At 40.7% G+C, this 144,179-nt stretch overlaps 3 protein-coding genes across 6 annotated transcripts in view; 2 read left to right on the top strand and 1 right to left on the bottom strand.

The window, feature by feature from the left end:
* Positions 1 to 44,419, bottom strand: part of IFT56 (intraflagellar transport 56) — a 50,062-nt gene extending 5,643 nt beyond the window's left edge. Inside the window, exons 1-17 of one of the 3 annotated variants that reach the window (XM_087765131.1) lie at positions 44,326 to 44,419; positions 44,048 to 44,185; positions 43,551 to 43,643; positions 37,287 to 37,401; positions 33,101 to 33,151; positions 29,611 to 29,660; positions 27,799 to 27,944; positions 26,297 to 26,468; positions 25,813 to 25,887; positions 24,506 to 24,608; positions 20,337 to 20,392; positions 18,452 to 18,505; positions 17,951 to 18,014; positions 11,272 to 11,360; positions 5,324 to 5,407; positions 3,125 to 3,194; positions 765 to 871 (exon numbers count right to left, since the gene is read on the bottom strand). In XM_087765131.1, the coding sequence (XP_087621257.1) occupies positions 765 to 871; positions 3,125 to 3,194; positions 5,324 to 5,407; positions 11,272 to 11,360; positions 17,951 to 18,014; positions 18,452 to 18,505; positions 20,337 to 20,392; positions 24,506 to 24,608; positions 25,813 to 25,887; positions 26,297 to 26,468; positions 27,799 to 27,944; positions 29,611 to 29,660; positions 33,101 to 33,151; positions 37,287 to 37,401; positions 43,551 to 43,643; positions 44,048 to 44,185; positions 44,326 to 44,328 (1,470 nt within the window). In that variant the 5' untranslated portion in view covers positions 44,329 to 44,419. Of the gene's footprint in view, positions 1 to 764; positions 872 to 3,124; positions 3,195 to 4,898; positions 5,243 to 5,323; positions 5,408 to 11,271; positions 11,361 to 17,950; positions 18,015 to 18,451; positions 18,506 to 20,336; positions 20,393 to 24,505; positions 24,609 to 25,812; positions 25,888 to 26,296; positions 26,469 to 27,798; positions 27,945 to 29,610; positions 29,661 to 33,100; positions 33,152 to 37,286; positions 37,402 to 43,550; positions 43,644 to 44,047; positions 44,186 to 44,325 lie in introns of those variants that run through there. The other 2 variants (XM_087765132.1, XM_087765133.1) reach the window with 2 other exon arrangements.
* Positions 44,420 to 54,578: 10,159 nt separating this feature from the next.
* On the top strand, positions 54,579 to 100,110 carry GUCY2C (guanylate cyclase 2C). 2 transcript variants are annotated; one of them, XM_087765791.1, is made up of 28 exons: positions 54,579 to 54,780; positions 55,722 to 55,834; positions 57,128 to 57,195; positions 60,203 to 60,418; positions 62,821 to 62,942; positions 63,818 to 63,914; positions 66,574 to 66,682; positions 67,766 to 67,771; positions 67,880 to 68,015; positions 70,241 to 70,326; positions 70,764 to 70,875; positions 74,874 to 74,955; positions 77,283 to 77,388; positions 77,944 to 78,006; positions 78,597 to 78,668; positions 79,606 to 79,710; positions 80,955 to 81,041; positions 85,190 to 85,322; positions 87,161 to 87,298; positions 90,961 to 91,049; positions 91,783 to 91,874; positions 93,438 to 93,596; positions 94,984 to 95,176; positions 95,568 to 95,742; positions 96,689 to 96,787; positions 97,539 to 97,633; positions 98,281 to 98,357; positions 99,936 to 100,110. In XM_087765791.1, the coding sequence occupies exons 1-28, from the start codon at positions 54,579 to 54,581 to the stop codon at positions 100,108 to 100,110; spliced, it is 3,207 nt and encodes a 1,068-aa protein (XP_087621917.1). The 2 variants fall into 2 exon arrangements, with proteins under 2 accessions (XP_087621917.1, XP_009473536.1); XM_009475261.2 differs by lacking the exon at positions 67,766 to 67,771 and having other exon boundaries at positions 54,579 to 54,792.
* A 3,794-nt stretch (positions 100,111 to 103,904) lies between these two features.
* Positions 103,905 to 143,834, top strand: PLBD1 (phospholipase B domain containing 1). The gene is made up of 11 exons (XM_087765359.1): positions 103,905 to 104,046; positions 112,739 to 112,958; positions 119,651 to 119,734; positions 121,686 to 121,824; positions 128,562 to 128,726; positions 130,245 to 130,389; positions 136,917 to 137,117; positions 137,230 to 137,370; positions 140,596 to 140,781; positions 141,970 to 142,076; positions 143,569 to 143,834. The coding sequence occupies exons 1-11, from the start codon at positions 103,971 to 103,973 to the stop codon at positions 143,734 to 143,736; spliced, it is 1,632 nt and encodes a 543-aa protein (XP_087621485.1). The 5' UTR covers positions 103,905 to 103,970; the 3' UTR covers positions 143,737 to 143,834.
* Positions 143,835 to 144,179: the final 345 nt, after the last annotated feature.

Here is a 144,179-nt window from a genome sequence, read left to right as displayed (position 1 = left end):
TTTAGTAAACACAATCTAGAAGCTTAGTACAAGTAAGGCAGCATATCTTTTAACTTGTTCTAAAATGCCCAGAGCATCCCTACTAAAGTGGACATTGTCTTGTCTGGCTTGACTTTTAAAAATGTTAGACAGCTTAGTCTAACCTCATCTCTTTAAAAGTCCCCTCTAGAAAAGATTCAAAAGAAGAACTACTATGTGTTAGCAGGGATCCCACTGTAGGCAGTTAAGCTCACCATTTTTTCCAAGTAGTTTTTTCCTAATGACTACACACACACACACAGTGTCTCTTTGCCCCACTTGGGCAGACAGAATAGTAGTTGTTGGAATTCTCTTTCCATTTCTTGTGATTAACAAAGGAGTATCTCCCATTGCCATTACAAGCTTTAAGGAAAAAATAACACTGTCCCAGAAAAAAATGCAGCATGAGGCTCCTTGCTGAATCTACGCTAGACTTTTTTTTCTTAAAAGTTTCTTGTAATTTCTAACAACAATGAATCCCTAGTAGGAGAAGAAACTGTTATCATTACTGATAGCCCAAGCATGCAGTCATTTACCAATGTTCTGATCAGTGGGTTGTCTACCAAGAAGACCTGTAGCTTAAAATACTGAGTAATCCTTGCCAACTCATTTACATTATTAGACATCCTACTGTTATAAAAGAAAGTTCATTAGTGATGACAATGATGGAAAGGATCAAAAAAATGGCTGTTGTTACAATCGCTGAATTAACATGCCATACACCAAATTCTAAAGAGAAGACTCACTTTGTAGCAATCATTTGCAATGAGCTGCAAAAGGTTAAAGGACTCCCCTGAGGTCTCCATCTTCAGATAGAGCTTCCAGGCCAACTGTGGTTTCTTATTCATGATATCTGCAATAACAACAAAAAGCTGGGATTGTGAAAAGAATACGCCATGCACAATACTAAAATACTAAATGGCAGGTGGAATAAATGTTCCTAAATTTCTTTGCTTAATGTAAATCCATGCCTCAGCCAGTGAGCATGAGGTTGGGAAGGGAAACTTATCCTTATCTTCTGCCTTACTAGCGATAACAGCAATTTATCAGAGAATACCAATGTCAAGAGGAATAATTATGGCGTTTACATCTCCATTTATATTTCACAGATACAACAATAAGCACAACTCTCATGATTTCAGATGTGATTAAGAAATAGAATGGAAAGCATTAGAGAAGTTATTTTATGCAGGACAATGAACTGTGGCAGTCCATTTAGATGGTGAGATTTAGGATTATGTGTTTCTACACACAGAAAAAATTTAATTGGCACTGAACTGAATATCAACATTAAATATGTAACACCAAATCACAGAATTTATAGACACTTCTCATTTAGGAGGCAGCAAGACATCGCACCAGATTTTTCTTTCATCAGCTCCAGATACCATACACAGTGACAAACAGCCAGGTCTTAATTTCCAAATACCAACCCATCTGTCTACAAAAATGGAGTACTGTGCTAATTCAATGTTTTTTTCCCTTCTCTTCAAGAAGAATTTGGTATAACTAGTACAATAATATTAAACAAAAAAATACTGTCTAGCATCCAAAAAGATGCATCTCTGGTACTTTTTGCCCTTTGGAAATATTTCAGCATTGAATTGTTTACAACTCAATACCTAATCATACTCTGACATGAATGTATTATAATGCTTTGTAATTTCTACAGCAGCTTTTATCCAGAAGGATCTAATAGTAATTTACATACTTGACACAAAAAGATAACTATACTCATCACTGAACAGTTGTTTCTGCAAAGAATTCTAGCAGATGTTTGGGAATGAAAAATCAAAATTTTAAGACAGACAGGAGAACACAGCAGCTCTACTGAAACTTCAGCAGGAATTCAGAATGGCAAAAAGCACACTCAAGAATAAATAGCAACTCTTATGAAAGAGCTAGAAATTTTTTAATTGATAACATGGCGTTGATTCTACTTCTTGTATAATAAGTAGCACCTTCAAAGAGGTCTGCATCTCCAGACGTATGTCAGAGAACTACTATAGTACAGAATCAAAGGGATGAACACTGTCGACTGAACAACCGTGATTTCCCTTTGCAATGGGAGTTCTCCCATCAAAAAAATTCACATAAAACATTCACATATAAAACACTCAAACACAACCAGGTACTGCAGCTTAATGAAAAAGGAAATAAACTGTCATGTCCTAAAAGAGAGTCATAGATAGGCATCCATAGGTGTGATATGCCTGTCTGGAAAGATCACATTAGAGATGTTGACCACATCTGCTACATGGGATAACGTCCCAAAACAAATGTATTTACATTCCAAGTACAACTACTGAAAACTGTATGATAAGAGAACATTTTTGTATTGAGGCACTGTAAGGAAAACAAATTAGCCTAGGGAGTCTCAGACTTGAGTCATCAGAAAAGCAGTCCACCTCTGTACTCTTTTGTACGTGGTGCTGCAGCTGTATCTGTACTGAGGTGTACTCTGCAATGTTTTAAAAACTGACTCGGAAATACTAAATAAAATTTGCTATAGGATATTAAACATAGCAAAAATTTTCTGGTTTCAAGGGAAGAATGGAAAAGTTTATGAAAGAAAAAACACGATGGAGATTATAAAAGGACATCCCTCAGGCACAGGAATTTGGACAATACAAAGAGTAACGCGGTAGGAAGAAAAAATACACATGTTTGCCTGATTCTTCTCTTCCCTAGACATCTGACATTGGCTACTCTTGGAGCTAGACAGACCCTTGTGCCTGACCCAGTATGAATGCTTCTATTTTATGTTTTACTCTGAACATTTTAGAGTTGTAACGCAGTCTTTTAAGACAGAAAATCTTCACTCAAGCAATTGAGTAGACAATGGAGAAGAAAAAGATTCACTGCTTAGGACAAAGCTGCATTGACGGAACTATAACAGCGCTGCACTGAAGCAGTAATTGCTTACTAAAGCCAGATGTATGAAAGGTGCAATAACCACCCACGCTATAACTAGTGCAATCAGCTTTTCACTTTCACAGTCCTGAATCCACCTACAACATTAAATTCAATTAAGGAAGTGGATTGCCAAGACTGATGCAATAGAGGAGGATCTGCATTCTGCAACGTTGAAGGTAAAGTGACTCACAGCAGCGAGCTAGCCAGCTAAGGTAAACAAAATCATTCTTTATCTTCTCACTCTGGATCAAAAGGAACACCTGCAGGAAGAAGGAAAATAAAAGATTATACATGCATGTACTTTTAAACAAGCAGAAGGCAGACTTGCCGCGTTTCAACATGCGGCTAAGGCTTAAGCCACATGAGCAAGTGCTTCATGAGAAGAGTTAGGGTACGTAAGTGCAGCGCAGGGGCAGCTCTCTGTGTCGGGTAGGTGGGGGATTCAAACAGTGCCATGCTTATCAAGGGACTTCGACAGCTGCAAAACACCAAGCTGTGCAGAGGGTGCGGCCTGCTCTGAACAAGCGCCAGTGGGCGGCCACGCAACACAAACAGCACAAAGGAACACTGGGCCTGTGGGAAAAGCTATTTGGAATGTGTTTGTTTAGAAAGCAATGCAAGCAATTACATTAGCATCTTCTTGAAATACCAGAAGTTTCACATATATATGAACCTTTCCTCCCCATACATGTCGGAGATCATTCCAGGTCAGCAATAAGGCATTTCTAACCATTTTGGTTTCAGTAAGATTCCAAGGCAAAACATTTGTCTTTTGTAACTGACTGTACAAATACGGGTTTATTAAATTCTACATCTAAAGGGATGTGTGTGGGGAAGTTACACATTTTAAAATGTTCTCTGGCTTTACTCACACACACAAAAAAACCTATTTATGCCCCTCTGCAGGTATATTTGTAACTATACTAGGATGCTACTGGCAAAACTCAAAATACCTTTATAGGAGCAGATGTACGTACTGGAACAGTGAGTTCCACAAATTACTGACATTTTTATTGGTTAAACATTGCTGACGCCCTAATTTTGGTGGTGGGGAAGAAATTAAAAAAAAAAAAAAAGCAGCACTATCAGTGTAAGTAGCACTTTATCATAGGTTTTATTTCATTATGTCCAGGGAGGTAAGCTTTTTAATAAGTTAATAAGTGCTATATGTGGAGATATTTTACAAGTTTATGAGACACTGGGGAAGCGTGATCTGTATATGAAAGTGTCATCACAGGCAAAGATCAGACAATAGGACAGACTAATCAATTTAATTACATAATGCTGTTGTTTAAACACATCAGCTACATAACATAAGTTTATATAGAATCATTTGTAAGAACATAAGAGGAAAAATGTGGATTAACAGCAGTTTACACCTTTGTGTTTCTTTGTTGCCTGGCTGTAGCTAAAGCTTACTTATAGCATTATCATTTTTATCAGCATAGCCTGCTAGCACAGTTTTAAGATAGTCACCTGCATTTTCATTAAGCTAACTAAATTAAGGTAGGTGAATTGAAATATATATCCATTTTGCCTGACAGTCTTGGATATTTTTCTTAGAGAGAGATGCAATTTCAGGACACAGAAATTAAGGGGCTGGAGGGGGAAGAAAAAAAAAACAGGGGGGCTCTGTTGTCAAGAAGCCTGAAGAGTTAAAAAGTTAGAAAGACAGGAAAAACAAAACAAACAAACGAACCAAACCTATATGATTCATTTTAGACTACGTGGTTGGTTTTTTTTTCTGGCTTGTCTTCTTTCTGGTCTCGTGGAAAATGTTGCTTCCATCTTCATAATAGCTATTTGCTTTTGCATATTTTAGTTGTAATTAAGTTTCTACTGCACATAGACACAAAAAATGCTGTGTGTAGAAGTTAATCTCTTCCAGCTGCATCTGGATGCTGCTGAATAAGATAGTGAGCACTTCCTCTTTTCCTCCCACATCTCCCAGAGGAAGGATTTATTTATTTATTTATTTATTTTAAAACACAAATTTCTAGGGACATCTAGAAGCTCTTAACTATTCAATGGCTTTTACTCAGCATGTCCTAGTCAGTCTGAACAATAGGACTGCCTGGGATCCCAGTCAAAGCGTAGGAAATCTGATTAAGAGGGCATTCTTTGATCAATTAGAGATAGCTGCAAGCACTCTTGCGATGCACCACAAGCAGCATGACTCCCCATATACCTCACATTACAAGATTAGCAAGATAATCTTTTCTGAATAGTGTTCACTGAGAGTTTCAGTTCCTCTAAGAAGGGGAAGATGATGTTCCACAACCTGCTTATTTTCAACCAACATGAAGACCTGGAGGGAGAAAAGGAAGCAAAGAGGGGAGGATGTGGGAAATGTTTCCATTGTTGTTTTTTAAAGAAAGCAAATACATACCTCTTCAGCCTCACTAAAATTGCCCATGGCAGCTTTGGCTTGGGCATAGTTGAAGTTAAAAGTGTCATCGTTGTAGAAGTAACTCTGGAAAATAAGCCACACAGGCAAAACCCAAATAAATAAAACAAAAAATCCTTCCTCCCATGGTATAATAACATTAAAAATATCTCCCCCCCTAAATCCGAGTCAGACTATACCAAGACAACGGGAAGGAAAAAGAAAACCCCACATTACGAACATACAGCATTTATAAACAGAGGGTAGAAAATTATGGACTGGCTTTCCAGCCTACATTCGTGACTACAAACACAGCTGGAACATTCCACAGTATTAACTATGAGAGATCTGGAGAATGCTCCAAGCTCAAAATTGCAGTGGCAGCTTTTATGGGTGTAATTTTCACTTTGGGCATGTGAAGACATGCTGTGCTGCCGTGGTCTCTTTCGCCTCCCAAGCATTTATTTCACCACGAGGGTGGTAAATAGGCAGCTGACTCCCTAATGGCTTAAGGAGATGAACAGTTTGTTTTTCCAAGACTTCTCAAGGTTCAACAAGAGATCCTGTGGATCTGGTTATGTGACAGATGCTAGTCTGACACACTGGATCACATGACGGAGGTGGAGCTGCAGTACCAGGCTGTAACCAGGCAGACACCGCATAACAGGACTTCCTTAAGCTCAAGCCTTCCTTACAGGCACTCTTCTCTCTATCTGAAGTGCAACATTAGGTTTTTCTCTCCCATAATATTGTACTGGACAGACCTGGTTAATGACAGATCAGGTTGATCTAGCAGTGTCTTTCCTGAAAAGCTGCATGGGCCAAAGCAGGAAATACAACTCTAGGTACAGATTGGCCTGATGTTTGGGTTTGACCCAAACAGCTTGGTTAGAGTGAAGTATAACTCAGATGGCCAAAAGTCAGGAAATACAACTCTAGGTACAGATTGGCCTGATGTTTGGGTTTGACCCAAACAGCATGGTTAGAGTGAAGTATAACTCAGATGGCCAAAAGTCAGCCGAGTGTATTATACATTCAGCACTGTCCCACACTGCTGCACCGGCAGACCTGGTAGAGGTAAGGTGGAACACAATATCACAGCTACAAGCGTGAACGGGATTGAGGATCCTCGCTGAGCAGAGGTACAGTGCTTGTGAAAGAGCATGGGGGGGGAAAGCAGGGTGGTTTATCCACTACAGTTACTGCAAGAAAAGCTTTCCTGTGTGCACAACAGCAAGGCAGGCGGAAGAGAAATGTTTTTTCTTCTATAACGTCTATAAAAGAAACAGAACTTGTGTAGGAAGACCAAACTTTTGTTTTGTTCCCTGATTAAAAAGTGAGGATAAGGTAAAAAGCACAACTGTGACTGTACAAAAGATACGGGAAGCAAGGGACAAAACCTCTTCCCGGTGCTCTCTATCTTCTTTTTCATTATGTAGGGACACTTGAGGAACCTCTTCCCTTCCTTGTCACAGGTAGTCAACAAAGGGTACTGACCCAGTCCACTCACATACCTCAAGCCAGAGCTTGGAGAGGAGAGGTGGGGGACGGCCACCATTTGCCAGATGTCTAGATTTCACCCAAATAGTCTATGTTAGGGTCCAAAAGAGCTGGCAAATACAGCAAGCTATGTGAAAGCATGAGGATGAACCAATCAGATGAATCTCAAGCTCAGTTTGTGAAAACATTTCAGTACCCTTAGGGTGAAATAACTGGTTTCACCATATGAGAATTACAACACTTTACTGTATTCTTCCTCAATGATAGTTTTGTGTGAATCAGCACAAGTTCCAGGTTAAGCAAAGCTGGTGAGCAAGACGCTAGTTTTACTACATGAATAGTTCTTTCTGTTCAAATAGCCCCCATTGTATTTCTGAATTAAAATGGAAAAGAAACTCAGTCAGCAACCAATCTCAAAAACTGTGTCATTCTATCCTGGCTGTATCAGTGCTAGAGACCAGACCTGCTGTGAAAACAAAACCAGTAAAAATGAACTAGTGCTGCTGATAGTGCAATACATTCACAGCAGCTAGGTGTTTTCTTTTTTTTAAACCACATTATATGTACTGGACTTCACTCTTTTGTGGTCTTTTTAGTGGTCTTCAATCTTTTAATAAAACTAACTGCGCTCTGAGTGCTGTCCTTTTCAATGAGACGCTCAGATACCCAATTGAACAATGGCCACAATTTGTTGTAGCCAGAACTCAGCTGAGCCTGAATTAGCTTGTCTTCTCAGTTGATTCTCAGTGTTATAATGTCACCCTCAGGGCAGCTGGCAATACATTTATAATAAGGTGTCTTTTGAGACATTCTCATGCCTAAAGCAGTTTTAATCCATCATGGATGAAGGTGGTGTTTCCTGAGAGAACATCATGCAAACAATCGTCACAGAGTGCACAGCTCCACTTAAAGAGCTGCAGAGATTCTACTGAAGTTGGTTCCTGTGAATGAAACACAAAGGTGACTGTAAAGCCACCTAAACCTTGCCTGTAAAATGGCACAGGAAGAATTATTTGCATCCCTGTGACCCGAAGAGGAGGGGAATGACCTAAGTACGTCTGAGCAGTGGCTAGTCTCAGCTAGAAAATGATGAGTACCAACTACTTCAAAAAGACTATGCAAAGAACGTGGTGGTAGGCAGAAAATAGTCCCTTGCTATTTATCAACTGCATTATGTCTCAGAGTACCAGTATTTATGATTCCCTTCAAGAATTTAACAAATACATATTTTACTTAAGCTTGATCACTTTGCAACTTGCTAGATACAATCTATAAAACCTTCCAAACTTGCAGCCTCAGCCCTACCTTGAACTATGACAATGAGTTCCATAAACCAACTGTGTTTTGAGAAGGACAAAACGCATTTTCTTAGAAAAGACATGGTGAATTTGCTGCAATTCCAGCAAACCGTATCTTGTTTTCAGCCTCTCCTAATAGAAATAGAGGTTTCAAATCTACCTTGTTTATTCTAATCCTCATTTTGTATCATTTTATTTTCTTAACTTCCCTCTATAGCAAGTAATAACTATCTTCTGAATCTCTTAAGACAATACTTCAATTTCTAATTATTCTCTGAATCACCTTTCTTTCTGCAGTTGAGGGGGGAGTGCCCAGTATTTAAAATAAGAGTACACCACTGTGCAATGAAATGCATCAATCTTTTTTTATATTGAATTTTCTTTACTTAGCATAATATTTTGTTTCATCCTTATAAATGCAGTCACATTACAACTGTAAAAAATGAGGGAATATTTTTTTAAAAAATACTGTTATTTTTGCCTAAATATGGGTCAAATGAAAACAGATATATGGTTACTGATGCCAAAGGTATGTATATGTTGAGAAGTCCAGCTTGTAAGCTGAGATGCACATATGCATGTTATAATGTGCAACAGTAGTTCTACATACTTTCAGCAAAACAGCTAAGTTTTTAAAACAAAACATCCAAACAAGCAGGCAAATAACCTTTCCCCTCCCCTATGCACACATAATAAAATCTTTTCTCCCAAATCTGACAAGGTAAGAAGGCTCCTTCTTTTAGTTGATAAATATAGCAGGATTGAAGGCTTGCATACCCATACCTCTCATTATTTCTGCCTCCCTCCTGACAGTTTTTAAACATTAGATCTATTCCTCACCTATATTTCCCTCTGCATGGGCTCTTACATCTTATAAAGCAACACTGTATATTCTGTGCTCTTCCTTTTCCCTTCAGATTTTCTTTCCAAGCCTTCCTACAACATTTTCCTTTACACCCTCACAGATGCAGAATTGTCTCACTTAATCCCCTCCCTGTAGCACGTCTCTTGCCTCATGACTCCGACCTATCCTCTGATCATCCTATTGCCCACTTTCACCCTCTTAAATTCTGTTTAGTGTCTTGTTCACTTCTGGCTCTTTCCTTTACAAAGAGTAGCCATGCCTTACTTTCCAATATTAATGATGACTCCATTTGCCTCCCCAGATGCTCCCCTTCTCTCTCTCATTTCTAAGCTGTTGTGGTTTAACCCAGCAGGCAGCTAAACACCACACGGCCGTTTGCTCACTCCCCCTCAGCGGGACGGGGGAGAGAATTGGAAAAAAAAAAAGGTAAAACTCATGGGTTGAGATAAAGACAATTTAATAGCACAGAAAAGAAAGGGAAAATAATAATAATAATAAAATAATACACAAAACAAGTGATGCACAATGCAATTGCTCACCACCTGCTGACCGATGCCCAGCCAGTTCCCAAGCAATGGACCCCCGGCCAGCTTTTCCCCTACATTATATACTAAGCATGATGTCATATGGTATGGAACATCCCTTTGGCCAGTTTGTGTCACCTGTCCCAGCCGTGTCCCCTCCCAGCTTCTTGTGCACTCCCAGCCTACTCGCTGGTGGGGTGGGGTGAAAAGCAGAAAAAGCCTTGACTCTACGTAAGCACTGCTCAGCAGTAACTAAAAAAAATCAGTGTGTTATCAACATTCTCATCCTAAATCTAAAACACAGCCCTATACCAGCTACTAGAAAGAAAATTAACTCTATCCCAGCTGAAACCAGGACATAAGCTTTCCCATATACCTTGCAGGTGGTACGTAATCGCATTTAACTTTAACCTTTTCAGGTTAGAACTAGTTGTTTAGAACTTTCTTAAGTAAATGGAAAGAGATGGGTATTTCTATGGGGTGACTCATTCCATTCTAAGTGTAAGAAATAGACAGGATGAATTCTCCTCCAGAAATTACCATCTGGCCCTATTGCCTATAGACTGAGACCAGAAGATCAGTTATAACTAGAAGTCTGACTTTTAGATGGCTCAAGTTAGGCAAAACAAATCTCACTGTTAGTTTCCAGCCCTTGTTTTTTCCAGTTGCACACATACTCCAATTTGGGGTGGTGGTGGTGAGTTGTCTCTTCGTTCCACTACAGTGGAGCCATTCCAGTGGCTACAACCACTTTAGATTTCTTCAATGACCTCTTTCCAGACAAAGGTTAAAAACACTACACCTTCATCATTCTTCACCTATCAGCTGCTTTTGGCACCATTACAGCCATGTATTTTTCTTTAGGTCTCACCCTCCTTAGAACCTTGTCATTGTCCTCATCTCATGCATCTCCCTAACCATATCTTTTTAGAGTCTCATTCCTCTTCCTACCAAATATAGAGTTCTTACAACTCTAGTTTCAAATCAGTAAAACAAGCCTGCAGTCACTTAACCCTATAATCACACTCCAGCCTCTCTCTTTTTCCTCACATCTGATTTATAACTGAATCTCTGTACGTTATATCGATTTTATCCATTGAATACTGGTGATCTGATAATGTTGCATTATGATAACTGCAATCTCCTCTTACTTTGAAAAATGCAACATTGTCTTCAGGGTAACACTCAGATTACTTCTGCAAAAGTAATATTCTTAGCTTACTGCTTTGGTAAGACTGCCCTATCTTAGCCCTTCAGTAACTGCTTTCCCTATAAAATATAAGCTTTATTACTTTCAGGGTCCTTCATGTCCTATCTTTCTTACACACTCTTGTTCATTAAAATGTTGTCCCCAATTATTAAGCAGTGATGATAACCTCCATCACTCATTTGATAAGTCTTAAAAAAAAAAAAGTTTTTTTTCCCTCCATGCTGGCACCCCATAAATATCCACAAATTTTTTCCTTATCTTCCTTTAATTATCTTCCTTGTCTTCTGTGATGCCACCAGGAAGCCTGGTAATGGTTAAATTGCAAGTGCGATAAGAGCACCATGCTGCACAATGCTATCTAAACTGCTTCCTTACATTTTGATCCATTTGCTGTATTGGCCTCTTATGTCTCACTGCTGTTCCTGTGTTTTGTTGTTACTATGGTGTTTCTGTATCTTTTTATGTTTACATAGTGTCTCACACAGTACAGTCCAATTCCATAAGTAGTGATGCCGTGCATTAGAGTACTACCAATACTAAATAATAATACTCACCTTGACTGAGTTGAGGTAAATCAGGACATTACCAAACTGCCTAAGAAGAAAGAAGCAGGAGGACATGCATTGTCTCCCTGGAATGGTATCTAAAATTCAAAAGAGAAATGTAGATTTGCAGAATTTAAAAATCACATGGTAATGGAAATCACTGTCAAGACTGCTGGCAATGATGAAAGCAGCTAACTTCTAAAAATAGTGTAACTTGCCTTTTCAAGGCAAAGGACCATATAGAGGTTAGAAAAAATATTAGACCATCTTGTCAACTTTCTTTACAGCATACAATAACTATTGCAAGATTGTATTCAACAGCAAATTCTACAGAGACAAATTGTTTAAGTAACAGGCCTTTTCCATGACACAATTTATGTAGCATAATTTTACCGTGAATTATTCTTACTCTTAGGAAACGACACTTGATACAAAGCCTGAGTTTGTTATTCTAACCTCATTGGCCTTTTTTCTTTAAAATTATGCTTTTCAGTTATCCTGGACAAAGAAGCTCTGCATATTTTAATTTTAGTTCCAGTAGAAGAACAAACTTGAGACACTGAAAATATTGTTATATATAAAAAAAATAATACATGCACAGGAAAATGTGTTGAAATACAATATGAAAAGTAATTTTCATGCACTTGGGATTACCACATTGCTCAGAAGTGGTAAAGCCATAAATAAATTAGGCATATCAGTTCAAATGAGTGTCAGTAAACTTTGCTGCCATCATACTATGCTGTTATCTACTCTGAAATTGCTAGCTGTGTTACTGAAAAACTACTTCACAGCTTTTTTAGAAATGCTGAAGTAAGCTTACTAGGACTTAATTTTTGTTAGACCCAACCAGCAGAAATTGGTCAGACATGGATGAACCCAAGTAGCAGCTGGGAAGGCTTAAACCCAAGTGATGTCAAATCACTACTATTTCACTATGTCAAATGATCATTAGAGAGCATGTTGCTCTGTGCAGTTTGGTGAGGTGACAGGAGATAAGAGCCTGAGGCTACCAACAGCCCTGAAGTAATCTGCTCCTGTAGGTCAGTTACCATCAATCCATCCACACTAGAAAATCAAAATATCTTTTCTGTATATAGAAATTCCATCAATCTGAAGACCAATGTTTTGACTCCATACCACAGCACAGAATATAGCATTCCACTGGAAAATTGTACATTTTCCTTTAAATATGGTAGGGTAGTAATTATTCCTGGAAAACACTATACAAGATCTCAAAATATATTTCAAGGGAAAGCAGAATATTCTCATTTTTTATCTTTTAGCACTAGGAGATACTGAGCTTGGATGTCCTGTTATTTCCATATAGACACAATCCATCCTTATCTATGCCTGAACCACATCACTCAGTTCTCCGACTTAAGAAAATTATTTGGTTATTTATGAAGTGTTCACTTGGGAGCAGAAGCTGGCCAGTATATTTATCTATTTTTTTTTAAAGGCAGGCATAATTATCATGACACGTATATGCCTCGACAGAAAAATAACAGAAACAATCTTCCTCAGTGTTGAGAATGCAGGTATCTCAAAAGTGCTCCTTTTCTCTCACATTCCATTTTTGAAGTTCATAAACTCACAGCAATTTATTTTAAACAAAATTTCAAAAATGCAAATAAACATGCAAAGAAGAGTTAAAAATGAGAATACGTTTTCAGTAAAAATTCATCACAGTAAGAAAATATTAGAACCACACTTTTCTTTTCCCATATATGATTGAAGAGTTTCTAAGTTTCACTATTTTTTTATTATTATGTCCACATTTTGGCAGAAAATTTTGTCATCCCAGCATACCACCCTCCATATACTTTTAGTGAAAGATTTCATTAAAAAAACCAAACAAGTAAAACATCTGTAAATCTCATACAACTCAGCAATGAGCACTACTAGTGACAGGAGAACTAGAGTTTTACAGTTGTAATTCATCCCATGTGACTCATGCAGGGAGACGAAAAAGTTCTCATTTGAAAAATCACTTAGGGTGACCTAAGAATACCTCAAAGAAAAGACTGCACAAAGCCAAGAAGAAATGTTTCATTCCTCCCACCCAACACTATATATACCTGACTTGGTCCTAAAAGAGGACCGCTGAAAATGAAAGGGGTGCTTTTCTCCATTCTGCTTGCAGTGTTCTTAGGGTAGTTTGCAAGACTTATGTTAAGCACCAGAAACGCTGCATTTAATGGAAATGTTAATGTTCATTTACTTTCACTAATGTTCCTCTTGCCCCATTTCCTCCTTAACTTATGTCAGAAATCTGATCCGTTTAATTTTCCACCCAGTTGAGACCATGGGAGAAGAGCATGAGAATTAACTAACCATCAAAATCTAGTTCTGTCCTCCTTTGTAATGCCAGTTCCATTTCATGTCATTGGGATTAAGAATTTTTATTAAGCTTAAAAAACCCCAGTAAACCAAGCTGCCATTCTAGGTGTTATTTATTGCTGCTAGAGGGTGAATATTGACTCCTACACTGTAAGTGCTTCCTGTTTTGTTTTGGTTGTTTTTGTTTTGTTTTGGGTGTCTCTACTCCTCTTAAAGTACATAACTTCCAACACGAGATGAAATGCGTACATCTATTGGAAAGGACTTTCAGATTAACTCTGTTTGGTCTGTGTTCCTTGAATCTCAAGTAAGAGATCTAATTAAAAATAGCAAAGGGCTTAATTGATGACTCCAAATGACTTTACAAATACATAACACTGTATTTGTCGTGAACTGTCTGTTGCTGCTTTTTTCTTAATGCAGTCATGGGATTTCTACAGTTAACAAGAGCAAATCAGAAAGATAGGACCTTGTTTTGAAAAAAATATTCCACATCTTTATTTTAGTCCATTGATTTTTGATAATCCACATTAAAATCAGGAGCCTTGTAGGCCCGGTTGTAAGCAAAGACACAGCATAGGATTTCCTCACTCTAGCAAGCACAACCTACTTTTGTATTATAAATCTGCAAAGCAGCCAAGTAACCTGATAAAGATCTTAAACAGACAGTCTAGGGGTACTAGCTCTTTGCAAGGATTGGCACAGTGGGAAGTGCTGAAGCATGACTTACATGCTTGAATAGCGCAGCTGGCTACTTAGCAAAAGCCCAAGTATGCAAACAGCAAGAATTGTGTTCTCCATTCTAAATCCAGCAAAACAAAGGCAGCAGATCAAAAATGACCACAAATACACAACATAGTGGCTGATACACTAAGTTACATAAGAACATAAAAATTATCATATTGGATCCAAAGTCTGTCTGGTTCAGAAGCTTGCTGAGTAAGAATATACAGCTATAGAAAGAATATATTCTGATTTCACGTATAATACATGCTGTGGTATGTAATGCTACTTCCTTTGAAGTTTATCCCAGATTCCAACGATCCGCACTGAGGACTTCCTAGTCATCAGTGAAAAATTTGTGTTAAACAGCCAATGGACTTTTCTTCTACAAATTTCTTTATATCTTCTGGTTTTTGCAAGATTCTATATCAAATAAGTTGTGTTATGGTAAAAAGTAATTCGCGATGTTTGTTTCAATTGTCTTGTGTGATGATTTATGTCAATGCTCCTTGTTTTTTGTACGGTACAGTAACTAATTCTTCTCTCTTCCTCTTCTCCTTGCTATTTATGATGTTCTGTATCGTGAACATAACCAAACTCAGCCATCATTTTCCACACCATGTATCCTCCTTTGTTTAATCTCTCCTTGTTCAAGAAGCTATCCCCTTTCTCTGATCATCCTTGCTGTCTTTATTGTACCCTTTCTTGTTCTACCATATTCTTTTTGAAATGTAAGAACCAGAACTGCAGACAGTATTCAAGAAAGGGAATGACATCTGTATATGATGACACAGTAATTATTTTTGTTTTGTTCTCTCTTTCTTCATCAATTCCTAAGATTCTCTTCAACTTTTCTGATAATCTTGCAAATATAGTTTAAGTCCCCCCCCCATGTACTACTTTGCATTTATCAAAGCTAAATTTAATTTGCATATTATTACGCAGCCTTATATATTCTTCCACAGCTTTCATCATTGTGGAAGCTTTCATTTTTCCTACTATGGGTAATTCTGTACCATTGGCAAACCTAGTCATGTCATTATTTGTCTCCTATAGCTCATTAATTATGAATACGAGCCCTTTCTTTGAAGAAACAAAAGGTTCTTTCAAGTGTTCAAATCAGGTGCATTTTATCCTTTTCACTGCTACTTCACTGAAAATTTTCTGTTAGAAATGAGAAAGGTTATTATGTAGCTTCCCTTCTTGAAATTAGTAGTGTGGAAATTTTTTGAGGTATTTGCTAACACATGGCTTTTGAATTTGATTATACTCAGGTCACTGTAACAGAATTGGATCTTCATCATAAAATTTCAAATCAGGTTCTATGTAATCTCTGTATTGGTCTAGAGTCACCTGTTCACTTGTGTGCTCTCTAAGAAAGATGAAAACCTAGCATTTAAAAATTCATTCTCTATATCATGCCATGTCATTGCATTTACTAGGTCAATATGGGCAGAATAGAAGCCTCCAACTATTATTTAATTATCTATCTAGATAAAATCTCTAACCTCTTTAATATGCCAGTCACTGTTCCCATCCAGGCTGGCTGGTGAATAATTTAGCCTCAATACGATGAGTCTCCTATCAAAGCATGTAATTTAAAACAATTTTATGTTACTCACTGATAAAAAAAAAAAAAAAAAAAAAAAAAGATATTTATTTTGAGAGAAGGTTTCTATAATGTTTAGAACCATTTCTCCACTGGCATCATCTATTTTGTAACACCACATTGTAAATTAAATAGGAAAAATATCCTACATGTTACCTTCCTCCTATCACATTTAAAAAAATATTTTAGATTTATAGCTTCCTCTTCTAAAACAAGATGTTTCACTTTATTAATCTTCTTGTAAAACATCTATTGTTTGTATAAAAACACTTACATATTTGGTCTTCGTGTGTTTATTTTTTGTTATGTCCTGTCTAAATTGAACTCTGTTTGCCTCTTCTATTTCATATCTACACTTTGTGACCTCTACCTGTCCTTCATTTGAGGATACAAAAAAACCCTCACACTATTTCGCCTGTAAAGGAGGAGTTACCTTGAACTGTGTGTTCTTCCGTATGTCAGCTTTCTCCCACAAGTTTTTAAAAAGATGACAAAGCAGTTTTTACATGGAAGTACCAAGAATGTTAAGATGCTTGCAGTACTAATGTTTCCATTTACCTTTAGTTGTAACCAATCCTTCCCATAGGCTCATTTTTTTCAATTAACCCACCTTCCTAATCAGACTACATTTCTGTTCCCCTTTTTTTTTTTTTCCCCTCAACCATACCTCAAGTCTCACCCGCCATCCTGTTTCGCATATGGGTTTAAAAATATTTCACAGTAAAATTAAGACTTTTAGCTTTCCAACAATTCAATTTTGTTTGGGGCTATATCTTCACTATACATCTTTTCAGGACATCTTTTCTCAGACTATCTCTGTATTATTTTTATCTGTGTGTGCTATAGTAACTTATCACACCTGCATGACTGTTAATGGGCATTAAGAGGTATAGCACCACTGTATCAGTCACCTTGTGACTTTACCAGCATCACAAACCCAGTTAGCTGTATGCCCACTAACTGAGTCCTCCACTACTACAGTTCATATTGCTTCTTCCTGTTAGCTGGAATCCCAACTCCAAAGGGATAGTCTCAATGCAAAAGGAAAGTGTTAGGAAAGCCTCATCTATGGAACCACTTCCAGCCTTCAAACATGAAGTTCTCTGCTGCATGATCTCAACAGTACAAGGGCTGCGAGGGGAACAGAGTAGCTCAACAGTATTTCTGGAAGTTTCATCAGTGCTGCTGCTCTGTCCCTTGAGCTCCTTCTCTTTAGTCACCATGGACACCATCTCTGAGGACCATGAGCTGTCTGCACCATAAACATGCATAAGTTACCCACCTAAAGAAATAGTCCTGCTGGCAATGCCTACAAAGGAAACTGGGAAGCCCCATTTTGGCTGAAGTCCCACTACTGGCTTTTTTCATTTGGGATTTTTGGTTTTACTTTGGCAAGAGGATGGGAAGACAAGGTCTTGTTTTGGTCTCTTATTGAATAAGTAAAAGTAAATATTGAAAATATATATTTTTTTGGTTGGGTTTTACCATGTGTTTTTTGATTCAACCAAGGAGTTAGTCCCAGAGCCTTCATTTCTCTCTGTAGCCAAATTCCTGTCTACGTTTTTATCACCCTCAGTTCCAGGGCACACTCCGTGCTAGGACTCTATGTACTCAATAGGCTTTCATTAACAGTCCTAGATTTGTACCTGTGGGTGTCTGTACCTGTGAACTTTCAGCACACACTTCATCTAATTAGGCTGCTGTCTTCTGTTTCTATAATGAGGATTATTAGTTAAAGGCAAGCTGCCTCAGCGTCTATCAGTGAAGACTAGCAGCAGCATAGCCTCTTTTCCAGCCAAATTCATACAGTGAGACTTGGAATCAATTGAGCCTTCTAATTTAAACCTGCAAATTTGTTTTAGGCTATAAATTAGACTCTGTTACTCATACTATAGCAACAAAATGCCTGGCAATAGTCATGCTAACAGTCAGCCGTCAGACAAAGATACGATGGTATATATTTGGATATTGTAAGAAGGATTACATAATGGAGAAAGAACATTTCAAACATACCACATTCACTGGCTGATTCACCCACCAACTGGAAGAACTGCTGAGCAATTTTCAGATGATCTCTCTGGGAGAGGGAAAAAAAAATCCAACATGAGTTCCAGAGTTGATCCTACAATACACAGTGAAAATACGCTCTGAGGAACTGATGGGGAACAACTGACAGACAAACTAGGGCTGAAGTAAAACCAGAAAACATAATTGTACCACTTTTGTGGTAGGTACAATTGTGCCTAGATACACAAGAACACTGCAGAAAGCAACGAGTTTTTTTGGAAGCAAGACAGGGAAGCCAAATTCATCTTGATTTATTGTCAGGACTAGCAACAGAGATTTGCATCTTACTCATTCTGGACTGAGTACTGTACGGAAGAAGATTAAGAGACTCAGAGAACCTGCAATCTAAATGAGAAATGACTGCCTCTTTCAGTCCATTCCAGTCCCTACAGATCTGTTCACATTCTACTGTTGGAGAAGCTGGAGAACCTCATGGGCTTCACTCACCGAGCCCATTTCTTGTCCAAGTGCTGCATTTACCACTCCTTTGAGGATATACTCCTGAAAAAAAAAGTGAAAAGGATGAGAGAAGAAAACGTGAAGATTTCAGGAGACGTGTAAGAGCCTACGTGCGTATTATTTTCTTCCTATATTCAACTCTATCCCAAGTCAGTGTAATAGGTAGCTGGTTACTATGATAGTGCTTCAGCACAGTAGCAAAAAGTCACACCCCACCCACCCTCCCCATCCCCACCCCCCTGCAAAATCCATTCTACTTGCTAGCTAGTCACTTCTGCTAAATATGTGGGATGCAAAGGGGTGGTGTGTTTTCTGATAAGTCTTATGGTCAAAGACAATGCACCAGAAGGAACACCATAACTTACTATCATGCCCTTTTCACCATTACATGGCCAATAGTCAAGTGCAATATTGTTATATTAATGCACAGATCCCACTTCAAGTATGCACATTGGTTAACCATAACCACTACCATCCTTGCTCCAAAATGCGTAGCGTTTCTCATCAGGGCAAAAATGTCAAGAGGTTTGTGCTCTGTGGTCATGTTACTCTACTGAAATTAGGAATAGAGTACCCTGTAGTCTCTACTATGAGATACAACTATAGTTTAATTCTTCTCTGAGCAAGATTTTCTCAGCATGTAATAGACTCATTTGTCTTATTCAAATCTTATAATTAAGAGTTATAGCTATAAACCTGGTTTAGTAGGTACTCCTGATAATCCTGGACAGCCCTGTCACAGATGTAAACACAGAAAAAGAGAAAGAGACATGTACACAGACCAAAAATGGAGTGCAGGAAACAATCTGAGAGTACTAGCCAGCATGCTAAGTAATTATTTTAGCACACCAACTCTCCTACAGATGCCAAATTATTATCCTATAGACATCATGACAACAAAGAAATTTGAGAACTGAAGGAGGATATACAAGTAAACTGAAGGAGGATATACAAGTAGTTTTGTAAGTCTTCGCACGAGTTCCTTCCAAGTGTGAGTGAGAAAATGGAAAAAAAAGCACAAAGATTCTCATTTCAAAATGTGATAAAGAATTATATCATGTTATTTATATTAGGCTTGTATATGGGAAAAACGGAGGCTGAAGGACCAATAGCTGCAGAAAACTGTTCAAGTAAGTTCTGCTATACTGAAAAATGCAAGGAGAAGTGAAAAGCAACAGCAGAAGACACTCCTCGGCACAGAATCACCAGACCTGTGTTCTCGAGATTTTCCTTTTCCTTCCCTCCATCTAATCCTCACACAGACTCATGAAAGGTCCCTTTCATGCCCAGCTATGTGACCTTTGGAAAATAAACTGCAAGGAGGAATAAATCAGAGACTAAAGATGTTGGAACAACCACAAAAGAAAATTACAGTAGCAGCCAAGGGACACTGCAGTTTTTGCTCATTGCAGCCAAAAGTAAGATAGAATTAGAAAAGACCTGTTATTTGAACTGTTTAATCTAATCTAGCTCATTTTTATTGAAATGGCTTCAGGACAAACCACATGAGCATCTGAGCTAGTAGATCTGTGGGATGGTAACCATCACCAGGGCAGAAGTGACAAGTAGCTGCAGTTGGAAGAGGGCTTTTATCTATGCACTAATGGTCAGCTCACTAGATCAAGTCTGCACACAACAGAGCTGTATTCTTATTGACCCCAGGTAGTATGGCAATAAAGATGCTAAGTACTCATATGTAATACTTTATGCGTGCACATTAAGTCTATTATTGTTGATAAAAAGATGGAAACACAAGAGTTTTAAAAGTGGGAGTGGGGCAAGCTGTCCTCGGGATACCAGTTTTGTATGTGGCAGATTTCATAACAATTTATAACCTCTGTCTTTATGGACCATGACATCAGTTTCCAATTACCTGTGGAGCTGTAGGTTCCAGGTCCTTAATCAGGTTATAAGCCTCCTGCACATCATCTGAAATACCAGACGTTAGAATGCATGACAACCCATAGCACACTGTATTAGAACAAGTCACTCATCCTCTACAACATTGCCCAATAGTCACAGACGAAGAAATAAAGCATTTAGACAGGAGGAGAAAGGTAACTATAAATCATTGTGAACTTATATCACAATGGTGATGGTTTTCTAGAACTCAAATAACAAACATGGAGTGAGTAATAGCTTCTTTATTACTCCAGTTTTCCTAGTAGAGATGACTTGGCCTCCTTGTTCACAATCCAGTGGCTGCCTTCTCAACAAACAGTACAAGGTCAAGAAAATAAATCCATCATCTTCCTGCCTTTTCTCTTGTCATATTTATTTACCGCTCAAGGAGGATAGGGTAACATGATTCTGAAGGGAAACTTCATCTTCTCCTTATCAATATTTCAAAATCTGTCCAGCAGCTCTTACCTGACTCTAATTCTAACAAGCAAAAAACACTACTAGTATAGAAGTTTAAATGTAAAGTTTGAATTCAATAAACAACTTCCTTCCCGCCCAAGAAGTAAGTAAACTGTAAAGATCCTAAACTTTACCTAAAATCAAAAAAAGATGTTGACACTATGGCTGACTTTGTAAACCAACGTAGTGAAGATGCCCTTTTTACTGGCAAAATATTGTTAATACAGCATTATACCAGCTGCCCATAGGAACAAGCCTTATCAAACAAAACTTTTTTTTGCTAGTACATACCATCCATTCCACATGGCGACAGTACTCCAGGGTGACTTAAGGCAATACACATTGGAGCTGCCAGGCTCCCATCCAGCCTCTCTGCTTTCCTACCCATTCCCTTGAGCAGTCACGTAGTAAGCCAGCACAGGTACTAGACTAGCCAAAAGTCATAACTTTTTTTTTCTTTTTTAAATAGAAATAGGGTTTTTTTGTTACTTTTGGCTAGCTCAGCTCACCAACAACCAACAGAAAAAAATGACAGCAGCCCTTATTTTCATCAGTGTAGACCATCAACACAGAACTATGCTCTTCAGGCTCCAACAGAAGCCCCTAGCAAATCTCACTGGAGCAGATTATGACTGGCTCCAAACCCTGCTAAAAGTCATTACCTTAAAGAGTTGAAAAAAATGGGATGTATGTTTGTGCTTCAGTCACTCCAGTTCAGTGCATGTCTTAACACAAGCCTACCTTTATAAGAGACCTTGTAAGTTTTGGAGAGACAGCTGTAGTCATTAGAAGTAATGATTTCTCACATTCTTAAGTGATGCTGCTACACTAGCAAGACTTTAAAATGGAAACTTAGCCTAACCAGGAAAGAGATTTTAATCCTAATTCCCCTTGGCCTCCTTTGTCAGTATGCAAATCATTTGTATACCACAGTGAAGAACAGAACCTAACTAATGAAAATTACTGCAAGGTTGACAGCAAATGAGTAAACAAGACTGATTTTTAAATGATGTGGAAGGTGTACTTTGCCTCTGTATAAGTAGAACTTAATTTGAAACATATATTAACAATATTATTGGGCAAGATAATTGGTAATAATACCAATATTACCTGTAGTGATATTGACAACAATAATGCTGGACAGAAAGGTGGCTGGGAACAGCAGGTATAGATTTACCAATGCCAAAATGTACTGACTAACCCAATGGATGACTGGTTGTATGGATAAGGGTATACTAGTGGATGCTGTATACCTTGACTTTAGCAATGTCTTTGACATGGTCTCTTATACCTTTGTCATAGCCAAACTTGAGAGATAGGACTAGCTAAGTAAGACGATAAGGAGATGGAAAACTGGCTGGACTACCAAAGCATGGTGATCAGTTGTACAAAATCCAACTGGTGGCTCATTACTCATGGAATCACCCAGGGATTGATACTGTTGAATGTCTTATATTAACAACCCAGATGATTGGGTAGACAGTACTCTCAGCAAGTTTGCAGATGATAAAAGATTAGGGAGAACGCTCCCAGCTATTAAGAAGAAGCTCAACAGGCTGAAAAAAAAAATGGGCTAAAAGAAATCTCATGAAGTTCAATGGAGGCAAAATGCAAGTCCTGCATCTTGCTTGGTTTGAAACAATCCTAAGCAACAAGACAGGTAGGGGGGCTGACTGACTAAAAGGCATCCTGGATGTCCTGACAGACAGTGTACCCTTGCAGCAAAGGAGGCCAACTGCATGCTGGATCATATTAGCAAGAATGTAGCCATCAGGGCAAGGGAAGGGATTCTTCTCTATTTGGCACTTGTGAGATTGCACCTGGAGTACTGTGTCTGGTTTTGGGATCCCTCGATCAAGACAGACATTGAAATAATGGAGTGAGTGCACCCAAGGGCTCCCAAAGCATGTAGGGGCTTAGGAGAGGTTGAGAGAACTGCATTTGCTTTCCTGTCAGAGGAGAAGGCTCAAGGGAGATCTTATCACTGGCTACAACTGACTAATGGGAGGGTACAGAGAAGATGGAGATAGATTCCACAGGGTGAGATGAAAGGCAGTGGACACAAGGTGGAACAGAGGAAGCTCTGACTAGATGCTCCTCTGAACAAGGCTCTAAGCAACCTGATCTAATTGGACCTGCCTTGAATAAAATGTTGTGCTAGAGATCTCCAGAGGTCCCATCTCACTAATAATGTGATTCTGTTATTTACCTAGAACTCTATAAATTTATACAATATAAGGCAGGTGATAATGTACTTTTAATAACATACAATTATGACCATTTGAATTTACTTGAGAATGTATACCTAATTTACAACCATGATAAAATTTAAATAACCTCTCATGAAATTTAAATAACCTTATTAACAAAATAGGGATAGAATTGCCATATTTTGTGAAGACTGTGATGTCTGCAGATTAGCAAAGTCAGATTAATGAGATTTTATTGCACAGTATTAGCCACAATAAGAATTTCTGTAATTGCTAATAGCCAGTAGTAGTGGGATATTCTAAAATTTGTCACAGTTTGAGCTGAACTGAAATGACAAGGCAGTGTTTCAATTGCACATGCAGACAAAAGAAGCAGTCCTGCATACAACTGAGCACCAAAGAGAACTTATTCCAACTACAAAGATTAAACCACACCAACCTTGTTGATTACAAATAATAAAGATGTTACTCAGAATCAGTATCTGAAACTCCAAGTCAATCACACTATAAAAAGCTCACAGAGCTTCTTCAATGTACTATGTTTACATACGCTCAGATTCTCTGATGAACTTACTGGGATGCAAAGAATATAAAGTTGGTGTGACTTACTTCTGCCAGCAGAATATCCCTCCTTTTTTGCCTGGTAATTTTTCAACATTTTGGAAAAAAAATCGCAGACATGGACTTTATTTATTTAAAAAGTAAAAAACCGACATTTTTCTGCTTTCAGATGCTCTGGTCATCTAAACTTATAGCGTCACCTTTAAAAGGTGACAAAATACAGGGCTTATAAGAAAGCAGTGGATGGAAAAGCAATCATCACATCACCTTATATTAGATGGCTGCAGTTAACACCTACTCATCACTCAGCCAGTCAATCCACTATTGAATAAAGGGACACAATGGGTGAATAGGAATGGCTCTGAAACTAAACTCAGATAAAATTCAAAGGAGTCGGCCAGCTAAGGAGAGAAACAAGTAGAAAATGCTTTCCAGCTGATTCTGGCTACCTACCTGCATTCTTTAGGACTTGTAAAGTAGATTTGGAACGAAATGTCTTGTTCACAAACTGTAGCTGCGTTCACAGTCACTTTGTCTCATATTCTGTTTGTGCCATATTTACAGAAATAGTTGTCCTTGCCTTCGTAGGACATATGCCTATCATTCTCACATATTCAGGCAGAGGAGAGGTCCTCTCACTATAAACCTATAAACACCACCATCCCGCTACCCAAGAACCTCCAATACTCTGCTGAAGTAGATTTATTTGACTGCACATAATTAAAGCCCTTCTCTGCAAGCCATGGGAACTCTTACATCACTATTTTCCAGAGGAACAGAAAATGAAATAAATTACATTTTACTGCAAAGAAAAAAAAAAAAAAAGGCATTTCATGGAATATTCAGTTGAGATCAGATGAATGAATGTCATCCCTGAAGGTATGAAAGAGCCAGAGGAAGGTGTATTTACCTTGCCGGAGATAGTAAATCACAAGATTCAATCTTGCCTCAGGAATAACATCAACCAGAGGAGGCAGGACCTGCAAAGCCCCTTCTCCTCCTCGGAACACCACCTGCAGAGAAAAGCAGCATATTGATAACTGTGTATAAAAATCTTGTCTATGATCTCTTAATTCAAGGAAATTAATCCTTAAATTCCTATATTAACAGTAGGAACAGGTCAGTGGTACTGGCATTAGCATAATCTCTGCTTTAATGTAACTACAGAATTACAACGTGTGACAACCTTTATTCTGAAGAATATAAAGCATTAATCCATCAGTAAAGATTAACTTATTTCAGCTTTTAGCAGCTTAAAGCAGCGATACATTATATATCAAAGATTTTAAAGAACAATATGGTCTGAGACAAGAGTGAGGGGAACATATACAGAATTACAATTTGCTTATGAGGTATTCATATTAAAAAAATCAGGCTAACAACTCTGCATTTATTTAGAACGCCACAAGATCCTAAAATGATCAGGACCAGTTGATGCTTTATACTTCAGTTTCACATGACAGTTCTTTCCACAAAGTCTAACATACTTACTCAATAAATGACTGGCAAAAGACCAACATTCAAAATAAAGAATGTTAACTTACAAAAGTCCAGTTTGAAACCAGTTTTAACTCTTGGGGAAAAAAGTGATAGCTTATTGTGACTGCTCTTGAAGAACAACAAAGCAAGCAATTGCCCGTCATTAAATAAGAGCAATCTACTGTTACTGGTTGTTCAGCAAAGTAATAATACCACGGCAGGGAAAATGACCAGGTCATTAGTGACTCTTTTACTGAAGAACACACAAGTATTTTGGCTTTTATCAGCACCTTTTTCCCCATGAACTCCTTGTTAAGTACTTTTTGGATGAAGACCATTTTCCCGAGTTGTCTTAATTCCACTCACATTGTTGTTGTACCAAATAAGAGTTCAGGGTCATGCATTCTGACTTGTTTCTACATTGTCCTTATTGACATAAGGACATATCTTGCGAAGGTGTTCTTACAGGACATAAATTATTTTAAGATGCCTTCGGGGGTAAAAGCAACGGCATTATTATTTTCTTGACAGTCTCAAACTGACAGGGAAAAATTCTAGGAAAAAAAATACACTTGATGCCACATTGATTACACAGGTAGGATTTCTTGAATGGCACTTATATGGCAGTAGAGATTCAACTGGGTCTGCAATTCCCAAAATATTCCATTTTATGAATCATCAGGAAAAGCTCTACAAATGAATGAAATTCATATTAAATCTGAGAAATGTATTACTCACCAGATTGTGCTTAATGAGTTCCTTGCCAAACTCAAAAGACGATGAGGCACTGTCTGTCAAGTTCTTGAGCTCTGCCTGGAATTACATACATTCCAAAATTTTAACACAAAACCAAAAAAGCACACAAGCATAAATGGAGCTTCATATGAGCCCCAAAGCTGATAGAAAGACATCTCCAACAGTGCTGTGTCACTAGAAGATTTTTGCCTTCCCAATTCTAGGTGACAATTTCAGCAATTGGATAATACATATAGACACAAGGTCAAAAATGGACTGGGAAAACTGTAAGACCACTGTGCACACATGCGGACAGATGGCTTAATACCAGGGAAATTGAAATGGGTGACATTCCTAAGAGAAGGACACAATGACAAGATAAAGGCCATTATCAACATTACTGATCAAGACAGATAACAAGGAAAAGAAACCTGTATGGAATCTTGAACTAAAATAAAGGTGAACTGAAGGGCTGTCCAGTAGATACCTCAGCAGCCTTCCCATTGTAAAGTCGGAAATGGTTACAAGCCTTAAGGTTGAGAGCAATGGTACTGTCAGGAACTTGCTGAAGATAAACAGCTAGCACCTCCTGTGATACATCATAGTAATCCAGTTTGTAATAGCATAGGGCCACATATACATTCAGAGCCAGGTATTCCCTGTGGGAAAGAGGATTAAAGAGAACATTTATATCCCACCAGACAGTTATACTACAGAACTTTAAAATCAGTAATAAAGCTCTCACATGTCTATACATTTTTTACAAGCACGTCAAAACTGGTGTTTCTGAGAAATGCTTATTAGGTATCTTTAGAGCTCTAGTTTGTTAGATAAGATCTCACAGATCCAGATACAGATTCACATTAGTTTTTTCAATGGCAGCTACTGCTGCTTTAAAGAATTACCTACAAAACCATTGGTTTGCAAATCTGGGAAATGGTGGCAACTTCACACTATGGAAATGCACAGAACATGAGCACTGTACTTGGCCTGCCAGAATAGGATTTTCTATGCAATATATGCAAAGACATTTAATATGCACATAAAACTTTTAAAATATTTTAATGGATCTTATTATCTTATACCAACTACAATTATTTCAAAAGATCCTTGCCATTACAGAATATCAAGCCAGAAGAACTAGACACAAAAATCAGACAGACATTTGTGGTAACAGTAAGTAAAAGGATAATTGTTATGAAGGTTACTCATTTAGCTTTGAGTGATTGCTTCTACAGGACTTGGAAGTTAAAATCTTTTCCCCAAGCATTACACGACATACTTATATACATTATGATGGACTTTCAGCTTTCTCTGAAGTATTTGAGAGGAGATATTGCCAAAAGATAGCTACATATGCTGGGACAGCAGTTTCTTTTATTAAACAATACTCCCAGCCACTTAAGAATCCAATTTGTTCCTTGTTAAATTCTGAACTAAGAACTTGCAGAAAATTATTGAAAAAAACCCCCACTAACAAGTGTCATAGCAGGATAAATAGAAATGGAAAGAATTTCACACTTAAAAGAATGCAAGGAACTCTCTACATAAAAACTAAGAACTGAACCCTTCTTGGAAAGGCTAAGAGGCGAAGCAGAAGTCAATAATCACAAGCAAGGGTCACCAGACTGGCCATCAGAGGGGGAAAAAAAAAAAAAAAAGAAAAAGACAAAGACAAAGCAGGTACATAACCGTATATCATTTCAGAATAAATAAGGAGCAAAATAAAAAAGAATCTCAGAATGAATTACAAGAAAATATCGCTAAAAGAAAGCAACAGACAGCAGACTTCTTTTTAAACATGCATTTTTCAATAAAGATTTGCAATGAACAAAATTGAGGGGGCTGCAACTTGTGCACGTTTTGCGGTGGGAAAGGGACATAGTAATTGGTGAAAATTCCTACTTTCAGAAAGCAAGCAACTAAATGGGATTCAAATACCAACAGTATCAGAGGCACTGCAATAAGGTTTAGAGTAGAGATGCCCACCGATTATCAAGAAGAATGCGTTTGTAGATATCAATAGCTTCTTGGTAGTGGGACCGCATGTAGTGGATAGATGCCAAGCTAAGCTGATCTTCTGTAATGTCTTGCAGATTCTGGTGAGAGCTCATCAGTTTCTTCTCATCACTGAACTAAAAAGAGTGTGACACATTCTCAGAAGAGTTCAGTGAGAAAAATGTTTTAATTAGCTGGATTAGTTTTGTCCTTACTGGTAAACAGCAGGTGATTCATATTAAATATCTGGAAAAACTCTGTTACTTTAAAGTTAATTTGACCAGTGAAGAAAGCCAAATATTAAAGAGGCAGACCAGTTGAAACTAGATAAATGTGAGGCTAAAACTAAGTACACATTTTCCTTTAAGGTGTGATTTAGACATAATTACATGTCACATGCCTTGATGGATAAGAGGGGAAGAGCTGAATTAATTATTTCACAAACAGAATTTTGCAACACAAGATTTGACTGTTATTATTCAAGTCAACAGAAATTTTGCTGTTTGTAGACCCAAATCTTATTTCTCATGGATACCAGAAAAATGCAAGACTTGCCAACACACAAGCACTAATTTTCACAAGACTTCTTTACAGCACTGACAAATTCTCTTTCATCAGCCCTTTAAAATTCCAATTTCTTTAACTAAATGGTTTATTAAAGCATTGCTGTACAGCACATAACACACACACAAGGATAAAAGCAAGGAACAGAGTTAAACATACCCATTATATTTGTATTACAATAGTGAAGTTGAAGCCATTCACCTAATCAGTCTACTCAAATCACTTATTCCAGTGCTTTCCTTTGCTGCTTCTGCTGATTCAACAGTAATTATTCATTTCTCTTACACACAAATTCTATCTTATGTATTTGTTTTTCATCTATCTGCTCAGTTTTCTTCAAATCCTCTTCCTCCTTCTTTGAGCCCGTCACAAAACGATACTCCAGTACAAAGGCAAGAGAAGTTGCTTAACAGAACTAAAGGCAATGGGCTTCATAGTTTTGTAAAAACCCTTTATTACCAAAGACTAACTACATGAACTAGGAATTATCCAACTTCTCTTTATCACAGACATCTATAAGTGCCAGTGCCACTACAAAAATGTTTTAAGATTTCTCTCTTAAACTTCACAGAGATTTAAGTAAAGAGAATCTGACACCAAAGCTAACATTCAGGATTTATGCGTTCTTTCACTCAAAACTCAGTCTCTTTGGTAGTACAATACTTGTTAAGTATAACACAGGATGGTGCAACCCCAAATTTAAGGGAAGATAGCTATGTGTGGTAAATGAAATAAGCATTTAATTGTCGTTGAAATTAAAGGAAAGTAAATTTCATGCTGTAAACAATATTACTTCTTGGACACTGAATGACTTAAGAGGATCAGTAATAGCATATAGAACATTTTGCTCAAATTGCTAAGTATAAGACAGCTGTGAGTTAGGAAAAGTTGGTACACTTCAAAGAAAAAAAGAAAAAGGAGTGGCTTATACATTTCTGATTCTATTCCAGTCCCAGGTTCCTCGTGATCAAAAATACCATCAAGTTCCTGTTGTATGACTTACTTGCAGTGAGTTGGTAAGACTTTCCTTAGATACATGCTGAGGGCATCTATTCTGAGATCATGTTTTCACACTTACTTTCTCCTCCACATTTTAATACAGTAGGGTGGTTTTGAAAAACGTTTGTTCTCCTGCTACCACAGACATTTTAATTATTCTGCCAGGTTGCCAGCATAAATTACACATTACCCAACTGAAAAGAAAACAAACAAAGCATGAGTGAAGAAAAGACATCATACCTTATGTGCCAGGTGAAAGAGTAAACGGTTCTGAAGACGACTCTTAGGTGCTGTAAGGAAAATTCAGTAAGCATCACTGCAAGAACAACTCAGGGTGTCTCTATTTTATTTTTAACTCCCTTTCTCGATAGACATACATGCACCCATATTCTTTCATTAACTAGCCCAAGTACAATTCTTTGCAGGTCATGCCCTGGGGCAGGTTCTACCAATTTTAGTGGTTGAAAGGCCTTCCTGCTTCCTATCTTCATTCCTTGCCCCTTTCTTTTGAAATCCCTGTTGAAAATAACTTTTCATCAGCCTCTGCCTTCCATGAGCTTTAAAACTTTTGTGAATTGCACAATCATTTGCCTGCAGAGCTTTCTGGATAGCTCTCTGATTTTGCACAAGTGACACACAGCACAGCATCTTTTACAAAATAAAAAGCAGTAACAGACAAACTCATAATCAAGGCTCCTTCTAAAATATGTCATATTTCAAGTAAAGTTGTGATTCATAATTCTAGGAATCTTGTCAGCTTCCAGTGTATTGCAAAACCCATTGTGGCTACCATTTTGTTATGTATGCACATTATATTATACGTAGTTCTAATATTTCTTCTCTCCTTAGGAACAAAAGGCACATGAAAGAATCCTGCAGTCAGAGCAGATAAGATTCAAACTAAGATATGGCAAGAGATTTAAGGGAGACATCTCCTTTCTAGAGCCACTAAAGTTCATGAAATTTCTTGCTCTAGCAGGATTAGGAATTCCATTTAACTCATTCCATATGACACAAATTGTTAACTGTAGAGCTTTAAGTCACTAGGGAGAGCCTTGTGCTTCACTGAGAGTGACAAAGGTCCTCGTCCAACAGAGCTATTAATTTCTTTTGCAAGCAATCGTCCAAAAAGCCTTCCCTTGTTTCCTGTATTTTCTTTAGCCTACTCAGTTAATGAGCACTCTCATTCTTGCTCAGACCAACCAGCTGGCAATCTATGTTCCACAGAAAGGATGTACATGGAATCTTTACAAAAAGCAGAATTACTGTGTTTATGAGGCCACAAAAGTGCAGAGTTAGCAAAGCAATGGCCTGTAACACAAGGCTATAATTCTTCTGACATCCTAAACCATGAAAGAGCGCTCAAACCACCAAAACCTCTTCCCTCCCTCCCTCCCTCCAAGATGGAATTTTCTAGTAATAAGTTAGATCTTTTTTTTTCAAAACCAATTTAGGAAGAGATTTCCAGACTTTACTCTTTCTCCACATCGTAAGAAAACTTTGTAACACAGTGAACAACGCCAAAACCCAAGCCATTCTCATCAGGTTGGCAGTGTAAGGCTGTCTACCTACTTCTGACAGGCACAGCAATTATTTCTCCCCTTTTCTCCTTCCCAAGCTGTGTTATTTAACTGTGTTCCTAGAAAAGGAGGACAGTGAACTGTATCTTTAAAGAACTGCTAGAATGGAGAAGCCTCAAAAGGCAAAGGCCATATGAGAGAGTTCTCACAAAACCACAACATCTTGTGAGGTATTACTAACAGAACATGAAGTTGTTAGGAAGCTAAATGGTCTTCAATCTAGGATATATGTGGGAATTCTCATTAGTCTAACTATTAAAGAGCGGAAAGTTTTTCTGACCTACAATCAATATTATATAAGCAGCAGTAGTAGTATAACTGACATGATAGTACATTCTAGAAATGACTTTATTCGTTGAGTTAGAAAGTTAGAGTACCTTAATTTAAATGCATGTTCTTCAAAATGTTGTCAGCAATGATACTGTGGTAACTCCACATGTGCCCCAGCATTAATTGATAGGTTTTAATATCAAAGTTTAGAAGGGTTGCACATGGACCCCACATGTGCTTTTGTGCGAAAGTTAGACCAACCACAACCACCCCTCACAATTCAAAACATTTGATCATCAAAGACTCCAAAAATATAAGCAGGACAGATTGTGGGATTTACACTGAAAATAACATATTGTATAATCACAGAACTATGGGTAAAGACACCAATGTTCCTTTTTTGAGTAGGTTTTGTTTCTTTTTTTTTCTTTTGAGTGAAGCATTAGCTTCACTGTGAAAATTGTGACTTGCAAGCAATACTCCCTCAAGAATCTACACCGAGGAATTCTTGTTTCACTGGTCAGCCAATGACTGCAGTGCTGCCCTCACAAATCTGGCATCTGATCTAACATCAAAATTATTACTTACTTCTTGGCAAAAGCTGGAGGGTTAGTCCACGTTATTTTACACCTAAAAACAGGCAGAAGATGAAACCTGAGCTCTGATGGTGTGCATGGATATATGGAGGGAGAAAAAAATGTCCTGCTTCCTAAGATATTATATGATACTATCCATTTGATATTCTTTAAAACAATACACTTTTGCTTAATGTCAGCCAGAGGAGAGGGGCAAAACCCAAGAAAATATAGTCCTGTCGATATAGTAAGCAGAACCATGGCAACATTCAATATCCGCTGTGTCTTTTCTCCCAGTGCCAAATGCATTTTTTGAGGAAGAAAAGGAAACATATGAACAAGGTCAGATTAGTTTCCAGAAAGAATTTGGTTATGAATATTGGATAAAGCTGTTATCACTTCCTGCTCCAGTGATTGACACAACTGCCTTATCAAAGATAATGATTTTTAAGGGACATTAGGCTTGTTATTTCATTACTCTCTGCTGCTACTGAATTTCATTGTCACTGATCTGTTAATGCCACAAGGATGCACGATCTTTTCCTGTCCTACTTTTTCAAGAAGAGGACTGTACATTTTTTTTTTTTTTTAAATCAGTACTAAGCAATCTAGGGATCATAATGAAACATGATGACAATGCTGCATGGCAACAAACTGGACCCTGCTCCAGGTCTAGTATTGGCCTTGTGCTGAAGACATCACTGAGGTAGCTGGATAGGATATATCTCTTTCCAGCCAGGAAACACACCGATATTCCTACACTAGAATTTTTGTCATGATCAGTGCTGATATTCCAGGCACTACAGTCATAGCTGACGTTGATCTTAGAAGTGTTCTGTATATTTTTATGTGCTGACACTGAACAGGCACCTAGCGAAGTACTTGTTAAAATATAACAAACAGCTACAATAAGAGTGAAGACAGTTATCTTCACTAATTATTAAACAAAAAGTTAAGCTTACTAGAAATGGCAGCTCAGACTCTTTGGTGGGTTCCATATAGCTGCCACATGCAGTAAGACAATGATGAAATACAGTCATGGACAATCTGGCATTTGTGCCCTCTTGTAAGAGTGCAAGGCAATGCTGGTCATACATCCAGCATTAACAAATCCCATCTAGCAGACATAATGCCTACGCTATAGCAGCACTTCACACATTAACAGACACAGAACATGTCGTAAACATACATAGCAGGAGCTGGTAGGAATGAAACAGTGCTGAGAAGGTTCCAGCCCGACAGCACAGAAAATATGACCAGAGGAAACCTTATTCTCCTGTCCCTGAGAAACAACATCCTGCTCACCTGAATACAGTAGCTGAATGAAGCCCTCTGTGCCCCAGAACCACAGTCTCACTGGTGGAGGGAAAATGCAAGGGTATGGGAAAAATGTTCAGAAAAAACATGGTCCAACAGTGAGGTTCACACTTACACACACTTGAATAGCTCAACTGTTCAGAATTTTCTTGAATGAAATTTACAGAGGACATTTATTGAAATTTTCCCATTCCCAAAATACTTAAAAGCCAGTTCAGCTGTGTTCAGTTATTTGCAATATATACACATTTCATTTCAGTCATGCCTAAGCACAGTAAAGACCATTGAAGCAAAAAACTATCAATTATTCCTGTTCTGTAGATTCTACTATACTTCAAAAAGCAGAACAAGAAAATAAGGTTAGTAGCTTTTGAAGTTTAAATATGTATAAATTGATATTTTCACTTGTGCACTTTGAAAGTTCCATATATTGAACTCTGCTGGTTCAAAACCACGGCTAAAATGCAATGAAAATGAACTACTGTTCTCAAGAAATACAGTACAAGCAGAAAGCAGGCAATTTTGCATGTAGGTGAACATGCAGTCTAAAGAAAAAGAAAACCCAGCAACTTTTTCATGCCTGCTTGTAACTGCACATTTTTACTGGTGACAACTATCTAACACATGGCAAACATTAGTACATGCATAAGCAAAACTGGTTTGGAAAATGTCATTGTTCTTACTAACCCATCTCTGTTCTGCTTTTGTACTATATTGCTCTTTCCAGTATTGGCTGTAAAATGAGAAGTATCTCTGTTCAGTTAAACCACATTCAGATCTGACACATGCAGAGTTGTGAAGAAGTAATTAAAGCTTTGTCCGTTCAAAAATTAGAAGGGAGAAAAAAAAAAAAAAAGAAAAAAAAAAAGAAAAGAACTTTAATGACTGGTTCAGCAACACAATCCTGTCTGTGCATGAATCTTAAATTTAATTGTAAAATTCCATTTATCCTAAAAAGACTGTTTTTCATAACAGATTTAACTGCAGCCCCACTTATGTGCACATTTTGTGGTTTAAAAGAACACTGGTAGTTCTTGTGTTTTTCTTAATGCAGTGCTAGCCAACGACTTCTGAGAGCACTATGCAGGCTTCTAAACACTGGGATCCGTTGCCAGGATCACCGTGCAAGTGTGCCAGGCCGAGTTTCTGGTCCTTGTCCTTTGCAAGGCACAGGAACTAGGAATGCAACATAAGATTATTTGGTTTTATAATTAAAAAAACAGTAATTTATTATTATTATTTATTAAACCAAGATGAAGACTTTCAGCCTTGTTCTCCCAAGACTAGATGGGCTAGCATACAGCATGGAAAACATATGTTCAGCCAATGTATGAGAGCACGGGTGCAAAAGGAGTAAACAAAGCATCACTTGGCAGCTTCACTATAAGATGACTATGAAACAACAGTAGCTGACTTGAAGTAACTCTACCTTCACCTCAGATCCAGGAACATTAGTAACTGAAATGTAAGGGGACAGCAGGGAAAAAGGAGAAGCCAGAAATATCTGAAATGAATTTGGAAGAAAGCCTAGAGGAGATAAAGTACAACTGTAATGAAAAACCTTCAAAGAAGGATTTTTCTTTGTTGACTTTTTGCTCTACTTCTTAGATTATATTTTCAGTAATTCTAGTTTATATGACTTTTGATATGCAGATTTATTCTTTTGTGAGAGAATATACCATGAAGTTTTAATTAAGTAACGACGAGCTAAGAGAACACTTCACATCTATTATGAAATAAACATAAAAATTTGCTCCACAAGAGATTGTGGACTACATATCTTGTATGAAATGCAATAATTACTTCATGGCTTTTAATGCTTATTTCCTATTTTTTAAATATCCTGCATATTTTTCCTTAGACAGTTAACAATATTTTTCTTAAGCAATAGCAACACTACCTGGCAAGAAGGAACTTCTATTTGATTTCTAGATATCTACATGTTTGTGTGGAAAAACTATTCCAGAAAGCTAGCTGACTTTTATGTTCCCTTTCACACAGAGATTCCATCACTGAAGAAATTTAGAATTATAGCTGAAAATAAATTATTTCTCCCTCATTTGTTTTAGCACTATGCTACTTTCAGGGGCTTAGCATAACTGCAGCAATAAACAGCAAGCAGTATGCAAGAATTCAGGCAAAATAATCCCAAAATAGCAATGGTAAGCAGCCCAACACTAACACTACCTATCATTTTTTTCAGCAGTATTCAAGGCAGTACTGGATAAATGGTGTTCTTCTAGAGACTTCACCTGTTGTGTCTATATCCAATGAAATATTTTACTTCTTCGGGATCTTTGCAAAATAATGGAAGAGATCACAAGATGTTATGACGCAGCTGTCAATAATATATTTCAAACAGCCATCACTGATGCAATCCTAAGATGTTAAAAAAAAATAAAAGAGGATCTGTCTTGAGTGAAAATAAAATGGTCCAATCTCAGTGTAAGAAAGACTGAAGTGATGGGAGTGGAAAGGGGAATATACAACACTTGGAAGCCTTCAATGGAGAAACGACAAGCATTACAAATCTTCCGCTGTGACTGCCTCGCCACCGAACTTAAGTAGCCAGAAATCATCAGTATTACAGCACTCAGAAGAAAGGTTTAGCACCTCACTATAAAAACTGGCATGCTCTCCTTCTTAAACAATTACATAAAATCAGGAACTGATATTACTAGCATAAGCACTCACTTATTCTCTGTTCCCTCCCTCGGCTACACTCCCGACATCTTGCACTTCTTTCTTAATATTCTATCCTTTCCTCCAGCACCCGAGTACCACTAACCACACCCCCTACCCTGCCATTCACCATGCTACTATGAACTAATCTGAAGGGGCATGAAAAAATTAACCTTCCCTCACTTCCAGGTCACAGTTAATAAAGGTGCATGCCCAGCTGTGTATCTGTCATCTCTAGAATGGATTACTGTAATTCACATGATGTGAAGCTGATGACAATGACTCCGACTGGTACAGGATGCAGCCGCTTGCTTCCTCCACAGTTTAGGTCAAAGTGACACCTCAGGCTCTATAGCCCAATTATTTTTAGATTCCAGTTCAAGTCCTAGATTGTAATCTCCAAAGCTTAAATTATTATCTGTGAATATTAGAAATATATGCACCTCTTGACCGCTACAGATCACAAAGCTCTGCATGAAACTTTTTACAGTTGGAAACAAAACATTTCCAGCTGTGGGATTCAAGCTCAGCATGAACTTTCAGAGGATTTTAAAGGGATACGAGAATCTAATTATTTCTAAAAAATACTACAAAACTGTAGTTTTTGAAGGCACCCCTTCACAGTAGAAGAAAGTACACAATTATTTTCTTCCTACCCTATTTTCAGCCCAAGACTAGAAGACTAAGAAAAAAAATAAAAACCCCATACTTCAGTAAGAGTTTTATCCTAAAAAGGCAAGAGTCAGAATTTGACTGAGAACATTACTACTATTAATTCTACTTAGAAAGTACTGAGATACTATAGTTATGGGAAACAATATAAATCACTAAGATAAATAGAAAGTGAGGGGTAACAAAATTAAACTGCAGAGACATTTTTAGGCAGTAAAAGTTGCCTTGGAATCTAATTTCCATTCCTCCTCTTTAAATGATCGCATGCATGTTCAGATTAAAGTAGAACTGTAACAATGTGACTGCAGTGAACTCCATGCCTTGAAGAATCAGATACCTAATATCTGACTTATAAGCAACAAGACCACCTACTAAGTCACTCAAACTCCATAAACAAAGTTCTTGTCCACATCAGGGAGAATGCTGAACTCTCTCAGATGCTTGTTTTTTGATAATTTCACCAGCCTAATTAGCTTCATCTGTCAGAGACATGGAATCAGTCAAAAGAAAAGGAACTTTTTGTTGCTGCTCAGCATATGCTGGGTTTTTTATTTAGAAATTAATAAGAGAAATTATTGTCCAGATGCTTCTTTCAGTTCCAGCTGCTCCACCTGCCCAAGGTATTTTTAGGAAGCAAACTGCATCATAACTCTTCTACTAAATGAAAAAAACACCCAAACAAAATAACCCAAACCAAAAAAACTTTGCTCAAAAGTATCCTTTAGTCCTATGAAAAAAAAGCATTGAATACTTTCTCTGGAAATCACTTTAACTGTTCAAGTCAACAAGCAGTCCTTTCCATCAGAGACATACATCTTACCTTTCAAGGCTGCTTGTTCAGCTTGCTTATACATCCCCAGAAAGAAGTAGGTACAGGCGAGGTTCACCCAAACATCTGGATTGCAAGCTGGTTGTTTGGTTAAGGCCTCATATTCCTGTAACAGAGGAGAGGGTTGATTTTTTAAAAATGCATAATAGCACAGATTTGTATTAAATATCATTCTTTCTTCCACCATTTTACAATGTATCATTAAATTATTGAGATCAAATGACTTATTCTCAAGTTCATTGCAGTCCTTGCAACAAAACTATTGCATTTTAACCAAAGATACGTCCCTAGCTCTTTTTTGTTTACAGCAACAGAACAGACAACAGGAGCAAGCAGTGCTCTAAATTTTCACTGTAGGAGCATAAATTCTGTCAATACTGAAATTATAAATGTATAAAATGTATTTATATTATTACATACTTATATATTATTATAAATATGTTATTATTTATAAATACAAAAGATTAATATATTAAAGTTATAAAGGCACCAACATAACCAACTTTTCCTCAAGTCTTTTCTGATGCTTTCCTAACTTCTCCTCCAGTCAAAGCCTGGGAGCCATAAACACCAGGAAAATCTCTTTGTGAATACTTACTGGAACAAGTGTTAAACATGCTTTTATAAACCTGTAGGTAGTGTCTTAGTATAGATTAAACCAGTGGTCTCCTAAGTGGGGTGTGTGCACCCCAGCGGTTGTGCAGGACAATACCATCGGGTGCAGGAAGAAAACAATTTTTGGTACCATTAATAACTAAAATAATTATTTAAAAAATCATGTTTATTTCATCTTTATCTCATCCTTTTTTAATTTCTATTTTTGTGTATGTTTTATAATTACATCTTAGTACAGTAGTACATGCATATAATTTATAAATATATATGTATGTATGTATATTGGGGAGCGTGCTAAAAATTTTTTTACTGACAGGGTGCATGATCAAAATTGTTTGGAGACCACTGCATTGAATACAAGCCTACAAGTTGGTATTGGGCAAATTCAAGATTTGCTAATAGATAAAGATAGAATTATAGTAAATATTACTAAACTGTGCCTAATTTCACCATTTCCCATTTTAAAACTTACAGCCAACAGCTACAGAAAACCACTAGATAGCATATTCTATATTTCTTACACATAACAGTATTAAGGGATATGGAATGAATGTGGATATAAACTGCTTCATTTCTAGTTATTTGTGAAACAGTAAAAACTTAACAGATAATCTTTCACTCTACTTTTCTAATGAAGAAAAACTTTGCAGCTACCAAACAGTGATATTCCTGAAGATAAACATCTTTGCTCTGCCTAACAATAGGTACTAAAAACAGAGGCAGGGAGACCTCTTGCTGCCATTTTTTTTCCTCTGTTAGGTTTCTGTTAAATTACTAAAAGGACCATCCCAGTGAAAGTGCCTCCTGCTGGTTCTCCTGCACTCCATCCAGTCATGTCCAGCAGGCAGCATAAGACAAAGCAGGCACGGTCACACAAGGTTCTCACAAGACCTGCTGAAAGAATGCCATCCACATACTTCCCAATCACCGGAAGCCTCTCATCCCTCCCAGCAACACAACCCCTTGCCGACTCTGTACTCTTCCTCCAAACATATGAATTGGAATTTCCCGCTGCCTAGGGAGAGTTTACCAGATTGTGCCACTACGGGTGGAAGACTTCTTACCTCTGGGGGAAAGGCAAAGACGTATATATAGCAGTAGATAAAATAAGCCATGCCCAAAGGACAGTGAATCCCAAGAACAGAAACATGGTGACAACAATAAAGTTTATAGCTTGCAAGCATAAAGAATTTTTTTTTTTTCTGTTGCCAAGTGAAAGTAAACTGCACTCCCAAACAGAGAAGATATTGGTAAGGTATGCCCTTAAAAGCCAGCTCAGTCTTGCTAGTACTTCAGGGACTAGCTGTCCTTCAAGAAGATTTAAAATAAATAAATAAAAAGAAAAAGAAAATATTTACATAGAGGCCAACCTTTCCTACTGAGGCCAGTTCAGTCTTGACGTAGGCCTGTCATGGAGCTCTGACAGACAGGCCACTGCTGTTTATTGGGACCATCTGGAATCTTTCAAAATCTGTTCAGATTAAATGCACCCAAAGGTCTCTTTCGGCTATGGCTTCAGGCAGATTAATTAGAAAAGACAAAGTGCATAAACACAAGTCATGTTCTGGCGTGGCCATTCAAAGCAAGCAATAAATAAAGAGTGCTCTAGCAGTACCAATGTGAATCTATGGAGACACAGTAAATAAAAATGAGGACTATTAGTGCTCCTTACCCTGTAGTTCTGGGCCATGAGCCCAGACTATGTGCTGTTGTGCCTTTCCTCACTAAAAGGCATTCAACATCAGTCTCTCAAAGACTACTTCACAATAGCCTTCCCCCCTCCTCTCCAAAAAACCAATAAAACCAAACAAACTAAATACTCCAAAAGCTTTCCCAACAGTCAGCCTGTGGCATATTTTTGCCAGCCAGGAGTATAACAACTTCTAGCTATTTCACCTTCCTCCACCTCTTGCCCCTATCACAAGACACATGCACTTTTCCTCAACAGCAGGCTCCCAGGTTGATTGCCTACAAGTATGGAAACCTACTGACAATGCTGATTCTGGATTCTGCTAGCTGGATTCTGCTCAATGCCCTTATTACTTGTCTGGATTCTCCAACCCCATAAACACAGACCCTGAAGAGCCAATAAACAGGCCAACCTATAGTGTTGTCCCACAAGCGCTCAAAGGAGGTGTGGAGATACTCATCGTAATTTGGCTACAGTCATGACAGAGAAGCCTAGAGAACTTCCTAGAGCCAAAAATCTATCTTTTACTTTCTAGCTTCAGCTGTCAGGAACTTGAGTGTACCTGTATTCTCACACTTCCTACAGAAGTACTCGAGCAAGACCAGATATTGCTCATGGATGAGCCATTACCCTAGTATACCCCTATTGCTTTCATGATTCACTGTTTGACTGAAATTATCTTGAGCCAAGTCAGGGTAGGCAGGAGGTCCCATTCAGTGAAGATGTGGAACGGCTCCTGATTCTCTGCTAGGAGGGAGGCAGCAGATAGGAGAGACTGTTTGAATCCCTGGCTGTAGTTTGTGAGATTTTGACAGAAACAATGCATTGAAGGCTCTGGCTCAGGGATCATGCTCTGCTCTCACATGGGCAGCTGATGAGCCAAAATGGCATTACCATGTCTGGCAGCTGTACCATGCCAGCATCCTGCGGGCCTAAGCCCAGTCAGAAGGTGCAGAGTGCAAATGTGAAACCTGTTCTTGAACCCAACCTAGCAGCACACCTGCCCTCGCCAATTCCTCTCTTAAATTGTCAATACCTCAAATATGTCTTATAACCCTCCCTTTCTTAGGTCCTGGCTGCTTCAAGTTATAGGATCAGGCAGCTCAGAAACAGAATCATTGGACTGATGCTCAGATTCTGGTCCTTGAGTGATGTTGGGAATTCTTTCAGGAATGGTTTAAGATTAGTGCTATGAACAAGTCATGGCAGAAAGACAGGTGGGTTTTTCCCCCCACTAGGGATAGCAAAGGTGGAAGAACTTTTGCAGAAAGGCATCTACCTACTAAGAAGGGGAAAGTGTGACCCTAGTGAAGCTGAGGTTAGAGCTCCACCTAGAGAACACCTGACTGTTGGTGTGCCTATGATAACAGAATGTGAATTCTCTCATACGAATGTACCAGATATTTTGCTGTCATTCTCTCTGAAGATATTCTCGGAGCTGGAGATCTATGTGTTTTTCATTTTTTCCCTGCTTCTTCCAGTAGCAGATGATGGCCACCTCACCCCAATTCCCAAGCCTCTCCAAAAGTTGCTATGCAACCAGCACTCCTGGCTCACTATGAAAGTATCATTATAAATAAAAGGATTATTGAGCAACAGAATTTCTGAAGAGCCTCATCAGGTATATGGAATACAAATCATAGACTGGGAATATAGTGACAGAGACTATGCGTTGTCACTTGCAGGCACTTAGGAGTGTGAATCATTTAATAAGATTCTGGAGAATTTTGCAGAATCTTCTACACGTAGTGTTTTATTTACAGTGCTCTCAGCACACCCCAAAGAGTGCTGCAAGATCTAGAGAGTATAGATAATCAAGGAATTTGTCCTTGAGAATACAGCAACAATGCCTCTGTAACACAGCAGAAAAGACAGAGCATTACACTTCAACCTTGAAGCTGATAACTGAAAGGCAATTCAGCCTCCAGTCAGCACTCTTTCGCTTGATTGCTACAAGCTTGGGAATTACAAGCACAGTTTTCTGTCCCAAAAGAAACTAGGTTGAGAGGCACAGGCTCATTTCCCACATGCCATCACAAAATGACAAAGTTATCAGGACTCATCACTGTGCCAAAAATCAGTCTTAAATCTGAAAAAATAGGCCCTGTGATCTCTCACTTAAAACAAACACACAAACCAACCACAAACCACGCATACAAACGTTTCATTGTCCCTACTTGGGCAGAAAAACTGGAAAAAGACAACTATGTTGCAGTTTTTAAAAGCCTGAATCAACAGCATCACCTAGCGGTGAATCAAACACCACATACAAAACCTAATCTCTCAAAATAAAAAAATAAAAAATGCTGTTACACTTTCATTGAAGGAAACATTTTAAATCTACTCTGGCTATAAAAGCACCTACTGGGTATTCCAAATAGCAGAATTTATTTCAAAGAAATTGCAAGCTATTTTTCATTTGTACACAAACATTTTTCTTTTTTTATAACTTTCACTCCCAATTAACAGCTAACATCTAGACGTAAATTAAGTAAAGCAACTGTTTGTTACATTCATAATCTTTAAACCCCACAACTCAAAACATGATTATGAAGTTACCACTATGTTCTATACTACTATTCTACATTCTATACTGTGTGTACTGTCAATTTGATTCACTGAACATGTCTAACATCTTCAATGGATATTTCCTCTTCAATTTTTTAAAGCAAGGGGAAAGTGCCTTGTGAACTTACTTGTCAGCTTTAGAAATTCTATTTCTGCCTCACATATGAATCTTGTCCATGTGACCATGTATTACTATAGTTAAACACCTAATTTTGTCTAAGAGGGAAAATATAATCATTGTTCTATAATCTATTTCTCTGTGGTTATTTTCGTTTGTTAATACTTCAAATTATCATCTGTTTTTCACATTTCTTCCAGGGAAAGCAATTTAAAAGACCATGAAAAGTCTTCTCAGAGCACAGCTGTACTTCACAGTGCATCGTGATGGAGATCTCCCCCAGCTAACATTGACCGAAACCAGTAAGTCTTAAATGGTGCAATAAAGCATTGTACGGACCGAGCAATTCACATCTGTAGGGATACAGCAGTGAGACAAACACTGCTCAGGCAGACTCAGTTGTTTCCAAATCTCCACTAGCTTATACACAGCCTTGTGGGTACCAGCACACAGCTCTCCACAACACTCCCTGTACTGGTGTGCACACTGATTCCAAGCCCTCAGAGGTACAGAGCAAGGCAGGCAACAAAAATTTGTTAAGATATCTACAGAGAAATATGCTAGCACAACTGAGAAGATAAAGGGATTTGAGGGACACTGGCAACAAATTGACTGGCAACAAACTGAGCTTCATTGGAGACATAAATGGACACAAGAATTGCATATGGACTTACACACTGAAAAAGACACAACAGCACTGTATGGTGCAATATTAAAAATGTATGCGTATCTGAATAATCAATGTGTCTTTTAGTGACTTAAAGCTTTTGGAGAATACGAATGTCTCATTTCATTGAACTACCTAATACAAGAAAAACATAAAGAAGAACAATCAAGTACGTTAAATAGCTAGGGGCATCAACCTCTAAAGAAAGAATTAAAAAAGCATGCATATTACAGATAAGCTACACAACAAAGACAAAGACATAATTAAACCTGAAAAACAAAACTGTGGAAAGCTAGCTGCAAAAAGGGAATGTAAAATTTAGGACATGAGCTATGACATTTAAAAGAGCAAATTAGGCTACTGAGCCTAGTATTAAATCAGACAGTAGGTAACATTAAAAAAGGTCTATTTTCATAGGCAAGTACCTTTTTTTTCAATCCAAACTGCTTTCCACAGCATCTGCCTTATTACTGTACATTTGTACCTTAACTGGCTGGCAGAACTGTTCCCTATTACAGAACATCTTCCTCCTGTTGTCATCGCCTTATCACAACATCCCAATTTCCAACCTTGGGGAGCAGGATTTCCCCACCTTACCTCCAGTGCTCTCTTGTAGTCACCCAAATGAAAGGCAGAGTATCCGATCCACAGGTCAGCATCCTCCTCCTGCTCACCCACGTGCCGTTTAAACTTTGTAGAGAAGAAAGAATGTAAGAATTTTGTCAGCTGCCACACAATTTATAAAGCCCCACGGATAATCAAAGTAATGCTAGGCCATTTTATATCACGGATGGTTTGACAGCCGTAGATGCTACTGGGGTGGAGCTGCTCTCACACGTCTAAGGGAAGCAGCAGGCAACCCTCCCATGCCAAACCTCGTTCTGCGAAGTGAGGGGAAAAGCTGCCGCAACAGGGCCTAAGGGGCGCGGCAGGAGGCGAGGGGGACACAAGGCAGGGGGAGGGCTCCCCTCGCCCCGCAGCCGTGTCGGGCACAGGCCTGGCAACGACGGTGCCGCCCTCCCGAGGGGAGCGGGAGAGCCGGGGTGCCGGCCGCGCCCTCGGGCCGGGGTCCCCGCCCCCGCCGCGGCCGTTACCTCCAGCAAGGCGATGGCGCCGGTGAAGTCCCTCAGGGCCAGGAGCTCTTCCAGCTGCGGCACCTTCTTCCCTTTCTTCCTCCGCCTGTCTCCCGGCGGCGGGGTACCCCCCACAGCCGGCTTGGCCCGGGAGAGCATCTGGGCAGAGAGCAGAGCGGGGCCGCGTCAGAGCGGGGCCGCGTCAGAGCGGGGCCTCGGCGGCGCTTCCCCCGCCCGAGGTGGGGAAAACGCCGCGGCCGCGGCCGCCCCGCGCCCCCCGCCCCGCCGCCGCCTCTCACCATCCTGCCGCCGGGCCCGAGCTCCGAGCTCCGCCGACGGCGCCGTTGCCAGGGTAACCGAGGGACGGCGGAAGGCGGCGGCGCAGAGCCGAGCGCGGCGGCGAATAGGCGCCGGCTGGCGACTGGCGCCGCCCCCCAGGGTTCCGCCTCCGCTGCGGCGAGCGGCGGTCTGCGTGGCGACCACGGGAGGGGGATCGGCCCCTCGACCGGTCTCTGCGGTTGCTGGCACCCCGGACACAGAGGCCCGTATGACTTGCGGTCTAATTCCGGCTGCCGGCGCTTAAACCTCCATACACACACAGTGCAGAACAGAGAGTCCCCTCACCCGGGAAAATAGTTAGAAATGGAGTTTAAGATGAAGACAAGAGACCCTGCGCTGATCAGCTGCAGGGCACGGCCAGAGAAATGTACTGACGAGCAACGGGTTCGCACATCACCAGCCCCTTTCATCCCCTTGTCCTGTGTCCCATACTGGTTCCTCCCCAAGCCCCCTTGATCTCTTTCTTTCCCCACCTTTGGTCCTCCGCCTAAACATTCCATAATAAGTCTTGTGCAATCCCCAAATGCTCTTCCCTGGCATGCCATAATGAGTCTCACATACGTGTAGTCAGCAACCCCCCTCAGTCTGTAAGGTGATCGAGAGGGCTTCTTCCATTGACCAGAGAGCTTCTCCCCTTGATCTTCATGGGGTGATCGCTCTCCCATGACAGCCCTATGGGGAGGGAATCCCACAGATGCTTATACTTTTCTGGTAAACATAGCCACTCTATCTGTATTTCTATAATTATAAAGATGGAGAGCATAATATAAAATCTTAGGTATGTGGGTTGTGCACATTTTAACTGCGTACAGTAGCTGATCTCTCTGGCACACTCTGGATAATTTTCAAGCACGGCTTGTTTCCTGCAGCATCTCTGACATTGCTGTTTGCTGCGAATAAAACAGATCTCTCCTAGTTACAGAGGAACACCATGCGGTGGAATTCCCCAAACTTTCATTTTTGTATTGCCTGAATTGCACCATTAGCAATTCCAGTGCAGAGGACCAATACATTACACTGCTGACAGCTCAACTAGCCAAAATATACAGGTCCATGGACAGGACTAATGAGGTATCTGCATTTCCACCATTTTTCCTTCCTTGAGAAGAAAAATTTTTTGCACTCCATCAGGAGAAAAAGAGGCTTTTCTTGTATGAATAAATATGTCCTGTCACACCGCAATCATCTGTAACATAGTCCAGCAGTAAAGAACTGCGTGTTGCTTCTTCAGAGCGTGGGTTCCACATTCACCTTCTCCTGATCATTTCGAGATGCCTTGATCCAGGAACGAGACACCTGGCTTGCAACCGTCCCCAAGAGGTTACTCTGCAACCAGGAACCACGGGAGCACAACAGCACCATGATGGTGTCCCTTGCTTATGAATGTGCTTTCATACCACAGGCCATAAAGAAGGAAGGCAAATAATCCAGTCTCCCACAGAGGATGTCTCTGCAAGAAATTAATTTTGAGTCAGTCGGTCAAAGTGATAAAGGATGTGTGCCAGTGATTTGGTCTCCTTTTATAGCTCTTCCCTGTTACGTAAGGTATTCTTTCTGTCAGGAGAAAATTAATTTTCCATAAATAATTCTGAAATTATTTTCCTTTTCAGAGATTTGATTTTAATGGGTTTTTATGTTGTCAAGATTGTATATATAGACTAATTCATATAATACAGATATCTGCCCTCTTATCAGTTGTCTAGGATTGTCTACCATCTAACGGGAAAAAAATTTCAGCAGGCTAGAAGGCTTAAGAGTCTCCTCTATCAGAACCCTGTGAAATCAAGAAAAACATCTAGATTGACAGGGATATTGTAAGATGCCTTTTTCCTTTGAGATCTTAAACAATGCCTCAGAAGTACTTAATTTCAAACTGAAAGAAAATAATTGTTGTAAATACCTCACAGTAATTTTCAGTACTGCAATAGAATATTCTGGCTCTGTACAGTAAGCTAGGAAAACTGAAGATTTTGGTTTGAAGTTTTTTTTACTGTACAAACACTACAGGCTTGGGGAAGAGTGGCTGGAAAGCTGCCCTGCAGAAAAGGACCTGGGGGCGTTGGTCAACAGCCAGCTGAATATGAGCCGGCAGTGTGCCCAGGTGGCCAAGAAGGCCAATAGCATCCTGGCTTGTATCAGAAATGGTGTGGCCAGCAGGACTAGGGAAGGGATTGTCCCCCTGTACTCGGCACTGGTGGGGCTGCACCTCGAGTACTGTGTTCAGTTTTGGGCCCCTCACTACAAGAAAGACATTGAGGTGCTGGAGCGCATCCAAAGAAGGGCAATGAAGCTGGTGAAGAGTCTAGAGCACAAGTCCTAGGAGGAGCAGCTGAGGGAACTGGGGTTGTTTGGCCTGGAGAAAAGGAGGCTGAGGGGAGACCTTATCACTCCCTACAACTACCTGAAAGGAGGTTGTAGCGAGGTCGGTGTTGATCTCTTCTGCCAAGTAGCAAGCAATAGGACAAGAGGAAACGGCCTCGAGTTGCACTGGGGGAGGTTTAGATTGGATACTAGGAAAAACTTCTTCACTGAAAGGGTAGTCAGGCACTGGAACAGGCTGCCCAGGCAAGTGCTTGAGTCCCCATTGCTGGAGGTATTTAAAAGACAGGTAGACGTGGTGCTTAGAGACATGGTTTAGTGGTGGATTTGGCAGTGCTAGGTTAATGGTTGGACTCAATGATCTTAAAGGTCTTTTCCAATGTAAACGATTCTATGATTCTATGAAATGCCAAAGTAAACTGGGTAAAGGAGGAGAAACAAAAGGAGCAGGAGGTGTCATTGATGAAGGTGTTATATTTTTGACTGAAATGCAAGCAAGCAGACAGTACAATTAGGCAAAATTGTTATTTTTTTAAAAAAAAAGTAACGGCAAATATAATTATGCTACATTGCTTTCTTCCATTTTTTATCTAGATTCTTTCACAAGATCCTGCTGTTCTAAGAATCAACATACTAAATACAGCTAAAATATTGGCTCAAATGGAAGAAAGCTCTCAGCTGCTCCACTGGTTTCTCCCATTTCCCAGTGGCTTCCTGAATTCTTACATGGTGGGCCAAAGCTAGGGAATGTGTGAGAGCTAATAGATGTGCAGTGCCAGTGGGTACCTGTGGCCACAAGAAGGACAGTGTCAACTGAGATAAAAAGTAATAGCAGCCAAACCAGTTCCTTTTTATTTGCAGACAGTGTTTTGCATGGCACCAGTGGGATTCCCATTCAGAGCCGTAGGAGTCTCCATTCATATCTAATGTTCACTAAAGTCAATTGTGTAGGAAGACACATGTAATTTAATCCTGTATTCTCACCAGCATCAAATTGACCAAAACATTTTTAGTGTGTCTGGTGTAGAAATTACTATTAAGATGCAGACCAAAGTAGGTAGAGATGTTATAATCTTTTCCTCATATGAAATGCAAAATGACACTTCATAAATTAAAGACAAGTCAAGAAGTTCAGCTACTCTATTAATAATGCTGAAAAACTGCTGCAGTTCTTACCATCACCATTCTATTAGCCAGTGGCATTATCTTGGAGGCTGTGAGCTGTAAAATGATTAATGATCATGTTTATTCCCACACAAAATTGCTGAGAGAGAGGGAATTGACTTACACTGATAGCAGCAAAAGGGAAGTCATGCATCTGTGACTAAACACCAAGATAAGTATCAGAGAGTGTAATGAGTGTTTAAATAAAAAATCAGAGAGTGGAAAGTGAGGTCTAAGAAAAGGAGAGGATGGAGAGTAAGGAAAGAAAAAAGGGAGAGAAAGGAAAAGCAAGAAGTGGAAAAAACAATCATCATATAACGAAAGCAAGAGGTTAGGAAGTGACCTTTGCATCAGCAACAATCACATGCTTCAATTTCCGTAATGTCTGGGTATGACCATGCTTTTTCAGTAATGATTCTTCACCATGTTCTGCCTCTTGTATCTTTGAAAATGCATCTGACAACATCTCAAGATAAATGATATGCAAAAGTGAGAGCAATGAAATGCTTCCCTGCTAACGCTACAGAGGCAATCCTGAGATGAGTAAATGGGAAATGATTCCTTTAAAAGCAAGGAACTTGAAGAATATTTGCTTCTTTTTTATGAAGTCAGCAACATCTGAGCCTTAATCCACCCTGGATAGACCACCCATGATGAGAGAAGGTAGAATATGTAAGCTGACAGCAAAGATCAGCCTGCAGAGGTGACATATCATGTGTGCATTTAATGCTCATCAGGTCTCTATTGCCCAGCTCAAGAAAGCAAACAACAGTCATGCCAATTAAAGATCTCCAAGTAGTGAAATGAAAAATCTTAATTTTTATCTTTATTTTGGTAGGGGAACCTCTTTCTTTAGTTTTCATTGGTGTTTATGTCTGTGATTGTATGGGTTTGTGGGAACTGCACCTTCAGAATTGTCCTGATACTTCCAGCACCCAACCTGTCACCAAGATTCAGCCAAGTTAATAAAAGTAACTTAAGTAACTTAAAAGCTGTCCTTGTATTGGATTTCAGCATGACATTTAGGTAAGTTTTTGGAAGATTATATATGTAGAACCAAGGGAGGGGAGGCGAGACAATCTCCTGATCCAGCACAAGTCAGTGTCAGAACTGAAAATGCAATGCATGATTAGCTGGATCTACACAATCTTACCCAAACCTGAAAGCCACATCATTGCAAGTGCTACGTCCCAAAGAATGCAGTGGTACTGGTCCAGCATGTGTGCTGATATATCTGCACAGTATTCAGCTGCCATATGTATTTACAGGATCAAGTGTGCACTAGCTTGAAGATCTCATATCTCCATCCCATCACATAGAATAGATGTGTATAATGTTTAATACAAAGAGTTTAAGAAAACTGAAGTATGTGTCCAAGACATAAATTATTACACACTCGAGCCATTTACCTTTGTAAGGAAAACCAGAACAGATGTTTGCACATTACAGATAGCTTACATTTGTCACTTGACAGAGCTGTATCCTGCTGAGTCTAGAACAGAGGCTAACTCTTACGTTGAAAAGAAAAATATGTCCTGTCACTTTGGAAACAAAGTCCTTTAGAGAAAGAGTACAAAATCAGCAGTTAAGAGGAAAGACTTCTTACTGTTTATTTCGGTAGTATACAAGTTAGATGGATGAATAATATTAACTTCAAAGTGTGTATGTGCTGGGAAAGGGTTAAAAGGAAGAAGACTTCCTTATTTGAGCTAGGTATTTATGATACATCACATATTTAGCTTCATCTTATGGTATGTGGCAATAGATCAATGGGAAGATGGGGCCACCACCCAAGCTGCTGGTGGTGTACTATACAGTCTAGACCTGTAAGTTACTGACATTAAATAAATACAGACATTACAGTACTGTAGCATTTTCTTTTCTGTCTGTAATCACATTTGTGATTCCAATCTCTAACAAAATGGAAAAAAAAGGAAACTAACATTTCTATTTTATTTTTCTTCAACGTGATTTTCTAAATCTTTTTAAAGAGAGGGTAAAAGCTGTTAAAGCCCCAGACAATCAAAATAATTTGGAATCAGGCTGTCATGGTTTAAGCCCAGCTGGCAACTAAGCCCCACACAGCGACTCGCTCACCCTCCCCCCTGGTGGGATGGGGGAGAGAATCAGAAGAGTAAAAGTGAGAAACCTCGTGGGCTGAGATAAGAACAGTTTAATAATAGAAATAAAATAAAATAATAAATTAAAAAAAATAATAAATTGAAGTGAAAAGGAAAACAACACAAAAAAACCCAAAACCCAGGAAAAACAAGTGATGCAACTGCTTGCCAACCAACACCCAGCCTGTCCCTGACCAACGATCCCTGCCCCACAGCCAACTCGCCCCAGTTTATATACTGAGCATGTCGTCATACGGTATGGCATAGCCCTTTGGCCAGTCTGGGTCAGCTGTCCTGGCTGTGCCCCCTCCCAGCTTCTTGTGCACCAGGCAGAGCATGGGAAGCTGAAAAGTCCTTGACCAGTGTAAGCACTACTTGGCAACAACTAAAACATCAGTGTGTTATCAACATTATTCTCACACCAAATCCAAAACACAGCACTATACCAGCTACTAGGAAGAAAATTAACTATCCCAGCTGAAACCAGGACACAGGTTTAGTAATAGTGGGTAGAACTTGAAAACAACATTGTTTGAAGTTTTTCTACATTTATCCTGTTGGCTAAATATGATCAACTACTACAACATACAATGATGTCTTGTGCAAATTTAATATTAAAAATTCTGTATTTTAAGGAAACAATATTGACAACCTCATTTATTCAAAAACATAGGCATGGCCACTGAAACCAAGGAAATTTCTTTTTTAAGTAAGTGAGCATTAAATACATAAATGCATCTGCTGTTCTTTTTATTTACGTATCTTTTCAGGTTTTTTTAAATGTCCTTTCTTCATGTTTCCCAATTCTGCAACACTGGAGACTTGCAGCATCTCTTATTTTAATGGAACCTCAGATTCTTATGTACTATCAAAGTTCCCAGCTCTGGAGAAAATAAAAAATAATGTACAATTGTGAAACTCATAAGTTGATCATAACAATCATAATTAAATGACACTGAGAAAATAAATAATTGTAGAAAATATGTAGAAAAAATTTCCATTTTAAAGGACACTGTCAAAATACTTTATTCTGCAAAGTGAGACAATTTTATCACAATGCATGTTTCTTTACAAAATGGTTGCTTGAAAAATGCTACATTGGTTGTACCAACCAAAGGTACCAAAGAAACTGAAGATAAGCTTACAATATGTCTACATTGTCTTCAGACTTACTAGGACTGTTGATGTCAACTTCCACAGTAGTAGTTTGACTGACTGGGGGCAGCTGATACTTTCATGTAACTCTTTGGCTCTTCTGAGCTTTCTGAAGTTTTCATTCCACATCTCCTCTCTATTTTCTCCTCTCTGAATGATGAAGTGGAAATAATGATTTATAATTAAGTAAAAAAGAAATTAGGCTACATGACAGTGAAAAGATCCTGAAAATGAATGTGGTAAAGGTATTGGATATACACAGTGCCTCATTCTGAATATGGTTGCACTTTTACAATATGAGCTGGATAGGCAAAGGGACTCTGTGATGTCCAGGTTGGCCTACCATTCCCATTTTTCAGGACTCTCAGACTCTGTACAAAAAAGAAGCCACTGAAATGAAGAAAGCCCTGTTACATGGACCATTAAAAAAGGACTAGAAAATGTTCTGTAGAGCATAATCTTACATAGGCTGAGAGACTTAGAGGAACAACTCTTTGGGGTTTTGTGCTCTTTTGGTTTCTTTTTCTCTGTGTGAGTTTCTTTGAATATTCCAGAAGACTGAGAGAACCTCTCAAAGTAGTTTTAGATCAGGATGTCAGTGCTGATTATGTTTCAAATACACCCTATAATATCTGGTTGTTTATTATCCAATAAAACAGAGGGCAGAACAAACAAATAGTGCTGTAGAATCAGGCACTAAAAATCACTTTTCACTAAAAACAGTGATAGTGTTCTCTGGTGAGTTAATTTGAGTTGGTATTTCTAATCTAACACAGATTATGAGAACACCTGCAGAGATCTGTTATGATGTTTTGTAGCTAAGCAATATATGCACAGGTATTATTGTTGTGGGTGAGGGACTGAATTTTGTCCTCGGACAAATAAATACAGAGCCTGCCTATCTGGATCTTAATCATCCCTGTGCTTCTGAGGGCAGAATAAGTGATAAACTACAGGGTTTGTATTCAGTGATTCAAGGGGAGACCTCCATCAGCTGTTAATAATGCTAGGATTACAAAGATGAGGTACTCAAACTGATGTACACCTAAGAACTGACTTTTTGGATAGATACTTGCACATAGTGAAGATATTTAACGCTGGGATCTTTTTTACTTTTCTGACAAGATGATAACAGTAGCTGATGCCTAGAAGCCACAGCTAGAAAAAATGTACTGGGGATGTCAGGTGCAGTTTCTTAGCACCTTATTCCTTAGAAGGTGATTGATTAAACCTTGACTCTTTAAGAGAGAATAAGTAGTTCTAGAAGATGAGCTTTAAAGATGTTTTTGGGATAAATTTTATGGCTTATCCTGGGGGTGTCAGGAGAGGTTACCTTAGGCAGGATATTCCTGGTGTTTGAGTCTCTTGGTCTGCTTCTCCATGTCACCAGCATTCTTTCAGGGGAAGGTGGAGTCATTTGCATTGCCTTCAGGATGCTCCCAGTGCTTGTCCTGGTGGCAGGGGGCAAGGGAGAGATTAAAAAGCAATGCCGTGCTAAGGCTATAGTTGATTTAATGGTTTGCTTTTAAAGGACATTTTTAAGCTGCTATGAAAACCAAATAAATACATGAATAACAAGATACAAAACCAGGGAGACCTCAGTGCCATTACATACTCTCTGTGTGACCAGCAATGTAAAATACTTGGTTCTACTTGCATTATCCACGCTGGCTAGCTGTTTCTCTCAGATAGGCTAAGAAGAGTATAAAAATGCAAATCTTGCTCTGCTGGAGTTAATGACAAATCTCTTATTGACTTATATGGGATAAGTTTCAAGGACTTTGTAAATGACTATAAATGGTGCAGTGATGAGCAGATGATCTCAGCATGAAAAGCTATATTCCATTCTCAGTCTGTGGCTCTAGTCCAGATGTTTAAATGACAGACTGCTAATTTAGAATTACTGTATTACTAATTACAAATGCTAGATTAGATATGCTGAGGTGTTCAAGATCTGCTCTTAAATGCTGGCTCATGGTCTCATCTGTTGTTGGGTATAAGAAAGATTCAAGCAATAATGATTTGGTATTAAAATAGGATCATGTAAAAAGTCTGTGCAAATATATTTGAAGTGTATTCAACACCTTTCAAATACAGGGTTTGAAAGAAACCATGGAATTGCAGTTCTGTTTTATACCAAAGCCACTGTTACTTACACTGTTGCTGATTATCCTTCTTGTTTGTTTTAAAGTTATTTCAGGAAGGTAATAAACTGATTTGTGATCTGACAGCCTCAGTCCAGGTTTCAGTAGAAAAACAGAAGCTGCTCTAGATGTGCACAAACACCCCAAATTCAGACCAATCACACTCAGTACTTTATGTAAATTTACCTGTTGATTCCTTTTATCTTGCAGTTCTCCTTTGTGCCCAGACTTATCCATAAGGCTTGTGGGTTTTTTGTCTTCCCTTCATTCTAGCTACCTTCCCTGAGACCATTCTCAGGAAAAATACTTATGAAAGCCCAAGACCCCTACCAGGGAACAATACCGCGGTGTCCTTTAGTGTGTGCCTTTTAGAGATGCCATTTATAATTTAGCTTTGGTCCCACAGGTCCAAGATGTGGCCTTCAGCTTTGCTATTCCTTACCTGGTGCAAGAGGTTGCATCACATAAAGTATGAATATGTTGGGCCCCATTTGAGGAGCCATCTGACAAGGTGGGAATGGGCAATGAGCCCTGCGCTGCCTGGAAGCAACGTGTCTGGGGCAGACCTGGGGCGCTTTGGTGTGCAATGCTGGGTGAGTACGAGTGCACAAGCTTTGTGCCGAGTCTACTCTGTAAGTAGAAACAAAGGCTCTGGTCTGGAGGACTGCAGGTCAGACATTTTTGCCAACACAAAAGGTACTTCGATGGTAAAAGCTAAAGTAATGAAACTGGTAACATCACGGAAGAAAATATACCCTTGATTTATGAGCCCAGTCAACAGAGATGGTGTGGCAATGTAACCAGGGATGTAGGGCAAGGCAAACATGAAGTAACCATCTGTTTTCCTCTAGGCTTTAACGGACCTTGTATTTTATTTCCATTTTAAAGAGTCATCTTTACAGTCCATTTGACCCCTCCCCTTCCTTCTCTCAGCTCATCCTTGTGATGAAGAGTTAGTGCCCTTATCAGGCAAGGTTTCAGGTAATGCTTCAGTTTTATAGCCTCAGCCTTTCCATGAGCAAACATTCACAGCAACCTTTAGCCTCTCTCCTTTCCTAGGTTTTGCTGTTGCTTGTTTTTCACAAACAGAAGTGCCGCCTAGTACACCGGAGGGGTGGGCAGAGGTGAAGGCAGGAGGGGGGTAGGGAAGTGCCTGAGAGAAGGATCGTACAGTCTGTCTTTGAACCTACAGCATCAACATCTCTTTCGTCCTATCTAGGAACAAAACCAGTGTAGAATATCTGAAAGAAAGAGGGTTGGAAGAGAAAAAGAAAAGAGAGAGCACACACCATGGGTCTAAACTGAGCAATAATGAAGCAACAGATGTTGGTTCTGGCCCTTTGGCCTTTGTTTTTCTCGCTCCGGCTGCTGCAGCAAGTTGGTTCAAATGAGTGTAGCAACAACCATTATGTGATCAATGTGATGCTCATGAATTACTCGGACTTACCATCAAGTACTGAAAATTTGAAATTAGCTGTGAAGCAAGCCTTGGAAAGGGTACAAAACATGACAGGTAAGGCAATGGGTGTTGCTTATACCTCTGCTGCTGTGGTTTCTTGTCAGACTTTGTGCCAAAGCTTTCTATTCATCTGACCTTCAGCAATCTGCTCCTCAGACAGGCTCCTTGCCTGTCCGTTTACCTTATGTAGATCTTACAGAAATAATGACCTCCCTCTGTAAAAACAGAAGTGCTCTACAGATGGGCAGAACCATATTTGCTTTCATGGTGTTTGGGCAGACTCTTCCTGCATGCTTTTCTGGAAAGGTTCAGTTGGGATTGGGAACATGGGAATTGCTGAACAGGATCAGACAAGACCAGTGATCCATCTAGTGCAGTAACTGGGATGCCCTTGCTTCCTCTCCTGGCTGGATTAGCCTCTACTTTCTGAAAATAATTTTCCTCTTGACCCCATCTGTTGATCACATTATGACTTGAAGTGTGAAGAATCTGCAGTCCATATGTTTTTCCCTCATTTAGAGTCACTGCAGATGATGCTTTTATTTATTTTGATATCGTACCTCTCTTTTTTCAATATCACCAATATCTACTGTCACTCTACAATATCATGAGAAAAAGAGGTTCCAAAGAAATGATACCTATTCCTTTTCTGCCCTCTAGTTGAAGACATTTTGTCCAATTTTATTGGAAAGTGGTCTCTCAGTTACTTCCTGCAGAGCCTTAAAAAATGTCTCTAATAATGGCCAACACTAAAAGCATTTTGTGCTGAAAGTACTAACACTCAGCAGAAGCCATCAGCAGTCCACATTGGAGCAAATTTTACAGTCTCATCCTAAGTAGTGAGGGCTAGGTGATAGGTGGACTTTCTAGCAGCTTTTTGGTGGGAGACATCCTAGCATAAGACTTCTCAGACCTGTGTCAGAAGAAGAGGGATATAATGTATTAGTGGTTATCTGCAACTCATTATGCTGTTTACTTTTACATTTGTGTTACAGGAGAAAATGTTACAGTCAATGCCACCTTCCACAGCTTTACCTCATCACTCTATGTCTCACAAGGCTGTCGTACCAGCACCTGTGAAGGTGTGGAGCTCATCAAGGAAATTTATGTAAGTACCAGGCTTCTTTAAGTTGATTTCCTAAGAAGACTTTTTTTCTTTCTGCGTGTGTGTGCAGATGTGTCTCTCTGTCTTCCCTTATTAACTTTTGATCCTGTTCAGTTCCAAACAAATTTGACAGGGAAGTGAAGTTTTCAAAGAGAAGATGTTCCTGTAGGTTTTGTGAAGACAAGCAGGCAAATACTGGAGAGAGATTCTATGACAGCTTCCTAGAGGCTGTCATTAGACATTTGGTGGCAGTGCCAGCTAAAGCAGCCTTCCACTGCGGGCTCCTTTTCTTATGCTTAAGTTGTCCTCTTTTTTATATCTGCACAGCTCTTTGTGTGGCCACATAGCCAAAGCAATCCATTAAAAAAACCCCACAACCTAACCAACCAAAAAAAAAAAATACCTCAAACCCAAACACTCAAACAGCCCAAGCAGAGCAAAAAAGGGCCATTTCCAACTGGATCAGACCTGATCTGGTTCACCATCTGTTTACACAAATACACAAAGGAGAGAGCTGGGTGAGGATGGGAACATGCAGGCAGAGAGATTATTAGGCTGGCACTGATACCAAAGAAACACGTATGGAACTATGCCCAGGGGGCAAAGATGAAGTGTTCACTTCTCAAGAGAAATCACAGAAGTCACATGGGAGAAACTATGTGAATACCCTAATAGGGGGAGAAGCTTCAGTAAGAATTGGTGCCTTACAAGAAGCTGTGTTTCAGTGGATTTTCTCATGTCTAATAATTGTCACCTCTGAGTGAAGCTTTGTCAATCCAATGTGAATTCTCAAATCTACCAATGTATGAGCACGTTATAGTCTTTGTTAAGAAGTCCCTCATGATACACAAAGCTACTGGTCATGGAAGGATTTTTTTTTTATACAAGCTTCATATGCACATAACTAATTGTTTTTCTGATACACAGTATCTTGTAATTCCAACCGCTCTGTCTTCTGCAAATGCAAGCACTGCTGGGGTGTGTAATTTTGTATGTGCAATTGTAACAATTGCACCATTTTAATCCTAACTTGCTGTCTGTCTCTTAACGAAGGTCATACTCACAGGCGCTATTCTGTTCTCTGTCTTTTCTTAGCTTTCTGTTATTCCTCCCTCCTTCACTCTAGGTTTGTTCTTTTAAGCTTTCTGTAGCTCCTTTGCTACTTTGTTCTTGCTTTTGCTGGGTAAATTCTGTGACTCCTTCTCAAATCCTAAAGTTTTCATCATTCTTCCATCCTCCTCTCTCTGCCAGTCCTCTGCACTGTCCTCACTACTGACCCTTTCTCATCCCTTGCAGAAGGCTGGCACGCTTGGCTGTGTCGTCATAGGACCCGCTTGCACTTATGCCACCTACCAAATGGTCTCGTAAGTACCACCTCATCCCCCTAATATTGTGACGTTAAAGATATCAACTGCTGAACAAAGTTGTTTTGTGTACAACAAGCCAGCAGAGACATTGGGGTTTAGGATACATCAGACACCTCAAGGTCTACAGTCAAGGCAGTAAGACTCTTATGCATAGCCACTATGTTTGGTAGGGAGAAGAAAATCCCCTTCCAAAGCCCATTGATGAAATCCCATTGCTAGCAGGGAAACTTTTCTAATTGCTGACAGTAAGTTCACCAATTGATTAAGGGCTCAAAAGACTTAACTCTTCAGCAACTGCAGCAGGAAAGAGATGTTAGCTTGAAGCATGCAGACATTGCAGTACTGCAGCAACAGGGGTCCTTCTGGGTGGGTGTTCAGTCACTGAGAGGGGCCTGAGTTACATGTGTCAAGAGAAGACCAACCATCTTCAGTAAAGAGTGTTTAGATAGGGAGCAGCCAGTTTCATCCTAACTGTTCTGCCTGAGGAAGCATTCCTGAAGAATGAATCTCTACTATCATATGAACCTGTGTAATTCTGTTCTATATTATACTGTACATCAATATGTTCATTCTCAGATATTAGGAAAAGTGTAAGCTGAATCTGCAGACTTCTAGCATAAGTCAGTTAAAAAAACCCCATCAGTCATGACATGCAAATCCATATTGTTACCCATGTGAATCACTTCCCTTTTTAAACTTTGCTAGCCTTTTGGTTTCACTGAGAGATACTGGGAAGATTGAGACACTTTTACCTCAACCTTTATATGCTTTTAGCTCTATACTTTTTTTTGAGTGGGATGACCAGAAGTGAATACAATGTTACTGGTGAATGCATGTGATGATTGATTGTTTTATAGAAGAATCAAAAGAATAAGTTGTACGTATGTATAGGACCATGGTAAAATATTATGCAATATACCCCATTTTATTAATCGTGCCTCCTAACTTTATGTTTGCTTTTCTACCTATCTGCTGGATATGGAGCTGCCCGGAATGATGCCAAAGTCTTTTCCTTGGCCTCTGACACAGTTAAACCAGTAAAAACTATGACTAGCGGAAGTTTATGCAAAGCAATGAAGAACACCAACAAACAGGCAGCTTGCTTTCGGCCATGGTGCAATAGCTTTGCAAATCAGCACAAGTGCCTTACTTTACATCACTTTAAGTGTGGGGAGGACGCTCCGTGGGCAGCAGGGAGGTAGTGAGCAGGGCCTGCGGCAGCCTGGCTGCTGCCTGCGCTCGGCTGCCGCTCTCTGGGTTTCATCTTTGGCTCATCAAATGGACATTAAGCGACACTGGCTGTGAACTGCAAGAGCTCTATAAGCACAGCAGCTGCTGGGATGTTGCAACAGAACGGTGGAAGTAACAAGTGTGGTTTGGGATTAGCTCAGCTGTCTACCTCCAACTTCTTCACCGTCTCTAATTCAGGAAATCATTGGGCTATGATTAATGGGATGAAATTTAACAAGTCCAAATGCCGGATTCTGCACCTAGGGCAGAGTAACGCAGGGCACAAGTATAAACTGGGAGAGGAGTGGCTGGAGAGCAGCCCTGCAGAAAGGGATTTGGGGGTGCTGGTCGACAGCAGGCTCACTAGGAGTCAGCAGTGTGCCCTGGCAGCCCAGAGGGCAAATGGCATCCTGGGGTGCATCAAACACAGTATAAGCAGCCGGTCAAGAGAGGTGATTATCTCGCTGTGTTCAGCGCTGGTGCAGCCTCACCTTGAGTACTGTGTGCAGTACTCTGGGCCCCACAATTTCAGAAGGATGTGAAGGACTTTGGGCTTGTCTAGTTTGGAGAAAAGGAGGCGGAGGGGTGACCTTATTGCTCTCTACAGCTTCCTGAGGAGGGGAAGTGGAGAGGGAGGTGCTGATCTCTCCTCCCTGGTGTCCAGTGACGGGACGTGTGGGAATGGTTCAAAGCTGCGCCGGGGAAGTTTAGACTGGATGTTAGGAAGTATTTCTTTACCGAGAGGGTGGTCAAACATTGGAACAGGCTTCCTAGAGAGGTGTTCGATGCCCCAAGCCTGTCAGTGTTTAAGAGGCATTTGGACAATGCCCTTAATAACTTGCTTTAGCTTTTGGTCAGCCCTGAATTGGTCAGGCAGTTGGACTAGATGATTGTTGTAGGTCCCTTCCAACTGAAATAGTGTATTCTATTCTATTTGTACATCAGTCAGAAAAATGTCTGTTTCATTAGTGAAATACTCTCCCTGGCATTACTTGTTACATTATCTGTGTCTGGTTTTGTTGCAACGAATATAAACCCTGCAATTTGGTAAGTGGGCTTTACCTGGAAAATAAAGTTTTGTAACAATAATGCCAACAACTCTAATGGCCATGTTTTTTTTGCAGGCAAAATTCCCTTTCGCCATACAAGAACTACAATATTTTGAGTCTAGTCTGATAAGATTGCAGCATCTAGGAAAATACATTTGTCCTTAAAAACTTATTGTCTCTGTGGATAAAAATTATCTTTGTTTTACAAATTCCCTGCCAGTAGAGGGTTGCCTTAGTTTTTCTTCCTGACTGCTGCTGTCATACAGCTCCTAAAATATGCCATAGTGAAACTAAAAGACTTTTCCTTTGAGTTGTAGGAGTAAAGCTTTTTTGATGGCAAAAAGCTGTCACCCTCCAGCACTGCTCCAATAAAGAGATCAAATCCATCTCATGTTAATGGCAGCCAGGGAGCAGAATCAGATGGGTCCTTGAGCCTTGGGAGTCCTGTCATAGCCCTTGGGCTGAAATGGTGCATGGTACCCAAAAGGGCATGGGGAATGGGGGCAGTGAGGGAAGCTGCCTGGACCAGTTCAACAGGGCTTTTCAGTGCCAATACTGACTTGAAATCTGCTTGTGTTCTTGAGGAGCCTTCTGTTCCAGGTTCAAATTGCTGTTCAACTAATGCAGGGCACAAGAGGAGAGGGAGCTGAGGGTGGAAATCACGTGGTAGCTGCCTTGGTGCGACAGCAATCCATTCAGACTTGTCCTCTTGTCTCTCCCTTCAGACTTGAAACAATACTGAGCCTGCCTCTGATCTCTGTAGGGAGTTTTGGACTGTCCTGTGACTACAAAGTAAACCTAACCCGCCTTCTGACCCCAGCCAGGAAAGTGAATGAATTCTTCTATTATTTTTGGAAAGAATCTCGTCTGCCATTCAAAACCACAACTTGGGAATCTACCTACCTTTACAAGAGGAATGAAAACTCGGAGGCATGCCTCTGGTAAGATCTGGATCCACCTCTGACCCAGCTGCTGATAAACTCCATCTCTATCCTCGGACATGGTTCTTACAAGCTGTCCTTCGAGTCCTACATTTTGGGAGGTGTCTTACGTCTACTAAGGAATGAGAGAAGGAAAAAATGAATTATACTGTTTAGCTGTACTGTGTATTTGAATGTTTCATTCAGTCTACTTTCAAGTATTCTCAAGCCTTGGCTCTTCCTGTGGACAGCACAGCCCACGTGTTGTCCCTGCTGGAAATACCTGTTTACTTCATCCTTGATGTAAAAAGCGTGATGTGAGAGGCTCCTCCATTGGGCTCTCCATAGATGCTTTTGTAGATCAGGGGTCTTATCAAGCTCTTGTAATGTTTTTCCACATTAATGGCTTCAATTTGTGGGCACTATTGTTACTCCAAAACATTTCCAAAGTTCAAACTGTATCTTTCTTTGAACAAAATGACCCCCAATGATTGCAGAATTTAAGCTATGCTTTCACCAGTCTGGAGCAAAGGAGACAGTTTTCACTTTATGACCTGAAACATCAGCCTGTGCTTGATTCTCAAGAATGATGGGTTTTCTCCTTGCCTAAAATCGAAGGCTGTTTTTCGTCAAATAGACTCTTTAATATACTGATATTTATCATTACTCTTCTATTATTGAGTTACTTAACTTTCAGCTCATGTGAGTGCTTCTGTGCTCCTTTGAATTTTTTCTCCAATTTTGGGACATAAAATGCTGATTAATTAAAAAAAAATCTCATTTCTTGTACTAATTGTATAAATGTAGCTCAAAGGCAGCCAAGAATTCATGGAAATAACTATTATTTATCTTTCCAATTCATAACCTGAGGAACTTGCAGAATTTTAAGCAAAATTTATGACTGTATTGGCTTCAGCATGATATAAGCATATAATTACAGAATATTTTGTATACAGAATTTAATTTTTTTTCTGAATTAAGGGGCCTGCAAACTGATCTCCAATTCACTGTTTTGTAGATATTTAGGGACTTTTACTGTTTTCTCCTTCTTTTTTAGTATAGATAGCAACTTGATCACATGATGTAATTGCTATGATTATCTCTCTTTGATGCTTTGAAACATCAGTGCACTTCACTTATCTCTTGCTACAATCCCTATTTCTCCATGTTTTCAGCTATAATTACCCATGCACTACACACACTTTAGCTAAATCCCTTCAATCCTGCAGGTTTCATACCTTTCAGGGAAGTCAATGCATGTAAGTTATTTCCCAAGTGTTTCTTACCTTGTCTTTATTAATACTTCTGTTCAGGACCTTCTTGATGACTTCAGAATTGTTCAAGCTCCTTTTCTTTATTGTTGAATTAACAAAAAAATTTAAAATTAATTTTGTATCTCTGCCCATTTTTCATTTTAATATAGTTGTAAAAAATGCATCTCATTCTGCTTTAATAGAAACCGTCAGCTTGAAGGTTTTTGAACTGTCTAATTTAAAAAATCAATTTTTGCTAAAGCACGAGTTATACTGCATGGGCTAATTGTTTTCCCTATATATGTATAAAAATAAGTGAATACCCATGGGGACAGCAAAGTCAGGTTATGTGTCGACTATGCATATGTTCCTATAAATTAATGGTTAATGATTCTGTTCCTGAAAAAAAATGGGAAGCAAAAGATATTTAGTAGTTTATAGGACTGGGATCTCAGTGTTGATAGATCAAAAGTTAAGCAGTTTGAAAACAAAGAGAATTCTTTTAGTTTTCCCTCTGCATTAACTTTATTTCAGACAGAATGTCTGTTCTCAGACACAACATGTTGAGGAAAGAATAGGATTTAGGAGTTGGCTGTTTTAGCTTAATCTTTTACTCACTTGGTTGTTTTTTTTGTTGTCCTCATTTTTCTCCTTCAAGTTTTAACTGACTCAGTATAGGGTTTTTTTTGTTGCTACTTTCCTTCCTTCACTTCTCTCACAGTCAGGGTACGCGTGTGTTTTTTATCTCAGTTCTTTCTGCCGTTCCCATTTACTCCTTTGAACCTCCACGGGTGTCTTCTAAGATTACCATTGATGTCTTAAAACAGCAGAACTTCCTGGCTCTGCCTCCCAGTTAGTCTCACTTACTGTACTTTCCCCATATCCCTGATCTCTTTTCTTAATTGTTAATGTCTTATTACATCATTGCATTCTCCAAACCCATCTTTTGTACAACCAGGCTCAAATACCTTTGGGTGACTTTCCAAACACTTCTAAGTCTTTCATGCCCTGTATTGATTTTCTCTCGTCTATTGCTGCAGAAAAAAATGTTCCATACTGCCTTACAGACACTCTTGTGTGCTGTAAACAGCCTATCTCACATTTTGGCTTATTTAGGAGAATGTGAGGAGTTAGCAATTTTCTGACAATATCTGTGCTCCCTTGTGTCAGGTACATGAACGCGCTAGATGCTGGAATCACACACTTCTCTGAAAAACTGAAGTTCAAGGAGATTTTAAGGACTCCGGAGCAGCTTAGAAAAACTGTGAAAGATCCAAAACGGAAAAGCAATGGTAAGGGGTCGCTGAGGGTGCACTCTCCCCTGCAGGTAAGTTGCTTTTCCCAGGAAATCAGACCTACCCCTTAGTTACATTTTAGGGACGGTCTTTCCACAGAAATGGTGGAGAAACACAGATATACCGTTTCACATGGATGCAAGCATAACATGGCACAAAGTTCCTAGATTCTTCTCTCCATCCCCATAAAATATGGGGGAACATCCTGGTTCCAGAGAGCTTTTGGGGTGAATTATCCCATCCAGGCACAAGCTCCATTTTGTGAAAGATTCAGAAATCCAGGAATCACAACTCCTCCTAAGAAGGGCCTTAGATACTACAAGAATGCTTAGTTCTCTACCATTCCTGTGTTTGCAGCCCTGATATATACATGGGCCTCATTTGTGCCATCAAGGAGCACTTCTTCTGGAAGTGATCCATCTAAACTAGAAACATGTATGAGTAAATACCTCATATTTTCCTAAGACTAAGTGCTTGGCATCAGCAGGCCAAGTGAGTGCAAGAGTAGTAAGCAAGCCAATGAAGTATTACTAGAATGGCATTTAACTTAGAAATGTTCATATTCAGTAGCCCATATTACATCAGTAGCTGTATTGCTAATGCTTATTTGAGAGAGATAATAGTAGTGCTCTGGTGCAATCAGACAGAAAATGGTGCAGGCGTTGAGGCCCCTTTTACCACTTCCCCTCAAATATTCCAGTCTTACTGCAGAGAGGCTGTAGCTCTGTGCCTGGCTCCCAGCACATTGTAGGTAATGTGCCTTAGCCCAGCATTGCTCTACTGCCTGCTACTCAAGTATGGGGGAGCAGGCAAATGTCCTCTTCTTGTCTCTACCTTTCACCAATCTGTCTCCATTTTTGCCCAATCTGCAGTGATCATCATGTGTGGCTCTCCAGCTGACGTCAGCAGAGACCTAGGGACAGGCCAAGTGGATAAGGACATTGTTATCATCCTGATAGATCTCTTCAAGTAAAGTATAACCTTTGCTTTCCCTCTTTTCTCTGCAGTTTGCTGAAGGATAGAGATAATGGAAATAGTCTGAGTGGAACTGTTTTGTTGAAGAAATGCTCTCTCACAAAATGTTTTCCACTGCCATCTTTCCTCATGTCTTGCCATTTATCTAAGCTGCTTAGTGTTTAATTCGTGGCACATCCTTTACAACATCCCCTTTAGTTCACATAATATTTTTCTAAGGCAGTGACAAAGCAGGTAGGGTTAACATCATCCTGTGAACTTCTCAGTGCAGGAAGCCATGAGAGAACCACAGAATCCAAAGACAGAACGTTCATGAGCTGTTTGTATGAGATATTGTACATTTTTCATATCCAACCAGACAACTATGTAAATAGGGCTTACAGTACATTTTTCTAGGCTCTTCCATGTTATAACTTTTCCACTTTATAACCGTCTCTTCAACATCCTTATAACTACATAAATCTAACTTTTCAGAGATGTTTCTTAGTATACAACCTAAGTTTTCTGTTGTTCAATTTCATCTTTATATTACTAATTACTAATTATCAATGGTAGCCTCAAAAGCTTTGTCTGTATATGAGGACCAAAAGCTGATCTCTGGCCCTAAGCCTAAGTGACACAGCACAGCTCACATCCATATGGCTAAGAGTAGATGCCCAAACTGCTTTTTGGGTATGGCTCTGGTCACCATAGCAAGTCATAGTCTGGGAGAAAGCTAGCTGGCCTAGACCAAAACCATGCTCAGGACTGTGCTGGCAGCTTAATGGTATGGATGATCACAAGGCAAATGTATGGGGCCATGTCTTGATCTTACTTATTTCACTGTTGATGTAGCAAAAGAATCCATGAACTTCCTGGATTCCATGAACTTCAGGATTCCATGAACTTCAGGAGGGCCTGTGGGACTTCCCAGCCCTTGTCTGTAAAGCTGACCTTGACAGGGCAGGGCTGAGGCACTTTGGGTTAATGACTTCAGTCATTTAACCTTTGGGTCCAAACTGGAGCCTGTGGTTCAAGTTCTAACAGGATCTTCTCTGTCCTGTACACTTTCAAGTTCACCATATATATTTTTCAGAAGTGCCTCTAAGAGCTTTAGACTTGCCACCACTTTGTCTGGGCACTAGGAATCCCCAGTTGCTTTTCCTGAGGCAACTGGACACAATTCCTGTTTCTTTGCAAATGCACAACAGGGACCACGTATGTGAGTGCTTTTACTTACTGGTGTTGCATGTATGATTGTTGCCTCACAATAGGTGAGGGCGATTAGGGGCTTCTGTGCTGTGATATGCATCCTTCTGATATACCCAGCTGCCTCAGCCCATTTTATATGCTGCCCTCCTTAAATTTGCTACATACCCCTGATTTTGCTGAATATCTCAAATCATGTTCTTCTTCTTAAAGCAGAAACAAAATACAGATACATATGTTAGATCCAAACTCAAGCTGTAGCAGAAGACAGTAGGCAAGGTCCCATGCTTCTCCAGGAGTCAAGTCCCTCAGACAAAGTGATGGATTTAAATTTTCTTCAGCTCTGAGCCCTCTGGCAGCCAGGACACAAAGACAGTGTTTAAGCCTTCCTCAGGGGAGGTGGGATGCTGTAGGATTATCCAGTCTGGTGGAGTCTAATGAAGTTTCCTTTTCACCTGGCTAGTTCAGTCCAAGCCTGAACGAAAAGCACTTTGAAATTCTTCAGGGTGAAAAGTGCAATGTAGAAGTCAGAAGGTTCGGGGAAAGGCAGGGACACGGAGGTGTCAGGATCCCATCTGATGGCCATGGAGCAGAGCCTGTGGTCTCCAAAAATTCTTAATACAGTACTGACTGAAGAAATAAAAGGATGATCAAGCATGAATAATGACAGAAGGCTCACACAATTTTTTTTTAATCAATATAGCTATAGCAATGACAGATGCTGCCACTTGACACTAATATCTAGTGCTAAATTCCTCTGTAACATGTGAATCCAGTGGTTGCCAGTCTGTGAAGCATTTCCAGATAGCCTGTCAGGGTGATGAAACCAAAGATAGCTGAAAGCTACAACCTTTTCTGTTTGTTTTAGCATAGTTTTCAAATTCACGTAGTTTCCTCTGATTTTCCTAGCTCACTGAATTAAACAAATAAATCAATAAGCTGCTCTCTGCACCTCTCCGATTGTTTCATGCCCTCCTGTTAAATGCTTTTAATACAAATCTGGCTGTGATAAATTCTAGCAGGAAATATCAAAATTAGAGGAACATGCAAAAGAATGCAGAAGAGGTCAGAAAGATGCACAATAACATGACGAAACTACTGACTGTAGTACTGTGGATTCCAAGAAGAGACTCAGTTTTAATAAATATAAGCTCCTGCTTGAAAGAAGAGGAAATAAACAGGACAGAAACCAAACAGTTACAATAATAACAATAATTCATTACAACCTTTGAGTTTCAGATTGCCAGATCTCTTTGATACTACCTTTTAATGTAGTTAAGCACAGAAGCTGGCATCAGGGAATGAACAACACAAAGAGTTTTGTCCATGATGAAATTTTATTTTTAGAACTACTGTTTTAACCTGTTAAATAACAGTGCCACTGGGGAGAGGAGAGTGATTCTGTCATGGTTACCACTGCCTCTGTTGCTGATTGTTCATGAGGTTCTTGTGCTTTGCTTTGCAGTAACACATACTTCAAGAACAACAGCTCAGCCCATTACATGCGGAATGTACTTGTCCTGACTCTGCCACCAGCTAATGACAGCTTGACTACCACAACGCCTGAGGACGCTGTAACCACAATATTTTATATCTGATTATTGCATTCCATTCATTCATGTTCATGCACTGGGAAATGAAAACTAAAAATGCATCTGTAATCATCCCCCATCATGCTTCTATGCTGATATTTTCTTATATTATCACATGACATTTTGTCCTGCTGTAATGATGTAAAAACATAATATCATAGGGCAAACATGCAGGCTCTCATATTCCTGCTTTGTGAAGTTAACTCAAGCTTTTAATTTGCAAGTGTCATGTTCACCAGACGTAAGGGAGACTTATAGGTACATGGCCTTCTGATTCCACTTCTGAGTGACTGACAATCTTATATGTAGCTTCAAGGCATCACTGAAGGAAGATCTACAGGTGTAATCAAGATGTGAGCATGGAAAGTTCAGAGCTAATAATTGTTGACTGATTTTTGTGTGCAGATATGTATAAGCAGTGGCAACCATTGCTGTGTCTGTCCAGGGGCTTTCCAGTTAAACTTCAAAAACAGAACCTTTTTTTTTCTGTAGGAAATGTGTATTTTTTTAATTTCCTGAAAAGCAGAAACTAGGTAAACCCTGTATCTGCTTAGTGAAACTGATACTCCTGCCGTCTGCCCAGGAACCAGACTCTACAAGAGTTCCTCCCAGGATTTGTGGCTTTGAGCTCCAGCTCTCCAGCAGGCAGCCTGAAGCTTCTGGCTGGATTTACAGGGCTTCCAGATGCCCCAGCCTGGGCTCAATGCTTTTTGGGTGCCAGCTCTATGGCAGGCTGCTGGAAATTCTGGCACAGCTCCTTGCCCCTGAGCTGTGGCCATCTGGAAGCCCAGACTTGCTGGCACCACACCGGATTATCCGCACAGAAAGTCTAACCCAAAGCCAGGGGCTTTGGGTCCCACTGAGCAGACCTGCCCAGAACCTACAATGTAGGATTTCTTGAACCCTTTGTGCCAAGATCAGCATGCCAGAGCTTTACATTGGCCTCTTATGAGTTTTCACCACCTCCCTGTCTTCATACACCTAAAATATATTTTGTTTACCTTTATTTTTCCAAGCGAGAATGCTGATGTGGCATTGCCCATCTACTCACTCAGTGTTCAGCAGATTCTGGTCTTCCATGCTGGAGTTTTTGCCAAATGGAGACCACCAAAGATATTGTAGCTTTAAGGCAGAAACATGAACTCTCAAATTGACATTTTTCTTTTACTCCTGTTCTAGGTGGAAGATCACTTTTTTGTTGGCTATTTTAATGCAGTCTTGCTGTTTGGACATATTCTGAAGAAGTTTATTGCCTCCCAGACCTCAGTGTCACCTGTCAGTTTCATCAACGAATTCCGAAATACCACTTTTGGAGGTACAAAAAGTACAGCCCTGTGCAGGGTTCACTAAACTGATGAGGGAAAAGAAATTTGGTTTTAAGCACTCTTAGGATAAGTCAGTTCTACACTAAACAAGTCCAAGTCCTTCAATGAGTTTTATTCCCACTCTTCTTTTTCTGTCGTTTTTTCCAAAGATTTTCTCTTCAGCATTAGCAGAAGCAGCACACAGCAGTTGTGCAGAATCACCTCAGTGCATGCAACACCGAAGAAAGTAAAAAATGATGATCATTTGAAACATTGTAATTAGCAACAGACTGTTTGAGGACCAGACTCCTTTCTGGGCTGTTGCGTCTTACAAAGCACATTTAAAGAATATTGCTGCCTAAGGAGGGGTGGGGAAAGGAGGAGAGACAGAGCTTCGCAGCCAGCAGGGATGAAGGACAGGGATGAGGACCTGAAGCTGGTCTCATTCTTTTGACAAAAGAGCTGAATATAGCTCTCTATAGGGAGACTAATTGGAAAATGAGAAGGGAGCTGGAAGAGTGAAGCATATAGGTGGGTTTCAGAGTCCATGCTTCCTTCAGAGGCAACCTGGCATTCAGGTTGTTAATTCGCAATAGTGGCATTTCTAAGCTTTCTTCCAAAGGTCTAGTCTTGACTTGAGGCCAGTATGTATGAAATACAATTGTGTTCAAAATTACTCTGAATTCCACTTAGCTAAGCTTTAATGAAGTAGTTTCAACCTTTTTCCAGTTTACAAAGCCATCGTAGGCCTGGGTGCCTGCAGTGTGAGTGTAAGCCAGCTGGCAATGGGTTGGCTCTTCTTAGTCAACTTCCTTGTTCCTCTCACAGGTTGTCTAGCACCAGTGGGCTTTTGTAGGCCACGGGCTTAAAATCACAGAATTCAATCATTAGGAAAAGACAGAGGCAAGACTTACACAAAGAAGTGACAACATTACCTCTCTGGGAGCGAAGTCCCAGCTGTCATTTCACATCAGAGATCTGTACCAAAATGGCGACTTAAAGCTTTGTGTTTATGTCCCACCTGCTTTCAGAAACACATGTGTAGAAGTTTCCCAGATTTTCCTAATATGGCCTAACAGGTTTTGGGCTTAGCTTTGCTTTAAGCATGGTATCCCAAACCTAGCAAAATATAGTTTACTAATTCCTCCTGGAGGCAGCATCCTGTTTCGAATGTCAGTAAACTCATCTCTTCAGTTTCACTCTAAATTTGAAAAGTAAGCTGCACAAACCTTTTTACTTATCCAAAATAAATCTTGCACTGTAATGCTCCACATTAGTTATAAGTTTAGTTTAAAAAAAAAATCCTAAAAGTGAAGGGTGTTGAACCACCTCCATTCTTTCTTGTGCTGGAGGCAGGTAGAATAGGGAGTCCATACAATAATTATTTTGATATTAAGAAGGTAGACCATGAAAAACTTAGCATTGATTTTTGAGGTGAAAAGGGAGAAGGTAATTCCCTAACTAAAATAATTATGATGATGAACTTTAGGAAAAATAAAATAAGTCATCAGCAACAGCAGCAGCAAAAGAGCAATCTGAAGCTGATCAAAAGGACTCTTCTGAAAAGAGAAGGGAAAAAATGAAGGTGAGACTTTCAGGAGTGGTGGGTATTGGCTAAGTTTGTGCTCTTGTTGAAATTACTGACTTCATGAGAGCAAAGTCAAGCCACACTGAGGGACTTATGAAGTTCCACCTTAAAACCCTTGGCATGTGCTACATAGGCAATTTCTCAATCTGCACGTTTGGTGACATACAGAGGCAGGAGGTTAAAGGGAAAAAGAATCTGGTTAAAATAACATTATTAGGGCCAAGCAGGTAGCTCTCAAAAGAGTAAGGGGAATGAAAGTACCCCTATATTTCCTTTCTTGCTGATAGATTCAAACTGCAGGTGGAAACAGGCAATTTCCCTTCTCACTTCTAAAATGGCCCCTTCAAGGAAGGTTACCCTGACATTCTTGATATGCTGAAGAAACCTGACAAATATATTTTTCTATAGCTAGAGGGAGACTTTCCTCTTCATTGCAGTCAGTTCAACACCTTTTATTGGATTTTGTACAGAAAATGTAGCATGCTATTAAGGGAGAAGTAGCGCCACACTAAGCTGGTATGTATTCTAGCATGTCCATGAAGAAGAAAAATATCCCAAGCATCAGAAATCCTTTTTTTATCCCATCCTTCCTGCCACATTTGTGTTTCTGACAACACAAGCCCTCTGACTAATTCCTTGTGTCTGCAGGTCTACTGGGTCCTGTGACTCTAGATGAATTTGGAGACATTGATACCAATTTGACCCTACTGTACACATCACAGACTACAAATCATGTACGTATGTCCAGGGAGAAACTGTTTGACCTTATATATGAAAGGAGAAACAAAATTACCTGTACTATTGCATAAGAATGATGAAAATAACTACAGCAGAAGTGGTGGTGTGCTAAGGCATGCTGTGCATGCCAGGAGGGGGTCATGAGAGGCGTGCTAGAGACTGACAGGATTGATGTCATCTGGTGATTCAGTAAGTAAGTGAAGTGCAGCTGGTATTTTGTTGGACTGATACATTTATTTTCAGAGAAAGGGGAAGAATGAGAAAGAATATGGCAGCCAAACATATGGCTAAGCTGAGGAATGCACCACTGTAGCAGAAAGAGCAAGAATTACTTTGAGTTTGGGCAATACATTTATTAAAGGTAGTTTGAAGCAAGGGACAAAAAAGGGAGAGCACAGCTGCTGACTGCATTTCTTCCCTTCTGCACCCATAGTTTGGAACGCTTCTGTATTTCAACACTCACAAGAACAAGACACACGTAATGACTACCAGTCCGGATTTTGTCTGGAAGAACCACAAGCTGCCCAGTGATACTCCAGGCACTGGTGAGACACCCATTAAACCTACCTCTTCTTCGAAGACAAGTCACACAGTTCTAAGAGCCACCTGCTGTGCAATCCAGCACTCTACCTTCACATTGCCCCCAGCCAGTGACGCCAGGAGCTGGGGGCAGAACAGCATCTTTCCTTCCCCAGCCGCCCATGTTCTCTGCATCCAGCCCAATTCTAAACCTGCATTTCTGTTTAGGCACTACTAAGTCTTTCATAGACTCCATACTGTACCAGTGATTGTGAGGAATACCATGGCGTGTTTTGGAAGAGGCCACCCCTGAACATAAAACCCTCACTAGAAGATGGTGGTGGTGTGAATTGTTTGAAAGACTGTTCAGGAAAGGCAGCAGAGTTAAGGTTATGATGAGTTATCTGACTCTGCATTTCTGTATCGCTGATGCAACATGGTGGCTTCTGCTTGCCCCTTTATCCTTATTGTAGGGAGCTGGGGAAAGGATACAGCACTGTGCAGATTCAGGGTGCTTCTCTGGAGGGGTCTCTTTCTTAGACAAGCTGGCTCCTTGCAGAAAGACAATGGGAAACTAGGTTATTGCTCTATCTCCACTCAAACTTTAAATCTGAAATCCCAGAAAACACCACCTCCTTTTCTTTTGAGTTTTTGGTGACTCCTGGATAGGATACTTGAACTCCCTTGTAATTTAGTATAGCAGAGTACAGCCTTGTCAGTCTGAGCAAATTGGGATTGTTTCCCCATGTAGACAGCTGCCACGTGGTGACTGACAATGGAAAGGTATATTCTTCAGGGTATGATATGCAGGATAAAAATTATTGCAGTGGTGCTGGTTGCAAGGATTAGTGCACAGCGGGGTTAGTTTTCACCTAAGTAATTTCCATCAGTGAGTGTCCAAAGGTGCTGCTGTTAAAGGTCTCTGCTAAAGGCCTCCATTAACTTGCTGTACTGCTTACCTCCACTAGGGAATATTACAAAGCAAACCAATAACTGCAGGAACAAACACCTGATAACTAAAAGTCCATTCACAGTAAGGTGGTACATGGATTCAAACACTTTTATTCCTCAGTAAAGTAAATCAGATGCCTTCAAATTAGGGCTTGCTGCTTGGCCCCAGCCTTCTCAGTGTTGCTTCAGTCCCATTCTCATTCATCGCTTTGTCCCCACAACATGCTGTATTGTCAGAGGGTCTCTTTAAAACATTCCCCGAGTACATCCTTGCTTGAAGCTGCTGTACAAGGGCAAAAGAAAAATGTTTGGGAATTGCAGAAAGCTAGTGCCTACAAACTAGTAGCTTAACATTCAGTGCCTAATGAAGGCCTGACTTTGTGGCCACGCTATACTAAATCAAACTAAAACCACCTCCACAGGCACTTGATTATTTTGTTTTCGCATTTTTTAAAAAGAAACCTTCCTTCAGCGTGATTCTAAACTAATATATTCCCCCAAAGGACAACTTTTTATGGCCAAAGTTTAAGTAAGTTTAAGTATGGCCAAAGCCAGTCACAAATTTCCAACCAGAAATATGTTTTTTCCTCCAGGGAGGTGAACAAACACAGCAACCAGAGCCCTGCTCCTCCCTAAGCTGTAATTGAGAACAGCTGACCCAGTTCTGCTACCCTCCTTCCTCCTGGCATCCCTTAAAAAAAGGGGTTTCATTCACTTTTTGCCATTATTCAGAAAGTTTGAACCCTCACTCTAAACATGGATAAGGTCAGCCTTCGATACACAAACGTTTCTCGTTCCAGAAGACCTGGACACAGTTAATTTGTGATGCACTCACCCTTTGTGTGTTGTAATATGAAGAGCCAGGAGGTGGTAGCAGAGCCTCAGGAAGGGGAAATTGCAGCCTCACAGCTCTTCCCTGGGCTTCAACCTGCTGATTGTTAAGCTACAAGCCACTATTCACAAAGCTTAAGTTTTACAGAATTCGTAGGCAATGGCTTTGCACATTCTCATGTATATGTCGTTTTATATTTGTAACTTAATGTCCTTCCTTGGGGGAGGGAAACTATAGCATTGACGGTTTTCAATGGAGAGCACCAGACTAATGCTAAGTTACTAGGAGGCCCTGAGACTGATGCTGGGTTGAACACACAGAAAGAAGGTGGGGAGATGCGATACACAGAACAAAAAATCAAAGCCAGAAAGCTGGGTCCAAAATCCAGAGTTCCTAAACTGAATTATATGTCAGATGCAGACACTTACATTGGTATGTTCAAAATCCCTGCCCAGCTGGTGTTTGATTCTGGAGGCAGCTAGTATGTGTCTTGTTGCTTTTTATTTTTTTATTTATTAATTTTTACACCTTATCATTTTCCTGTGTGCCTTTATTTCTGTTTCTGGGCACACACAGAAGTGCATTAGCCTCAGCAAGGCTCAGTAGCTCAGCTCTTTTACTGTCCATAACCAACATGGCAATCTGCGAAACTAGATTCTCCTCTGCCTTCTTTGCCTGAGAGATTTGCTCAGTAGAGCAGATACACTCTAGACGTGTGGCCACCAGATGAAGCTCTGCACTAATGGCCTATTGCTCTTCAAAGGAAGCTGGTGGCTGCAACTTTCTTTCCCAGTACCCCTGAGCTCCAAGAACTGACCCAAGACAGGATTCAGTTCACTTTTCCACATTAAGACAATCAAAATTACAATCTTAAATAATCAGTTCCCAGCCTTGCCAGTTCTTCCTGCCTGCTCAGGGCTATGTATCTCATGTGCTCTGTGATTTTGGGTCTAAGTCCTCAGATGCCTGAACAGACTGATTTTCAAATTGTTTGGCACCTGGCAGCTTCCAAGGACACTAATCTGGCAGCTTTGTGCTGCACCAGATTAATTTCCCTCTATGGCATACAAGTCTCATATTGAAGAGTAGAGTCCACTCAGTACCACTTGTCATTCCAGCACAGTGTCTAGAGACGTATTCAGAAATGAGTCCACAGTCTCCAAAGCTCTGCCTACAACAACTACAGAATCACTTTAAACAGCTGGGCCAATAAGAGGAGAACCCAGGTGCAAAATGTTGAAAAATTTGTGTATGTTAAAAGCCGTACCACGATTTTCATCTTGACCTCTTCTTGGATATAAGTTCTTGAGAGAAATGCCTTTCAAATCCACAAGCAGATGTACTCTGTATCAGCTGAAATTCTGAGTGAAAGCTGTGTTCTCCAGGTGTATCCCATCCTGAAGCAAATTATATCAGTAAAGACTCTGAATGACAAAGGTATGGGTAGTTGTGGAAAATTCACTGTTAAAGAACAAGGCATGTCTTTCTCACTGGGTGGGTACCCAGCAGAACTGGAAAGGAAAAGACATACGTTATAAAGCCTGAATCAGAAAGTCATCACTGAGTATAGTGTTTAATGATAAAAACCATAGGGACCAAACCTTTGCTCCCCAGTTCAGAGAAAGCCTTATCTGAAGAAGTCAATGAAGAGCCCATTTTGCATTAAGCCCCGGGTATGCTGAGGGAAACCAATGTTTCCTGGATGCCAGTGACTCTGATTTCAAATAGTCAGCTGCTAACCCCATCTACATCCCTATCCAACACAGAGTTGTACCCAAGGTTTGCCTCCACCATCCACTCTTAAGAAGTTATTGCAAGGAGAAATTTGGCTGCTTCATTTTTTAAAATGTGATTACTAAGAAAAGCCAGCTTTATTCCTGGACTATCCTAGTTTGTTTTTAAAGAGAAGAACACCTGGAAAGTCTGCTACTGAGCTAATGTGAGATTTAGTGCTGTTAAATTCACCTCCCACCTGGGCGTCCCTACAGAGTGCCCAGGCCTCAGGTGGGGATGTAAGACCGCACTGCTCTGCTTCATCCTGCAGTGAAAGAGGCAGGCACGTGTCATCTCTAGGCAGTGCTGGACTTTACCAAAGCCTCTCAATTTGGATGTGACCAAAGAATATCCCTGGTCAGCTACTGTGACTTCCACATGTGTGGGTGAGGGTAATTTCTTAAATATAATATTGTTTTGCAGTGTCCTCTGTCAAGTTGTTTATTTTTCAATATTTCTTTTCTGCAGGCCCACACTTCTTGACCATTGCTGTCTTTACACTCACAGGAATTGTGATTCTGGTTCTGATCATCTCTTTGCTGATTCTAAGGTACCAGCCTCTTTGGCCCTCTGTTTGTCCTTGAACAGTTTTCCTCCTAGGGCAATGCCTTTGATCTCTCCTTGAAGAGCCATTCATTAGCTTACCTTACATACTTGGGTGGTTGCCCTCAGTGTGAACTCTTTAGTATATGCCAAGTAGTGTTTGCATCCATAGCATTGTTATGTCAGGCTAATAATCAGGGGAGAAGACGCAGCAAGGCTCAAGAGTTTTTGCATCTACTAAAAAGCTCTGATTCCTATACATACACAGAAACATATGTCTCAGACGAATCTTCAGACTTTTTCCACTTACTGCCCATCTTTAGCTTACTCGGGGTTCACTTATGTTTCTTTAACCTACTGGTGACATAAAAGTTCAATCTAGAAGGAGGTACTTGTCTTGAGTCACTGTAGGAATCAAAACACCATGAGGTTTTGGTGTTTTCATTGCATGAATCCATCCTGTGTTTCAGTTCCCTCCGACTCAGTCCAACTCCTCGCATACCAACTTTTCTAACAGCTAGAATTTCATAACTATAACACAGTTCAGCTTTATCATGATGGAAAAAGGAGAAATAGAAATCAATGATGCCTCCTTTTGCTGGAAGAAATGCCACCCCATTTCCGAAGTATATGGTTTTCTTTCATATTTAAAAAATTATCTGTGCATCTGTTTTCAGTAGCTCAGAATCCCTCTTTGCTATATATCAGAGAACTTCAGAAAAAGTGAGAGAAACAGGTCCTAAGAAAACTTGATTAGAAACAGATACTACCCAGGCTCTCTTATTTTGAGTGGACCAATCTGCCTTGCTAGCTAAAGGTTTTCAGAATGGAAAAATCAAAGATGAAGGTATACAACTCTTACACAACCAGTTGTACTCAAGAAATGGAAGAGCTAATCATTGCCACATATAAGCACTAACATAAGCAGACAGGTAAAGTTTGTAATGGCTATGAAAATTGATAAAAATTTGTCTGGAGACAGTTTGGACTTGCTGTAAAAGGTTCTGTACTCTTCCATATTTGCAGATGCATAAAATCTAAAGATTCTCTTGAGATGATTAGATTATTATTGTATACACATCACTGTTATATTCCCAAGCATCAAATATAGGAGAGATTCCTGAGGATTTTTTAGAATAAAGTTTGTCCTTTTAGTGTTCAAATAATAGCAAACTTCTCAACTATAATCCCCTAACAAGCAAAAGCGAAGAGAGACTCAGCTATGAAAATGAACAAAATGCCTCACTATTCCTTCTTTATCTCCCAAGTTTCTAGGACACCTGAACTATCCCACACCTTCCTGTGTAGTTCTGACTGCTAAGTAAAAAGGCAAAGTCCTGAAAAACACATAAATAAATATTAGACATATTAGATTTTCATTCAGTTTGATATGTACTTAAGCACCAGCTGACACCAGTTTGAATCGCCGTGCATCCTGGTGATACAACACAGCTTACGAGATTGAACTGAGAAAAACAGTTCTTACCAGAATTACTGATCTCCCTTTTCTTATACATGTGTGAGTCAAAATATGTCGGAAAAGGGAATATTTGTGTTATTAGTCAATACCATGGGTTCTTCCATTTGGAGCATTTGCCACCAGTCATCAGGGTGTTGGGATTCTCCTGCAGTCTCTCCAGTCAGTCCTGTGGGTTTTTTTAATAGAGGAAGGACTTGCAAGGGTAAGCAGGTAGTTTGATGAGTGCTAGTCTTCTTGCAGCTTTTCTCTAAGAGAAGACAGTGCCTGCTCTGAAGTTCTGCAAGGGAGACAGCAGTTTCCTCCTCCCTGTTCTGAAGGCCCTCCCCTCTTTTTTACAAAATGTGAAGAATACCAGGGACACGCACAAAAAGGCATCTCATCTCAACACTGTTGTTACCTCCTCTCCTGGCATTGTATTCACACCAGTTCTTACCATCCAGTGTTGATGACAGGACTGCCTTTGGCTTGCGTTTGTTTGTGGGACCTCCCTTCAGAGTACATTCAATAATGCGGAGAAGACTATATAAAATCCAGACAGCCCTTTGTGCTTTAAATTGTTCTGACCTGCCTTGAGACGCTGGCAATTGCCTAGCATTTGTTCTGCTAAATTTGTTCTGTTCTTCTGCTACGTCTATGGAACTGAATGAGCATTTAGGCTTTCCCAAAGCTAGAGAAATTACAGCAGCCTCAAACTGGAAAACTGTATGAAAGCCACAGGGCTTGTGCTCAAGCCTTGCCCACCTGACACTCCATCCTTGTGTCATCCTGACACTGGAATCTTCCATGTCCTAATCTCCTGTTGTGGGTTTTGGTTCACTGGGAGGATATTCTGAACAAGTTCACTCGTTTTGCAGGAAGTACAGGAGAGATAATGAGCGTCGGTGGAAGAAATGGTCCCATATACCGCCTGAGGAAATCTTGCCTCTGGAGACCAGTGAGACAAGTCATGTTAGTTTGAAGGTGAGAGAAGCACGATGCCTGAAGCTGGGTCTTGGATTCTGTCTTCTAAAGACCATCGATGCTGGGGTGTCGGCATGCTGTGACTACAATGCAGGCTATGGCTCTGATAGAACTAGGATCTGTTAAAATTATTTCTTTTTTAAAAAAATTTTTTTTAGCCCTCACTGGCTGTATTGAAGAAAAAAGAGATTATTGCCCATCTATCGCTCCCTAATACAATATATCTGTTTCCTAACAGTAAAGCTCATTTTGTGATGGGGGAACAGGCTGGGTATTGATTTCCAGTCTCTTCCACACCACCACTGTTACAAATTATTTCCCTGTGCTTTGTTATGCCTGTGTAATGCCCAAGAGCATGAAAGCAGCAGGTGGAGGCCCCAGCAGCCGTGGGAGTGGCATGGATGTCCCACACTTTCTGTGGCATGTAGTGGCACTCCCAAGGGAGAGAAGCTTATCCTTCTCTGTGTGGCACACACTGATGTTACTTATCTCTCTGGACCTGCCAAGTGGGAAGTAGGTGATAATTGCAAGTTAGTTACTCTTCTTTGTTCTCAGATTGATGAAGATAAGAGACGTGACACCACCCAGAGACTGCGCCAAGGCAAATATGACAGGAAGGTAACCTGACTGCTCCCCTCCTCAGCTTAGGAAGGCTTTTCCTGGGAGGAGGTCGTTCCTTTCCAGAGACAATTCCACCTCTCCTGACCTTGTGAAATGGCTTGATCTTATGGAAGGAATAAGCCATTGATTCCCTATCAATCAGGTGCTTTGCATTTTGCTTACTGATGGGAGGCAAAATAGTAGATTCTATGAACCCCTAGCCTAGTCCAGAAGTGCAGAAGAAGAAACAGAGGGATCAGAAATCTGATACATTTTGGTACCGAGGAGATTAACGGATTAATGGAGGACAGGCCATTTACATGGCAATTCTTTTACATTCAGTAGAGCTACCTGCCTGACTGAGATATATTCATGTTGAGTTAAAATTTGCATCATTGACAGTTCTAAATAGTTCCTATCTACCTGGTAAATCTTTTGAAGGAAATGTAACTCTGTTACTTATTAGCTGATTAACTGAAACTCCAACAGCAAAGCAGTAGGCAGGTGTTTCTGAGGTATTTCTTTGTATGGACATTTCTTGGAAAAGAAGGTTGAATTGCTGTTGTACTAAACGTATGATTTTTTCCCCACTGTTATTTTTTCTTCAGGTGGTGATCCTAAAGGATCTCAAAAACAATGATGGTAATTTCTCAGAGAAGCAAAAAATAGAACTGAACAAGGTAAATGTTGCAGGTAGCAACTGGATGCTGCAGGGTGGGATGGAGCCTATGAGTGAAGTCATTGCTTTCCACTGTCAACTCCAACAGCCATATGCTTGTGCATGTTTGTGAGGTGGACGGGTAATGAGTTCCTCAAAGGATATTGCTTGATGAACTTTCCCTTTGTGTGTGTGATCTCATCACCAGTTCAGAATCTGAATTGTATGCCAGTGAAGCTGAGGACGAATGAAGTAATTCATGCTCTGTCATATGGCCTTGCTAAATACATTTTTGTAGCTGATGCTAAAAGGCGATGCACTCTTTTTGCTCATAACATGCTAATTCATTAGTAGTGGAATGTCGTAGTTAAATCTTATTATTGAATGCCAAGTGCAGCTCTTTAAATATAAGTAACTCTCTGCTGACTTGTGCATACAGACTCTTCCAACATGAGATGAATTTGGCTGCAGTGCTGCATCTTTTTTGAATGAATAGTTTTCCTTTTTATACAACTCAGCTATACTGTGAAGTCAATACGGTCTAAAAATACCTCAAAGTAAACTACAGTTGTTTATATAAATGGACAAAGTCCATAATATCATGCAGCATCATTAAATTTTTATTACTTGCTCATTTACTGACTGATTCACAACATTCTGTCACTCATAATGGCTATTCTGGTCAACTGGGAGGTTTGAGTAGAGAGGCAATAGTGGGCTCTGAAATTAACTTGCAGTATCCAAGAGCAGCCACTCTTATCTCCCTAATCCAGAAGGCTCTGGAATGACAAATGTCTTCAAGTACTTCACTCAGTGCCTTAGTACACACTGGTTTAAAGGAAACCCATACATCTTATCAGGGCCTGAGATAAAAAGCTGTGTCACAGAAGTATCCTTGACCTGTGTTTCTGTACTAACAATGATTGCTTTTAAAAATAGATGCAATGTTTCTGCTCTAGCTCTTACAGATTGATTATTACAACCTGACCAAGTTCTATGGCACTGTGAAGATAGACACCATGATCTTTGGGGTGACTGAGTACTGCGAAAGAGGTTCTCTGCGGGTAAAGAATTTTGCAGGTCTCCTTCCACCCCTCAATTATCAAATTTCAATGTAAGAAAAAAAATCCCCATCTCTATGTCTCTGGCCCTCATGCAGTAGCCATGTACTGAGCAAGTGGTGGCAGGTTTCTGACTCCGAGTTCCCTCTCCCTTGCTCGGTTCTCTCCAGCCTTCCCCAGGTGCTGCTGCGGCTGCCATCAGTTTGATGATTCTCAGCAGCCAGAGGATGAGGTGAGGTGCAAGCAAGGAAAAGTACAGGCAGAGCTCTGCCCAGGCAACAGCAACAGCCAGGATTTGTGTTGTGTCCCCTATTGGGAGCGTATAGGATATAACCTTTTCTTTATTTTCCAAGATGTAGCTGTTGTCTCTGCTGATGCCCTTGTGGACCCCACAGTGCCTCCAGAGCGTGAAAGGACAGAGAAAAAACTATATTCCGTATTAATAAGGGACAAACAGTTTGAGGCTGGAATATAGCAAATCCTGTACTGTAAGGGACAACAGCCCTTCATTTCTGTTTATAAAAAGAAATGGTAAATTGATGCCTGTCAAGAGTTATGGAAAGACTTATGGTTTATTACTACCAATATTATTTCAGTGCTAATCATGAAATAACGGTGGCATCAATTCTTCTGCAGGCACACATTGCCTCTCAGTTTGTACAAAGACTCATCAGTAGCAGTAGTCTCTGGAACAAACTCACAGCAAAGCAGCAAAATAACAGCTCTATCTCCAGTTCTTTTCTTGTAAACTGGCATACTCATGGAGGTTTACTTTTAGAAACGGAAATCATAGTGGCTGGAAGAACTGTAAATGACTGGCACTTTAAGATAAAGGAACAGTCTACTTTGAACTTATAAGATTATGAATAAATTGGTAGGAAATGGACTGTGAACACAAACCACAGAAATTTCTTTCCCTTCCTCTTGCACACCTTGCCCATTTCTGTCTCAGCTATTTTGCTTTATTAAAGACTCAGCTTTAAAAGCAAATGCACTATTTACCTTTAATTACACAAAACCCTCTTTTCCGGAGTCCTCAATTTTCTAGCGCTCTGTAAACCTAAAATATATTTCATATTCCCTGTTTTCTGAGTCAACTCCTGTTCTAGTGCATGTACTCCCTATAAAAAATGAAGGGCTACCTCTTTCAGTTGCCGGTTGAAAGGCTGTGTGATTTAGATACTCATATCTCATCTTCTCCTTTTTCCCCAATGCAGTTTAGAACCACTCTTTTCTTTTCTTCACAGGATGTTTTAAATGATAAAATCTCCTACCCCGACGGCACATTCATGGACTGGGAATTTAAAATCTCCGTCATGTACGATATTGCCAAGGTAAGCGGGCTGCTGACAGTGCAATGTTAATCAACCTGTCCTGTCTTGCAAAGCAGATACTCTGGAGAAGGGCAGCTCTCAGGCTCTTCTCCTTTCCTTGCTAGAGGATGTATGCCTTTCCACTCTTTCCTCCTCTGGGGATAGGTGTATGAGGCAGAAGGAGCCAGTGGCTCTCAAACTGAAGGGGGAAATGGGAGCCAGAGCTGGCTTTGGGCTATTTATAAATAAAGTATGACCCTAATAAATGTGAGCCAAAGATCAGAGGGTTACAATCTGTTGACCAGTGGCTCTAGTTAGTAGGGGCTGTGCAGTCACAAGACCTGCAAAACACACTGCTCTCTGGCCTCAGCTAAGGCATATAAAGGAAAACTGTGGGTTTTTTTAAAATGATGGAATTATTCCAGTTTGTATCCAGAGACAGGATAAACTTTTTCTAAATAAACTGTTTTGCATCCTGATTTTCTCACTCACTAGAGTGAGAAACTAGAAACTAGAGCTATCCATTTCAGGCAGTTTGAGAGGGAAGAGAAATTCATCCTGTACAGAAGCCAAGACTGGTTTTCAGTAGCTTTCAACAGATATTTACATTTTAGGTCCTTGTGGTAGGAAGACTCAATATGAACGGTAAAGGAAATTCTATTCTACAGTAGAGACTTGTATCTGTTTAATTGGTAGTTAAGGAACCTTTATAATTCACAGGTTTAATAATTCATTATACCTCTGCAAGTAATGTAGAGAGTTACCTCTGCCTTTTTGCTAGTGCTCAACGGCTCTCCTCTTCCTATTGCTGATTTGCAGTTGGACAGTCCTCCCATTTCCCTACATGCATCAGTTCAGATTTGGTCTCCACGATGAATGACTCCACTGTGTCTGTTCTAAAGAGATATTGAAAATCTTGCTCTTTATTAAAGCCCCCTTAATCCAAATTGTCACAGTTTGTTGGCCTTGTTAATGACTTTCAAGTTCAGTTAACATTCAGCATTAGGTTTCATTTCAAATAGCAGCAGTGGAGTTTCCCTTCCTCCTCATAGCATATAAAAAAGCATGGTATTTTTTAACCCTTTCCAGTTCACCTTCGATGTTTCCTAAGAGAATAGGGATTAGTACTGGCTCTGTTTACGAGAAGGAGAGAGAAATCCCACTCCCTCTGAAGGGAGCGACCAAATGCCCAGTGACTGCGCTGGGACCGGGACTTCACAACCAGTCGTTCATTGCACTGTTGGTCACGGGGATGGGACATGGAGTCCAAGGATGGGTGGCGCACTGCATCTGTTCTGTGGAATGACTCCTGAGCATTATTATCTGTGTTAGTAGAGATGGTTCACAAAATCTTCTTGAAAACCTGTATGTACCTAGGAATATCAGGAAATGTACTGTCATTTGGATGATCTGCCAGCCTCTCCTATTCCTTGACCTGATGCTGTGGTGGAGCCTTTGGGACCTAGACATATCCATGAACTTCTTGTATTGCTTTTCCCAAACCACAGCTTCCCAACCTCCAGGCACCCTGTCTATTTTTACTTGAATGGCTTCTTTCTTTACATAAGTCACTTCGTAGCCCTTCAGCTCCAGTTCCTCTCATCCCAGCATCTGCTCTTTTCAAGCCCAGCCCCACCTCTCCAGGCTGTTAAAATCCCTGTGACCACCTCCTGCAGTTCCTTTGCCTTCCTTTTGATATGCTCCTCTCTCTCCACACCACCACTTTCCTACACCCCGCTTTTACCGTTGCCCAAACAGTCCTCATACTTCACCTACTCTTCATCTGGCACAGAAGCTGCTGCATCAGTGTTTCTGAACAGAGGAGGTTGTATCATTTCTATTCCCTGGTACAGCTAGCCAAGCAGTGAATATTCCTAGAGCATCCCCCCCCTAGTCCACTAGAGAAGGTGGGGTAGGCAAAGGGGAAGCCCTAAATCTGCTCCATTTACTTTTTTTTTTTTCCTTTTTTCTTTTTTTTTTTCCTTTTCTGTCTTCTCTGTCTCTAGGTCTGATAGCACCACCTGTAGCTACATGGATTTGCTTACATGTGGCCAAAGAGCTCTGATGAAAGGTCTGCTAAGAAGGAATTGCAGTAATCAAGCCTTACAGTTATTAGTGCATACACTATTGTTGCAACACTATTTATTAAATAAAGGGCTGCTGCAGAATATTGTGCAAGGGATTGTAATATTCTTGCACTGTGTCAGGAAAAGGGTTTTCAGTCAGAACTAAAGCTCCAGAGCTTCAGAGCAGAGGTTACAAGAATGCCTCAAGGATGTAGGAGTACTGCACTGAAAGTCATTATAAATTTTGAAAATCACATTGTGGGTTCTTCATAGGTTCTGTGTTTTCAGGTAGGTGCATAGGATAGTTGGAAAGAAGGAGGAAGATTTTATTTATAAGACTTCTGCCTCCAGAAATTGTTAACAAGAAAGCCCTGGTACAAGGAAATAAAAATTACCTTTGCCTGCCATTTGATGCTGAAACTGATTAGCAATTCTGCTGTAGCAATGGGTATATTTCCTGGCTGATGAAAGCAGGTGCTGGAAGAACGCACAGCTGGAGGAAATAGGACCAAAAGCAGGCAAAACATCCTGGATAGTGTCATCAGGGCTGCATGATAAAAGCTGCTTAATCAAGAAATGTGTTCTTTGGATATAGTGTGCACACAGTCTCTGTAAATTTTGGCATGATCTAGATAGATCCAGGATAACCAGTCCAACAACATTCTCCAGGGATTGCATCTCTTGCAGGCAGCTTGTGTCTCAGACATAGGTCTACTGTGCCCAAAACTCAGCTCATGTCTCAGTGATCTCTTGTAGCATTTGCTGGTCCGTTCCCAAATATGGGTACCAAAGGAGAGAAAACCCAGCATGTCACACAGTGTATTCATGACCACATGAACTATGTAACCCTGATTAAAGTCTATCTACCAGTTGTCATACAAGAGGATGAGCTATATATGTAGGAGTCTAAGTGGAAGACTATTCAGAGAAGAAACTATACAGATATTACATACCTGTTCTGGCTTCAACAGAATATAGACTGTGTTTCATATACTGAGCTACAGAGAAGAGGACTATAGGAAGAAAACCAACTGGCAGTAAGCTATAAGTAGGTGTGAGCTTAAGTAGTTTAGAAGAGAGATATGAAACAGAATAAATAATAGCAAGAGGGTGGAAATTAGCATACCTCCTTCCTTCTTCAGTTTACGCCCATTTACTAATGTTCTTTTCCTGCTATGCCTCAGTGCTGGCCCCTTCTCATGTGTTGCACTGTATTCGAGTGTCTTTGAATGAGATAAATTCAGAGGTGATGAGTAAAAAGGGGCAAACTACACACCTTTGTACGCCTGTGTGTGTTGTGAGTCAGAATCTCAGGAAATATAGCTGAAACTGCATCGGCCAGTCCTTGTGGTGCCCACTTCCGAGTTTAGCTCATGGATACCTGATATGTATTGACTAGTACAGAGAAACCCATAATCAGTCAGGTCAGAAGAGACCTTTCTGATTGTCTAATCTGATTCCCTGCCTTACATAAGCCTAGTGCATCATCTAACACTCTCTGCATTGACCCCTCTTTTTAGCCCTCTGCTTTGCAGAAGAGGATCTGCTGCAATGTTTCTGAATGAAGTCTCTGGTGTATGGTAATCTTCAAAGACGATACAGACATAAAGAGCAATTCCTCTCACACCTATGGTGTCCATTGCATGAACATGTAGTTGGAAGCACTTTTTTTGTGTGACATTCTGACAAATCTGTACTAAATTTACCAAAAAAGCATTTATTGCAAGTGAAATCAAAACTTCGGTGGGAGGAAATAAATTTTCCTAATTGCTTAATTGTGTTCTAATCTTATCAAAACCCAAGATGCTATGTCAGACTTTTGTTAACTAAGAGGAAGGATGGTCTTCCATGAAATGGTCCTTCTAATGATCCATCTCTTAATTTCTTAACATTGACTGTTCCTGTCATCTTGGAAAGTCTCCTCTGTAAAACAATATTTCTTTCCCTCCATGACAGGGAATTGTGATTTATGCATATCCATATGAGGCCATTTAATTACTTGGAAAGATATTACACTAATACTTCGCATTCTTGTTGAGTCTGGTAACAGCTGAGTGTCTCACACATAGTCTTGTTTTCTTCCTCTTTTATTATCAACCACAGGGGATGTCTTACCTGCACTCAAGCAAAACTGAAGTCCATGGTCGACTCAAATCCACAAACTGTGTAGTAGACAACCGCATGGTAGTGAAGATCACTGATTTTGGCTGTAATTCAATTCTGCCTCCAAGAAAAGGTAAAAACAGTACCTAATTGGACTCTCCTTCATGGTTTCCAACCCAATGGAATTTTCTTATATTCATAGTCCAGTAGGGCCTAATTACATCTTGTACACAGTACAAAACATATAATATGATTTTGTTTCATGTAGAAGCCATCATCAAATGATACCTGAAAACACTGTCTTAACTTAAATAACACAATGAAAGAGAATTATTAGCAGGCAGAGAAAGAAATTGGCAGCGTAGGTGAGAAGGAAAGGAAAGATGAATTTTCAACTTGAAGTTTAGAAAAGAGAGATTTCAGATGTGGCTGAGATGCAAGAAACATTTTCAGCACCCAAGGCCTTCATGCAAACAGCTCTCTTCAGCAGTAGTGCTGAACTTGGGTGAAGAAAAGAAGGAGTTAAGTACCACATGATCTTGTCATTGATCAGATGCACGTGTTACCACAGTGCTCTGTGATTTAATTTAAATATTAACATTCATAACTCTGATCATCCTTAAAAAAATCTGTAATGATATGCAATGATAACCTTAATGTTTTTCATTCCTTAGGCAGGAATCTAGCAGTATGTGTTCAATCAGATTGGAATAATTTTATCAGCTTTTCTTTACATTTTCTATTCATCTCATATTCGTAGGACATTTCTGTAAAACAGAGCACTCATTTCTACTCATCTTTTCCTTCTTAATTGATCTTCAGTGAAAAGAAGAGCCCATGTGAAATTATGTCATCTGAATCTGTATAGTAGAGCTTAGGGTATAATAAGCACAGCACTGTGCCATAACTGAAGTATATGATCTGAGAACAAACTGTGGTTGCAACGGGGTTGAGAGAAAATTTTTACATTCAGACACAAACAAGCTCAAGAGTAGCAATGAGAACATAAAAAAGAGTAAGAAAAGTGCCCTAAATGTAAATGCTCTATTCATTCTTCATTTTACAAATTTCATATTTAAATTTATATTATTATTACATTGTAATGTATTTCTCTCCTTTCATTGCTCATAAGATAAATGCTTTGACAAGCAGCCTCAAAATTTCTGGCTACTAGATTTCTTTCCTTGAAGAAAACCTACTGTTTCACAAGACATCTACAGATTCATTGTGGCTGGATGTTGCAGCCTGTTATAACGCTGTCTTCAGCGTCACTGTGTTCAGGTCACTGTTATGATACACCACCAGCATTTCATAACAAACTGACATACCGTGGCAGCATTCTAGTATTGAGGTACAATGGTGCTTGTTGCACTAGAAATAGAGATTAATAATTTCTGTAGAAAGAAAGTGGTTATGAGCAGGTAATATTATGTCAGGCTCAAAAGCACTTGAGAATTATTTCAATAGATTCATGATATCAAGGCTGCTGGGAAATATTACAGTCTTCTCATCTGACATCTTGTATAACAAGCTCCATGCATCTAGCTCAATAATTTATGGCTCAGCTTTGTTTTTAATAGCACTGGCATTCCTTGGTCTTATACAGATGCATAGGCTATTTCTAAGAAGCCCATGAAAGGTAGCTAAGAAAAGCAAATTCATTGCCAATAACCATAACTTTTCTGGAGGTGTGAGGGTCTGCATCTACAGTGGAAAACAGTAGGGCCAGCGAATCTCAGACAATTGAAAACTATCACATCAGAGGTTTATCTAACCTGTATTGACATCAGCTTCTCAAGAAAAATGCTAAAGTAGGAAATAAACAGTACCAGTGGGCTCTGGGTTTGATATGGAAAGAGTAAAAGAAAATATCACTATAGCCAATGGATGCTCTGAGAAGGATCACCCTTTTTCAATTACTTCTCTCTGTTCTCCCTTTACCTCATCCCTCATTGTCATCTGGATCTTCAGACCTGTGGACAGCTCCTGAGCATCTCCGTTATGCTGATGTATCTCAGAAGGGTGACGTGTACAGCTACGGGATCATTGCCCAAGAAATCATCCTACGCAGGGAGACCTTCTACACCAGACACTGCCAGGACAACAAAGGTAAATCCACAAATTTCTCCTCCATTGCAGCCTTCCAGGATGGTGTAGCTGTAACTGGCCCATTCTCCACATTTTGAGAAAGGCACTGTCTCTGATAGCTGCTTGAACTGCTGCTTCTTTCACTGTGTGATGAATGAAGAGCCTGTTTGAAGGATCTCATTGTGGGGGCAAGTGTCCTTGTTCTTTCTGTAAATAAAGTTTGCACTGAGTTTTCTTGCCCTTTCTCCTCCCTCATCACCTTGGCCACAGCATTACAGAAGTTAACATTATACAATGCTGTCCAGACTCACTGTAACATTTAAAGGCCACAAAAATTTTTCTGTTATGAGTTGTGGACAACATATAATAATTCACTCATATTAGGCATTGTAAATCAGCAATGTCAACACAGAACAACAAAAACTCAGCAGTATGACACAAGAACAGTTGGCATTTGAAAACTACAAATTCAGACTTTATTCAAGCCTGTCAAAATTTTACTCACTTAACTTCTGTCAGAAAAAGCATCTCCTCCTGCAGTACATCCATTAAACCCCATTTTGTGCATTTTGTGACATTGTTTTTGAGTGGCTAGCAGCCCAGTCAATCCCAGTTCACAGAATCCAGGCATTATTATATATTAGAACTGACATAAAAGCATGTGTGGGTTTGGGATTTTCCTAGTGACACTTAGCAACAACAAATTTAGACATTGCCTTTATCTCTGAGTCATTCTGATAGATCCGCCTCACATTTGTTAAAACATCTAGAGCAGCAGCTGGACAGCCTAATAGCTCTTTTCCTGAGTCACATTTGAGAATAACTTCTGGGGCATGTTCATCATCCTACATTATTGCAAATCTATGTTCATATTTGGGGAAACACAGTATTTCACATCAACAACTCTTTAATATAAATGTAGACCTAAAACGGATTAGAAATGACTGTTCCCCTTCAAGCAAACTCTTCAGGACTCCATGTTTAAGATAAGGTAGAGAAAATAAAAGTCTTTCTATTCCTTTTTCTTGGGAAGAGGCAGGCACAATCCTCATGAATGCAAGGATTTACAAATATCACCAAAATAGATGGAGAAAGGAAAGATCAATTATCTTTCTTGCTCATTTTCACTTGCAAAGCAAATCCATAGCAAACTACATTCTTTTACCTGTTTGTTCAGCAGTTACAGTCTTTCTGTGTTATGTTAATGGTTATTAAGTTAGCTTCAGCCACAGTGTTTCTGGGCTTTTCTGAGATGTGGTGGCATCCTCACTGCTCTGTGTTTGACCTTGGCTGTCATAGTCAGAATCTGGTTCCTTGTTTTAACTTTGACCTGTTTCTTAACACTGCATTTTGTCATTTTAGAAAGACTGTCCCTTTCAAATAGCATTAGGTTAATCCATTCAACTGAAAGAATTTTTAGCACCCTTAGGTGCTGTTGCTGGAGACGGTCACACATATCAGCATGTTTAGTAAGACAGCAATAACTGGGCCATAAGCCTGTTTGGTAAGTCTGGATTCAGTGTAACTTTAAAAAAAATCTGCTTTGTGAACTTCAGTTGAAATTTTAAGTTTTCCATTCAGTGAGGAGATTGTTTTCTCGCCAAAGCTTTTTCCTTAAAAGCATTAGTAGACGTCTAAGATTGCTGATCTAGTGGCTTCTGGTAGTATTCTTCATTTTTATTATGTAATTTGAGTAAATGTCTTCAGCCTAGTTTCAGCAGTTCGTCAAATTTCATGTAACAGAAAGGAATGAGTGTTATTATATATTGCTGAAGTGGGTCCTCATTTAAATGTCTGGATTAATTCATTAGCCAAGATACGGCAGCAAGAGGGCAGACCATACTTATTCAAACACCTTTGAATTTTGTTTGTGGCATCACCTAACTTTGGAAGAGAGTAGCTCAAACTTGGGTGACCATTAATTTACAAATATCTAAGATAAAAAGAAGGAAAAGAATACCAAATTAGAGTCAATCGTAATGGGCAAAGAAATGTACCTGTTGCATGTTAGATTAATTTGGTTTTTAAGTCTCCTGCAGAAAGTCTTTCAATGGCTAGGCTATCAGAAGTTAATCTTTGCAAGTTAGAAGACATGATACTGATATTTCAGGACAACCGATATAACCACTTCTCCAGGACTTCATTGGCAGCAGCAATGACTGTGTTTAGATTTTAAAAGAGTTCTTTAAAAAATGCTGTAGCTAGCCTCCATCCACAAACTTAGGAAAATTAAACTCAACTTGCAGGTACTCAGTGAGCCAATTTTCTCAACCTGCAAATATGTATCAACCAACTTAACATACAATAATATTGCTACTAATGAGCGAAAAGAAGTCCCACAAAGACGATGGGCATACAGAACTGGATTTCTGATATAGAAAATTAGTTACTGTATAGAAGTAACTAGGTCATAGTCCTCTTCACTGACTTCTCTGCAAGACAGCTGTTAGGCCAGCTGGTTGTTCCACTCTTCTGCAGAAACACCTCCTTCACTGCTCAAGACCGTGATATCTTGTCATGTACCAACACTCAGTTCAAGCTGCCTCCCTGTTCCACTACTTTCTGCCACTGGCTAATTGCAGCATTGCTAATAGTTGCTGTTACATCTGCTCTCAGGTGCGCGCACAGCGTGGAAATCCAACACATTCCTCCTGCATACATGAGACTTCCACAGATTCTTCTGTCTCTTAGCCCACAGAAGGCTTCTTAGCAGTCTCTCCACTCCATAGCATTTGGGAGGCTCAAGTCCCCTGCTCCTTCTCTAGTCTGTAACTTCTGTACCACAAAGCTGGAAGCTACTGCATCCTTTTAGGGTGATCATGCACACTGGGCATGCTTAGGCATCCCTAGCTGCTCTAGACTTGCACATACCATCATGATTACAAACCTTCCTCATCTCATTATATGCTTCCTTCAGTAAAATTGTCTCCCAAATATAATCAGACATTATTAATAAATGTGTTTCATACTTGTTCACAGATCCCTTTCAGTTTCTCTGTCTCTCCCCCAGAGGTAAAAAATTGCTTCTTTTTTACCTCCCTCCCTCTGGAACTTTTGAGCTCTGGAGAAGGACAAAGAGAGATATTTTTGTTTTAGCTCTCACTTACTGTGCTTAAATTGAGTTGTGCAAACGCAGCCTGCATTCTGATATGTTCAGAATCCAAATAACTTTCATAGAACGGATTTCATGAATAAGAATACAAATGAGCTAACAAATGCAATGCTTTTAAACCATATACATTAATAGCCTAGTTTTAAGGAAGCTGAGCATCTGCAGGATGCTTTGAACTGCTCTGATGAGAGTTGTATGTCTCCACACTTTTGATCAAGTTGCAATTGGCTTTTCACATTGTTTTTTACTATAACTATACTTCATGCTGAGAGGCACACTAATAATGCCTAACTTTCATTTGGGAAGATGCCATAACCATGTCTACCGTGACCAATAAATACTCGTGTACGTTCCTATTCATTTTGCTTTCAGGGGCCTTTGAGCCAGCCTGTTTTGATCTTGTGCCATATATTTAGAAAAGCTCCAAAGTTGAAATGCACATCAAAATGAGGGAACTGTCTTCAAGGCTTCTGTTTGTACAGTAACTCGTAACATCATAGGATGCTATCCACAAGAAATGTCCTTCTTATGCTTTTTTTGTTTAAAATTTTGCATCTTTTTCCTGTGTTAGAGAAACTTTACAGAGTGGAGAGCAGCAAAGGAGGGAAGCCTTTCCGACCGGACCTGTCCTTGGAAACAGTGGAAGAAAGAGAGATGGAAGTAAGCTAATAATTAACTAAGCCATTTTCTGGGTGAAGGGGGGAAGTCCTGGCCAAACTAGAGCTCATGATCATGGGAGGATGAAAGCTATGCACATTTTATGCCAAATGCCCTAACCTCATGGGAAAAAACGGTATTCTATAGTTGTTACCAGTGAAATGAAATACAACTCATGAAAATTATTTCACTGGAAAGAAATGGACGCTTATACGGTGCCACTCTTCTGACCTATTTTAGATTTCTTTAAGATGGGATGAATCACACCTCAAATACACCTTTCTCACTGATTATATAGCCCCTAAGGCTTCTTGCTCAGGTGAAAATGTCTGTATTGTAGACATACACATATTCAGCAATGAACCCCATTCTTTTTGGCTGAATCATCCATTTCAGAAAAATGCCAAACTCAGGATATTGGAATTATTATTACCACAGCATTTACCTCCATGTCAATAACTGTATCTGGCACCAGCTGCAAGACTGGATCCATTTACTTGCCTTTCATTTATGATTGCAAATTCAAGTTAAGATCATGTCACTAGTCACTACAGAGTTAAGTTTAAGATGCCTGCAATGTGTGTCCTAACCATAGATTCAAAATGGTTAGTCACACATTTTAATATGTTGCCGGTCAAGAGTAACCAGAAATTCCCTAATGAACTAGTGCTGTTTAGCACCCTTATCCTTCTATATCCATTACTCAGGTGGACTTTCCTTAAATTTTTGTTTGAAGGTGTATACACTAGTGAAGAGCTGCTGGGAGGAAGATCCAGAGAAAAGGCCTGACTTTAAGAAAATTGAGAGTACTCTGGCTAAAATATTCAGGTGAGCAGCAGGGGCTCCGTTTTTTAAGAGGCTCCAAACTCCTCCTAAGTGTTAGAAAGCTTGTATTTTTAAGTACGTAAGTTGATGTGATTATGATTCAATCAGTGGAAAAACTGAGTGTCTTCACTTAGATCCTCTTTTATTCTTTGGCAGAAAAGTAGGTGAGCACGTGCATATGTACATGTGTGTACATGAGCATCAATTCATGTATTAGCTGAGTGAGGGTAAGACCATCACCATACCTCAAATTGGTACATTGTGAAAGTAGCAAGCTGCATAATTAGAGATTTAAACCATTCAAGTAATTCACCCCCTGTCTCTAGTCAAGAGTTGGATAGTGACTCATGTTGTCTAAGTTTCAGGAAATGAATGCACATAAGTGTTTGGAGGATAATTAGAAAGTTGGGATGAGCTGGGTTATGCCATAAATGAGTTTGGATGGTCCCAAATTAAGCTGACTAGAAGTGTTGGGTTGTACTCACCAGAAGTATTAATTACAGTGTTTTTTTGGTGTAAAGTTGTGGAATAATAAGGGCCATAGCTGGATAAACCCTGGGGGGTTATACAGGCCTTTCACCTGGCCAATGCTGCATTGTTCCTACAGAGTTTGATCTGAATTAATTATTTCAATGTCCAAACAGCGAGCTTTTAATCACTTCTCTTGGGAAATTGATCCCCAGTTTTTAAAGCTCTCCTCATCAACAAACCCCAACAGTACTCACATCATTTGACATTTCACATGGGCAGAAAGACAACCGCACTATGCATAACTGAATGTATCAATTGAATAATCTTACTGCAGCTGAACAGAAAGACATCCTGGTTCAGCTCCTAAGCCTCCATCCTACAAAAGCAAGGGGCAGCCTAAGATGGTGCATCCCTGACATAAAGATTTGTTTAGAGTGGTTTTCAAGTCCAGCTGGGTACAATACTAATCTGACTCTTCCAATCAGCCTGTCCCCATCTACTTTCAGACTGCTTTGGCAAGTGCAGGCTGTGCAGACAAACAGAGGTTACGAGTGGCTCGTGTTACCATACTTGTGCTTCCAGGAGTTAGTAGGCTGGAGTCTTCAGGATCTTGTGAGCAAAACTAGCCCAGGGACTGCTAATTGTTCCATTGAATTGTTCTGTCTTCTACACAGGCAGACCCAAATCATCTTAATCCTTCTGGCTGAAGGCCCCATCTAAACATTATATGCAATTTTCTACCTACTATCTTTAGCTTCCTCTCAGGATTTAAGCTTGTCAGTTACTTTTTACAAATGAATGTTCATGGATTACCCAAGGTAACCTGGAGTTGACAATATTAGCAGGGCTAGGTGATTTAAGGGTGCTTTAGGAATTACCAGCTCCAAGTGACAAGTCTGGATCACAGACTTTCAATTCATAAACATAAGCTCTCCAAGGAAGAAAAAGAATGATGCACTTGAGGCATTTTGCACTCTAACTACATGGAAGTCACTGACGTTTTCCATTGCTCCTTTTTTGGCCTCTTTTTTGCCTCCCTCAACAATGTCCTTCCATCAGCCTTTCTTGTTGGTTCCTGTGTATTTCTGTTAACAGTAACTGCCATGGCCAGACCAATGAAAGCTACATGGATACCCTAATCCGGCGTCTACAGCTGTATTCCCGGAACCTGGAGCACCTGGTGGAGGAAAGGACAGAGCTATACAAAGCAGAGCGAGACAGAGCAGACAGGCTTAATTTCATGTTACTTCCAAGGTAACTGGCCAGGAGGATTTTCACTGGCATTTTATTTATGTATATCACCTGATTCTTGGAGAGTGAGGGCTGGGATTAATATTAATCTTCTGTTTCCTTCCCCTCTAATCTGATCCTGCTAGGGAGGAAAGAAGAAGCTGTCCCTGAGGTCTCCACCTTATGGTGGAGTTTCGTGCAAGATGGTACTGGGACCTGTTGTCTTCCTCAACCTCTCTTCATGTACAGGATCCCATTTTCGAGCACAAACCTCTTTTTCACTGCCTTTCTGGGAACACATAGATCTGCAGTGATCCCACAACATAGAGCTCTGTTCTGCTCCAGCACCTTGCTAGGTAGACGGAGTGTCTCCAGCTGGAGAGCAGGAGTACAGTCCAACTTCAGTCTGTGGTTTAGCAATGCATCAGAGGGGCTGAGGTGGGCTGGGCCATACTGGGCCAGACTGGGCTAGATGGATGCTTCAGAGTATGGTATAGGACAAGTATTATTGATATTATAATATTGGTAATACCGGTAATTTTGCATACATTTGGAATAGTAAAACTATCCTGGTATATCACTACTAGTTTCAAGGGTATTTATGTAGTCAAGGTATTGATTCTATGACTCATCTTAAAAAAAAAAAAAAGGGTCTATTCAATCCAGTTTTGGGGAAAATTTGAAATGATCTGGCTGTGTATACCGTGCAACAAGGAATCCATGTTTCCTTCCACTCTTTGTTGTTCCTACCACTCCATTGTCTCATTGTAGATGGAACACAGTGTTGTGCAACACCTATAATTTTCTAGGTCTTTTTCAGTTATTCTCTTCTAATACCTCCACTAGGAAAAGATATTTTCCTGGATTTAGAAATGCATGAAAATGAAAGTCCCTCTGAACAGATATTGACTGTCATGGTATTGAATTTTTGTTCCATGAAATTATCAGACTATGATATCTCACCTGAAATCAGGATGAGGTGATGTAATTATCAGGATGAAATTACTTCTGCACTGGGGAAACAGAAAAATATGTCTGTTCTTACTTATTGTGTGGGTAAAATGGAGGTCCACATGTCGGAAGTTTCAGAATTTGTTTTACATTTGACTCAATATCCCTATTTCTGACCTTAGCCAAGAAGCTCAGTTTCCTGAGCCTCAGTTTCCTCATGGCTATTAACACATTTGGATTTTGTAAGGCTGTAGCTCATTAATTAACATTAGTAAGTGGTTTGAGGTCCCTGGCTGAAAGGCATTATGGGCATCTAAAATGCAGTTACAGTGGCAGTTTTCAGCAAACTATTTGATGTTTCCTGAACAGAAAGCAATGATGTGTTGGGTTGCATGAAGAAATACCTTTAATATTAAACACAGACTACTCATCTGTCTTCCTGCCTTCTCTATTTCCACAGGCCAGTAGTAAAGTCTTTGAAGGAGACTGGCCTGGTAGAGCCAGAGCTATTTGAAGAAGTCACTATCTACTTCAGTGACATTGTTGGCTTCACCACACTCTGCAAATACAGCACCCCTATGGAGGTGGTAGATATGCTGAATGATATCTACAAGAACTTTGACCACATTCTTGACCATCATGATGTTTACAAGGTGATTAGCTCCGCACTTTTGTTCAGTTAACAACCAGGGGACACACAAATCAAATTGGATGATGTGGTGAATTTGGGAATCTGCCTTCTAAGCAAAGACAAAAGAGAAAAAAACAGGTCAAGATTACCTCATTTCAATATGCTTTCAGTGTGCCTGCTTATACCAAATTTTCTATACTAGGTGGTCCCAGATTCATTAACTGGAATGCTGGGTACAGTTATAAACACTCATATACCAAAAAGGTGACAGCTACTTTAAGCTAATCAATCCTGCTGTCCAGGGAAGAAATGTTTAATCATGAACAAGAGGATCTGATAAAACCTTTCTGCTTTTAACTAAATATGTATTTTGTTATGCCTGCAGGTAGTGAGTTCTAGTTTTATTTCCACAGGTGGAGACCATTGGTGATGCTTACATGGTGGTGAGTGGTTTACCAAAGAGGAATGGCAACCGGCATGCAGTAGACATCTCCATGATGGCTCTGGACATCCTCAGCTTCATGGGGTCTTTTGAATTGAGACATCTCCCGGGTCTGCCTGTTTGGATTCGCATTGGAATTCACTCTGGTACACAGTGGTGCTAGATCAACAATGACAATGTTGTTGCCTTGTTTTTGAACAGAATAGACATCCATAGAAGATCTGGTAGTACATCATATGCAACTGCTCTCCTCATGAAGAATCAGGTTGAAAACAGTGTACCTGGAGGAAGAGCAACAGAAGTAAATAAGCCACTGGTTTGCTCCCCCAGAGTGAAACAGCCCATACCCATTCATTCATAGCTTAAGTCAGTAGCTAGGAAGAGCAACTGCCATTGTTCCTGGTATGATTAAGCCAGTTGCATCAAATAAGTCTTTGCAGATCGCTCCTTCCTGGTCAAAGTGGAGATCAGCCATGGCAAGATATGCTTGTCTAGACACAAATTGCAGGCCTGTATTTTATGCTTTTGGAGGCAAAAGTTCTGACAAGCCTATGTGGGAATTCATGTTTTAATTCATGCATAAAAATAATTTTTCTCAAAGGGTAACTGCAGATAGCTCAAGCAGATAGTTCCCAAGTACTTTGGGAAATTTTTTCATTTTTGTTTCTTTCAACAACCACATGAACACCAGCTGCCAGGGGATGAACATATCAGCGAAAGTGACTGAGGCACTGGGAAACCCTTTGAGGCACCGCTATGCACCCCTCCCTAATGAAGCTTATTTTCTTTTCCTCTTGCTTCTAAAACTGACATTTTTTTCTGCACAAAAATTGTGTTTAAATACAATTAACACTGTGCAGCCATGTCCTTTTTATGCTTTTATTGTATTATGCAAGACGAACAGAGCTAGGCTTGGTTTGGAGTGGAAGAGGAGACCACCAGATACTTTGGGAAGTGAGGTACAGAGTATTGTCATTGGTGAGGAATGCAGAGCTCCAGCAGATACTGCACTGCTCTGCAACAGTGAGACACCTTCCAAACAAATAGTGTCTTGATCCACCTTTTTTCTCATTCTCTGCATCCCATTTCTAGGTCCATGTGCGGCTGGTGTGGTTGGAATAAAAATGCCTCGTTACTGTTTGTTTGGAGATACAGTGAACACAGCTTCGCGGATGGAATCCACAGGCTTGCGTAAGGATTTAATTTTAGCTGACAGTGTAACAGGACCAAAGGCTATTGCTTAGTTCGTGACTGAAGTGTCTGCTTTCAGCTGAGAGCAACTTACTATCAGCTCGCAGAAGCTTCAAAGATTAAGAAGCCCTATTTATTTTGATTACCAATTGTTTCACTGTCCTGGTGGGCAATGAAGACTTGTTCCTTGTTCATGTCTCAGTGCTGGTAATGGGGAGTACGTAATGGCTGAGTTCCTCTGGAAGATATGATACTTATGTGTCTGGGATTTATTTTTACTCTATGAATGGTAGATTTTAGTTCGACCTAGAATTGTATTACAGCTCTGTTGTGTAAATACGCTGACTGCATATTTTAAGTTGAAGCAATTATGTCTTCAACTTCACTATTAGGGAACTGTGCCAAGAGCCAGTTTGTCTTCCTTCTGCCCAGCGTCGTCACACGACTATTCGCTGTATAGGACACTCCCAATTATTCTTTTCCCTTTTGGCATCTAAATACTACAGATACCATGATCACCTGTATTTCAGATCAGTGGCTCTACCAGCTGTTCCTCCCTAGATACAATGCTATGTAGCGGAGTCAGATTTTTTGTACAGCGGTGTAATTGATTCTCATTTAATTTGACTTTCAGAATTTATGTTGATAATAATTGGAGGAGCTTCTGCTATAGCACCAGTTTTCACATATACTTAATATGATTATGAGGTACATTTCCAGATTGAGCTTTCGTTGTGTCTTTATTTTTTAGCTTTAAGGATTCATGTAAGTGGTTCCACTATTAACATCCTGAAAAGAACAGACTGCCAATTCCAGTATGAAGTGAGAGGAGAAACGTACTTGAAGGTAACCTTTACCATGCTCATGCATGAACACAGAGAAGAGGGATAGTATAAAAGTATTATATAGCTGAGAGTATCCCGCAACTTACTTAACAGCTGGGGAACAAGGGTTACAGATCAATTGGTATCACAGTCTCTAGTGGTTGAAGACACTTCTATAAAGACAATGCAGGCAATGAAGAGCTCCCTAAGTCATAAATTAAAGCAACATAAAGATGTGGAGAATAAATGAAACATACCATTTGTAACAGAAAATTGTGGAGTGAATTAATCTGATGGAAGGGAAGCTGAATCTATTGTTAATTTGCTCATGCTCTGGTATCTGACTGTCTATCTACCAATCCATTTACTTCAGTCTATTACACTTGGCAGACGTCTGTACTTGGGAGCTGATGGGAGGCAGCACAGCTCACCTCTCCCATGCCGTGTGTTTCAGGTCATGGAACAAGGGAGCGGGTGTGGAGCTGCATCTCCCCCATTATTCTTCTTCTTACATCTGATTTTTAATCCTTTGCTGTGAGCATCAGTTATTGAAAACAAGCAAAGACAAACATGGCATGTGCAATACAGTATTATTTACGTAAATTAACTACAGGAAATTGCATTCTAATCCCTAAATTGTGCTTTCTCTTCTTTGTCATACATATTTAGGGCAGAGGAACAGAGATTACCTACTGGTTGACGGGTACTGAGGACAAGAAATACAGTCTCCCAACACCTCCCTCTGTGTAAGATGGTCTTTATCTATGAAAAGGGAAGAGAAATTCCCAGTCTTTGCGCTTTAGCCTTCGCTGGTCCTCCCTGGCACTTGTTGTGGGTTTTTTATACCACTCAACTTGTCTTCAGTAGTTAGAGGCTTAACAGTGTATGTGCATATAAACCTGTAAATATTCATGACACGGGACCATGCGTATGCTGAAGGTTATTTGTATATAAAGGCGCTTAACAGGTTCATTTCCTTGGAAGGGAAATAAGACTTACAGGACAAGTTGCTGATGTGGTAAGTGCAAGAGATGGACAGAAAAATGAAAACCATTAATATTTCCGAAACTTTAGTCCTAATGGCACCTGTGTGTGACAGTACAGTGAGAGGATAACTGCAACTGAATGTGCAGCTCTCTGTAATACATGCTATGCCTGTGAGTTCTTGTGGGGGAATCTGTAGGAGGAATGAAACTTGAGGATTTTGATCAGTAATCTGCTAGAAGAGGCAGACAAAGTTAATGTAGTATTGCACAGGCATAAAGTCTTTAAAAATTGAACAAAAGCTTACTTTCTAATATATAAGAGGTAAGTTATCAAGAAAAAAACATGAGGCCGATGGCCTAGAACTGAGCTATCATTTTGCATTAGTATTGAATAAAATATAGTAATAGTGGAAGTGTTGTTTTTGAGAAACTATGCAAAATTGAAGTGAGGATCACTGGTTGCGCTTATTTCATGTGTATTTTGCATATGAATACTGCATTATTTCCTGCAAACGCACTAAATGTGGAAGTTCCTCACTTTCTGCTCTAAACTCCTGTGTAAAGTGGGAATTTGCTGCCATCTGCTCTGAAATGACAGTGTTTCAGTACAACTTGAGGCCATTAGTTAAAGTACAAGTGTTTGCCTCTGGGCTGAGCAGGAAATTACACTTTTGTAAAGTTAGAACTCCTTTTTTGAATTAATATGATCAGTTGAGACTATCAGAATTATCGAATTGGTGATTCTTCTGGAATTCAACCATTGAAAGTACCTCTTGAGCTGGATTACAGTGGACAGTGATGTTTTTGTTTTCACTTCCTCATATAGGCTGTCACTGATAAAATTGCTCCTTAAAATTGTGGGGTACTCCAGCAAAAGCCAGACACACTGCAGAAATTTATGAAAAGGTGGCAACTCTGTTACTGAAGGCCACCTGAAGTTGAATAGTGGAAGTGCTGGCACCAGTAATGGTGTTGACAGCTAGAATCAATTTTGATTTGGAGTTATGCTAATCCATGTCTTCCTTTTCATGCAAATGATGCTGAAATTTTTTTAAGGTTGATAATGACACAGCTACAGACCTCCTGTGCAGAGACAGTGAGCCGTACTATCTGGAAAAATCATATGTAAATCCTGAATTCTATTCCCAAATCCAGAACCTGAATTTGGTTCTGCCCACACTTTCTATCGGTAGTGTGTGAAGGTCATGAAGATAAACACAGGATAGAAATGTTTAAAAACCACTGGGTATCTGGAAATCACTAAAATCGCTGGAAATCACTAAAATCGCTGGAAATCACTAAAATCGCTGAATTTTTTTTCCATCCTGTCACTTTCAGGGAGAATCAGCAGCGGTTACAAGATGACTTAGCAGAGATGATAACAAATATTCTTCAGAAAAGGGAAAAGGAAGGGTTCAAGACACGAGAGCTTTCACGGGTAGCTAGCTACCGATCAGGTACCCTGGAATACCTACAACTAGCCAGCACAGAGAAGTCTGTTTCATATCTTTAAAACTGGATGTCTAGTATGACTCAAAAAGCTGCAGCAACTCTCCGGAGTACTTCATGTGAAGGCTGGAGGTTTATACTCTCAGCTAGAGGAGAAAGAAAATACCTTTTCAAGCATCATTTCTACCATCTGACCTGCTATCAGTAAACCAAACCTCTCTTCACTGTAATGTTCAAATTGTCGGATGGCTTCAGTAGGACACATGCAGCCTGATTTGAGGTAAATGCAAATATCTGCACTTGAGTCTGGAAAATATTTTTTTTTGTTTTGGTTTGGTTTTTAAATGTGATAGCCTGTTCAGTAATCCACTTCTGAAAATATTCACAGCAAAGCCTTAATTTGTAATGATTTTTAAATGTTGTATTTAATTTGTAATTTTTATTTGAAGAAAGATTTGCTGTAATATATTTGAAAATAACATTAAACATATCATATGTAAATCCTGGATATGTTGCCATTTTGCTTCTTGTGTTGTTTTCCCCTGTCTCTGACATGTTTTGTTTAATCAAGTTGACTTTGTTCAAGAGACAACAGTTCTGTTATTTACCTTGGGAGATTACTCCAGAAGTCGTATGGTTTCTAAAGCTTATCTGAATCTCTTGGGCCTGCAAAATGAAACTGGAAATCTTGCAAAACCAGACATTTTCATATCTTTCCTCCACTTCTCCTTCTGTCCCCAAACGAGAAGTGCAACAGAAATGAAGGAAACAAACTTATTTGAATTTCTTAAACCTGAGAAACTTTCAATTCAACTTTTGGATGAAGTTTCACAACCAGGCGGAACTCAGGTTTTACTGAAATGACTCGCTCATTAACTGACACCATGGCATTTAAAAACAGCTTTAAAAAACAACCAAAGCACAGGTAACACATGTAAAAGAAAACCAGCATTCACATGAAGAAATAACCAGTGAGTGAAATTTTTGCAAAGGCCTCTTGTGCATTGGTGGCTTTCAAAGCAGAGCTACTTCTTTCACCATTGTCAAATATTGGCCAGTATTTGAACCATAAAACATGGTGCAAAATCTTTTTTTTATGGTTTTGAACAGCATTTTTGTCCAAGTAAACAACCTAAAAATGTTAAAAAAGAGCAAGCCAGTTGCCTGTATTTTTTCTTTATCAACCTAAACTGGCTTTGTAAGAACACACACACACAAAAAGAACAACCTAGGTGTAAACAGACAGATCTGAAGTGCAAAGATTCCTGGAAAAATTAAATCAGGAGATGTTGTAGGGCTTATGCTCTTGTCTAATGAATGCAAATTCCTACACCCAGGAATACAATATAGACACAAATAGTGGTTAGCATGTAACCAACAGCCACAGCTTTCAGATTATATGTAACCAATCTTAAACTTGGACTGTCACTAATACCATATCATTACTTCTTCGGTCTGTGTCCTAATGGAACTGTTCATTGGGGTAAGGATAGAAAAAAATGTCTGGTATTCTAAAACTCGTATGTATTAAGAGGACTACCAGTACAGTAAAAGAGTATAAAGTCTGCTGTTTCCTGCCCTGGGGTGCCAATCAAAAAGCTTCGTCTCTATGTCTGCATTCTTGGGTGCGACTGCTGTGCTTCTTGGCACCACTGGGCTATTCTGGTTGCTGTCTCTGATACGCTCAGCAAGCGTGGCTGTAATGCAGTGACAAGCGCTGGACTCCTCAAGCCTGAAGAAGCCCACCACTACTACTATCTTAAGGAGAGTTGCTCTAATCTTTGAAGTGACATAAGTCTACTTTTAAAGAGGAGTTTTAGGATTCCATCCTTGACACCTCTGAGATATACAAATTATTTTAGAGCAAATGTCTGCTGACACTGACTGAGACAATTAAACAGTGTTTAGTTTTAGTAGCCCTTCTCTTTCCTGCATTCTTCAGATCATAAATTTCATATAATTCTTTGACGATAAATAGTTACCTTAGCAATGAGTTGATGGACCCATCTTCTGGTAGGTTTGTTTTCTACATTGTTCTGTCTCTGCACATATCTGCCACCCATACAATAAAATCAATTTTGACTACCCTTTTTAAAAATTTGCTTCTGGTTTCTGGTTTGAATCTGTCTTAGATTCAATGTCTTACCATTGCATCTTGTTATCAAATGTTAGATCAAAGAGCCCTCTACCATCAGAAATCTGTCACTGAAGGTCCAGTCATTCACTCCTGGTTTTTTTAAGCAGTGAAACATTATATTAAAAACCCAGTGTGAGATATAATTTTGTTCTCCAAGTGGAAAGGATTTCGACTGCACCATCACCATTATTTGAACTTAACTCACACCAAAAAAAATTCTATGAATCCCTGGGCTGGGGGCATGTGGAAGTTAATCTTTCCAAATACATATCAAGAGCTTTGTAATTTTGGTCATATTCACACTCCCCCCCTTGTCTCCATCTCATTTTTGTCATGCATCTGCACTCCCCTCCTGTTTCAGCATTGTATATTTGTGCTCTCTATCTTAGTTTGCATGTGCCTCCAATTCCTGGCCATGCCCATCACTTGTACGCAGAGAATCTTGGTTTAAATATTTTTTTTTTTTTTCTCCTGTGGTAATCCTATAAAGAGGATTCCATGGAAAATATAATTTTGTATTTTACTCCACCAACACAGTCAAACTGAGAGCAGCATGTGACAGAGGTGAATTTCTCATTTGGAAAAACCTTTGGAAAATATTCCTCCAAAGCAAACACAGCCTGCATTCATGATTAGACATTTAAGAGTTATTTTTCACTGGGGAGGCAAAAAAAAAAAAGCAACAGCACTGTGTGTTATCCTTATCTCTTAGTGAAAAGTTGTCCAGAACAAAACAGCGATGGGTATGGAAGGATCCCTGCAGCCAGCAGTAGTGTTACAGTGCACTTACCCCGGGCTTGAGGCCAAGTCTTGCTATTTGCCTGAACTATTTGGCATGCGACCTTGTTATATGAGGCTATTACAGGCACTGGTATCAAATTTGAACTATCTTAAACAATTACCAAAATACAAAGTCCTAATAATGGCTTTTGTAGGACAGTAGTAGAATATCCAACACTGGGGGAGAAGAAAAGGCAGCACCTCAAAATGATCTGAATGGAAGGCCCCATGGGAAGTTGTCCCTGTCTGTTAACCCTAAGCAAAGGACCATCCCTCAGCTTTTCTGCTGGGATGCACACAGCAGGTGTTCTCAACAGGGCCAAAAGCTGCTCTTCCTCTGATGTAAAACGCAGTTTGCTAAGACACCACCTAACTCCTGTTGCTTTATGGGGCCTTTCCTGATCAACCGTCACCCCTTTTTCCGTTAATCACCCTTGGCAAGCACAGCGGCCCAGCAGGCGCCAGCCTGGGGCTCCCTCCTCACTGCCTCATGCCACACGAGGCCAGCCAGCATGGTGGCGAGGCCCGACCTCGGCCTGCCGTGAACCCCACATCCTGGCCAGGCTTTGGGGGCTCCCGACAAGCACCGGGGTCAAGAAGATGCCAGGGCTTGCCGCCCAGCTGGACTTAACGCCTTCCCCAGTGCCTTCTGCCACGACCGCCAGCAGGCCGGGCTGCGAGGTGGCTGGGCGCAGAGGGCAGCGTGCAGTCCGGGCCGGCGGGGCGGCCTCGGGGTCTCTGCCACCACACTTTGGGCGGGAAGCGGCGTGTGAAAAGCGGCCGCCGGCGCCGGCCTCCGCCGGGGCACATCCCGGACCCGGAGGGGAGAGGGCGGCCGGCGCGGGGGGCAGCCCTCGCCCAGGCAGGGCCACCCCCAGCACGGGGCGCCGGGGCCGGGGCGGGCGCCGGAGGAGGCGGGGGCAGCGGCGAGACCTGCCCTAAGCGAGGGAACTTCTTAAAGTCCCGCCGCCTCCTGGTGCCCAGAGGAGGTGCGGGGGAGCGGCAGCATGGCCCGGCTCGGCGGTGGCGTGTGCTGCTGCTGGGGGCTCGTCCTCCTGTGGGCGGCGGCGGGGGGCCGAGCAGGTGAGGTGAGGGGAGCGGGGGGCGGGCAGGAGGCCGGCCCTGAGGGGGCGGCGGGGGGGGCCTCACCCCGGAGCCCCCTCGTCGGTGCGGGCGGGAAGGGAGGGAGACAGCGGGGCTGCCCCCCGCCCCGGGGGTGCCGGGCGGCTGCGCGGGGGGGGGGGCGTTGTCCCGCCGTCGGAGCCCGGCCCGGGGCTCTGCCGCAGCTCCTGAGGAGGCAGCGCGGCTCGCCCGGGCCCGCCCCGGGGGACCCGGCGGGCTCCGCGCCTCGCCTTGGGCAGCTGCTCCTCGCTGCGCCTCCTCCCCGGCTCACTCCGGGGGGAAAGGCCCCCGTGCCTCCTTGGAAACGGGTGCGAGGCGGCGAGGGGCTTCGTCCCTCGGCGGTGCCGGGGCCGCTGCGGCGGTTAAGCCCCTCCACCCCCCGGAGGGACGCTGCATGTCGGGGAGGGGCCCCATGGGCTTGCTCCGAGGGCTCCCGGTGGCCCGGCGGCTGGGGCAGGCTCGGCCGTGGTGCCTGGTGGGTGTTAAGTGCTGGCACTTCATTCCTGCATGCTTTCAAAACATCTTTCCCGGAGCGGGCGAGGGGACTCAAACTTCAGAATTTAACAGATGGGAAGCTCCTTTGAGCGCCCAGTGCTGCTAGGTTTTACTGTAATATGCGCGCACAGGAATAATTTAGGGTGGACACCTTGTTTCGGTGCTGTGGCCTACAGCATGCCGCCACTTGCATCGTTAACACAGGTTTTAGTGCTGGCTTGTGGGTATAGGTCATCGCCTGTGTTTCAGAATTTGTACCTATGCATGATCTGATGTTTTCTGAGTAGATAAAGTTGCGTTGCCATTAGAGTAAGTAATTGACCAATATCTGATTAACTTAAATATTGAAGTTGTTTTCTACGGTACAAACACTACTTCGTGCTAATTTTGTGCTCATGTTGCTTTTCATCATATGTTTGCATAATACACTTTTTTAGTCAAAGCTGTAAGGCTCCAATTAGGGTAATTCAGTAACTGAAACTTTTGTAACACTTTTGATTTTCCTCTGTGACCGCTATAGTTTTTCTGTCTCCTGATTTTAGAGCTTTATTTTTGTTGCAACTTCATAGTCAGATTTGGATGCAAGCAGAACTTGGCAAATGCCATAATGGCACATTTTGGTGAGCTTCACAGTTTTCCATAGAATCTTGGCTTCCCGATTAAAAATTGAGTTGCTGCTTGGTATGTTTGAGAAACATTGCACCTGTGGGGCACACACTGGTAGCTAACTATGTGCTTGAAAAGACATGCTGGTCAGGTATGAACATAGGATTATTGTGTTTTTTTTTTTTTTTTTTTTTTTAATTTTAAAGTATGAAACAAGTTTACAAGCAACTGAAAGGATAGGGAAAGAAGTCACTAAAGGAGGGAATTTAAGAGAGGCTGAGCAAGTGTGGAGTACATGAAAGTGAAGCTGCCTCTGGAGGATCAGGAAAAATTAGTGACAGCAGGCATCTAGAGCAGAATGCCCATTAGAGAATTCTGGATACCATTTGTACTGATGGTAATAGTAGGGTTGTTGAGGAGCAAATCTCAGCAGGAGAATATATCCCTCTGCTGCTGCTGTCAACGAATTCTGAAGATCTTAAGGGCTGGATTCAGTGCTTACCTTCTAGGAAATTCCTCGTTAATTTATTGATTGCCACAAAACAAGGAGAAATTAAGGTAACAGTTGTTTTAATGTCCAAAATGTTACAAGCATCTCATTTTGCCAACAGTCCTACCTCATCTTGGAGACCTACTTTTCAAACCTTACCTGAACTGGCAAAAACTCTTAGTACTATATTAGCAGGACTGAAGGAAGGGTCAACTGTGAATCATGAAGAGGGAGTGAAAGGAAGTTTAGGGTATAAAGTAGTTTCAGCTAATACCTGACTGATTCCTCACATCATACTTGAAGTGCTGGTAGAAAACTGCTAAGTAGCAAATAGAAATGCCTTTAGGCTATTTAATGGAGTAAACTTGGCCTTCAGCACTGTGAATTGTCTAGACTTCTTTTTTCTAATTGGTTCATTGTTCTTTAGCATTGTGAATGCCTTGAAGATTCTTCCTTGTACTGTTTGGAAACTGTTTCTAGAGAACGTTCTCTGCTAAAAATGACTTAAATTTAGGGACTATGAGATTAGTGAAGTTACTTGTGAAATTATTATTTTTGTTTCCTCTGTGGATGACCTATACTGGGGACTTATAACTGTTTTGGCAAGTTTTCTGCATCAGCTAAGCTCTACTAGTAAAGTATCCTTATGAACATGAAAACCGTACAAAACTCAGACTCCTAATTTATACTTCATTTGAATATTGGGTCTCTCTCATGTAAGCACAAATCAGGGGATTAGGCTTCAAATAATGACAGGTCTGTTAGAGGCAAATTAAAAAATTACTTAGACCTGAAATGTATGAGGAAATAGGAAGAATTAAGGGCAGTAGAATAGAAAATGCAAATAGCTTATATTCAAGCAGAACAAGAAAGCATTTACTCCTTTAATTGAAAATTACTGCGTTTCGTATTAAGTTCTTGTGTGGTTTAAGCTAATCTCTAAAGCAGTCCTGAAGTACTTAACATTTGTTTTGTAATGGATTCCAATCATAACTGTACTTTGAAGTCTTAGTTGTACTTTAGAGGTATACAACCTTTTTTAAACAGTTAAAAGGATGGTTCTAAAATTTTTAACGGGAAAATAGGACAAGCTTTATCGAATTACAAAATTGAACAGAAACATCAGATGCTCCTTATTATGGTTGACCTGAAATATTGAAATGCTATACTGTGCTAATATAATCCTTACTACTAAACATTAGCTGTAGGAGAGGGTAGGCTGGAAACAGGAGATGTGCAACTTTGTGCTAGGTTTTTTGTGTTTCTGAGTTGTGCAAAACTAGTTTTCAGTGAAACAGTAGACTGATGGCTTCCTTATTTAGTGGAGAGTGTATAGGTGGAATCTACGAAGTACATCTGAACACCTCTACAAAAAAGGGCTTCACCTTTGAAAAGCCATACATAAAAACAAGCATGTAAGATAAATAATATATATAATATAATATATATATATATATAACATTAGTAGTTAAGGAAACCAATGGTTTTCCTATTATTAGGAGATGCTCACAGTTGTTAACTCAGCTTGTTACATGCAGCCTAACCAGTGCTTCATTGCTTGTGAGTTAGCTTGTTTCTCAGACTAAGGAAAAATATGAATATTAATTCTCACCCCCAAATCTTGTAGCTCTTTCATCTGCGAGGAAAAGGAAGGTCTGTTAATTTTTCTAATTAGAAAGTCCAATAGCCTATCTAGATATACGTATATTTCAAAACCAACTTATGGCTGGGAAAGCATAAGGAAAAGCAGCTGTTGCATCTTGCCAAACAAATTTTACTGGCATTCTTAAGGCATATCAGGTGTTATTTTTGTAGGTGTAATTTACTTAATAAATATTAGTGGCAGTTATCAAATAGTGTGTTTGTTAGATGGTCTTGGGCCATCTCGCTGTACTGCTTTTTGTTTTTCTTCCTCATCTTATCTGTCAATTCTGTTCTTTCATTACAAGTTACTGCTACTCTTTCATGTCCTCTTCAGCATCTGATTGCTTCTTTTTTTTCATCTTGCCTCTGTCCTCTCACTTAGTATTTCCTTTAATTGCATTCTCTATGTTCTCATGAACATGTATGTATTTCCACTCTCCCGCTGCCACCAAATAAAAGACAAGCTCCACTTTCAACATAACCTTGGCAATGCCTGTATTGAGCCAAAAAGGCAGAGAACAGATTTGACACTTCAGCCTGAAAATCCAGGAGTCTACCACCACCTCCTAGCCACGGCTGAAATATATCTTCATTTTTCCATTATTTAGGGTAAAATTGTGGCAAAAAGCAGATACTTCTCACTTGTTGAAGAAATTGCAGCACTCTCCCAACTATAGTCCCTACTTCTGGATCTTTATTTGGCAGAAGCATTGATGTGTCTTTAAAAACAGGCAATTTGAGGGAAGGTTCGTCCTAGTCCCTACTGACTGCAGAAAGGAGAAGGAATGCTTGTTTATTTCCAAGCTTGTTTTGTCATTGCACTTCTCCACTTTTGTCTCCCACCGTACAGTGCGCTGGTCGTTGTGGTGGAACTGCGCATCGCTGATGCCATGCAGTTCTGCTGGCTGGCTGACTGCTTGGAGAGGAAGGGTGACTCCGTGACTCCGCTGACCTACCCTATCCCCAGGGATTCTGAGTCATTCATTGCAGTACATAGTGTGTGCTTTGGCTTGTTATTTAGGTTATTCTAAGCAATACTGTTACGGAATAGCCACAGATTATCACAGTCTTTTCTGTTCTTCAGAGTTCTGAGAGCAGGCAATAGGCTAAAATACTTGTCAGCTTTCTCAGCTGCACACTGGGAATTCTAACTTTGATGATGAAAGGATGATTTGTAGATTCATGGAGACATTGCATTTGATTCACATTTAAGAAGTTACCAGTGCAACTGCTGGAATAAGAGATGCTGGGGCCCCTGCCTCACCCTCCAAAAATAAATATAAAAATGCCAGCATTGTTCAAGGGGAAGGTTCATGTTGTTGCAGGACACGCATGGGTTTGTTTGGAAATGTGCAGTTGCTTCTTCTATATCTATATTCCATGTTATACTTCAGTTCTGGATGATTTTCTTGGCAAAGGTAGTGCTGCTAGTTTGGATGAACGCAGATTAAAATTGTAACAGACTGGGTGACAGCAAATGCTTCAATTACATTGTAGTATAAGCATATTTTAAGTGTACACAGATTTATAAGCTTGTAGTTTTAACTCCATCTGTAGCAAGACAGAGACATTTCTTCTAAATTATAACAATTACTGCATGATTATATGTATGTTCCTTGAAATAAACATAGGAATTTCATATGTTGGTATTTTGACACTTTAGACCAGGGCAATCAGATTTCCAGAAACTGTCATAAAAATTAATGAGGTGAAATGGGATGATGAGTGAATGAGTTGGGGGGGGAGGGGGAGGTCAGTAATAGGAAATGGTCTTTTCCAGCATCACTAAGCCACATCTATGATAGCTACCTTGATGCTGTTCTTCTAAAGGCCTCTCCAGATTTGTTGCAAATTATCCTGTAAGTTAATGTTTCCCCTTCTCTCCCATCTTCTTCTAGTCCTGGTTTTCTTCAGTTTAAATTTGTCATATAGTGAAGTTGGGGCAGGGCAAACTCCAAGGGTAATTTTAAAGTTTGTTCTGACTTTTGAAAATAGCTCTGAGTGTTCATGCTCTGGCAGAGCATAAAACAAAGAAACACAGCCTGCCGTGTTAGAATACCTGTGTCAGATCAGTCTGTCTGGCACCAGCATCAGCCTTCTTTTAAAAAAGAAAGCAATGGCTATTTTGCTTTAGGCAGAAGAAAGTTTTTTTGATATACCTGTTTAGTCTGTAAGCACTAATAAGAACACCCAGCTGCCCTGGTTCCTCTTGACTACTTGCCATCTCTCCACAGCCTGCTGAAGAGATGGGAAGAAGATCTTTTCCCATACTTTGTTCTTGCTCTTTTTACCCGTTCCTCAGCTGTCTTTGTATACTGGGCACGTGGCCTGTCTCTCCTCTGCCCTGCAGTGGGCTTCTTGGTTGGATTCAGCCTTCCCCTTCACTGCTGCACAGGTTAGTTGTGTTCTGCACCAACCCTTGCACCTTTTCTTCACAGGACCTCCCTTTCCCTGACCTCTTTGCTTATGTGAGCTTTAGCTTTGTAAGATGGTCTTTGGCTCTCTTCAGCAATGACTCTTATCAGCCTGTTCTTTTTATAGATTTTTCAGTCTGGGTGATTCCCATGTTTACCCTTAAGCTAAAGTAGCAATTACCCCATGTATTACTAGAAGATAGTTAAGGAGACAACAGAAAAGTAAGATTATAGCTGCTTGAAGACTTATCCAAAGTCTGTCATGTCTCAGTCCTTTAAATAGTCCCAGTACCTGGCAGATGAAAAACATGTTTTTAAACACTGTGTTCCAAGTCCCTGAAATGACTTCATGTCTAAATAGAGATTAATGTAAAAACATCTATTCATAAACTTGGGGGAAAAAACAACCCAGTTCCTTCCCTATTAAAATACTGTTCTTGCCAATGCTTTTCCTGTTCACATGAGAAGTGTCTCTAGTACATTGTGAAGACTGACCTAGTGCTTAGTGGTACGAAGTCTAACTGGAGGCCAGTAACTAGTGGTGTATGCCAGTAGTTGATCCTGTTCAGTATCTTCCTTAATGATCTGGGTGATGGGGCAGAGCGTACCCTCAGTAAGTTTGCTGATGATACAAAACTAGGAGGAGTGGCTTATACATCAGAGGGTCGTGCTGCCATTCAGAGAGACCTCAACAGGCTGGAGAAATGGGCTGACAGGAACCTCATGCAGTTCAAATGGAAGTGCCAAGTCCTGCACCCAGGGAGCAATAACTCCATGTACCAGTACATGCCGGGGGCTGACCATTTCAAAAGCAGCTTTGCAGAAAAGGGCATGGGGGTCCTAGTGGACGCCAAGCTGAACGTGAGCCACCACTGTGCCCTTGTGGCAAAGAAGGATAACCATGTCCTGAGCTGCATCAGGAGGAGTGTTGCCAGCAGGTCAAGGGAGGTGATCCTTCCCCTCTGCTCAGCATTGGTAAGGACATGCCTGGAGTGCTGGGTCCAGTTCTGGGCTCCCCAGTACAAGAGAGATCTGGAGCTACTGGAGAGAGTGTGGCAAAGGGCTATGAAGGTGATTAAGGAACTGCAGCATCTCTCACGTGAAGAATGGCTGAGAGAGCTGGGACTGCTCCACCTGGAGAAGAGAAGGTGCAAGGAGGATCTCATCAATGTGTAAAAATACTTGAAGGGAGGGTGTAAAGAAGATGGAGCCAGGTTCTTTTCAGTGGTGCCCAGTGACAGGACCAGAGGCAATGGGCACAAACTGAAACACTGGAGGTTCTCTTTGAACATCGGGAGATGCTTTTTTACTATGAGGGCGAGCAAGCACTGGTATAGGTTGCCTAGAGAAGTTGTAAAAATCTCTGTCCTTGGAGTTACTTAAAACCCATCTGGACATGATCCTGGGCAGCTTGTTCTAGGTGACCCTGCTTGAGCAGGGGGCTTGGACAAGATGATCTCCAGAGGTCCCCTCCAACCTCAGCCATTCTGTGATTCGCAGTCAGAAACTCTTTTAGCTATTCTTGGTGGAACACTAGGAGAGAACAGCTTTCTGGCTGTTGAATGGCACAGATTATTCAACAGTCTGGTAAAATGGATGAAAACTGGCTTAAAGCAACTGAGTAACTGTTATGTCAAAAAGTGATTAGTTGGAGAAAGAGTTTGGTTTTTGGAAAATGTTTTTGGTTTTTTATTCAAATATGTCATGGCTCTTCATAAAAACAGCTTCTTTGTTATGTTTTAGAGTACTGAATAAAGTGAGTGCACTTAATTTGAAATCAAACTAGCTGCTTAATCACAGACATTTTACTTACAGCTTTTTGAAGAGCATTAGGTATTGTGCTGGTATTATATTGCTTTTTTTATAGTGCCATTATCATAGCATGCATACTAAGTATATTGTGTGAGATCATCCAGAATTAGATCTAGCGCTCTATTTTTCAGCTGTTATGGGCATGATGCACAAAATGAATTGTTGTGAGGAGTAGTAACCAAATTGTAATTTCTTGCTGTAAACTGGCAGGACTAGTTGCGACACACTGGAGAGGAGTCAGGGGAATAAAAACATTGCTAGTTTCTCACTAGTTGTAAGTGTTTATGAGTTCATACCTTAAAACTTTCCAAATAAATCTTTTCACTTGCAATGGTGTAGTAGTGACTTGATCAGTCATGAATAGAGATCTGATGTAACCAGGTCCCATCTTAGGGAAGGTTGAATTACAGTTGTAGGTTTGTTTCTTTTATTTTGGAAAGCAGTTTACCTTGCTCTTTGTTCTTCAGCTCAGCAGGATTAAAATCCAACTAATGAAGAATGTTTCTTTAAACAGCAGTCAAAGCAGAACTCTGAGCAGTCTAGTGCCCTTCCTTCCCATTCATTTCACACTTGGGATCAATTCTGTTCTGGCTGGGTGATAGGGATTGTGTGTCTTATAAAGGATTGCATGCCTGTGGTGCTTTTGTTTTTAAGCCTGTGATCTACTGAGTTCTAGTGCTCTTGTTCGGTAATGCCACCTCCAGGATTAGTTGCCCAGAAAGACAATTTAGAAGACTTTTGTAGCCTTTTGAATCTTTAGGTAGATTAGGTACAAGTCAACAGTAGCTTATAATTCTTTGCAGTTGCTAAGGCATGCTGTCTTCTAGAGTTACTTTCAATAAGATTTGTACAGATTTTCTTCTGGGTCAGGTAAGGAAATACTTTTCTGAATTTTATGTCGAGACTCAGTTGTGTTGGAGCTCTATACTGAAAGAGTTGTATATAACTTCTGGAAGAGTAACATGAGAATATTTATCTGTAAGCTTTTGTCTTGGTAAAACTCCAATTAGTTCTTATGCCACTTTTTCAGTATGTTAACATTAGTGTGTCTCTCCATAGTAGAAATAAACCTGATGGAAAGTGATCAAACTAATTTTTAATGCCAGAATATTGTCTTGACATTTCAACATTAGATAGTAAATACCTACTCATGTTTGTTTGTTTCCCTTGCCCCCTTTCTTCTCCACCATAGAAATCCGCTATGCAACCGTGTACTGGAATAGAGCTGAAAAATCACTTCAGGTCAAGAATACACTGGACAGGAGTGGAGATGCCTATGGTTTCTACAACAACACTATACAGACAACAGGTTGGGGAGTTCTGGAGATCAGAGCAGGCTATGGCAGTCAGACCTTAAGCAATGAAGATATCATGTATGCAGCTGGCTTCTTGGAAGGCTATCTCACAGCTCCGTAAGTACCTCAGGAAGCAACTCAACTTAAGACACTTCCAGTGGATTTCTGTATACTTGTGAGTTGTTTGTTTTTTCTTTTCCCTTAATTCCCATCCATTTAAACTAACCATACATTTTGCAGTTGTGTGCTGTTCTTTTAATTACTAGCAGGTATGAAGTATAGCATCTTCATTATGGGATCAAGATGTGTCCTCTCCTTCTCATCCTGCAGGTTCTCCTAACACCTTGGTGAGATAGATGAGTACTGTATCTATATTACTGATTAGGTAATGTAATCACAGAATAGTGTATGTGTAAGGAAGTGCGTAAGCCCTATGTTGTAAATAATTACAAAAGGGGAGCAGAAAGAATAGTTATTTCCCCAGCCTATAGTTAGGTGACCGACCAACAACAGATGAGACAATTGAGAGCAGATCAGGCAGATGTTGCTAGCAAGGGCTGCAGGACTTCCCTAAGGACTTTTTTCACCAAACACTGTCAAAAGATTGCTGGGGAGCAGATACTGAAACTTCATGGCATGAGGAGTTTAGTCTCTCTTGGACAAATTAAAAAAAAATGCTGATATACTGATAGGCCTGAAGGCAGACTGATGTGTGTCTAGAAGTGTCAGTGTACTCCTGAAAGCCCTTTGAAGAGGAAAGACCAGGGACTGAATCTCTCACACAATGCAGATCTATGAAAACTGATGAAATTTTGTACTTGCTATGAATGCAGAGCGTTTTTTTTTTTTCTTAAAACAAAACAAAAAACAAACCCAAACAACCCCAAAACCAAGCCCTATTTTTTTCATTGACTAAGTTGGCCTATGACATACTAACTGGTAGGATATAGCTGGTGATATAGCTAAGAACATGACATATGGCTTGTTGAACAAGCTCCATCTCTTCCTCTATCAGCTTAGTCATAGGAAAAGAAAAATTCCCAAATTCTGATGCATGGCTGGGGAATAGTTGGGAGATGCTTGTGATGTATGCAGTGACATGAATTTGGCTTCGCCAGCTTTGCTTCCAGAACAAAAATAAATACCCATAGGCTGCATTGAACAGGCCAGCAGGGGAAGGTTGTCTGCTGAACAATTGCCAGATATGGCTGCCGGACAAGAATATATTAATTTAATTAGTAAGACATTTTAAGATCAGTTAAGATTTAAGGATTGTTCTCTGATCATATGATATGTTAATGTGACTCTCTGGTAGACTTTGCTGGAGAGGCAACTGGGTCTCTGGAGAGTATAAAGGAAATGGAAATATTTGTCAATAATAAAACACTTCTGAGGGAAAGAGTAAAGGAGTCCTAGAGTTCTTGGTGCACAACCTGTACTTCAGGCAGGAAAGGAAATGAAGTACATGAGATCTGGATGTATGTTGGATTATTTGGCATGAGAGGTTACTGTTATGTGCTATTCAGTTGGTTTATGTAAACTACATACGGATCTGGGGGATGCTTGCATGACATTTAGAATATTGTTAAAATTGGATATTGCTCAACAGATTTTTTTCACTAAGGCTGTACCTAGGTGTACTCATCTCTAAGTGGTTAAGCTCAAGCTTTGTCATAGTACATAGAGAGCCCAATCCATGCTAATCCAATTAGATGGCAACTAATGTTCTAGTAGCAACAACCCCACACCCTGTTCCCCTTCTGCTTCTACAGTAGATTTATAAGTCTTCCTGGCTGTCTTCTAAACAAACTTAAGTATATGCCTATTCCTTTAAACATGGTTTGAATGTGAAACAGTGTCTGCAAGGACTTTAAGCATAGACTAAGACATCAGATAGGTTTAGAGGAGAGAGTTTTTCCCCTTTGTTTTTTCCACGGGTGTTACGTGAAGATTCACAGAAGTGAAGGTACTCACAAGTTATTCTGCTAAAGGCTTTTGCCTTCTCTAGGTCAGGTGCTTACTGAGGTTGGTTCCTAGCCCTAGCTGTTGTTACTGTAGGGCTACCAGCTCCAGCACTGAGTGGCACTTTGTAGAGAAGTGGATATAGCAGAAACAGTAATGAACAGAGACATTAAAGTCTGTGGAAGTGAAGCTGAGGATTTGTATCAATGTAGAAAAGTAGGGTTTGAGACTTTGGCTTTTAAGCAAAGTGGGAAACTCAACTGTTTTAAAGGAGTTTAAGTGTGAGAGTGGGTTAAGATGCAAAACCAGAAGTAGCCAAAGCCTTTCTTTTCTGAGGAAACTTTTTGTGGAACTCCACTGAGAAATCCTCTGACAGTGCAAAACTTGAAAATGCTTGCCATCATTAAAATGACTATCAAATACTATACATACCATCTGAATTTGAGTTTTGGCTATGTGTTTGCCCCACTGTACACCTGTACCTGCAGTGGAAGCATATTTCTCATTGGGGGTTATGAACATTAGCTTTTTCTGTCAGGTCTTGTAAAGCTATTTTGGATTAAGAAGGCTTCTCTTTGAAGCTAAGAATACCTACTGAAAATGCTCCAGCTAAGGAGCAGAGATGAATTAGTGATGTACTCCCCTGACCCTTGAGAAGACTGAGAACCTATTATTTCAGGTTTTAGCTGTATGACCTTGGTGGTTTTTTTATTCAGCAAACTGCAGCTAGTGAATCCTCTTATACAGTGTGTTTGTAATTTCCTGAACCGTAGGAGTAGTGAGAACTCGCTAAGTTTGCAGATGTTAAGATTGCTCTTGGAGCTCCATTTCTCCTTCTTTATCTTGCCTAGAGATTCACAGAATCCTAATTAACACGCAGGCGGATTTTCTTTCTTCGGGACAGTTACACAAGTCTTCTGAAGTAAAATTAGGAAAGAGTCTTTCCCAATCTGTAGCTCTGTTCCCATCAGACCGCCTGGCCCATTCCGCCTGTCTTCAGGGAAGTTCTCTAGCACCATTGTGACTTCTTTTATGAGAAGGTGTCTCTAAACACTCTCATTCTGCTTTTGCAGATGCCAGTGCCCACAGCAGCTGCGCACAGCTCAACCTTCCTTTTTAAAAACTTGGTCGCAACAAGGAAGAGTGTAACAAGGTGTTTGGTTGTGGTGAAGGCTTTATTTTCATCAACAGCCACTTAGCTACTGGAGTGAAGATGCTTGTGTCACTTGCCTGTACAAGCACCACCTCGGGTGGCTCTGGCACAGCCCCGCAGTGTGAATACATTGGGTATGCCTGGTAATTGAAGTGCCCTCTAGCACGTTGCTACCTGTAGCCTGAGCAGCTCCAAGGTCTCCAGCTGTCTTGCATCTGTTTGTGGTAATGACTCCGTGATGCAGAAGTGACCCAAGGTGGCTCTTTGCAGAAACCCTGAAGTCCTACCAGGAAGAGCTCTGATGTGATGCATTATTGGGAAGGATATGTTGCAAGCCTGATCCCAGGTTGAAGTACAGGTTCCTGCAGAAGCTGTCTGGTGAGCAGGAACTCCAGCTTGACAGTGCCTGCAATTTGGAGATCTCCAGGAATTCTCGGCTAGCTTGGTTCTAGCAGTACACTTAGGGCATGAAGGAGGTTTTCAAGACGCAGCTAGGCCTCGCGATGTAAGCAAAAGAGTGACAAAATATCTCTCCTAAAAGTGTACGCGTTGTCCTTAGTAGGAACCTAAGCAGAATTTAAGACAACCAGATTTAAAAAACCAAATTTACTTACATGCTGGGATTGTCTCATCTCAGATTACTGGGGAAGAATTAATCTCAGGTCTAGCTATATAGGTCTGTGGTAGAAAAAGTTTACCAGTGAGGATAGAAACACAGGCCTTTTCTAGAGCATGATTCACTTTTCTAGTGTTGGCATCTGATTTGGATAGTAGCCGTCTATTTTGGAAACACATAGTTAGGGGTGGAATACATCTAATTCTAAGTCTGTAGTGTCTGGAGATGAGACATTTGTTTTTATTACCAGTCTCTCACCTCTCTAAGGTCCAGTCCTGTCATCCAGCCAAAGATACTTGCTCCAGTTTTCTTGGGCATGAATTCTCTTCCTCCATTACAAACAGAAGTGTTAATGAGGCCTCATTTTACCTGGGGAATGGCTGAGCATGTCCAAATCCATGACGTTAAGCACATACTTTTAATCAGTTCCAATTGGGGCATGCCAGGTGCCGAAGAGCAGTATTTAAATTTGAAGCAACATTAATTGTACTTTTTTTTTCTGATATAACCTCAGCTGACCTGAGTCCTGTCATCTTCCTCTCTAATTTGAAGAAGCAGGGCTCTGCTCTGGTGTTTTTAGACTTTGAATTCTTGTCCCAGCTTCGTAATTGCCTTACATTTGGCCTTAGATACAGTTGCAAAGCCTTACCTTACTGTAATGATGCAATTTACTTCAGAGGGTAATACCCTTACAAAACATGCAAGCCACACACATAGAAGCTTTGTTAAAGCACAAAAAAAACCCAAACCAGGGCAACTAGGGGAAAAATTCTCAATATCCTTGGGCATTTAAAAAAGAAAAATCAATTCCAGGAATTGTATGTCCTCTGTTGGCATATACAAGAAGGAAGGCCATTAAAGAAGCTCTTTTCAGTCCCCTGATGCTGAACTAGCCCAGTCTCTATATCAGTCATCACAGCTTAAAGATACTATAGTGTAAAATCTGCCTTGTGTTGCATAACCTTTGAGTGCAAATTGAAGAGAGTAGAGCTGAGGGTTGAACCTGGAAGCCTGATCGTCTGTTCTGGCCTAGGCAGTGATTAGAGTAGTATCCTGGCTGTTTTTATGCTCCTCATCTGGTTCTCATTCCTAAAAGACTATCTGCCAGATGGACTGTCTTGTGCTATTTGCTCCTCTTCTCTAGTGCCATGAGAGCTCTGACTTGTAGCATGGAGTGTGTTACGCTATAATTTCCTTCCTAAAATGACTTTGGATTTTTATTTGCCAAATTCTCTGTGACTGCAGGGGTGGAGAATATTGATCTGTCTCTTCAACTTTCTTGTCCTCTTCAAGAAGTAGGTTATGATTATAGTGTGTAGTCTTGTGTTAAATGGGAGACAGGAAACTCTAGAACTAAAATTGATACTGTAGCTGCAGTTCCATGAAAGGCGCAATGGTGTGAAGCTGCTGAATGCTTCCCTCTCTTGCCCCAGCATCTCCCTCCACAGATCTAACCCCCCGACTTGTGTCTGCCCTGGCACTGATCAGGCCCTTTCATGCATCAATTCATTTACTAACACAGTAGAGAGCTGCCTTCTTGCACTGCCTCTGTTGCTTATCTGTCTACATAACAACCTAATTCAAACTAAAACTGCCAGAAAAATATATTACCTTTTTTTGCTAGGTTAGTGTTTTGCCTTAATGTATGCCAACAATTAGATTTGGTTGTCAGAATGGTACCAGAACTGAGATAAGGCAGGAGGGTCATGCAATCAAGTATTTAAACAGCTGGGAATGGGGCAGGGGACAGAAAGAGAGGGGAGAAGGTCAATGGATGATTCTCTAATTATCAGCAAACCATTCGATCATCTCTGGCTGTATTCTTAAATTATGCCCTGAGGGAAACTAGGAAGAGCTCCTGTCTGCATCTTTCTCAGAGGAAGCTGCCCTCAATGAGTTTTAATACAGGGAATTCTGTCCTGCTGGCAAGTACTTTCCTTGAAGCTGGTATCTGTTTCTTAGTTCTGTTTTCTTTCTCTCAGCACTTGGTAGGAGCTAATTTTACTGATGACTGATGTAGTTCTACCAGCTCCATATCTCAGCGAAATAATTTTCTGCTGATTTCCACCTAGAACGAAATATTCCTCTTCCCTCCCTCCCTTCCCCCCCCCACCCCTTTTTTAAAAAATTTTATTCAGTGGCTGAAAAAAATGTTGGTTAAGTTTGGCCCAAATTATGAAATGTTGATAGGAAGAAAAATTAACCGAATCAGAAAATCAGAAAGTTATGTTTTGGCTTGAATCGGACAATTACATTTGACCTAAAATGGAAGGGCGATTTTTAACTTTTGGGCTCTTGAGTAATTTTTGGCAGTTTATTTCATCTTGAAGTGTAAAGTGCTTCACTTAAACAAACCAAACAAAAACCAGCCAATCAACCAACCAAAAAAAACCCCTATGATTTTTGTTTCTATTAGTTAATGGGGATGAAACAGCTAACTGAATTCAACAACAAAAAATCACAGTAATTTTGGTCTCCATAAAGCTGAATGTGTTTAGGGCTGGCATGAGTGGGAATTTCTGTGGGAACATGTGGGATCAATGTATGCACACTTTAAAATAGAGAGATTTAGCTTAATTGGTAAGGAAGGAACATGGTTAATGGTAAGTAAAACCTACTAGATTTCAGGCTGAAATTCTCTCTCTCAATTGAATCGGCAAATTATATTCTCCTCACCTCTCTGTTTTCTTGATTCCAAATAGAATAGCTCTCCAGTAAACTATTTTTGTTGTTATTTAAACTAATGTGCTAAGGCTTCCAAGATGCTTGTGGCCTACCAATATTCCCTGAACATGATGTTTTGCTATGAAGTAGTTCAATCTCCGTTCTTGCTTCTCCTTCCATTGTACAGCAGTTTGAGCAGGTATTAGCAAGGTTGTTAAGTTAAATGTCAACAATCCATTTGTGTTACCTTTGCTGTTTGTCATGCAATAAAGATGTGAAGTAATTTCTGTGATTAGGAAGAGCTTGCTTTGTGGGCTGTGGTGCTTGTCTATCAATGCTTGCTGACCAGTGGGTTGGTAAGGAGAAGGAAGGGAAGATGCAAAAGAATAACTTCTGCTACTCTTGTTCTTTCAGGCACATGTATGACCATGCTGCAAACATGTATCCGCAGTTAATTAAGAATCCCACCGTTCGAAGTGGAGTTCAGAATTTTATGGCGTATGTATTTTGTTATTAGAAAAGAAATTATTCAAGACTTGGGGTTGGAGGGTGAGAGAATTTTCGAGAGTTTTTTATTCTCTTCCTTATGGGCTGAAGAAAATATATGCTTCCTTTCCCTCTGAATGCCATTAGTATGAAAAAGAATTCTAAACATACATGAAGAAGGGCATACACCCTTACCTAATTCTGATTCTTTCAAATAAATGTTTAAAACCATTGCTACAAAGGGGTGTGGATAATGCCAATGAATTCTGAATGTCATTCTAGTCAAAATCCTTTTCTAAAAAGCTGATATTTTGAATGTTACACTGAACAGTGTGGTCTCTTGGCACCTTAATCTTTTTAGCACTGTGTATCCTTTCCTTCCTCTGTTAGGTTAGCATTTTGTTTATTCTACCACTGACATGAATTCTGTTCTAATCACAAAAGTCCTGATTCCCTTTTCTCTTCAGCTGTATCAATCAAAAGTAATTCTGCTCAAATAGTGCAGCTACATTTGTGGGAAACTACAAGTGGGAGAAGAACCAGGCCATGTACTGGGAAACTCAGCTGTGATTACCACTTATTTAAATCTCCTTAGACTTATGTTTACTTCTGTGAAACTTTGGTAATTTCTGGGGACTATTTTTTCTGTCTTCCCCTTGTCTTGGCCTTTCCACAAGGGGTTATATATCTGAGTAATTCTGTTATTGGTGTACATGTATAAAGTTGATTGGTTTTAGCTTATCCAAAAAGAAGAGGAAAAAAAAAATTTAGTGCTTCCTTACTATCATTCTTCAGCATTGCTGTCCTCCTTGTGAGAAAAATGGGCTAGCTACAATATCAAGGTGTATGGGTTTTCTTCCAGACTGACTCAGCATAGCAGCTGTATCCCCCAAAATGCATTGTTGGAGGATGGGGGCGGGAATACTAGGTGGCCTTGTATCATTTTTCTGTTACCTATATCCTGGACTACTGCATTGCTGCTTTACTTAATAGCACTATTGCAATATGGGCGGTTGCATTGTCCTGGAAGTCTTTAGCCCTCAACATTCTGACCATATCCCTGTTTCCTCTGACATACTTCTTGCATCTTCTTACTTCCAGAAAGCTAAATCTGGCTGGGTTTGTCACCCATAGACTGCTGGAAGAGTTTGCTTCCTTGCCAGTTTTTTGTTGTTTGTTTGGTTGGTTTTTGTTTTTTTTTTTTTTTTTTTGCTGCTATACATACATAATGCTGGATGGATAGATAGAGGAGTATGGAAGAGGCCGGAATCTGGTCCTGACCTACTCTAACAACTGTGGTTCTTCTGTGGCCCTTTGTGTACAGCAAAGGAGGGAACTCTGGGAGATCCTTATAATGTTGGCTGCTCTTGCCCTAGGGTCTGTTCAGCTTGTGTTGCCTCATGCTCTAAACCTGGGTTATTTGGCTAGTAACCTCTTGATTGGATTTGACACATGGGATGGTTCTGTTTGGCCTCCCACCTTTTCCTTAGAGGACAGCAGTGGTTCCTAGGCAGTGTTTGAGCTCCAACAGCAGCATGCCTTCATTGCACTTGTACGTAGGGGAGAGAAATAGGCTCTTCAAAGGTCAGTCTATTTTATCCTTAAATAGGCCTTTAAAAGGGAATGGTTCATCTGACCTGTCAAATGCTTTTTTCCCTTTAGTGACCATAAGGGGTTGCTAGATCTGATGTAGCAGAGTCCCCGAACAGAGGTGGAGCCCAACTCTTTCTTTGGTACTAAAGTCTGGTAGAGGCACACTACTGTAGGGTATGTTGCATGGATCTGAACATTTACACCCAGAGGATATAACATTTATGTCTGCAGGATTTCCAAAGCATGATTTGCCTCAAAACACTAAGAAGGTTGGATCCTCTGGGTCATAATACATTTGTCCCTTCCCTGCATTAGCAATTATACTCAAAAACAAAAACAAGAAAACCCCAACCTGTTTGTTCCTCTGCAGGAAACAAGATCAATGGACAAGACAACAAATCAGAAATAATAAGGATGACCCCTTTTGGAGGCATGCTGGCTATATTATTGCACAGTTGGATGGTCTGTACATGGGAGCCCTCGAGTGGGCTAAACTACACAAACAAACAGTAAGATTACTGTGTCTCTTTTTCAGTAGCTGGGGATGGAATGTCAGAGGACAAAGATGGGAGAAGGGAATCTGATATTTAGAAAAAAAAAAAGAGGAGGATAATTAGTGGCAAGTACTCATTCTGCATGCCATTCTACAAAAACTTCAGTGGCTGTTCAATGTAGATAATGTGACTGAGCACTTGGGTCATGTCACCACAGATCCTTTGCTCTGGACTTGGAACCCTGGGTGCTCACGTGCTGATCAGATTCTGGGTGGTTTTTGTATCCACATGTGGATGTTGGACAGGCAGACACTTCTAAAGTACTTGCTGTTGTCACTTTACAGTTGTTATTGAGCAATGACTCTCTAGGTTTAAAGAGTAGCTGCAACAGCATGAATCAGTATGTAGGGAGTGTATTAAAGCTTTCATTCTTATTTCCAAGCATCAGATTTAAAATCTTAAAAGCCTCTCTATTTTGAAGTATGTTTTATGTTACTAGATGTCATCTTTTCTGTCTTCTAAGTATCCTGTTACAAAATAATGGTCAGTGCTGTGGCAGGCCAAATGGGGTATGGTGTGTGTTGGTTGTGGGTTTCTTTCTTTGGTTTTTATTTATTTATTTTTTTAAATTCAATTAGAATTGTGTTCCAGATCATCGGCTTGTGTGCAATAGCAGAGCTCCTTTAACTCCAGCAGAGCTATCGTAATTACAATGCTGTCCTTAAGTCTAATGTCTAATAGGTTTCTCAATGTGAGAGGGAGGGCTTGACTAATTGTAGTTGACCTCTTTTGTCTTGGTTTAACCATATCAAGAATTTAGAGAAGTTGGGAGTACTAAATAATAAACAGTTAGGTTTTAGTACAATGTACATCTTTCTTGTGTAGAACTTGCTCTGGGTCTTTCATGAATGGGGAATCGGCTCAAACTAAAAGAAAAGACTGTTCACAATAATGGAAAGATCCACCCTGGTGGGCCTGAGTTGTAGGGAAGATACTAAGAAACCTTGACTTTCTAGCAAAAGAACTCATTAATTCCCTTTTATAACACCTGTATCTGAAGAGCCCTGCAAGGCTTATCAATTTTTTTGGCTACTTCAGAATCCTTTGGATTCAGATGGGGGAAGGGGAAAGTGCTAGTTTGTGCCCGAGTTATTTATTATAGGCCTGTCCTACCTGCAACGTGTATTCCCTGATACTTATTTAACTGTGTATTTGATACTAAAAATCACTGAGCTCTGAAGTGACAGAGTCATTCTTAATCCTCTTTTCAGATATCTCATCAGCATGCCTGTATAAAAATGGTGCATTTAGTGGAAGTTCAAATATGTGGTTCAGTCTGAAATATGTGTCCTCTATTTTTGAATGATATGCAGTGGGTGTATGTGTGTGTATGTGTATATATATAGTTCTTTTCCCAAATGTGCCTGGAGCAGATGGTGGAATTTATTTCAACTGCTTCCTATGCCATTCACAATTTTAGCTTTTGGCATTATCACCTAAGTTGGGATCCATGTCTTTTTGTTAAAAGCAAAAATTTTCCCCACATGCGCATCTCTCACTTGAGATAGTGCTGCAGGTTGCTCTGTTTGCCAGAGCCAGTAAGTTAACATCAACTTCTTACCTTTGAGTACAGTTTGGACAGCTGCTTTTGCACCTGTATGTTTGGTTTTCTTTGGTATCAACATGATACCTGACAGCTCTGCAAAAGTACATGCAGTTCACTTTGGGTACCATGTTACTTTTCAAATGCCTTTGGGAGATGAGGCTACAACAGTGCTATTTGTGTACATATTTACTGCTGTTAGGATCCCCTTCAGGAAATGAAGAGCTTGAAGATTGTTGCTCTGAGCTTACGTGGACAATAAAAACAGGTGCAGATGCAATGTTACTGACTAGTATTCTAGTTTTGACATATCCACTTATCTGAGAATCAACTCAGCTTCTGTAAACTGTTGGCACTTGAAAAAAAACCAACCAACTAAACTAACAAACAAAAAACCCCCTGAGAAGATCAACAGTATCTTCCTTATTCCTTGTGATTAAAGAACTTCTGCCCTCCAAATAAGCTGTTTTCAACTGTTCTTGCAGTGCATTTTATAAGAATGTTAAAAAGGTTCTTTTATTTAATCCCCGAGATTGTTGGTAAGAAGAATGTTTGGCAAATAAATTCACCTAATAGATGATTTCTTTTTTTCTTATTTGTAAGTATTATACTTTGGTTCAATTCATCCAATGTTGTTTTGATCTTTCTTTGGGCAACAACAGCAGTAACAAGTATTTACTATTTCCACTGCTCATTTCTCACTCTTAAAAAATAATTAAACTTGTTACTGAAAGCCCCCACAACAAATTCTGCATGGTTTTAAAAGCAAATCTCATTCCTGTTGCATGTTTTCCTTAGTGCTTTGAGAGTCTCTTCTTCCTTCTTTCCTTTGGTAGATACTACTTTTGTTTATTAAAAAAAGAATCCTTTCTATATGTATATTGTCTTAGGATTATTATAATTGGGAACAAGTTTATCTTTTGATCTCTGGTGGTGCAGTAGTTTGCATTCACAGTGGCAATGAATATTAGAAATATTGATAATATTTCATGTGTGGGTTATTTGCTTTTATTATCTTCCCCCTGCCCCCAAACAGCCAAAACCCAACACGTGACAGGCTGTAGTTTGTTGCCTCATATTCTAGCTGCTATTGGGAAAAACTATGCATACTTCTAAATGCAACTGATTACTCTGTGATTACTCTTTATGTGCAGAGGGAAATTTCCCCCCAATGTCCTAAGCTTAAAAGAAGGCTAAACACTGCAGAAGAAAGGCTGGGAAGTCTTACTTTTTCCCCTGGCTCCCAAAAAATTGGAGACATGGGGAAGAAAAAGGGAGGAGATGGATTTCAAAGTTCTTACATTCCCGCCCCCCCTCCCACGCAATGAATGCTTGTACATGGACAAAGTGTTCTCCTGAACACTGAGAAGTTGGTTGGTTAACAAGGATAGGCCAGAAGATGGAGAAAAGGGACTGTGTTTACAAAGTCTGTGGATTTCAACAGTGAGCACTGGGCAAAGCTGAACAAAATTGTTCCCTCTTCAGGAGAATGGAAACAAGCTGTATCAATAGCTAATCTGCTTTTAATCTTACACATTTCATGTGTCAAGGTTTTTTATCAGCACTACACATACCTTTTTCAAACTTGCACGTAGTTGGTGTTTTAAATTTGGTGGATTAGTTAGTATGTACTTACTTGAGGAAGACAAGTGAAAAGATCTGACTTTCCATTGTCCTGTACAATGCGTGGTAGTTTGAAGCTGTGCTGAATCCACATAGTGCTTAAATGAGAGTTGGATTATGTGCACACAGGTCACTCTGAAATGTTCCATTTTTGTTTTCTGCCCTAAACTTCAGGTCTGCTTCGCTTGAATATTATAGAAACATTGTCTGCCACAAATAACTGAGCCTTACTACAGGAAGAAAATTTGGTGTGGACTCTGAACTGTTTGATAGTAGTACTAGTACATATTTTTTTCTTTTTATTCCTATATGTATGAAGCATATGTTTTGTAGTGCACTGTTCTAAACTCTTTTTATAATTCCATGAAGTCTGGTTTCATGCAGGACTATTTTAGGTAGGTGCTTCCATTGAGACCTGTATGAAGGCAATGTATATTGTAAACTTCTTCTGTATTTTGAATTTGATATTTACAGGTATCATTTAAGAATGATGTCAAAATGTGAATACATTTTCATGTTAAAGTGTGACATTATTCCATCTGGTTTAGCAACATTTTATATCCAGTAAACAAACCCAACCCTTTTGTCAAGACAATTTCTGAAGGAGGGGCACTCAAAGAACATTAAGCCTTTTCATCTACCTAATGCTCTACCAACGCTGTGATTAATCTTGGGCTTGTCTACGCAGGGAAATTACTCTTGAATAAGGAGGTGTCAGAGTTTTAAGTAGTACAATGATTGTAGGACAGCTCTCTATTTGTACTTCCTTATTTTGTATTGAGAATGCTCACGTATGGGGAAGTTACTGGAAAACAATTGTTACAGAATAATGTCTATTTTAATGTCCCATGTAGACAAGCCTTTGAGGTTGGTTCTCTCCTATCTGCTCCCCTTTCTAAGTTTATTTCTCCTTACAGCTGAAGTACCTCAAACTCAATGTGATTTTTTTTTCTTAAAACTATTCAGGACAGTATCGTAGAGGAGGAGCCACACAAAAGGACTTTTTCTCTTGTCATGGCTATACCACCTCTCTGCTTGTCAATTTAGCTCATTCATTCACTCTTCTTCAGGATGTAAACCATGCATGCAAGGAGGTTTCCTGACATTGCTGTGTGAGATGGGAGAAGGTGATTACAAAAGATTGTAATATGCCCTATATTATGCACTTGTTATCATGCATGCCTTTTTTTTTTTGTCTAATTCTTGGTAGTGGACACTGATTAACTCCTCCCAGAGAAGATTTCTTCATATATCCTGGAAATCGGCTGTGGTAATTCCCGAACTGGGGCTCTCAGTGTTGTGGCAGATTCCTCAGGCCACTCCTGAAATTTCCAGACTTGGCCTGTATTGCAGACGCCTAAGTCTTCTGTTTGAATGCATTGTTTTACTGAGACTCCAGGGAAGCTCTGTGCACTGTGCTTGTGTGATGTCACCGAGCATCAGATGATCTTAAACACAACACCAGGTTTATCCAAGCAGAGCAATGAGGTCTTGGAAATAAACTGGAACAAAATTTGCTTCCCCCTCAAAAGGGGAATGGAAACAGAACCCTAGTGGGTACTTAACAACCTAGTTCCTCTTTTACTTCTGTGATATTTTGGCTGGCTTTGGGAGTTGGCAGCCTAATCTCACCCAGTGGAACCCTAGGAATTTACATAACCTTTGCTTCTCTGTTTGAGTGGGTCTTTCCTCCTGCTCTCTGGCCACCTTTCTGTGCGTATAGTTCTGATAGCTTCCTTGCTTGGCACCTTTGTTCTAGCTCGAATGGACTTCCTAGTGGTTCCTGAATTTTTTTACTTGAAATGACTGTAAGGTAGCACAGAAATGTGAAACTTTTTTTTAAAATATACAGGCAATTCCAAGTGATGCTGCAGCAGTATCAGTGTAGCTACCTGTAGATGTTGCAATGAAGGCAGGCTTTATGGAGGAGAATATGTACTTGCCAAATGGATGGCAAGTACAATTCAGATGTCTCAGGGCTGGCCGAGCATTCTCATATGCAATCCTGTTTGCTCCCCTCCTGGTGGTACTGCACAGTAATGCCTGTGTAAATTGGACATCGGAAAACAGCTTCTCCGCATTGTGTGGTGGGCTTGCAGACCTTTAAGTGCAGCTGGATGGGGAAAAATTGTGCTGAAACAGTGTGAAGTCTCTCTATATGGGTTCCAATGAGATAGCAGTTGTTGGGACTTGTTTGTAAATGATTCATACCTCTGAGTTGCTTAAAACTACCCAAAGATATATCTCTTGACATTTATCAGTTGTGGCCTTTGCTGCTCCCTCTTTGGGTCCTTACAGCAAAAACATGATGAGCTAAAGCAATGTAACACATATGAAAGCTTGCTTTGAATTTCTTCCTCAACGTACAGCTGCTGTTGGGCCTTCTGCGATGCATGATTTTAGTTGTGAGAATGGCTTATTTTTCTCATTTGTCTTGGTAAGCATTGTGAGAAGGTTTAATTCCTTCCTCTGGGATATATGGACTAGAGTTTACATTATTTTCGGTTTTCCTTTTTGGTTATTCTCTCTGCCAAAACAACAGATGGATAATAGAGAATTTAGCCTTCTGAATAAAAAGTAAATGGATTTGGCGCTGTTTATTTTTTCCATGTCTTTGTCTTCCGTTTATTGGGATTTGTAGAGAGGTCAGCTATATAGTTTAATAACAGTGATTTATATTGCAAGCAATGTGTTTCTTTGCTATGTGATTATGTCCTATTCTAAAACTACTATTCATAGCCCTACAGTGATGTGTGTTCTGACTTCTTTTCCTTAAGCCTTGCCTTAACTAAAGGCATGGTGCAGGCAAGAACAGGAAGGATTTAGAAAACGGTCTTTGAAGGTTGAGGTTAGACCATTGTTAAGCTCTTATTTTTTGAAGAGGCAAATTAAGAGAAGGTTCTGAAGAGCATGTTGCACAATGAGCTGTGTGTAGTTAACCCTGACTAGCTCGAACCGTAAGGGGTTTTTGCAAGCATGTAGCATAGCGGAGTGCCTTTTGACTGGCTTCCTCTCTTCAACTAGTTCCATACCTGATGAGTATTATTAACATATCTTGCTTCCCTCATTCGTTTCCTCCTCCTCAGTCCTGATGATGTCCTAAATTTCAGTCTTTAAATTCGAAAACTCCCAAGAGTGTTTGTCAATGTAAGGCTCTTCAAAGGTATCTAGATAAACAAAAAAATATTGAAATCATACTATTACCCCAGTGTAACAGTAACAGCAGACTGATTGGTATGCTGTTTGCAAAGACACACAAAAGTTTCATAAGTTACTGCTAACGTCTCCTTTTTTCCTCGGAAATGTTAGCATTGATAATGCCACCAGAAGGGCCAGACCCTTAAAGATACCTAGGTGCCTAATTTGATGCTGAGTTTGAGCATCTGGGCCTTGTGAGCAAGTATTTCATAGACCATATAAGAGCTTCCTTTGAGAGCAAAAGAAAAATTCTAACAGCTGAGACTGTTCTGATGCTTCTCTGTCTGAAAGTGCTTTTTGTGGTCTCTCTTTTTCTCCCTTTCCTCAGCCACTGAGCATCTTTGATGTCCAGTTTCTGAACGCAGTTGGAGACCTGTTGGACCTCATTCCTGCATTGTTTGAGTATTCTGCACGGAGTGGACAATGCAATGTGGAGCCAGGAAGCCATGGGAAATACCAGTGGGATATGGGTCACTGCTCTGCACTCATCAAGGTGAGCACCAAGAACTTCATCTCCAGTGACTGTGTTGATTTACAGTGTCATGAGCCTGTGTTTCTGGAGTATTCAGTGTTTAAGTTGCATGTGCATAGACTCCTGTCAATCAAGGTGCTTTTATGCAGTTGCCATTTGTGCCTCCATAGGATTCTGGGTCCAGTTTTGCTCGCTTGTGTTCAAGGGGAGGGAAAAAATCAAACCAAAACAAACCCAGAGATTGACAATGAAAAGCTACTAGAATTACCAGGGGATGATGGACTACCATGGAGAGGAGACTGGAAGAGGGTGACTTGTTTCACCTAGCCAAGTGAAGTCTGAAGGGGGGTATTGTGAATGTCTACAAACACACTGGGCAAATCAGCAGGGAGGAAGGGAAGAGGATTACTTAAACTAAAGGACAGTACTAGCACAACGACAAAGGGATGCAAGTGGCTGATGTTTTCTAAGTGTTAACAGTGATACTCTGGAACGGCTTTCCAATGGGAGTAATGACAGAAAACACACTTTTAAGATAAGTGTCTGATACATCATGGTGGCAATTAAATCTTTCAGTTAAAATTATCAAGGATCTAGTCAGCATATGGAGACTCCTATGTATCCCAGAGCAAAAATATTCACCTTAAATTGAGAAGCATTCATTCAAGCATTTGCCTATAGCAAGAGGTTTCTGAGCTAACAAGTCTTAGAACCAGGAAATACTTTGAAAAGATGTACTATCAATATATATTTACCTTTTCAAAATGAATTTACTTGCATTTGCTTCCATACTTCAAAGTCACCCAGAGGCATTTGCACAGAAACGGCATGTTCTAAGTTAATGTTAGATACGCTTATCACTCTCTACAACTACCTGAAAGGAGGCTGTAGTGAGGTGGGTGTTGGTCTCTTCTCCCAAGTAACAAGCGATAGGACAAGATGAAACGGCCTCACGTTGCACCAGGGGAGGTTTAGGCTGGATATTAGGAAAAATTTCTTCACCGAAATGGTTGTCAAGCATTTGAACAGGCTGCCCAGGGAAGTGGTTGAGTCACCACCCCTGGAGGTATTTAGAAGACATGTAGATGTGGTGCTTAGGGACATGGTTTGATGGTGGACTTGGCAGCGTTAGGTTAACGGTTGGACTCGATGATCTTAAAAGTCTTTTCCAACCTAAACGATTCTATGATTCTGTGTTTGCAGGGAGCTGATCTGAATGTGTAAATATAAGTATTCAAGAGGAAACCAGGGAAACAAAACATACTGTGTGATGCAGGTGTCCCAAAAACCCTAAGCTGTTTCATTTTGAAAAATAACAGCTAATTATTTGAAAACAGCACAAGGGCAAGAATTATTTCCAGAGGCTTCAGAAATTCATTGTTAAGTATACAGTTAAAAGCACAAGAATCTGCTCCTTCTTGAACAATGCAATTAATCAAGCTACTTAAAACAAGTTGTTCTCCCAGTTTCTATCAAGTACAAAACATGCAGAGTATAGTAGGGTCTGAAATTACTCATCTTTCTGCTTCTGTTTTCCAGGTTCTACCTGGATATGAGAATATATATTTTGCCCATTCCAGCTGGTTCACATATGCAGCCACACTGAGAATATATAAGCATTGGAACTTCAATATAGTTGATCCAGACACTAGCACCAGCCGTGTCTCGTTCAGCAGTTATCCAGGTAAAGTCAAGAAACCCAAAACAATGTAGATATCCAAGATGGCATGTCTTGCAGATGTCTTGTCTATAAAAAGGATGATACCTCAACAAGCACTGGTTTCAATCTACCTTAAAACTTTTAGCCACCAAGAGGACAAAATGTCGTCTTCAATTTTCTGGCTTGAACATGATGTTGTTGTCATCGTCTTTTGTTGTTGATTAATCACCTTCAGTGCTCTGAGTAGTACTAGTTAAATATTCTACCTCTGGCACAAACATGCTGCTTTGAATTCTGCTCGAGTAGTCTGCAGTCATCTCAACTGTTGAACTTCTCACCTTGCCTATAGCAGTTGCATGTTTGGTAATAACAGTTTTAAATGCTTCTGTTTACTACTGTGGCATGACTCGTGCTCTAATGGGATTATTAGAGGGTATCAAACACTCACCATTTGAAATTATATCGACTTCTTTGGTGTTAGGTTAGCAAACCTTCGGTTGTTTGTAGTTTTTTTTTTCCGCCACATCTCCCTCTTCCAGCTTCTCTATAAGCTGCTGCAGAGGGTAGTATTTTTTATGCTTATTTCATGTGTTAATAATATAGTCAGCCAGAATATTTAAAATCTCCCTTGGGAAGATTAGTCAGCATATAATATTCTCAAGTTTCCTGGAAGAATGTTAGAAATTGCCAGCAGTTAATGTTTCGGTGGTAAAAATATGTACTCTTGCTAGAGTAGCACCAAGAAATCTGAACGTGAAAAACCAAAGCAAATCTAAGACTCTAAGAATAAGCACTGCATAAGCTTCTAAAGGTGGAATTTCAAATTAAAAAATGCCCAAACACTCAAGAATCTTCATACACTTTTTAAACTGAAGTATGTGCCATAGGAGACTGTCTGATTCTGATGAAATTTTGTTGGTTGATGATTTCAAAATGTGCTTTGTTGAATTACTGTGCTTGCCTTACTACAAAGGCAAGGGTCCTTCGTGGCAGGGACTCCTGAGACTGTGACTGGGAAACTGTTTTGAAAAGCATTCATTTCATGTTGAAAGGAATTTTTTTTTTCTTTTTTTTTTTTTTTTTCCCTCCTGTGGGATTCTGACCCTCCTCAGTGACCCTCAGGAATGCAGCATTTTCTGACAGCTGAGACTTTTGCTTTGAGGAAGGAGTAGAGGTATTCTGGCAAATGCCTAAGTATAGAGCCTTTCAAGAGCTTCAGTTTATCTCTGATTCCCTTGGAGGAATTTCACTTGCTCGTTGCAAGGAGTTTTGCCAAGCCTGTGTAAGATGGTAGAAAGCCAAGGTTTCTGCCTGAGCTCTGTTCATCAGCTGAATGTACAGAAGGTTATTCTGGATCTCATATCTCTCAGCAGAAATACCGTTGAGGATAGTACTATCTTTCAGGAGAATATGGCTCTGTTTCACAACTGTTGCACACTGCACTGTGCTGCAGATTGAAACTGGGGATCAGGATCAGCCATGCAGAACATTTATTATTTTATTTTTAGTGTCTATGGTGATGTCCCTGGGATCCTTTTGTGGATTCTTTGTATGAAGTGAAATACAAGTCTTCTGTTTTGATGAGACTGATAAAGCTTGCTGTATGGGAGGATATCTGAAAATCAGCTACTGCTATGCTGAAATAGTCAGGGTCTGTTCACTGGTGTACAAAATCCCAGTGCGCTTCCCTGAGACTGTTGAGGTCTGTAGAGATGGCTCATTTAAAAGCTTGCTTGTGCCGGGTGGACTCTGACACGGCGATGTGGTAATATAATACTTCTACCAACAAAAATGAGTTATAACTGGTGCAAAACATAGTTCCCATGGCTACAGTGAAGTTTGAGAGACCTGTGGTATGCAAAGTGTACTCGCTGGCTGCTTAATTACAGGATACTATCACAAGCACTAGACAAGCACGATCCATTGACTACAGCAAATTGCATTAGCTAGTGGGTTTAGTTCACAAACTTGCAGTTTTCCAGGGGATGAGTAAGCTCTAAAGCACTGGCCTGGTAATGATCTAGGGACATCACGCAGGAAGGAGGGAACTGCCAAATTCCTCCACTCTGTGTTGTGATGAGATGCAGCCTTATATTTTCAGGGCATCTGACCAAGGAATCTGCAGGGCCTGGCCATGGTTCAGCTTGACGACTGTAACTTCTCCCTGCATGCAAGTTCCCACTTTTATTCTCCGTCCTGATAGATGCTAAGAACCAGTAAGAAAGGACAAGCTAGTAAGCTCTCCTGAATAGTAACATGATCCTAATGTACACAGAAGTATTGACTTTTGGAGGAAACAAAGAGCATTAAAAGACAAGTGTCCTTCCAGGCCTTCAGTGACACCTAACTGAGTAATTAGAAGATTTCTGTCATCCAGTGGATTGGATATTAAGTAAAACTCTTCTGCTCTCCAAAAGCTGTGTCAGAAAGCTTCAAGGAGTCGTTTGCCTTCTCAGAAGGAATGTGCCAACTCCCCAGTTTCTCCTGGGGTGACAGAGTAGAATTGCCCAGATTGTTTATTTACTGAATTTCAAAAGACAGGCCATTACACTGCAAAAATTAATATTTGTTGTGACTCAAATGACCTAAGACTATTCACTAACCATGATGCATGTCAGCGTGTGCATTATGGTACAGCTAGAGGGCCTTGCGCTTCCTGGCTTCTGCTGTGATTGAGCAGGTAGGAGGACAGGCAGGAATTGCAGAGTCTATCCTGGCTTCCCCAGCAGTTCCCCACATTCCTGCCAGCATGGTCCAATGTCCACTGTTACAGCATGTCCTCTCTTTGCTGCTTTGTCCCTTTCAGAGCAACAGTAGCGCTGCAAGGGCAGAGTCAAGTGGAAATGAACGATAGTAGTAAACTCTGCTTTTGCAGGATGATTTAGCCACTTAATCCTCATTTCCACACTAATCCTAATCCTCACTTGAACTCTGCTCATAGTCTTAGCTTTCTCTTCTGTTGATGCTCATTGGGGGTGGGGGTAAGAAATGTGATAACAGAGACGAGGTAGGTGCTGTGTTTTGCAGGACATATCTAGTAAAACATCGGAGAGAAAGGCGCCCCCCCCCCCCCCCCCCCCCCGCAGTTACTGCTCTACACTGCCCCATTGAGGCATTTAAAGAAATGAGCCCAATTAACTGATGAACTTTGCAATTTTCCTTGGACAGCACCTCCCAGGATTTTTGACCATTTGGATGGACCTCTTCTTGAACAGTTAGTTTTGAACCCCATTTAAGAAAGGGAATCTACCATTTGGACCCAAGCACTCTGGTTTGGGTAGTGACCATCTTTCTCTGGGCTGAGCCACAGCCTTGTTAAGTACGTTACTCTGATTTTAGCTGTTTAAGCAAAACAGTTGCGAAGAACTTTACTGCCACCTTTGCTTCTCTGGTCTGCTGTCAGGATTGTGCTTGGTTGAAACAGGCTATGACATGGGAACAAGATGGCACAAGTTGTCTTGATGGATGGCTATATGTGTGCTGCTAAGGCAGGAGAGAGAACTAACACGTGTCCCCTGCTTTGAGGTAATCTGGTGTTAGTGCAGGATCAGAAAGTGCAGCGTTATCCTTCCCCACAGCCTGAGCAAGTGCTAGGAGGAACAAAACATGGAAAGAGCAGTAGCCCTTGTATTCAGGGGATCAGCTTGCTCATGAGGTATTGCCAGACCATTTCTTGCTTCCCTGCTCCCTCTGACATCTGTCTAAAACCTGGAGGGAAGCAGAGGAAAGCGTCTGATGCACTTTGGAGATGAGAGGCCAGAGCTATAGTGTGGGATGTGCTATTTCTTAGTGCCTAGGAAAGGTCTGCAAGTGGAAGGAAGGCAGCTGGTGGGAGTTCAGTCTTGGCATGAAAAGCAACTGCCGATGGGATTAAGAAAGCTAATCCAGAGAAGACATCTCCTTTCCCATTGTCAAGTGTGTTTATAACCCAGAGCATTGAGCATCTCAGCCAGGAGCTACTCTGATCCTTGTGAGGTGATGGCTAGACCTTGTGCCTCTGACTTCCAGCCTGTAATACTGACCCTTTCTGTACTGGAATGAGCACAACCACCTTTTAAAACACCAAAAAAAGCTGATGGCATCTGGTTCAGAAAGCAGCAGCCTACCTCTTTAGGAACAATAGCTGCCAGGAATGTGTTACCTCCCCCCCCCCCCATACTCTTTGGTGTGCTTACTCTCGCTGTGGGTCAGATTTCAAAAAATATTTTGCTTTGCTTGGCTGATTAATATTGTCATGATGAATGAAACTCCAGTCTCTGGAAACTTCAGTTTTCCAGTGGTGATTGGAAACTGAATCTAAATGCCTCAGACCCAGAAGATGTAATCAGAAATGCTTTTGCTTGTTTCTATGTCGGAAGAGTGAGGCTCATTGGAGGGAGGGGGGAAAAAAAGAAGAAAAGGAAAAAAATTGATTGAGAGTTCCTGATAAAAATGGGAGATGGGTTTACAGAAAAAGTAGGTGAGCCATACAGTTGACATAAAAGGCATTTTCAATTACAACAGATTCTAATACATACTTAAAAAGACAAGAATGACACAAGAGGGCATCAAATATCTGCTGATATCTCTAGGCTTCACCCAGGGTTTATTTTTGTGGATCTCTTTGCCCTGGGTAAGCCTGTTTATATGTGTGTTGACTTCCCTTTGCTTCAGGGGTGCCTATGCCTTAAGTCAAAATGGTATATGTCGTCTCAGAATAATTAGGCTAGTAATGGTGTATCATGGAGGGCATGCCGTATTATAAAACACGGCAGGATAAAACTTGGTAAATACTAAGGCCCAGAAGGAAATCCCCTTGTTTTCAGCTTAGCTGAGCTTTGCAATTTATTTGAATTCCAGAGTTCAAACTTCAGGTAATTCAGCATCATTCCTTATGTTGACACTTGCTCTGAGTTGAGTTTCTGTTTTATCTCAGCTGTTGATTGAAAAAGAAGGAAAAACTCATTTGGTTTATTTTTGAAGTAGGGCACTTGGCATTGGCACCCACATGGGAATCGGCGTTCAAGTCAAATCACAACTGTTTAACAATTTCATTTCTTGTCTCTGTTTGGGCAAGCACTTGACTTGTTACACAACAGTTTATCGCTGGAGTATCCCATGTCTTTGTATAAAACAGACTGGTTGAGCCAGGTTTAGAGTGTTTCTCTTCTTGTCCTTACTTATTTGAGAAAGAACTCTGCTGTTGATGTACGTAACTTATTGACACTCTTTTTCTGTCTCCAAGAATAAAATACTAGAACCACAAGCTGCCAGGGTGCTCTGCTGGTTCTATACTGACCTATTTTTAGAGAACAGGTGACTACAAAGTATATTTTCCTGGATCTTGAGACTTCAAAGAAATGTTGCTGAAACAGAACCCTCAAACATTACTTTTGCTTGAAGGAGGTCTGCCTTTTGATGAAAGCCCAGAAATAGGAGGCAGAGCTGAGTCGTCTTTCTGCCTGTCATAGGTTGCTGACCTAATGACTCTGCACTTGCTGAGTGCATTAATAAAGCTTGCTGTAGAAGACTTCATAGTGGAACGCAACTGCTACACTGTTGTGCAGTGTTTTAGCATTTTGTACTCTTTGAAGAGTGATACCATTAAAAACTCATTAGCAAGAGACCAGGTTCTGGATGACTTCCCCATCAGGAGCTCAGTTAACAGCCTTTCTTCCCCAACCTGGCAGCCCTGTATCCGCTGGGGAATCTCAAAGTCAAGTTATTTCTGCTTTGTAAGTAGTCGCCATGCTATCCATGGCATTATAGCTGACCTTTGCAGCTCTGTATACCACCTCCTGGTGTGGGATCTGCTATTGGACCTAGTACTTCTGTTGGCATGTAACCTGGAAGGGAATCCTGCCCAGAGATCCATTGCTGTGTTGAGTTTGCAGGGCTGATAGGCATAAAAAACCCAATGACAACATGTCAGAAAGAGGAGTAGGTAAAACTTGCTCTCATATACAGGATGGGGTTTATGATTTAAGAGGTGCCCGCTTCTTGGAGATGTTTTTAAGAATAGTTAGACTGGAAAAGATTAAACTAGAAGGAAGATTTTTCTGCTTGGCTTGATTTAGTCCAGAAGGGATTAATTTTAAAGGAATACCTGTTGTCCTTACAGAATAAAAAAATCTAAACCTGAAACTGATTGATGAAAATCTTTGTGGAGTTTGTACTTTTGTTTTGCTTTTCTTTGTTGTATTTTTTTAAAAGGAATTTCTTTGTTAAAAACTTACTCACTAGGAATTTACAATATGTAATCCTCAGCATAAGAATAAGACATGGCTTGACATATGAAGGAGAAACTTCCAAGCTTGGGGTGCAAACATGAAGCAAATGCTCTAGACAAAGAATTAGGTTGTGTGTTGAAAGCATGACAAATGAGAAACTGCGCTGACAGATGGGCTTAAAGCACTTGCAGAAGTTGCCACCTCATCTTTAATGTTTGTACAGTTTGATTTCAAACACACGTGTTACCTCATTCATATCCTCTTTGCTTATCTCTCTGTTTTGTTCTATGAGTATATCAAAGGTTCACAAAGATAACAAATTTTGTATTATTGCTGTTTAAGGCTTTTTGGTGTCCTTGGATGACTTTTACATACTAGGCAGCGGCTTGGTAATGTTGCAGACTACCAACAGTGTGTTCAACCAAACCCTCATTAAGCAAGTGGTGCCTGAATCCCTGCTAGCTTGGCAGAGGGTCCGCATTGCTAACATGATGGCGGATGGTGGCAAAACTTGGGCAGAAACCTTCTCAAAGTGCAACTCTGGTAAGTACACTTTCATATGAATCTTAGAAAAAAGGATATGTTCCCTTTCCCCCTTGTACCCTTTTCCTTCCCCCGACAGGACATGTAACTCTCTCTTTGCTCTCATACCTAGGGACCTACAACAATCAGTACATGGTGCTGGACCTGAAGAAGGTCAAGCTGCAGAAGAGCCTTGATGATGGTGCATTGTACATTGTTGAGCAGATCCCAACCCTTGTGGAGTATTCTGATCAAACAAATGTTCTCCGGAAAGGTAATAGCTCCTATAATAGTTCTTTGCTTAGGAAAGCCATCTCTGTGTGCCAGCTGATGGAGAATCTTGCTTTGTACCTAGGAAGGCTTTATTGAACACTAGTACACAGTTTCAAGTTGGAAAGCTTTGTGTGAGCATCCAGGTCTATTACGTTGTATTTGTTTCTCCTGTGTGCTGTGGCAGAAATGTGGTGAGCATCTGTGTTTCTTAGAAGCAGGGGAGGGAAAAATAGACTTTTTTTCTTGCTGCTGTGTGGGATTCCCTGTAGGACTGACCCCAGCCTCTGGGCTTGGGCACAGTGTCCACTTACTCCCTCCTAGGAGATCTTGTGGCTGCTCTGTTCTTGAAGGTGGCAGCATGTATTAGAAGTTATGTATTATTTTACATTTACAGTATGGCTTTTCCCAGGTATTTGAAAGTACCTTGTGTGTATTGGATAACACAGCAGTCAGTCTCTGGGAGTTTAAACATGAGAAGGACAGCCCTCAGCCCACAGGGTGGGCTAAGCACTGCAGAAGTGCTGGCTTAGAGACCTCAGCTGCTGTAAGCCAGCACTGCTCCTGTAAGCAGCAGATCTGGACTCCTCTCTGCCACGCAGGACACCAGACAAGTCCCATCAAGGCCCCTGCCCCGTTCCCTGGCGCTTGGAGCAGCCCAGGTGAAGGAAGTTTGCCTTTCTCAAGAGCAGTGCTGGCTTAAAGCATTTGTAGAGTAGCTGACCCTGGCACACTCCGTGATTGCCTTGTAGCTGGTATCCAAAGATAATGCACTTTTGACACTCTGGCCTGGTCAGAGTGAGTTTGTAACAGCATTGGCTTTTTAAGTCTTTTTCAAGTGTAAACCTAGAAACAACAAAGAACAAGACTTGAGTTCTCAGGTGAACAAAGGCAGGCATTGATATAGTAAGCCCTGTATCTGAGGAAAAAGGAAGCATTTTCTTAGATGTGTTTCAAAATGGAAAGATTTTTTTTTATGGCTGCTGTCAGCTTGTTTTGTAGGCCACTGCAAGTCAGTTCTAAAAACCGGGAATCTCTTATGTTGCCCTTTCCAGGCAGAGGTGTCAAGGTGCTTTCTGTGTGTTGACAGTGAAAACTCAGGAATCCTTTAGAGGAGGTGGGAGAGAGCAATACTGTCTTTAGTATAGGGATGGGGCACAGGAGTGGGCTGCAGTTCACATTTCCTGATGATGAGTGAGTAATGCATCCATTTCAGCATCAAAAGCATCACATTAGATCAGAACCTGGGGTCTCAGTCTCTTCCGCCATATCTTCTCATTGTTTTACCTCTCAATATTGCTGAGATCTCTTCCTCTAACGGGCAGAGGAGGAAGGCATTTTGTTTCAAAGAATTTTTGCTGCCTTCATGTTGTCCTCCTCACCCCGCTTTCAGCCTTACACCATCTCTGACTTGTTTGTGTCACTGTTCACCCTGCTAGGCCTAACAGGCAGGTTTCACTGGCTTGTAGCAGCCGTTGGGTAAAGGCTGCCTTAAGTTGGGTGCTGCACTGTCTGCATGGGATTTGCAGTCTTGCAGAGCGTGAGACACAGAAGAGCTCTTGCTGAAGGAGAACTTCAAATACCTTCTTCTGTTTTAGCAATTTAAACAAAAAGTTTTTCCAGGTGAGAGAAGGGGGTCATCTGTATGCACTGTGTTCATGTGAGATAATAGCACCTTTTTGAATCGCCACTAAACCCTGCTGGTTTGGAAGCTGATGTATCTGTATCCTCCGGCTTGCGTCATTAGAGAGGCTGACAAGCGTGCTCATTTCTGGAGGAATCCTGTGTTACAACACAACATATACACAACCTGTTTCCTTCAGGTAGGCTCTAGGTCACATAAGCAAATACCAGCAGATAGGGCATTCCCATCTCCGCTGCATGCTAGGCAGGACCCAAGCTGATAAGGCCTCTGCTCAGGCAGCGTTCCAGTGCTTATGCTGTCTGCGTATCTGTCCCTCAGGAAGTTTGGTTTGTACCTGTGTATATCGCTCCCGGTGAGTCCCAGTTGATTTTTCTTGAGTATCTTACAGCCAGACTCCTCACGTTGTGCTGGGCTGGAGTTAAGACATGGAGCGCTGCATTTAGCAGTGTCTAGATATTAAATCTTAAGCCAAATCCTAGTGTGTGTGATTTGAGAAGCAACATCCCCCACTGACAACAGGAATGCTAGTGCTTTGGAGAGAACCTGAAAGTGTGCTGCTCTTGGGACTAGCTCATGTTATATGCTCACTGCCTAAACACTCCTTGGTGCCTGCCTTGAAAAAACAAAACAAAAAAACACGCCCCCCCCCCCCCCAACCCCCTCAAAAGCCCAAACAATTAAATGTTAAGGTACAGCTATCTATTTTTATTTCTTACAGGACTTGCTGTACCCAGATCCTGACCTGGATGGTCTCCTGGCTCTCTACAAGCTTTTCTGCGTTCTAGACTAGTCTTGTTTCAGGCAGTTGTATGTCACCTACCTAAAACTCTCTCTGGAGTTTTGGCTGGTAACCTTGCTCTTTAGAGTTAACAAAACTGCAGGATTCACACTTATTCTTGGAAAAGTTAGGGCAGGGTTCTGCTGATCAATCACTTCTTAACCCTCAAAGAAAGATACTGGCAAATGTGCAGCTATTGTCCATCTCTCCTTGTCAGTGTGTGCAACCACAGCTGTCCAACCACCACCGCACAAAGCGTGCGTGTGTGGTGTTTGCTGACCTGCCTCCTGTTGACCCATGTTAGCTCTGTGGTCTGTGCGTGTGTGTGTGTCTGTCCCTGACATCTCAGCACAGGTGTGTTGCTCTGCCTTGGTGAGATGGGAAAGCGGGGGGAGAAGGGAGTGACTTCAAGACTCTTGCTGGGAAGTTTGGTGGACCTAAATGATCTTACGCTCCTCTGAGGCTGAGCAGGGAAACCTCTGTAGGAGGGCTGTGGCTACTCTGTGTGTTCACCTCAAACTCCTGCAAGTCTGATCTCAGCTGTTTTGCAGGATGAGTCCTTGGGGTGGAAGTCCAGGGGTGGGTTGCCTGGGTACAGTCTCCAGTGGTGTTATACTGGGAGTCAACCATGGTCATGCCAGTGACTATTGCCTTATTTTCTTGTGTTCAAACCAGTTTGACATGTTATTCCTCGACGTGCTGTTAAGGCAATGCAATGTGGAAAATGGTTTATTTTTCTCTTTTGATAGAAACAAGTGTGTTCAGCATTTCTAAGTGATTAACAGATTGGGTTTTGTCTCTGGCAGGTTATTGGCCTTCATACAATATCCCTTTCCATGAAAAGATTTACAATCTCAGTGGGTATGCAGCATACGTTGAGAAGTACGGCATGGATTTCTCTTATGAACTTGCTCCAAGAGCAAAAATCTTCCGTCGAGACCAGGGCAGGGTGACCAACTTGGAAAGCATGAAGTACATCATGAGATACAACAGTAAGTCACTTGCTTGTGAACTGTGGAGCTGATCTTAATAAAACAGTGTTACTTTTATTTCTTGGATTATAGTGGGAAGCTGCAGCCTCATATACAGATCAGAGTTGTGTTACCCTAGGTGCAGAGTACACACAAAGCAAAAAGATAACACAAGCTTACTGTTGAGGGAGGAAACCAGGCAAAAACTACTCTAACAGAAAAAAAAAACTGGGTTCCTTCTTGAACAAAGGCCCTCGGGCTTGCTGATTGACCTTTCCAGAGAGCTTCTGACACTCCGAGAGACTCTGTAGACTGCTGTTACCCAATATGTCTACAGGCTGTCAATCTTGGAAGCCTTCAATCCTAAGCAAGAATTAGATCAGACTGAGAGAATTTAGTGTAAAACTTCAGGTCAGTTTGGCCTCTTTTTTTTTTTTTTTTTCTTTTTCCTTTCTTTCTTTCCCCCTGTTCAGGCAGAATGATCTTTGGTAGGTAATGCTCTGCTCTGCTTTTCCCTGACAGGGTTCTCCTTAACTGGATTGAAACCAGCTTAACTTCTCGCTAAGCCCATCTCTAAGTACAGATAGCTTTAGATGCTATAGTTTTATTCCCAATTATAGGGAGCATGCTGATTACCGGGCTTGGGGTTTGGGAGGCCTCTCCCAGGGTGGGGTATTGCTACTGTTCGGGCTGTGAGTAGCAGCATGCTCATAGACGTTGAGGCTTGTCCACCTTCCCCTCCTAGTTTTCAGCTACTACAATGGGTGTTCAAAGACTTTGCTCTTTGCCACTTATTTTAGTCCAGAACAGGAAAACAAAGGCTCTCACTGCTGTACTTCTCCTTCCCTTCCCCCCCTCTTCCCTTTCTCTTCTGCTTTTGTCTCCTGACAAAGTTCCTGCAAGCCTTCATCGTGTGGAGTTGCAGATGTTTGTGGTTAGAGGTTGGCAGTGGTGCCCCTGGGTTGCAGAAATAGCTGTATGGACTTGGATTTAGGAGCTTGTGTACTTAATGTCCTGCGTCAAGCACTGACTTCCAGCTGGTACCTGGGGAGGAGCATGAGAGCAATGTGATAGACCTGTGTTTCTGGCAGCGCGCTTACCCAGCTTTTAGTGACTGGGGCACTTTGCAACAGTAGTAGAGGCTTTTTGGGAGGGGACTAATTTGTTTTCTTTTCTTCCTTCCTTCCCTCCCACCACATTTCTCCCCAGACTACCAGCGTGATCCTTATGCCGAACGCAATCCTTGCAACACCATTTGCTGCCGGGAAGACCTGAATCCTTCTTTTCCAGTGCCTGCAGGCTGCTATGACTCCAAGGTAACTTACCTCAATTTCAATATCTGGTGAATGTTTGCTGCAGCCCGTTTGTGCTCCTGTCAGACCTGTAGCGTGTTTCCCTCTGCTAGGGCAGGCATGGCCAGGCCTGTCTGTTCCCTCTTTTCATGCTTTCCCAGTGCCTGGGCAGATCCTGAGATGGCAATTCCGTGCAGAGTCCTATCTCCTGTCCCTGCCACCAGTCCTGGCACAGTGGCAGAGGATACGGGGGGAGGTATGCAAAAGAATGATGTCCATGGGAACTTGTGGTGTTTAGGGGTTAAACCCCAAAGCCTTGCAGGAGGCGGAGCATAAGAGAAGCCTGAAATGAGCCCACAGGAATGTGTTTTCAGCCTCACTTTAGCTTTACCTTTGCAAAAGCCTGGCTCTCTAGTGAGTCACCTTACTCCAGGGCTCCACCTCTCTGTGAAACTGTTTTGAACAAAGTTTGGTAAAGATCACTTGGCTTTCTGGGGGAATGTGGGAAAATCCTTAGACCCACTGTCCTGGAGAAAGCAGCAGTTTTTCTAGGCAGCTTGTATGGTGTTTTCACTGTGAGGGGCAATACCTGAGTAAGCAGCTGCCCAGCCCTGGTTGTACGGTGCTTTATCCCATGGGGACCAGCCTGCTGCATTTCTAGATTGTGAGTTTGGCTGCTAGGATGTGGAGGCTGTTTTGGCATTGCCAGTGCTGTGTCCCCGCTCAGCTTGCACAAGCCCAGGCCAGCTGCCTGCTGTAGTGGCCAGCAGGAGCTCCCAGAGGTGGTTATTAGAGATGAATCCAGAAAATTGCCGTCTAGGGGTGTCTGGTAAGGGAGCAGGTCAGTGCGTGCTGGTTGTGATCCCTTTGCCAGCACAGTTAGGCAAGGGGAATGGGCTGGGCTGGGGGAGGACAGGGGACCCGAGAGAGACATAGAGAGAAATAGCCCTGAGTAGATGCAAAACCTGGCAGTGAAGCTAATGCCAGTCTGTTGTAAACGCTAAAGGCAATGTTAGTATCTCTGAGTTTGGGAAGATGGAGCAGGCTGGGGACCTCTTGGGAGATAATGAAGGAACAGGGCAGGGTCTGGGCAGCATCGTTAACTCTGTGCTGCCTTTGTCCTTTCCTAAATTACCCTGACGGTGCCCAAGTGCTTAACACGCAGCAGAGCTTAGGTTGGACTCTCTAGCCTGCCTGCTGCAGCTCCAGCTCTTTTGGAGACGCCCAAACCCAGGGAGGATTGTCCTGAGGGCAGACATGCTGCCTCTCTCATGGATAGCGCAAGGGCTAGAGGGCAGCGTGGGCTCATGCTTTGCTACTGCCCTTTGCGCTGGCTGTTCTGTGGCTGAGGATGCCTCTGTGCAGGGGAGGAATGCTGCCTGACCAGCATGCATTTCCCCTTGCTCACTTTCTTTATTGCCATCAAATCTCCCGGAGCTGTTCCTGCTCTGTGGGATGGGTGCATGTCAGAACACCATGTCACCATTTTGCCCTGAACTCCTGTCCTTTATTACAGGTGTCAGATTTCCGCCTGGCTTCAGCATTCACAGCCACTGCAATCAACGGCCCCCCAGTACAGGGCGGTCTCCCTGTCTTCACTTGGAAGCGGTTTAACCACACACGACACCAGGGCCTGCCAGAAGCATACAACTTTCATTTTGTCACCATGAGGCCGATCCTGTAAAACCAGCATCACTATTCCCAAATGGGATTTTTTTTTAATGGAAATTTTCATTCCTGTGTGTAATAAATTGACCTGGATGCCCACATCCCTGTGCCTTACCTGTCTTCCCCTGTCCTGCCTGCTAAGCACTTGGTACTGATGTTGGCTGCCTCTGTGCAGCCCAGTGCATGTTCAGCTCTTGAGCTATTTGGATGGCCCCTCCTCTGACTCGGATTGATGGGAAGCAGGTGTGGCACTGCTTTTCGGTGATCTGAGCCATCATCACAGCTATTCGCAGAGCTGGAGTGAACTGCAGTGTCATCAGTGAGCGATCTGTCTCTGGTGGCAACATGGGACCTGCCTCCAGGGCTGGGCCAAGCCCGGTGGCTGCTTTGGGCCATGGTGGCCTTATCTCTGTGCTGGTGTGATGTCTGCCTTTTGTTTGAGCAAGTGCTGCAAAATGC

The sequence above is a fragment of the Nipponia nippon genome, unplaced genomic scaffold, assembly GCF_047370975.1.
Source record: "Nipponia nippon isolate SJK-2023a ecotype South Korea unplaced genomic scaffold, ASM4737097v1 scaffold_3, whole genome shotgun sequence".
In the NCBI taxonomy this organism is placed as follows: domain Eukaryota; kingdom Metazoa; phylum Chordata; class Aves; order Pelecaniformes; family Threskiornithidae; genus Nipponia; species Nipponia nippon.
The sequence above is the reverse complement of the archived record's forward strand: the minus strand, read 5'-3'. Positions and strand labels throughout refer to the sequence as shown.

What these genes read in the sequence shown, in the direction of transcription:
- GUCY2C (XM_009475261.2), top strand. Translation starts at nt 54,579, where the DNA reads ATGAAGCAACAGATGTTGGTTCTGGCCCTTTGGCCTTTGTTTTTCTCG. An exon ending in AATTTCATGTTACTTCCAAG is followed by an intron (nt 93,597 to 94,983) that starts GTAACTGGCCAG and finishes CTATTTCCACAG; the next exon opens with GCCAGTAGTAAAGTCTTTGA. An exon ending in GATGGAATCCACAGGCTTGC is followed by an intron (nt 96,788 to 97,538) that starts GTAAGGATTTAA and finishes TTTATTTTTTAG; the next exon opens with CTTTAAGGATTCATGTAAGT.
- PLBD1 (XM_087765359.1), top strand. Translation starts at nt 103,971, where the DNA reads ATGGCCCGGCTCGGCGGTGGCGTGTGCTGCTGCTGGGGGCTCGTCCTC. An exon ending in CTAAACTACACAAACAAACA is followed by an intron (nt 121,825 to 128,561) that starts GTAAGATTACTG and finishes CCCTTTCCTCAG; the next exon opens with CCACTGAGCATCTTTGATGT. An exon ending in CAGGCTGCTATGACTCCAAG is followed by an intron (nt 142,077 to 143,568) that starts GTAACTTACCTC and finishes CCTTTATTACAG; the next exon opens with GTGTCAGATTTCCGCCTGGC.